This window comes from Dermacentor variabilis, chromosome 3, assembly GCF_050947875.1.
Source record: "Dermacentor variabilis isolate Ectoservices chromosome 3, ASM5094787v1, whole genome shotgun sequence".
Classification (NCBI taxonomy): domain Eukaryota; kingdom Metazoa; phylum Arthropoda; class Arachnida; order Ixodida; family Ixodidae; genus Dermacentor; species Dermacentor variabilis.
The window spans coordinates 109,595,433-109,739,611 of NC_134570.1; the positions used below are offsets into that span (position 1 = coordinate 109,595,433).

At 46.7% G+C, this 144,179-nt stretch overlaps 3 protein-coding genes across 6 annotated transcripts in view; 1 reads left to right on the plus strand and 2 right to left on the minus strand.

Moving 5' to 3' along the window:
* Positions 1 to 44,239: 44,239 nt before the first annotated feature.
* Positions 44,240 to 95,351, minus strand: Trp1 (translocation protein 1). Of its 2 annotated transcripts, none has more exons than XM_075686158.1 (8): positions 95,236 to 95,351; positions 90,038 to 90,158; positions 89,009 to 89,114; positions 85,600 to 85,771; positions 79,800 to 79,871; positions 74,568 to 74,628; positions 66,003 to 66,122; positions 44,240 to 47,946 (listed from the first exon to the last, which is right to left on the minus strand). In XM_075686158.1, the coding sequence occupies exons 1-8, from the start codon at positions 95,281 to 95,283 to the stop codon at positions 47,591 to 47,593; spliced, it is 1,056 nt and encodes a 351-aa protein (XP_075542273.1). In that variant the 5' UTR covers positions 95,284 to 95,351; the 3' UTR covers positions 44,240 to 47,590. The 2 variants fall into 2 exon arrangements, with proteins under 2 accessions (XP_075542273.1, XP_075542274.1); XM_075686159.1 differs by lacking the exon at positions 95,236 to 95,351 and adding an exon at positions 94,047 to 94,065.
* Positions 95,352 to 99,747: 4,396 nt separating this feature from the next.
* Positions 99,748 to 103,902, plus strand: LOC142576172 (uncharacterized). Of its 2 annotated transcripts, XM_075686161.1 has the most exons (6): positions 99,748 to 100,308; positions 100,706 to 101,062; positions 102,396 to 102,616; positions 102,686 to 102,845; positions 103,199 to 103,295; positions 103,666 to 103,902. In XM_075686161.1, exons 3-6 carry the CDS (start codon positions 102,398 to 102,400, stop codon positions 103,691 to 103,693), a joined length of 504 nt encoding a protein of 167 aa, XP_075542276.1. In that variant the 5' UTR covers positions 99,748 to 100,308; positions 100,706 to 101,062; positions 102,396 to 102,397; the 3' UTR covers positions 103,694 to 103,902. The 2 variants fall into 2 exon arrangements, with proteins under 2 accessions (XP_075542276.1, XP_075542275.1); XM_075686160.1 differs by lacking the exon at positions 100,706 to 101,062.
* A 22,040-nt stretch (positions 103,903 to 125,942) lies between these two features.
* The window catches only part of Liprin-gamma (liprin protein kazrin), a 248,475-nt gene continuing 230,238 nt past the window's right edge, over positions 125,943 to 144,179 (minus strand). For both annotated transcript variants that reach the window (XM_075686163.1, XM_075686162.1), the window contains exon 15: positions 125,943 to 135,007. In XM_075686163.1, the coding sequence (XP_075542278.1) occupies positions 134,777 to 135,007 (231 nt within the window). In that variant the 3' untranslated portion in view covers positions 125,943 to 134,776. The remainder of the gene's footprint in view (positions 135,008 to 144,179) is intronic.

Consider the following 144,179-nt stretch of genomic DNA (forward strand, 5'->3'; position numbering starts at 1 on the left):
CGTACGTGGCGCGGATTTTCGTAGCGTTAATAATGGTTCTCACTGTACAGTCACGCATTTTGGCAGTTTTAGTGGCGGAAATGTTCTCTAATTTTGCCAGCTTGAATGTTTGCGGGCTCCTCGAAATAATGCAGCTTATGACAATGTTTCTCATGGCGCCATACTTGATGCTCTTGAATCGGTTGGCCTTGGTGGCCGAGTGTACCGGTGGACCCGCAAGTACTTTCACATGAGGTCCTTTCTTGTGCAGGCCGATGAAGGTACGACCTCTGTACTCTACACACACCGTGGTGTTCACCAAGGTGGCGTCTTGAGCCCCGCACTACTCAACCTTGTTCTCGTCGGTCTCGAGAAACACATACCAAGTGCTGTCTATATATCAATGTACGCCGATGACATCTGCGCGTGGACGTCAAGTATAACACGTCCTCAGGTTCGCACTAGGCTTCAAAAAGCGGCGACTTCAATATCGGCGTATCTTGGGGAACAAGGCCTCCGGATTTCAGCTGAAAAATGTGCGCTGGTCGTGCTTACGCGGAAGCTAATGATCACACACACACACACACACACACACACACGCGCGCGCGCGCGCGCACACACACACGCACACACACGCACACGCACACACGCACACACACACACGCGCAGACACACACACACACGCGCGCGCACACACACACGCACACACACACACACACACCCGCACGTACACACACGCGCGCACGCACACACACACACACACACACGCACACACGCGCGCGCGCGCACACACGCACGCACACACACACACGCGCGCGCGCACACGCACGCACACACGCACGCACACACGCACACACACGCACACACACACACGCGCACACACACGCGCACACACACGCACACACACACGCACACACACGCGCGCGCGCACACACGCACGCACGCACACACACACACACTCGCGCGCGTGCACGCACACACACACACACACACACACACGCGCGCGCGCACACACACACGCACGTACGCACGCACGCACACACACACACGCGCGCGCACACACACACACACGCACACGCGCGCGCGCACACACACACACACACATCGAATAAATATATACCAATTGGCAAAACCTCCGTTACACCAGGACGCACGGAATCTTAGGGGTGATCAATGATCGAGACCTCATCTGGAGTCCCCATGTGGCCTACCTGAAGAAACGTCTAACGGCCATTTCACACCTTTTCAAATTTCTTGGAGGGAATACGTGGGGTACGTCAGTACACGCGATGTTACAACTCTACAGGGCGCTGTTTCTCGGGTATCTGAGGTACAGCTTACCTGTACTGAGCAAGACTTGCAGAAGCATCATCCACAATCGAGAGTGCTCAGGCGCATGCACTCGGGATTTGTCTCAGGAGCTGTGATCTTCCCCGAAAAAGGCGTGACCATTCAGTTTAATACTTCTCACCGGACAAGGTCGACTGCTGCGGAGCTTGCTGCACTTCGCAGCGCACTTCACATGATTCATGAAGACTCACCATGAAGATGGATCACATTTACTTATTGGAAGGCAGCCCTGCATTCAGGCACGTACCCAGGATTTTTTTTCGGGGGGAAGGGGGCCCAACAACTCCATCATCATCATCAGCAGCAGCAGCAGCCTGTTTTATGTCAACTGCAGGACGAAGGCCTCTCTCTGCGATCTCCAATCACCCCTGTCCTGCGCCAACCCATTCCAACAAGCACCCGCGAATTTCCTAATTTCATCGCTCCACCTAGTGTTTTGTTATCCTCGATTGCGTTTTCCTTCTCTTGGTACCCATTCTGTAACCCTAATGGTCCAACGGTTATCTAACCGGCGCATTACATGACCTGCTCAGGTACATTTTTTTCCTCTTGATGTCAATTAGAATATCGTCTATACCCGTTCGCTTTCTGATCCAAACCGCTCTCTTTCTCTCTCTTAACGTTATGCCTAGCAATCTTCGTTCGATCGCTCTTTGCGCGGTCCTTAACTGGCTCTCAAGACTCTGCCCCATATGTCAGCACTGGCAAAATGCACTGATTGCACACCTTACTTTTCAGTAATAATGGTAAGCTTCCAGTCAGGAGCTGGCAATTTCTGCCGTATGCGATCCAAGCTATTTTTATTCTTCTGCGAATTTCCTTCTCATGATCAGGGATCCCGGTGATTAATTGACCTAGGTACACGCACACATTGCAGTTGTACTCTGCAGATTTCGCGATAACCTGATTGATGAGATGGATGTGATCCATTGTAAAGTATCTCTTCCTGAAGCCAGCCTGTTCCCTTGGTTGACAAAATCTAGTGTTGCCCTTCACAGTCTTTAGTGGCCGACTGGCGATCCTGATCTCTTGTTCCTTTGCCCGGCTATTTATCATTATCTTCGTCTTCTGCGTATTAATATTCTACCGCACTCTTAGACTCTCTCTGTTAAGGTCTCCAATCATTTGTTGTAACTCGTCTGCATTGTTGTTGAATAGAACAATATCATCGGCAAACCGAAGGTTGCTGTGATATTTGCCGTCGACCTTTACTCCTAGGCCTTCCCAGTTTAATAGCTTGAATTCTTCTAAGCACGCAGTGAATAGCTTTGGAGAAATTGTGTCTCCCTGTCTGACCCCTTTCTCTATAGGTATCTCCCTGCTTTTCTTGTGTAGAATTAAGGTAGCTGTAGAACCTCTGTAGATATTCTTACGCGAAGGACGAGTCAGTAAGACGAGAAGCTATTTACAGATTATATTTACAACAACGGTTGCAGTGCTGACCGGTTAGATTCACAGCGCGAGCCCAGTTCGTACTTCCTCCTCTTTTCTGGAGTGATGGCGCCCACGCGCCTCGTTCAAACAAACAAATACCACACGCATGTAGCAATATTTTCCAAGCTTTTTACGTAAGCGTTCTGTACTCCTTGATTACGTAGTGCCTCTATGACTGCTGGTATCTGTACTGAATCAAATGCATTTGCGTAATCTATATAAGCCACATAGAGAGGCTTATTTACTCTGCAGACTTCGCGATAACCTGATTGATGACATGGATGTGATCCATTGTAATGTATCTCTTCCTGAAGCCAGCCTGTTCCCTTGGTTGACAAAATCCAGTGTTGCCCTTATTCTATTGGAGATTATTTTGGTAAATATTTTATATAATACTGGGAGCAAGCTAATAGACCTATAATTTTTCAATTCTTTAACGTCTCCTTTCTTGTGGATTAGTATAATGTCTGCATTCTTCCAGTTTTCTGGGACCCTTGCAGTCGATAGACACTTCGTATAAAGAGCCGCCAGTTTTCCAAGCATTATGTCTCCTCCATCTTTGATTAAGTCGACTGTTATTCCACCTTCTCCTCCCGATCTTCATCGTTTCATGTCTTGCAGGGCCCTTCTGACCTCATCGCTAGTTATAGAAGAGTTTCTGTATCCTGTTCATTACTGTTTCTAAGTGAGGTATCGTGACTCCTCTGGGTACTGTATACAGGTCAGCTTAAGATTTTTCCGCTGCTTTTACTATATCTTCGAGATTGCTGATGATATTATCCTTCTTATTTTTTAGTGCATACATCATGGTTTGTCCTATGCCAGGTTTCTTTTTTACTGATTTCACGCTGCGTTCATTTTTTACGGCTTCTTCAGTCTTTCTCATGTTATAGTTTCGAATATCAGTTATTTTCGCCTTGTTGATCAGTTTTGACAGTTCCGCGAATTGCGTAACGCTGTGCGGCCGCCAGTCCCATACAACCGCGTAGAGCGCAGGACTCTGCGATCCTAGACGTACTGCGCTCACCGCGAAAGGTTAGAAAAACACCCACATAAGCACAGCAGAGAAGTGGCTAGGTGAGGCGGTTCGACCGATAACTGTAGAAGCATCATTCAAAACAAGTAATTGTTCTCCACTTCCGGCGTCGTTTTCTCTACTTCCTTATTAAATAAAAAGATGTTGATCCATAAATATTCTCATAAACAACGGTTAACTTTTTTATTATTCGCTTTTGCTTGCAGTTTGGTTGTTGCCTTGGCTCTCTCCCTTAGTAGATCGCTTAATTTCTCAACTCCTTGCGATTTTTGTTTCCAGTTGCCAATTTTGCACGAAAGTTCTATACAATTAGGAAAAAACAGACGAGGTAACGGGCGACAGTCATCTTGCTTATGGGTTAAGGGTTATTGCAGGGTTTCATGATGGACTCTCTTTCACATTATTTTATTTCCCACCTTATCTAACCCATATCACGTGTAGATGGTTCCGGGCATCTGCCAGCGTCGCGGCGAGCCGTAACTCAAGGAAATAATGAAGCAAAGGGAAAAGTTAAACGCAATTGGCGTGTTCTCTGGCCGCAACTCGTTCCATGAGAGTACAGACCAGCTGAGTAACAGCCGCATCCCCCTCCTGGTCCCAGGATCAGCCTAAACAAAGAAGGTTGAACTAACAAAAGCAACAGCTATGGGCGTGACGGTTGAATAGATGGTGACAACTGAACACATCTCGAGTTAATTGCGCGGGTGTGGAATCTATGAGAAAACTGTCCTTCACATTACAAGAGAGGCCGATAACTACCGCCATCTAAAAGGAGTGAACAAGGCAGCATAATGCTGACCGATGAACAGCTGCCAAGTCTCAACATTGATCTGGCGGCGCTTTAGGAATGTGTGAGGAGTAGTGGCGTGGGTGGGGATGGGGGGTATGCCACATGATATCGGGGGGGGGGGGAGGCCGGGCCCCCCCGGGCCCCCCCCCCCCTGGGTACGTGCCTGCCTGCATTGTCTGATATCCGCTCTACATCGTGGACCACAAGACAAACTTGTGCTGGAAATAAGGCAGCTAAATCATGGACTAACACAAAAAGGACGTGACATCGCTTTTCAGAGGATCCCAGGCCCCTGCGGCATTATGGGCAACGAACATGCCGATGAGGCTACTATAGGAGGGCTCATGAAAATGCTGGGGAGGAACCAATCCCGCTATCAAGAACCGATGCGGCACCAAAGCTTCGCATACTCGCACGTGATGCAACACGATCCACGTGGAACACGCCAGGTTTTCGGCATACTCGACTGCACCACTTGAACTGATTCCTCTGACTACGCATTCCATCTGGACTTTCCCAAATTCAGACGATTGTTCTCTGCCGACTGTGGCTTGGAGTGTCTTTTACGAATGCATTTTCTCGCCGCATCGGGATGGCTGACAGTGCTGCCTCTGATAGTTGCGGCAGCGAGGAAACGATTGAACATATCCTCTGTCATTGTCCCCGCTACAGCTCCCAGAGACAGGCGCTCGTGACGGCGCTGGCACGCCTCCATGACCGGCCGCTTTCTGAGCAGAGAACCTTGGAGTGCCGGTGATGCGATCTTTACCCCAGATGGCGATGAAGGCGCTATTGAGGTTCCTCCGGTCAAGTGACCTGCTTGAACCACTGTGACACTCACGAGTTCCTTCATGTGTGTGTGTGTTTTCTTTTTCCTTTTTCTTTCTTTAATCTCCTTCTCTTTCTATGTATGTGCATTTTCCTTTATAATTCTGTCTTCCCTTACCCCTTTCCCAGTGCACGGTAGCAAACCGGATGTCTACCCGTTAACCTTCTTACCTTTGGCATCCCATTTATCTCTCACTCACTCTCTCTCTCTCCCCTTAAAAAAAAGAAATGTAACCCTTTTTTAACAAGAAAATGAGCAGCACCCAACACTATCAGATTCAATGAAATGGCGATGAGCTGTGGAATGGAAATATCAAAACGGCGCCTTTCGCGGCCTAGACGAACCCTTCCTTAACGGTAATGGTCACAGTATTGGTACTCCATAACATTACATAGTCACCGTAGGCCTAATATTCATCTTAGGTGTACCTTAACAACTTCGTCGCCTTCTTTCGCTTCCAATAAAGAGAGGAAGGAATGCTGCTTGTCGCATTTTAAGCGAGTACACTTCACAACCAAGACATGTGCTCATCGATGACTCGCACAGAAAGAAAAGGTTATGACGTGCCTTCTCCATATATATATATATATATATATATGCAACATTTCTTTTTTTAGATATAATGATATGAATGAATGAATTCAGCAATGTCTGCCAACACTTCCACAAAACTCCACCGCAACCATTGTGAAGGCTCAGCAGTGGAGGCGTTCTGCTGATGAGCAAGTCGTGGGTACGATTTCAACGCCACCACGTCAGGCGTTCCTATACGAAGAAGGAATGCCCAAACGCCCGAGCACTGAGACTGCAGTACACCTTCAAGAACCTTCCAGGGAGCCAAACCTTCCTACGGCAACTCAATTATGAAGACATAAACCCGCAATCAATAAAAGCGTCCAGCGTGCAGCAAGGCATTTGAATCGCTCCTTTGGGAACGTACGGTGCATCTAAATTCACCCACACGACACCCGACCTCTTCTCAGATGAATCTCCAACAAAGGTTTGGAGCTCGAGTGCTCAGTGCGGCACTTGAAACTCTGATATGGTCTCTATGATATCGTCGACCCTCGACAGATCGATAAAATCAGGCAAACGCCAGGCGTGGTCACGGGAGGACGCACATATTATCTGCAGAGTTTTCAAGACCCCGGTTATAAGGCAGAAATATAACCTTCGGTTCACATTTCCTTTCTTTAATTCACTGATGCCTAGTTCTCGGCTTAGATTACGAACACTTGAGAAAGGCTGCACTATCCTGAACGTGCGAAGAGCGACAACTTACCATCGTAGTGTTCATTGCTGTGAATTAATAAACCCTCAGTGGGCGTAAGACTTATATATGTAATATTAGTAAGCATTTAGTCCCCTCGAACTACTGCATGCCATTGTGTGAAGGATCGTTCGTGCAAAAATTCTGAATCCAGCTCGGGTGGTTTATGTGGGAATTATTTATTATGCAAAAAAACAACACAAGAAAGAACAGGAAGATTCTAATGACCACCCTACGAGCAAACATCACGTATAAGAGGCAGTTTTCGAGGGTCTATTTTTACTTTTCGAGGGTTACCACTGCATCACCACACACGCCTTCAGCTCCCGTCAGTGTTGTCGTCTAAAACAACATTAAGCACACCAGCCAACCCTCCCAAATTTTCTCGTAATGTTTAGGAACATTTGCTCGTTTTACAGTTTTACGAAAGCTCCGTCAAGCTCTACAAAAAATAAATTCTGTTCGAGAAAAAAAAGTTTTAGAAGTGATGAAAGGTTAGGTGCGCAATTTTGTAGAAAAAATGCATATAATAAATAAATTTTCATGGTACCTTTGCAACTAAGCCGCTCTTTTGTGGCAGAAAAGAGCATTACTAGAGGGGTGCTTGCTTCAAGCAATTTGCCAGGCAAGTTCCGCAGAGTTGCTGAAACAATCACTGTGTTCTAAAAATAGCAGGCTGATTTTCATTTTCTACGATTGTTCCTAGTTTTATGATAAATCAACTTTAAGAAGTGCGTATGCATTCCACAAACTGTGCGTGTTCAGTGCAAACTTTAATAAAATACATGCTATCACTCACCCCCTTACCCCCCTCCCCTCTTGTCATGTACACGGGATGTTTACGAATATTGAAGTTCACCGGTTGGCAGCTATGCATTAAGTCGTTGCAAATGGGACACTAAAAGAATAATTAGGCTACATTGTTATATGAATTACTCTTTTGGAATTTCGAGAACAGCGTTACCGCAACAAAAGGCAGAGCAAGTCGAAAATGTCGAGAAAACTAAATATTGCTGGTGACGCTGCCATTAAATTTTCCTGTAAACCTCAACCCAGGCGTCATAGATTTAAAGGGCCCCTCACCAAGTCTGGCCATTTTGAGTTGACGAGCGCAGAGCATACATTATGCTATAACGATCGTGTCTGCAAAGTATTACATCGCTACGTGCCTCGGCAAGATCTGAAATTTCAAACCGAACGCCGTTTTCCCTTCTCCTCGCGGCCACAGCACTTCAACCCGGAGGATGACGTACACGTGCGCCTACGTACACGTGTTCGCGCTGTGACGTCACTTGTGATGACATGTGGGTTCGAGAATTATTCAAGCCAACATCTGTTATTTGTGTAATATATTGCTAGAATAGACGAATTAAAGCTTAGAGAAATAACAAAACACACAAACTGAATGTCTGCATTTCTTGCTTTACCTCGCACCGCAGCAAAAGGGATGTACTTCCGTTTCGTCTGTTTGTGCCCACGTCGTGCAGTCGCGCGCTGTTGCGTACTCCAGGGTAGCGTACCGTACTGCTGCCGAGAAGTAGCGGCGCTTGCCTATCGAAGCTCGACCGACATTACTTATTGGGTAGGGTGGCGTTGTCGGCGGGCTGCAGGCATCCGGTAGATCATGGCGACCAAGCAGGGGCGAGACGATTTGCTAGTGCGAAACTTGCACTGTTTATTCAAAGGTAGTTGAAAGAAAATAAGAAAAGCATGAAGTATGAAGTCTCAAGTAAGAAGTATATCAAAGTACATTTCGGAGCCCCTTAAATAGCTCTCTACAAGTGTGGGCGGGATCTTGCTTCCATCGATGACACGTGACAGGCACGGAGAGAGGGCCCCTCCTCCTGCAATACCAAGCACGGGTAGGAGAGGTCGATCCTCTCATCGACGAATCCGGGGAGAAGGTCGGGTGAATGACCCCTCCGGTGCACGTGGGCTCCGGTTCAGAGAAGGTCGGGTGAATGACCCCTCCGGTGCACGAGGGCTCCGGTTCAGAGAGGTCGGGTGAATGACCTCTCCGCCACGTGGTGTCAGACGCCAACCCTAACAGCGCGTAGACACCGAAACTATAAATTATGGGGTTTTACGTGCCAAAACCACTTTCTGATTATTAGGCACGCCGTAGTGGGGGACTCCGGAAATTTTAACCAACTGGGGTTCTTTAACGTGCACCTACACGGGGGGTGTTTTCGCATTTCACCCCCATCGAAATGCGGCCGCCGTGGCCGGGATTCGTTCCCGCGACACCATGCTCAGCAGCCGAACACCATAGCCACTGAGCAACCACGGCGGGCGACACCGAAACTACGTAATTTTCTAGCGCGTTCCAGCGCGGGATCATGCTCCGTGATCTGCTTGTGTCTGCCTCAGTATTTTGTGTGGCACAGACTTATACCGCTAGTCAGGTGTCCTCGTGCACAGCGCTCAAAATCGTGTGCTACGCGAAGCGAGACAATCGCAACAGCTCGCATGCGACGCCATCAGCGGAAGTACGCCGCGCCTCAAGAAAGCGAGGAGAAAGAAAAGTGAAGGCGGGGCCCGTGACGCATCCGTAACGCGATCCTCAAGGTCCGGTATGGGAGAACGCAGGGAAGGAATTTCACTTTCGGAGGCTAGACGGGGCAAGTGGAAAAAGTGTCTATGTTTGCGCAAAGCTCGCCTACTGAAATCATGGATTCACGACATTGAACTATTTCTATCTCGGCTATTAATGAGCCGATTTTTAAAAAAAATGTGCGGCAGAACGCTCCCTAGAGGACACGTAACCATTTCCAGCGTATAACCAAAATTTCCTATGGAGCCTGGTGAGGGACAGTGTCTGCTCGCCGTTTGTTATTTGTGTATGGGGAAAATAAGAACGTTTGCAACGTAACATTTGAAAGCAAGCTTTTCCCACTCGAGAACGGTCCCGATACAGGCGCGAATATGCCCTACAGTCGATGACGTGATATTGACGCTGTTGGTTCAGCTATCAGGATGCGAAATTTAATTAGGGCGAGTTCGCACAAAACAAGGCCTATAATCAACCAAAAGTTTGTACACAGGATGGGACGTTGGTAAGCAGGCAGTTCGGTTAATTGTGAAAAGCGAACGTGAATGACCAAACGTACGTCAAACGTCCTTGAGTATTTTTTCTTACTTTTTTTTCGCTCGCACGAAATATCCTTCCATGATTTAGTAGCGTAAGGTCGGTACTCTTGGTTACCAAACAGAATCAGCACAAAATAAGTCGGCGCTTTCGAACGGTTTCAAACAATCAAAGATTGTTTAGCGTCACCACGACGATACCTATCTATATGTTTATCGTCACTAGCTCGCGCTTCCAAATAGAGTGTTCCTGTTTTTCGTTATCGCTATCTTCAAGTGATGATAATAACTGAGGGAAATTCTGGTACAGATCATTTCCCGACGATTATCAAAGACAGAAATGACTTTCTGAAGTTCCGCTACCACACCGTGGCACTTTCTTTTTCAAGCGCCTAGTCTCTTGATGACTGTCGGCATCAGTTTCTATAGGAATGATTTTTCTTTATTGCGACAGCAATTATATGGACACTCCATGCGCATTTCTGCCATCGGCGCCGCCGTCGCCGTGAGGTTCCGCATAAAGTCCAAGCGCGATAAAATCGTCGCCGCGCGCTGTATGTGCGAGTGAAGGCGTGCGAAGCTGAGCCGGCGAACGCGGCTCAATCTCGCGTGTGCGAGCGAGGAAGGCGTGCCAGAAGCGTGGCCTCTTCTGTCGCGTGCGAGGTACGGGGGTGATGCGAGGCCGGGGGGGGAGGGGGGGGAGGGCGTTCTTACCCGGCGGCTGCTGCTTAGAAATCGATCTGCGACGTGGCCGAAATGCGCGCCCGCGCGGGCCTCATCTTCGGAGCGGTCTGCGAAGTTCACAGAGTGCGCGTAGCGCCGGTAGCTTCACATGCGCTGTGCTTTCGACGTTTCGTTCTCGTTGAAGCGAGAGATGCACGAAGGTCAATTCGATCTCTGCTGCTGCCGCGATTCCTCACTCCAGAATTCTGACCGTTTCTGCGCTCAGCGAGAGCGGTAATGTTCACCGGTGCGCGAACGACACCGTGCTTGTTAATTTAGTTAAAACACGTGGGTGGGCTAGTTGGTTTGAATCCGTTATAGAATGCGTAAGCGTGACTGAACAAGGACGTAGAAAGAAACAGACACACAGAGACAGCGCTGTCTCTGTGTGTCTGTTTCTTTCTATGTCCTCGCCCAGTCACGCTTACATATTATATCGTCGTTAATTTAGTTAATAAGCGAATATTTACAAGTTTATACGGCCGATAGAACTGCTATCCTTAGTATAGCTATCTACTAATTTGGTATCGCTATCGGTGCTTCGCCTTTCGGGTGAAACTGCGACTTCTTTTCTTTCTCTCTATAGCGTCATTCATCATGAAAACCAGGGCGGGCTCCGCAGGCTCCTCTCCTCACCTTGCTACTTTCGGACACATTTAACGCATCAGGCACATTTAACGCCGTGTAAGGCTAAGAAGATTTCCCACGCTCCTCGATCCATCGCAACCACTCCTTCCTTTGTTCAATATTCGTACATACTACGCGTCACCGACATGATCAAATTTTCGGTTGTCAACCTAATCGCTCCAATGGTATTGTACTCGCTGTTTTATTGGTGCAAATGATATTTGTTATCATTTGTGATTTCCTGAATTGTGCTTTGTATAAATGTATCGTATAAATGTGCCATTTTTTCTTGTATTTTTCTCTCTACTTCGTATGTGTGTAAAACGAACAAATGAATGAATGAATTCAGCCCCAGAATTCTCACTAAAAGCGCGCGGTTACATCTGCTATACGACTTCTCCCTGAACTTTTTCTACAGGCACCCCCCTCCCCGAGCTCACTGCAGTGAACTCGTGCGTGTATAAAGGTGGGCGCGGGAGAGACGGCGGCGGCCCAAGTGGTTTTTACAGCCCGACCGCTAGGCAATGGCTTCGGCCATTCCGTATATACACAGGCTGGTTGAAGATAAGGGTGGGCGCTCTGACTCAGAATCGGCGCCCAGGTGGTCGTTATCGGGGCGTTCTTCCGGCGGTGCCTGCGCCCTCCTTCCGCTCGGTCATATAGGCTGCGCGCCACGGGGTGCTTGGTGCTGGTCGTGACCCAGCGCAAGGTTTTTGGGAAGGAGGGTGCGGGGACGGGAACGGTATAGGGCTGCGGACCCCAAAGAGGGTCTGCCGCCGCCGCCCACTCATCGAAGTAGTGATCTCTGTGTTACGACCGCGGGCGCGCTGCTCTTCGGCCGCTCGCTGTATCGATCCCCGACCGGCACTCGTTACCTGGTGCTCCTCGCGGGAACGCGACGCTGCGCAGTTCCCGGAAGAAAAGGACTCCGGGAGGGCGAGCGCGTGATATACCTTCACCAGAGGGTGAAGTGCGCGGGGTGCCGGGCACGCAGGAGAAACACCACGGGGCGCGCGACGCGCCGTATAGTTGGTTTCGTATACGTTATCGCACAAACCAAGAACGTTCCCTAAAGTTCACTCGCTTCTCTATATAGCTCACTATTTCGCTGTCCATATAAAGACATATAAACGCTTTAATTGTGTGAGGTTGATCCAATCTCTGTAGGAAAATTCGGTGGAACCACTTTCGAGATGACTGTCGGCGGAAATGCGCTTAGCATTGAATCACTATAGCGACACGACGTATTGCCACCGTCGAAACGAGTTATGTATCCTTTAGTCAAGAATCCCAATCGACTGTCGAAAACGTGCGAAATTTGCGTAATTTTATGCAACCCCGCAGGGGCGTCTGCGTAAGCAGGCGTTTGGTGTGTTGCGACACCACGTACCCGAGCACACGAAGGTTGGACTCTCCCGCGTCTAACCGTGCGCGGCTTAGCCGTGTCCGGGGAAAAGGGGATCCTGGAGGTTGAGCCAGTGCCGGGTGTATGGACCTTTACAGCCCCTCGACGGCGGCAACACACTCCTTTGGCCTCGGCTTCACGTAGACGGCACCCCAGGACTGACCCACCCGGGGGAAATCGCTAGTTGCCTTTTCCTGTCTCTCTCTCTCCCTCCAATCTTCGTCTTTTTCTCACTTTCCATCTTTCCTGTCTTCTCCTAGCTTCCCTTTACTTCCATGTTTCCAGGCAGCAAGGGTTAACCTTGTGTGAATAGCCAACGTGGGTTATTTCTTATTTGGTTATAGTGATGACGTACAGCTGGCGTTTGCAGGACCTGTTTTACAGCTCCTGTAGCGTCCCCTCGTGGGGCTCCACGGTGGATGGCTGGCGTTATTGCCGAAAACTACATTTTCTATGGCAAGTTCCTTTCCTTCACTTCCTGATCGCCCTCAAAAAAGAGGGCGCACCGAAGATGTATTCCAGTTCTTTGGACGTCGAAGACCGAACTTTCCACGGTACCATGTCATCCACTGAGAAAAATCCGATAAACAAGTACGAAATTTCTCCCCTTTTCTAGTTTCCAAGTCCTTAACTGATGTCCTTGGTCCAGGCAGCAAGTTATCAAGGCTGGTAAGTGGTGATCTCCTGTTAGAGCTACATGACCAGAAACAGTATGAAAAGTTGCCAAGTGTAGTGTCATTTGGGGATGTTCCATTGACAGTAACTCCACACCGCACTCTGAACACCACCCGCGGCGTTGTCTCTGATGATGATTTGCTACAGCTGACCGAGGCTGAGCTCTTGGAGGGCTTCAGTGCTCAGAACGTTGTCAATGTCAGAAGAATTAAGATGAGAAGGGATGGTAAAGAAATTCAAACGAAGCACCTAATAATCACCTTTGGTTCAAGTGTCCTGCCCGAGTCAATCGAGGCCGGGTACATAGAGCTCCGTGTTAGGCCATACGTGCCAAATCCCCTCCGATGTTTCAAGTGCCAGCGTTTGGCCACAGTTCGCAGAGCTGCCGAGGCCGTCAGACTTGCGCGAAATGCACTGCCCTCCTGGAAGCCATCCTGGAAGAAAGAAAAAGAAATTGTAACAATTAAAGTAAAAGACAATATATCATTTAAGGAGGCACGCAGGCGGGTTTCATACCTGCCCAAGAAAAGCTTTGCCGATGTGACGCGTCAGGGGGCAACGACACAAAGGCTTCCAGTGGCTGTCCGACCCACAAACAGTGAGTCCGCAATTACGTCATCTGCCCCCGCGGCGGTTGCAGCTACCGCTGCTCCGTCAACCGAGGAGAAAGGACCATCGACCCCGAACGTGGGCGCAGCCGAAGCTGCCTGAACCTCCCAGGTCCCTTCCAGCGCTGGCAACAGCCAGCGTAGCCCAATCCCACAGGCAGCCCCATCGACATCCGGGCTGGTGGGCGCAGGGGCCTTGCCCTCCAAGGCGAGGCTCTCTCAGGAAACTTCTCGCTCGCAAGAGCGCGTGTCCGGCGCTTCCCAAGAGGCAATGGAGACTACACCTATCGTCACGGTGCACCAAGCGCCTAACGGGCGGCGAGGTTCCCTCGAACGCTTCAAAAAGGGCAAAATCGCCGTTACAGGGCCTGGAAAGAGCTCTGTAATCTAAGGAATCACTTCTGTTTCTGTATACGCAGCACAAATTTACTTTAAATATGGATACACAAATCATTCGATGGAACGTCAGAGGTCTTCTTAGAAACCTTGGTGATGTGCAAGAACTCACCCACAAACACAATCCAAAAGTACTGTGTTTACAGGAAACACAATTAAAATCCAAACACACAAACTTTCTCCGAAAGTATATATATTCCTCGATATCGAGAAGGCGTACGATACAACCTGGCGCTACGGGATCTTAAGAGATTTGTCAGAAATGGGCATTCATGGTAATATGCTAAACCTAATAAAAAGCTACTTGTCCAACCGTACTTTCCGGGTAAAAGTCGGCAATGTGCTGCCACGTCCTTTTACACAAGAAACTGGTGTACCCCAGGGAGGCGTGCCCAGTTGCACACTCTTTATTCTTAAGATGACCACACTTCGTGCTTCCTTACCACCGGTCATTTTATATTCCGCCTACGTGGATGACATTCAAATAGGTTTCAGATCATGTAACCTCGCAGTGTGCGAGAGACAGGTACAGCATGGTTTGAACAAGGTGTCAAACTGGGCGGGGGAAAATGGATTTAAAATCAATCCTCACAAGAGTTCTTGTGTTCTGTTTTCAAGAAAGAGAGGCCTGGTTCCGGATCCTTGCTTAGAACTGTGTGGACAACAGATACCTGTAAACAAAGAGCACAAATTTCTAGGTGTTATGCTTGACAATAGACTCACGTTCGTCCCACACATTAAACATCTTAAAGAAAAATGTCTGAAAACAATGAACCTAATGAAACTTCTGTCGCAGACTACGTGGAGTAGTGACAGGAAGTGCTTAATGGATCTCTGTAAGAGCCTGATTCGGTCACGATTACATTATGGTGCCGTGATCTATGATACTGCCGCCCTGAGCGCGCTAAAGATGCTAGACCCTGTTCACCATCTAGGTATCCGCTTAGCCACGGGCGCTTTCAGAACAAGTCCCATTGAAAGTTTATATGTAGAATCAAATGAGTGGTCACTTCATCTGCAGAGAACATACATCAGCCAAACATATTTTCTGAATGTCCACTCTAATCCTCAACATCCGTGTTTTAATACCGTTAACGATATGACATCTGCTACACTCTTTCGCAATCGTCTCTCCGTAAGACAGCCTTTCTCGCTGCGTGTGAGGGAGCTTAGTGAAGAAATGCATGTCCCACTCCTCGAGCTTCGCCTAATGCATCCAGCCAAGCTGCTACCTCCTTAGGAGTGGCAGCTGATACAATGCAATATATATTTCACTCAAGTTGCAAAGCACGCTCCAGAGATTGAAATCCAAATGCATTTCCGGGAACTCCAGTACAAACACTCCTGCACGGAGTTCTACACAGACGCATCAAAGTCACACGACGGGGTGTCCTATGCAGCCGTCGGTCCATCCTTCTCGGAATCCGATATACTGCGTCCGGAAACTAGTATGTTTACGGCTCAGGCCTACGCACTATTGTCGGCTGTGAAGCATATCAGGAAATCACAACTCCAGAAATCAGTTATATATACGGATTCCCTTAGTGTTGTGAAGGCCTTGATGTGATTCTGTAACCACAAAAATTCGGTAATTAATGAACTCTATTCCGTTCTGTGTAAAGCGTATATAGGTAAACAGCATGTCATCATATGCTGGGTGCCAGGTCATAGGGGCATCGAAAGTAATGTTCTGGCGGACCAGATGGCCCCGCCAGTTGCATCACATTCTGTTAATCCCACCGCTGCAGTCCCTGTCACAGATCTGAAGCCCTTCTTACGGAGGAAACTACGGAACCACTGGCAACGCCTGTGGGACGCGGAAACGAATAATAAGCTCCACGTGATAAAGCCACAGTTAGGATTCTGGCCCTCTGTAACAAAATCACGCCGAACAGATGTCCTATTCTGTCGTCTCAGAATAGGACACACATTTGGCACCCATAATTTTCTACTCACCGGAAATGACCCTCCAACCTGTGGTAGATGCGAGGAGAGGCTTACCGTCCTCCACGTCCTCCTGGAGTGCCGGAAAGCCAAATCTGAAAGAAAGAAACATTTTCCCCTAGCATACCGGCAGCACATCCCCCTTCATCCAGTAATGTTACTCGGCCCAGAACCGCTATTTGACACCAACGCAGTCCTAAGTTATCTGAAAGATGTTGTGTTGCATGTCGTTAGCCCCACATGTTCGTAGCGTCTCCTCTCTTCGGAGGATGCCGCTGTGATAGTTCTTTCGTATAGCACATGCCTCTAGACCCTTGTGTTTCAAGGGCTCTGGCGAGGCAGCAGTGCTTCAGGTAATTTTACCATCTCATATATTCTCTATTTTGCGTCATTCTTTTACGATGGATTTTAATGCTCATAGAACACGTCATTTGACATCGACATAATCTTATTACAGAAAGATATTGCGCACTCCAGAGCGACTATCTTTAAGGCCCCTTTACAGCCACGCCACACCAACTTCATAGAAGCCATACCTACATTGCAAACTCATCACCTCGGACCTGGCGCTCTTTGGCCATATCTGGCCCTTGCGCCAATAAAAACCATTCATTCATTCATTCATTCATTCATTCATTCAATTTTATGCAAATGTGCTGGGGACACCACAGAAACCAAGGTAGGAGAATGACTGTTCATTTTATTTAGTGATCCATCATAATTACATACTAATTAAATATTCATTTATCGCACAATTACGTTTCTTCACTAAAAATATTGAATCACCCGCTCGAATGACATGCGCAGGTTAATTATTGGGTGAAAGCATTGCAACAAGGGAAAAAAAAGACCTTTCGCAATTACTATACCGGAACGCCCCGTCAAACACGACAGTGCCTTCCCCAAAGCGGTCGTCTGAAGTGATGCGCTTCACTCATAAGTGAAATGGGTGTACCTTAGGAAAGCGTAATTATAAATTTACTCGAAGCTGAATGTTCTTTGTCTATCCCTGGCAACTTCTGCATAGAATTGCAGAACGTGCACGCCGTGACTAAAGAGGATGTACAGGGTGTTTCAGCGAACACTTTCAGAATCTCTTAAAGGTTGCCTGTGCAGGTAGCACAATTCTAGTTCATGAGATGGTCTACCCGAAGAGGCGGACATTACTTGCACAGAAAGTTGAAATAGATAGTCGACTAAGTAACAGAAATTCACTATTTAAGTTCTTAACTAATTGCATTGACGTTAATGATATAATTGTGTTCATTACTTGCATATGTGTTTAGATTTCTCGAACAAGTAATGTACGCCTCTCTGAACAATCCAGCTCAAAAATTATATATATATATATATATATATGTTATCTGCAACAGGCGATTTTTTGAATTCCTGCAAAACTCAAAAATGATCAGCCCGCATATCGCATCGTCAGAATCAACAAGCACGTTTGGCATTACATTGTACGGCACTCGTTATGAAACAAGAACACGAGATCAATTATGTGAATAATGACATAAAACGCATGACTTATGGCAGAGCATTAGACGGAACCAGTATAGAACCGAAACATGAAGTTCTACACACACTGCGAATCGATGAGGTGTTTAATTACAATGTGTTAACGAATGATTATTTTACTTGTGAATGGAAGGTACCGAATAGTAAGAACTTTAACGAAAACTGAAGGATACGCTAATCCTTGTGCGTTTATAACTATGATAAAGAAACGCGTGATTACTATCAGGCTAAAATATTTGATGACCTCCGTGTCGACATGTATCACAAGCTTTAAACTAGAAATGTTTAGAGAGATTAGGAAATCGTGTGTACGTTCTGGCTATTATCAGCGAACAGTGCTTTTACATCGACCGCTTGTTTGCTTTTTGTAAATAATGTTAATGTGTTATTGTAGCATTACGACGCGCTGCGCATTTACCATGAACGGCTTTCATTTTCTGAGAAATGTATAACGCGATAACTGATTTAAGCTTTTTTGTTATATATGTACGATATTAAGATGTTCCACCGGCACCTGGTAGCCTAACAAGCCCTGTCTGCTTAGAGTGACCGAAAACTTCACTGTGTGATGAAAATTCGGATGAGGTGTACTGTAGCAATTGTCTTGTGTTGCATCGTATTCTATTGTATTGTACATAAATTTTTTTTGGATCTATTTGGTCACAGTTGCCCTTGTGCTCCACAGCATTGTATTTATCAATCAGTTGAGAAAAGCGTTCCATTGAAATGGCCGATCGTCGTCGTCGTCGTCGTCGTCGTCGTCGTCGTTGTTGTTGTTGTTGTTGTTGTTGTTGTTGTTGTTGTTGCACATCATTCTTCCTCGTCCTCCAAAGGCAGTCAGTGATCGAGAGTCGCTGAACGGTTATAAAGGGGTCCAAATAAAAAAAAAACGGTAGTGGTCTATGAACACTTGAATGAATCAAACAGACAAAAGATGAAAATTACTTTCGAAATGAATAACTCTTATCCCCAGAGCGTCGCTGAAATGTAATCTTGAACCCTGTATGTTGTATGATAGAACCATTCAAGAGATAAGCAGTAGCCGGCGCCTTAAATTGTGCGCTAACATCTCCTCATATGACATAAATAAAAAAAAAAGTCGACGCGTGCAACGAGAGCTATAGACAAGGCGGTCACCGGGCGCCTGAGAAAATGTGTGCTCACAAACACCTTACAGGAAGTGACGCAAACGCAAGCACGAACCTATCACGAAATCGGCATGCATCAACAGCACTGGAAAACTCTTAGCACCTCTCCGACGCAAAAGTCCCATCGGTGCCTCTGTTCGATCGTAACAACAGCGGGGGAAAATGACGTAACCGACAAATAATCTCGTTCAACGAGGCCGCGTGCGACCACACTTTTGCGCAAGCAGAAAACTTTTACGCGCGCGTGCTTTCCATGCCCCGTACATCACTGACCGTCGCAAATATATCGCACGGTCCGTTTACACCGCCGCACCAACGAGACCGGCAGTGACGTATCGCGACGCCAGCAAGATTACGCCGTCTTTCATGGCGTCGCAGTTTACACCGGCACGCAGGCAGAGAAACAAACCGCGCAATACGACCGAAACCGACGGTCATTATTCTCTTTCGCGCGTGCGGCGCACATTCCTCGCGTAATTGTGTCGCACCGTTGCTATGTGCATAGCCACTTTGCTCTTTCCTTGGAGGTGGCGCAACACATGACATAATGGTTCGTTCCAACTTAATAATTCACGTTCTCTGTTCGTTCTCCTTCTCTCGCCCAGCGTATTTGTCTTTGCTTCTTCTTCTTCTTCTTCTCGTGTTCACTTGAAGACAATCACGATCCAAAGCGGTACACAACGACCACTTCCAGCCTGCAGTGCGACGAAGCGCGGCGCGCGGGCCTTTGTTTCCGTCGTCTATGGTCACGTGGCGGTGACTCTTTTTCTCGATTTTTCTCTTGCTCCCTATACGCGCGCTTCAATTTACTTACCGGTTCGTGGAGTGGCGCAGAAATTAATGTTCTTCTCTGCTATAGTGGATTTCTTTATTTCACTTTCTCGCGGTATATATATATATATATATATATATATATATATATATATATATATATATATATATATATATATATATATGTGTGTGTGTGTGTGTGTGTGTGTGTGTGTGTGTGTGTGTGTGTGTGTGTGTGTGTGTGTGTGTGTGTGAATCGTGGTATACACTCTGGTTTGCTTTGAGCCTACACGCACGCACGCGGCAACGCAGGCGCTCGTCGATACGAGGCCACAGGAGAGGGAGCTGCGCTGTATCGTGTATGCGCGACGCATGCAGCCAGAAGAAGGCAAACAAATTTATCGCCATCTCACCAGAAACTACAACGACCGAGAAGCGCCGAAAATCCGCGCAGAGGCGTGCGGCGTCGTACGAGGCCCCCGAGCGGACGCGATAAGAGCGGAGAACAGCGATGCGTGAATGAAACACTGGGCTGCGTCCATTGTCTTTCGCCAGTCGAAGTAAAAATAAATGAATGTACTATAGGTAACAAAAAAAAAATATTAGCGTTCGACGCTGTCTTCAAACGCGGGCGGAAGGCAAAATAAACAGAGAGATGTGTGCCGGTGAAGACACCATGCAGTGCGTTATTCTGCCATAGATGCGAAAGCTTTTGTGACGGTATCGTCCAACCGAGCGAGCGAGCGCGCGAGCCAACAAACAAACAAATAAACAAACAAACAAACAAGTTGTCATACATCAACGTATACTCGGAGTCAACCTGCCACGTTAAGCGCTTCGCTCCGGAGGTAATTGTCATTCTATCCCTTTAATTTATACTTTTGCCTCCACTAACCTCTTTGTTTATACATATTTTATTGTCCCCCTTCGCTCGCTATTTGGTTAGCGTTCGGGCGTCCACCATGGCTTGTGGCGCGTTGTTTCGTTTTTAGGGTGGCCATCTTTTCTTCTTGGGCTCGTTTAGGTCGCGTCAAGCTCCGAGAGAAAACAGGGTTCCTATACGACGACTTGAGAAAAGAGATGGCGTGCTGACATTAAACAAGGCTAGTTGAGCCTTCGTGTTGGCTTGGAAATCTCGCGTTATATAGACACGACGCGAACGGAAAGATGCGCAAGTTGTGTAAAATGCAACTGATAAACGAGAAGAATCAGCGTAATTACGAAGGAGCTTGATTTGTTTGTTAGTAACAACCTTCTCTTCGCTTCGTATTGATGTAACGATTATGGTGATGTGTGCTGTACAGGTAATGACATTTTTGGTCTTTCACGTGAGGAGTCTTTCAAAAGAATTAAAGTTTTCTCGCAGCTGCTGCCATATTTGCGAACGGGGCAGGACGTAACAGAGACGGCGACGTCATAACGCACGGCCTTCCAAGAAAACACAAATCCGCCCTGATGGAATATTCAGAACGGAGGAGAAGGAAGCAGGAATGGACGGAAAGACAGGGAGGTTAGCCAGTTCTCAGACCGACCTGCTACCCATGCTGAGGAAAGGGGGTAAGTGGAATAAAAGAAAAAAGAAAAGAGAGATGTCACAAGAAAGGGAAATAAGGAAGGAAGAGCAAAAATGAAAGCGAAAAAGGAAAGGAGAATACAGCACTGCTTAAAGTATGTCTCTAAGTACAGTCCTCCACAAGAAACGCAACAACGCTTTCAATGCATTCTGTGCTGATGACGTTCTCGGCCAGTGTCCCAGGACCTTTTCCTCCGACAAAGGGCCTCCGTCAAGACTATCTATAGCTCTCTTCAAAGTTCTTTCCTTGGCGCATACCGGGATAGAAGGGAACGTGAGAGCAGACAGTCTAGTTCGCGAGATCACATACCGAGCTGGACAGATAGAGCCTCTCGAGAACTCTACAACGGTGGAGCCGACGTGTGCGGAAATATTAAACTACCATAGAGGGCAGAGAATCAAATATCCTCCGCCACACACACTACTTACACAACAGGAAGCAGCCGACTGGAGAAGGCTACAAACCGGGACTTTCTATAATCTACACATACTAAGTAAAATGTACCCGACACAATACAGAAACTCCTGCCCATGGTGCGGAGAAATACCAACTCTTTACCACATAACATGGGAATGTAAGCATAACTACACATTCCATAAACATAAAAACCCGAGTGCGGAGCAATGGGAGGGCCTGCTCACCAGCTAGCAGCGAGCTCACCGCCCAAAGGGCAATGCTGCAGCACGCGTGCGAAGTGGCCAGGCTCAGTGGAGCCCTGGAATAGGGGCACACCCGTGCTGAAGAGCCAGGCAGCAAGCGCAAAACGGCTCACCGTTAAAACCCTTGATAGGATCAATAAAGTTTCTCTCTCTCTCTCTCTCTCTCTCTCTCTCTCCTTGGCGCACTGAAGCGGGGACACTCACAGAGAAGGCGGGCGATTGTTTCCTCGCAGCTACAGTTATCGCATGTAGGGTTGGCCATTCCGATCCGAAATGAGTACGCATTCTTGAAAGCCACGCCAAGCCACAAGCGGCACAGAAGCGTCTCCTCAGCTCTAGTTAGTCCTGAGGGAAGGCGGAGCCGTAGATTCGGATCCAAGTTGCGGAGATCATAGAGTTTCCTACAATAATATGGCGGAGATGAGCGTTGGTATATTCCTCCGAGTTACACTGTGAAACAGTCGGTCTGCATCGGTCTGCCTATATCCGGATAATGTGCCAAGGTTATAGTCGAAAAAGCTTGCCGATAGCACGTATTTGCTTCAGTTATTCCTGCGGCTCTGAATTCATTACCTGCGCACAGTGAAGCACCGCCACCTTTTCAAGAACAAGTTGTTGTTGTTGTTGTTGTTGTTGTTGTTGTTGTTGTTGTTGTTGTTGTTGTTGTTGTTGTTGTTGTTGTTGTTGTTGTTGTTGTTGTTGTCGTCGTCGTCGTCGTCGTCGTCGTCGTCTTAAAACATGGTTCGTACCCCCGAGGTGGATTGGCCACACTGTAAAGAATGAAACGAACACCCAACAACATACCAAAAGGGTTAAGGGCGAACATTTAGAACGAATCATTTGGCAATTAGCTGACAACACCAATTTTGTGAGTAACTATACATCAAAACAAATAAAAAAAATAAATATTAAACTGAGAAGCCAAGGAAAAAATAATAACAATAAAATGAAATGTACCTCGGTCTGTAGCCTAGCAGCGTAACCTCCCGGATGCTTCAATGAACTTGCCCAGAGCACTAATTATCGAACCATGGCTTGTGCCTAATTGACAGGCACCAAAAGACAAAATGTTTGATGTAACTGCTAAACCTAATTTTCTAGCTTGAAAAATGAGGAAAATTTTGCGGAAAGACGAGAAGCGGCGGCAAAAAAGAAAGAAATAGTCTGGTTCATTACAAAAAGAACAGAGGTTAGTTATGAATAGACCAAATCTATGAAGGTAAATATTTAGGCGGGGAACTCGACAGTGGAAACTTACTAACGTCCCCTCGCACTGGCGTGAAAGGCATTTTCTCGTGTTCCCCTGAAATTTTAGGTGTTGAAAATAATGTACAGAAAGTATGGACGATTCATTACAAGTCAACAATAAAAGGCGTTTGAATCTGGCTCCTGTTATAGAAAAGAAATCAGGAAGAACATTTGAGACCGGACCATTTAGCGATGACGATGCGAGCGAGTCAGCTGATTCAATTAAAACGATTCCACTGTGTCTGGGGAGCCAGACAAAGCGGACTTCAGACAAATTGTCTGGGACAAGAGTCGAAAATATACTCAACAGGTGTGACAATTTGTGGAGCACTGCACGCAACTTCGTCTTCATGCGCTGGAGAGGGGGACGCTGGACAGCATGCAGGGACGCCACCACTCTCGCGCAAATTTCCGCACAAATTACCAAGCGCCGAGGCTGTGCGATAGTGCAGTGCTTTAGGGCGTCCGCCTCCTAACTGCTCACTGACGCCAGGACATGAGTTCGAGTTGTGGTGACAAAGCGTCGTTTCACTTCGTCCTGTGGCGTGGGGAAAGAAGAGGACAAGGAGACGGCCTGACGCCGACGACACAATAACCACGACGATGGCGCGTCGGCGTAGCGAAAAGGGCGCACGGACGCATCGAATTGAGTTTCGGGCTTTTGACGGACTGTCGCGGTAAAAACGGCCGAACGTCGTCTACAATAGTGTCACGTTACCTGCCGCGGTAGCTAAGGGATGTGGCGTTTCAGGGCTCGAGATCGCGGGGTGGTTCCCGGCCGCGGAGGCCGCATTCCCATAGCGGCAGCTAATGCAAAGACACTCTCACACCGTGCATTGATTGTGTGAATCACGAGGATAAAATAAATCCGAAGTCCCCCGCTATATACCACGTCTGTCGTCATCGGATCGTGTTGTTGTCACGTTAAGCCCCAGCGTTTAATTTAATAGTGCCAAATTGTAATACGATGGGTGAAGAAGAAAACAGCTGCCGAAAGTGTGACTTAGGAATGTAACTCTTCATTGGGGGAACTTGCGCCCTGAAAGAGATGTAAAACTGTAATCACAACGGTAGCAGCAAGCACAGTCATTGGCCTTCGAATCTTAACTCAGGAGTTAATTATCCGTCTGCTACTTATACGTACACATACATACGTCACGGTAAATACCATAGTAATCAATCGCGCTTGCTCACACTCGAGCATGTAGAAACAGTACATATTGGCTTGGTGCACGCACTCTGACTATACAAGACTTAATAGCTACAGAATCGGTCACGACATTCAAGAAAATTTCAAGTAGGGTAGGCTGGTCTTGCGCCGAACAATAATTTAATAAAGAGCGATAACCCAGTTAAAGAAGTCGCCGTCTCGAGCGAAAGGCGAAGCATCAATAGCGATCTGAGCGAATCAGCAGACAACTGCACGCTGTCAACACGCTGGATTGAGGAAGCGCGGCGGCAGTAGCGAGCGAATTGACCTTCGTGCTGCCTCTCGCTTCAACACGAACTAAGCCGCGGAAACAAGCGCACACAAAGCTATCAGCACTCGGCGGGAACTCTGTCCCATTGCAGATCGCTTTCAAGAGAGGGCCCGCGCGGTCGCTGGAGTAGAATGCTCCCCCCCCCTTCTTGCGACGGAATACGGCGCACTTCCTCCTCGCTTTCCTCCCTAGAGCGCGCGCAAATGAGCCGCCATGATCGGCTAAATAATCGTACAACTAAATTTAGTCAAAATTAAAATTCTGGTGTTGTACGTGTTATATAACCGCGATCTGATCATGAGCTACGCGATAGTTGGGTGTCCAGACTAGTTTTCACCACCTGGGGTTCTTAACCATGCATACCTGCCAACCTTTACGATTTTATCATGAATGCCTGATATTTAGTGCCCGTTTACGATTGCCGTATCGACACAACCATTTTACGATTTTTCATATTAAGGCAAAAACAATTTTTAAAAATTTGCAACTGCAATATCAATTGCGATAGTAAATAAGTAGACAACTATACGAAGTAAGAATAGTAGTTTTATCTTGGAAACATTCGCTGACAAATTAACAACCATGGTGCCAGCGTGCACAGGCAAATACGAACACATCACACTCGATCACCGCTTACACTCGCTGTCAAAATGCTGGTTGGAGGAAGCGCGGCAGCAGCAGTGAGCGAAATTATCTTTGCGCTACCCATTGCTTCAACGCAAACTGAGCGGCGAGAGAACAGCACGCACAAAGGTATGAGCCGCTAGCAGATCGCTTTCCAAATAGGGCGCGCGCGACCGCGCGCGGCGGCGCAAAGTGCGCACTTGCCGCCGGGGGGCTTTAGCCGCCGGTGTAGAACCCCGCCTCCTCCCTCCCACGCTGCTCCCCTCTTTCCTGCCTTGCGCGCGCGAGATTGAGCCACGATCGTCGGTCCCCTTGCGCGCGGTCGCGAAATATGCGGTTGCTGCAAGAGAACAACGCCTCTCCCAATCCCCACAGCCTTTCGCGCAACGGAAGACTGCGCGTTTCCTCTCTACATGCTTCCCTCCCTTGCGCGCGCCAGGCTGAGCCGCGATCATCGGCTCCCCTCGCGTGCTTTCACACGCAGATACAGCATACGGCGCGCGGAGATGGTGTTATTGCCCTTGGACTTTATACAGAACGTCAGGGCGACGACGGCTGCAAAAGTGCGCCTGGATTGTCCATATAGTTGCTGTCGCAACAAAAAAAGAAACACAAATGCAGCCGCTGAGTGGTGTTTTATGGTCGAAATGGTCAGAACTATTGATACGGACGTTCTTGTTAATATAGAAATGATAAATTTCAAAAACATGTCCGATTCTCAGCGCCACATATCATCGTTGCTGCGACTATACACAGCAGATGTCCTTGTTCACAGCATCCTTAACGAACAACGTCAGCGAGTCTTTAACGAACAGTGAACATATCAAATATTCAAATTATTTTTAGTATTTTTCAGGAAACTTCCGCATTTTCTACCTTCCACTGTAGTGATTTTTGAATTCTAAGATTGACACATGCACCTAGATATAAGTACGTTTTTTTGCATCTCGCCCACATCGAAAAGCGCCCGCCGAGGTCGGGAATCGAACCAGCAACCTCATGCTTAAGCAGCACAGCGCCATACCCCCAAGGGCTATTCGGCCGCTTAAGGGCGGGTTCCGTATAATTACTATCGCAACAATAGTTGCACCATTAAAGATCGCAAAGGTTTCAAAAGCGGCATCCTTGGAGCGGCCGATTCGATCGAGCGGCAGACCGTTGCGCGAACACGGCACTCCTTGCGGCTTGCTGCGCTTTACCCCGATTACTGCGCCACGCGGGAATTACAAGGGGTATATGCTTACGGCCAACATTAACGATCCCTTATAAGCGTGCGAGAAAAAGGGCAAAAGAAAACACGTAGAAAAGTAGGGACGCCGACGTAGCGCTAATTCAGCGCAACGCAGCTCGCCCAAGGCGAGGTGAACCAATATTAAAGCGCTTCGTGGCCGCCTATGCGTTTCACGCAGGAAACAGGTGCGTCGGCTTCTATATTTGGCAATGCCACTTGTACACGTCACAGAAAAAACGAGCAGCCAATTACCATCACTTCTTTTTAATTTGCAATTGATTACAGTTGCCAATTACTGCCCCACAAAAATAATTAAGCCATTACTAAAAAGTATATAACGTTGCTTTCCACCCTACCTTTATTAACACTGCACAAATACAGTAAATAGAACGAACTGGTCGGGCTCTTTCAATGCGTCCTCTGCCGCCATTTACGCGTTGATATCTTCACTAAGGGTTGCTTTTCAAAACTTTCTTCCGTAAACTTTGCTCGTTTTCTTGTGAAGACATCTGCAGCGACACCGCAAACTCGCTCGATCGATGTACGCGCTGGAGCTAAAGGCTGTGTTGTAAAACACGAGCACTTTACTCACAAGGTTGTGCATGATTACTCAATGCCGCGGTGCTCGAGTCTAGCTGGGTCCCCTATGAAGCGCAGCGCGTCGTTGTTGCTCAGATCAGGGGAAGACGCTCCCGTTAAGGACAGCGGAAAACTGAAATATCGTCCATATATATATATATATATATATATATATATATATATATATATATATATATATATATATATATATATATGTATATATATATATATAGGTGGTTACCTGGCATCAGCATTCGAAACGGTCATCGCTATTGAGCCGTAGAAGCGCCGTTTCAATTTGTCGGCCGGCATCTGGTGGACCTCCACACTCGTTGGCTAGCTATTCAAACTTAAACTACTAATCGTAACGCACATCACGAAACGTTCACATTCCGTGAAAAGGCTCCTAAATATGAAGTTTAATTTAATATAAACCTGCATATTATTCAGCCCTGACAATACTGTTCGCGTGTTACAGTCGCATAAGTAGGCGTATGTGAGTCACGTGCAGTGGTCACGTGTAAGTCACAGATACAGACGACATGCATTTACATACGCTCCAGTAGCCGGGAAGCGTGATAAGCAGTCAGGGATCTTTGAATGCTATCGCGTTCCACTCTTAACGGCAAAGCTTAGGCGTCCTCCATGTTTTTTTGTTAATTCTAGGAAACAGACTAAGCGTCGGTTTATCATTTTGTCCATACAGTTTGCACAGACAGCTTGTCAAAGCTATAGGTCAGTAGCTGCTAGGTAAGGATGGGTCCTTGCCTTGTTAAAGTATCGGCATGACTATGGCGTCTTTGTACGAGAACAGAGTACACCCAGCCGCCCACATGGCATTAAAGAGACGTGTGTTTTCAGTGCTTCAGGATGTAGGTATCTAATCATTTCACGCATAATATGATTTTAGGTACACGTTAATTTAGGTGCACGTTAAAAAACCCCACGTGGTCCAAATTACTCCGGAGTCTCCCATTATGGCGTGCCTCATAATAATATCGTGGTTCTGGCACGTAGAACCCCCTTTTTTTTTTTTTTTTTTTACAATATACGGTCCAGGAAGTTCATCAATGAATCTCTCGAAATCGGTTTTATGAAGCTTATAACTAGGAAAAACGTATATATAACTGATGGTAATGGGTTTATCGAAGAGCCCCGCCCTTACAGCAACTGCCTCGAGGGTTGTTCGGAGTCGAAACAGCTGGCAAGCAACACCCTTATCAACTATTATAGCCACACCGCCCGACGTGGCGACATCGCCGTCGCGGTCTTTGGGGAAAATGGCATGTTGACTCATAAGGTTTGACTGTGCCGATTTCAGCTGCGTCTCCCGGACATGCAGCACCCTCAGACTACATTCACGAAGGAGTTTTTTTAACGTCATCAAGTTTATGGAGAAGACCCCCGACGTTCTAATGCAATATTTGCGTGCCTATATTGAAAGGATGTTTGTGCTGCGTGTTAAGGAAATGAAATTTAGGTTACAGAGGCCCTGACGGCACTGTGATGCGCGAGTTTTATTTTCTGGAGCGATCGCGAGAATCTCGGAACGACAGAAAGCTGAGCTAGTTGGTAAGGATTCATAACGCAAAAAAAAAGGGGGGGGGGGTACGGCGTGCATGACAGGGACACAAGAGAAGAGAAGTGGACGACACGAACGCAGACTATCAACTGAAAGATGCACCGAGGCGAAAAAAATAAGGAAGACACACAACTAATCTGTGCATGCTCTGGAAAGGTAGTACGACGTGTCAATCGGGTACACGTGCCGGTCTACGCGAGAGATAACTGTTAAGGCAATTTATCTCTTCCTTATGTAAGGTAATCGACGGCTGACTCACGCGCGCACTTCCACCACTATTGATATGTCATGCCTCGACCATAAGACGTATATATCTTCATTCTCATCGCGCATTCATCTAACTCAGTTGTGCACTTACAATCTTGGCAGTCTTGGCAATGTATGGCAAGACTAGAAGGCGATCCACCGGTTAACGACCTTTTATGTTCCATTAGCCTCTGATTGATGCATCGCCCCGTTTGCCCTACGCAGAAATGGCCACAGCTAAAGGGAATATTATATACCACACCTATACGACAGTCAGTAAAATTGTTGTTCTTGATGTGCTTCACGTTCCTGATGTGTCCTTGATGTGCTTTCCAGAGCATGCGCAGATGAGTTCTATGTATTCTTTCTTTTTTTCGCCTCAGTGCATCCTTCAGTTGGTAGTTGGCGTTCGTGTTGTCCACTTCTCTCCTCTTGTGTCCGTGTCTGCAAGCCTTACTCTTTTTTGCATTATGAATCCTTACCAACTAGCTCAGCTTTCTGTCGTTCTAAGCTTCATTTCTCGTACTCTGAGCCCTTTTCCTTGTTCTCCTACTTATCTGCACAATCCTTCTTCGCCCCCCGGCGGCGTGTTTCTATTTACGCCCAAGCCCAGCGCTCGACCGCTGCGCCACCCTGCGCCGCTCGCGTGCACCATGTTTCTAGGTACTTTTTCCCCGAAGCGTAACGGCGAGCGCTCCCTAGATCCCTGTAGGTACTTGACGCGGGACTGGGGAGATGTTTTGCCTGGCGCACAATCTGCTCACCCAGCTGTCGCTAAGAGAAAATAGGTTTCTCAAAACAAGACGCCTAGGCTGCAAGGTCGATTCATATAGGTCGCGAAGCTTCGGGCGAATAGCGGTTCAGTACAGATTGTCACCGACATCAGCATGGGGGGTTATGGGAGCAGCGATTGAAGCGCGACTATGTTTGGAGGGAACAAACATTGGGAAAGAAAAACGCGTTTTTTAATTCAAGCGAGACACAGTTAGATTCATTCAACGAAAATAATATTCCTAGTCAATTTTATATATTCGTGACGAGTTAAGAAAATGAAGTTTATTTAATTTTATTATTATTAATAAATTCATTTCTTCTCAGCGCTGTTGCGTTTCGCCTGCGACACGTGGTTTTGCCGGCGCGACTGCGGCGGGGCGGCAGACATTTTGGCCCGATCGTCGTCGCCGCAACACTCATCGCCAGGTGTTTCCAGGCGCGACTGCGGCGATGCGACCGCCTAGGGATCATCCTCGCATTCCAGTCATTGTGCCCGAAACAGGCGATGCCAAAGCAGGGATCTCATTCCAGTTATTGGGCCCGAAACAGGCGATGCCAAAGCAGGGATCTCGTTCCAGTCATTGTGCCCGAAACAGGCGATGCCAAAGCAGGGATCTCATTCCAGTTATTGGGCCCGAAACAGGCGATGCCAAAGCAGGGATCTCGTTCCAGTCATTGTGCCCGAAACAGGCGATGCCAAAGCAGGGACCATCCTCTCATTACAGTCATTGTGTCCGACCGGCAGCGCCACGACAGGGTGCTACGAGATCGTGCTCGACATGGTGCTACGGCATCGCTACGACAGTGTGCGTCACCATTAGCCCATTGTACATTCACGTGCTCGTCTTTTTCTTTCTGTTCTTTAAGTTCGCGCTCCTGTTTCTCTTTTTGCTCTTTAAGTTCGCGCTCCTGTCTTTTTGACCTCTCCTCAATAGTCTCAAGGCATTCCGACAGCTCGTCATCCTCAGCCTCTAACTCAAGAATAGCCTTTAGCAGTTCAGGTTTTCTTAGTTTGTCTGAGACATCCAGACCCAACTCTCTTGCAAGCTCCAACAATTTCGGTTTGCGCAACGACTTCAAATCCATGGCTGCTCTGAATGCTGCTTTCTCTACTGCTTACTATTGTCTTGCCGCAAACTAACCCGGCAGCAACGACAACCACAATTACCAGCTCTGTTTCTGACACTAACAAAAAGCCTGGCAAAGCTCAGAAGAAGAAAGTCCCGCACTCACCAAACCTCGCAGGCAGGAATTCCGCGCAGTCGTTCCGCTGCAGGCAACCAGTCGTCACACAGGGCTCGTTGCACTGCTCCCGGATCGTCGTTGAGCTGCTCAGCATACCGTCAACTGCATCTCTTCGCTGCTGGCCTCCGTTGTCGCGATCCCACCGCTGCCACCAGATGTTTTGGATCGGACTGCTGGTACGATCTGTTGGGAACTCGGCGCTGACGCCCGTGGTTGTACCTGGGTCGCAAGCCCCAAGGGTAGCGTTGGCCTGGCGGCCAGGGGTACAACTGGAAGCATCCGAAGGTCCCGGCAAAGCATGAGTCGACTGGTAACAACGAAACAACTTGTTTATTTTAACATCGCAAAGAGTTGGCGGTCAGGTTTGACCGAAGTAGAGAGACGGGAGAGCACTTCACTCAACAGAAGAAATCGGAGCCCTCCTTTTGGCGTCCGGGGGCAGCTGTTTTTATACTCTCGCAGTTGAGGGCAAGAAGGAACCCCTCAAAAGACGAGCACGTGAATGTACAATGGGCTAATGGTGACGCACACTGTCGGAGCGATGCCGTAGCACCATGTCGAGCACGATCTCGTAGCACCGCTGTCGCCCGAGCAGAAAACCGAACTACACCAGCTATTACAAGAGTTTCAAGGTCTGTTCTCTGAGAGGCCTGGTAGGACTTCTGTACTTACTCATAATATAGAACTTACCTCCACAGAGCCAGTACGATCCAAGGCGTATCGGGTGTCACCCCGCCAGAGCGATATTATGGAGGCTGAGGTAAAGAAAATGCTACAGCTCGGTGTTATTGAGGCAGGTGAGAGTGATTATACCTCCCCTTTGATTTTAGTTGAGGTACCGGGCAAGGAACCTCGTCCTTGCGTCGACTACCGCAGGCTTAATTCCATCACTAAGGATCAAATTTATCCGATCCCTAACATCGAGGAGCGCCTTGAGAAAGTTAGTAGCGCTCAGTTTATTTCCACCCTAGATCTTGTCAGGGGTTATTGGCAGGTTCCACTTACAGAAGAGGCTAGTAGGTATGCGGCGTTCATTTCACCAATGGGAACATTCCGTCCTAAAGTGTTGAGTTTTGGTTTGAAGAACGCGCCATACTGTTTTTCAAGCCTCATGGATAAAGTGTTGCGGGGACAGCAAGAATTCGCTTTACCGTATCTAGACGACGTAGCGATATTCTCCGCATCCTGGTCTGAGCATATGGCACACTTGCGGGCAGTGCTAACCCGCCTGCGCGAAGCGGGCTTGACAGTCAAGGCTCCTAAGTGCCAGTTAGCACAGGCCGAGGTTGTCTACCTCGGTCACGTGATTGGTCAGGGTCGTCGCCGCCCCTCTGAAATAAAAGTGGCCGCTGTGCGAGACTTTCCGCAACCGCGCACCAAGACCGATATTCGGTCGTTCTTAGGTGTCGCCGGCTACTATCAGAGGTACATCCCTAGGTACTCTGATATCGCGGCTCCCCTGACGGATGCTCTAAGAAAGACAGAGCCTCAAACAGTCGTCTGGGACGAGACCAAGGAAAGAGCTTTTAGCGCCCTAAAGAGTGCCCTAACAAGCCAGCCTGTGCTACGATCGCCAGACTATACAAAAGGGTTCATTGTTCAGTGCGATGCTAGTGAGCGAGGCATGGGCGTTGTACTGTGCCAACGGGAAAATGGAGAAGTAGAACACCCCGTCCTGTATGCTAGTCGTAAGCTGACCAGTCGTGAGCAGGCGTATAGCGCCACCGAGAAAGAGTGTGCATGTCTCGTGTGGGCCGTTCAGAAATTGTCATGCTATCTAGCCGGCTCGAGGTTTATCATTGAGACGGATCACTGCCCTCTCCAATGGCTGCAGACCATCTCTCCCAAAAATGGCCGCCTCCTGCGCTGGAGCCTCGCTTTACAACAATATTCCTTTGAGGTGCGTTACAAAAAGGGGAGTCTCAACGGTAACGCCGATGGCTTAAGTCGAAGCCCCTAACGTAGGAATCAGCCTCAAAATTGTTTGTTACTGATGTTTTTCTTCCTGAGGCAGGATTTTTTTTTAACATATTGCTTTTGTTTAGTGTTTCAAAGTGATGATATGCTTTCTAGTGCAATTTTTCAATTTGTGGACGCGTTCTGAGTGATGCTAGACTACTGTAAGGAACTAGGCAGTGGTATAAAAAGGGGAAAGAGCCTGGCAGGGCTTAGTGAGGGTTGTGCCGTGCTTGCTGACTGAGCGGTTGAGTTTCAGCGTAGTTCTAACGCTTGCCGGGAACGAGAACAAAAATGTGAACTCTCCCGAAGTCACTTTGCAGTGTCCCGTGCGAACCTGAACGAGAGAACGAGGCCTTCTCTGTGCGCTGCGCTCAAGAAACGTCAAGGGACGCCCGACTTCGGTTATGAGCATCATCGAGCGACATCCCTCCGGACAGCGGATGCAGTCCCCTGTCCATCGGGATCTCCTTCCCCCGGCGGGGCGGTCTGTTGCGTTTCGCCTGCGACACGTGGTTTTGCCGGCGCGACTGCGGCGGGGCGGCAGACATTTTGGCCCGATCGTCGTCGCCGCAACACTCATCGCCAGGTGTTTCCAGGCGCGACTGCGGCGATGCGACCGCCTAGGGATCATCCTCGCATTCCAGTCATTGTGCCCGAAACAGGCGATGCCAAAGCAGGGATCTCATTCCAGTTATTGGGCCCGAAACAGGCGATGCCAAAGCAGGGATCTCGTTCCAGTCATTGTGCCCGAAACAGGCGATGCCAAAGCAGGGATCTCATTCCAGTTATTGGGCCCGAAACAGGCGATGCCAAAGCAGGGATCTCGTTCCAGTCATTGTGCCCGAAACAGGCGATGCCAAAGCAGGGACCATCCTCTCATTACAGTCATTGTGTCCGACCGGCAGCGCCACGACAGGGTGCTACGAGATCGTGCTCGACATGGTGCTACGGCATCGCTCCGACAGTGTGCGTCACCATTAGCCCATTGTACATTCACGTGCTCGTCTTTTGAGGGGTTCCTTCTTGCCCTCAACTGCGAGAGTATAAAAACAGCTGCCCCCGGACGCCAAAAGGAGGGCTCCGATTTCTTCTGTTGAGTGAAGTGCTCTCCCGTCTCTCTACTTCGGTCAAACCTGACCGCCAACTCTTTGCGATGTTAAAATAAACAAGTTGTTTCGTTGTTACCAGTCGACTCATGCTTTGCCGGGACCTTCGGATGCTTCCAGTTGTACCCCTGGCCGCCAGGCCAACGCTACCCTTGGGGCTTGCGACCCAGGTACAACCACGGGCGTCAGCGCCGAGTTCCCAACAGATCGTACCAGCAGTCCGATCCAAAACAGCGCCCATCGCTACAGGGGGCGTTGACCCCACTATCACTCGCAATGCAATGCACGTCTTGAAATGGGCCGAAAAGCGCATTCGTAAATTTCACCTGTTGAAATACGCCCCCCTAACAGTTTGTGCTTTCTTGCTTGTCGAAGTTTGTCTGAAGTTGGTGACGCGGATAGCTTCATCGCTTCTTAATTTGTTTAGTCAAAAGTAGTGGGGTACGACCGTTAGGTAATTGTGTAGTTGTTTTCGTGCGACTGCGCTGGCCGACGGGCTTGGCATCCGACGATAGGATCAGCACTCTACACCTTGTTAGGGTTGGCGTCTGATACCACGTGGCGACAGGCCATTCACCCTACCCTCTGAGCCGGAGCCCACGGGCGACCTCATCCTCTTCACCTTCTCTTGGCCAGACCCCACGGCGCCGGAGAGGTCATTCACCCTATTCCTGAGCCGGAGCCCACGGGCGACCTCATCCCCTGCACCTTCTCTTGGTCGTGGCATCGTGCGTGCTACCTCATCCCCTCCACCTTCTCTTGGCCGGACCCCACGGCGCCGGAGAGGTCATTCACCCGACCTTCTCCCCGGATTCGTCGAAAAGAGCATCGACTTCTCCTACCCGTGCTCGGTATTGCAGGAGGAGGGGCCCTCTCTCCGTGCCTGTCACGTGTCATTCGACGGAAGCAAGATCCGCCCACACTTGTAGAGAGCCTATTTAAGGGGCTCCGAAATGTACTTCATACTTCATGCTTTTCTTATTTTCTTTAACTACCTTTGAATAAACCGTGCAAGTTTCGCACCTAGCAAATCGTCTCGCCCCTGCTTGGTCGCCATGATCTACCGGATGCCTGCAGCCCGCCGACAACGCCACGCTACCCAATAAGTAATGTCGGTCGAGCTTCGATAGGCAGGCGCCGCTACTTCTCGGCAGCAGTACGGTACGCTACCCTGGAGTACGCAACAAACTGGTGGCAGCGGTGGGATACGGAATCCTGGAGACCCCAACTTGGACGACAACTACGAGATCGTAGCCTCTTCGTCCTGGCGACAACGCTCGGAAGGAAGGTGTCCGGATCATGACTACATATGGTGAGTGCACGGCTTTTCTTCACTGTGATATCACTTGGCTTTTACGTATCTTTTGGAAAATACATTGCAGTGATTTTTCTTTAAACCGTTGACGGAAGTTTGAGTACGTCAAGGTTGTATAGAGTGAAGGTTTAGCAGCACTAAGGGCAGCCATGAACTTGAAGGCACTAAAGAAGCAGGAATTGTTGAGCTTGGCCAAAGAGTTGGGCCTCCAAATTGCCGAATCAAAGAGAAAGCCGGAGATCATTGAGGCGATCGAAGCGACCGGGGCAGACTACGAGGAACTGACGGAATGCCTAGAGAGCATTAAAGAAAGAGAGGAAAAAGAAGAGCGTAAGCGCCTAGAGGAAAAAGAGGAGCGCGAACGGGCAGCACGTCATGCCAAAGAAGAGCGCAAGCGCCTAGAGGAAAAAGAGGAGCGCGAACGGGCAGCATGTGAGGACAAAGAAGAGCGTAAGCACCTAGAGGAAAAAGAGGAGCGCGAACGGGCAGCACGTGAGGCCAAAGAAGAGCGTAAGCGCCTAGAGGAAAAAGAAGAGCGCGACCGTGTTGCACGCGACGCACCCGAAATGAAGCGCCTGGAGATTGATCTTTTGAAAGCACAAAATAGCGAAAGACCTAGCACAGGGGCACGTGAAAGCGAGCGCAGAATGACAGACTTGATGGCACCCTACGCCGTAGGAGGGGACATAGGTCTTTTTCTGGTACAGTTTGAATGCACGTGTGAGAAGGCAAAATTCGCGAAAAACACGTGGCCGCAACGCTTGCTTACGTCGCTGTCACGTGAGGTAGCTGATATTATCGCCCGCATGGGGAAACAAGAAGCAGAGGACTTCGATGAAGTCAAAGCAAATCTGCTTAAAAAGTACAGATTATCAGCTGAAGCTTTCAGGCGAAAGTTCAGGGAAGTCGAGAAGACCAAAAGTGAGTCATATTCAGATTTTGCATACACCTTAGAGGTAAACCTGAAGGAATGGCTCAGAGAAGAGGGTGCACTCGGCGATGCCGAAAAGACAATGCAGTGCGTTGCCTTAGAACAGTTCTACCGCCGGCTGCCAGTAAACATCAAGCATTGGGTTCAGGATAGGCCAGGCGTAGACACTATCACGAGGGCGGCCAATCTCGCTGTGGAGTACGTAACCCGCCGTGCGCTAGAAGGCAACGAAGCTCCTAAGGAGGAGGTGACTAAATACAGACCCGACAAGCCAGTGCGTTGGTCGAAGTCGAATCAGTATAAAGCAAAGGAAAGGTCAGATTCAGTGAAAAGTAGTGACGAGAACAGCAAGGGAAGGGAGGAGTCACCCGAACAGAGGGCAGGAAGGCAAAAGAAAAGGGCTTTCGAGGCCGAGAAACCAATAGTTTGCTACAACTGCCAGCAAACGGGGCATATCTCCGTGGGATGCAAAAATCCCAAGTTAGTGTTGATGTCACTAACTAGTAACGAGGAAAACCTGAAATTGCTAGAACCGTACATTCGAGACCTCGTGGTAAACGGCAAACCGTGTAGGGTGCTTCGCGACTCAGCAGCCACAATGGATGTAGTGCACCCGTCGTACGTTGAGGAAGGCCAGTTCACGGGAGAATGTGCTTGGATAAGGCAAGCCGTGGAAACCTCCAGTGTTTGTCTCCCTGTGGCCAAGATTCGTATGGAAGGACCTTTTGGAGTACTACACACTCAAGCTGCCGTCTCGGCACATCTCCCGCCTCAGTATCCATATTTGTTTTCTAACAAATCTGAGGATTTGCTACGACGCAGGGGAATCGGGTTTAGTGAAGGGATAGTGCAAGCCTTAACTCGTTCCAAGGCACGGGAGCTCGCGGCCAAGGCAGTGTATGAGGGTCCAGTAGTGGAGGAAACAGGTTTGAAGGAGGATTCGTCCACCAGAACCGAACAGGACAGCCCTATAGGGGATGATGCGGAAGGTACACCAGCTATTGAAGAAGTCAGGAAAGCAGCAGAGTCTGAAATGTCTCGCGAGGCAGAATGCAGGCAAAGGTTATTGAATGTAAGCCCTGCCACATTGATTGCTGAGCAGGAAAAAGATTCCACCCTGCGTAACCTAAGGCCTGACGCTAAAGAAGGTGTAGCCAAACAGAACGTGGAGTTCCTAAAGAGAGCAGGCGTCCTCTATAGAAAGTACACCAGTCGAAATGGAGTGAAATTCGACCAACTCGTGGTGCCGCATCCCTATCGTGAGCAGCTCCTGCACCTGGTTCACGGGGGCTTTTGGACAGGGCATCTGGGCATTCGTAAAACAAAGGACCGCTTATTGCAGCAATTTTACTGGCCCGGCTGCTTTCGAGAAATAGAAGCATTTGTAAGAAGCTGCGACACATGTCAACGCATAGGCAAGCCCGGAGATAAGGCTAAAGCGCCAATGAAACTTGTTCCCATTATCACGGAGCCATTTCGCAGGCTCATAATAAACACAGTGGGACCACTTCCTGCGACGCAGTCTGGCTATCGACATATTCTTACGGCACTATGCCCCGCAACGAAATTTCCCGAGGCAGTGCCTCTCAAAGAACTGAGCTCGGCGGAGATCGTCAACGCGCTTTTATCTATCTTCGCGCGAGTAGGGTTTCCCGCAGAAATCCAGTCAGATCAAGGATCCGTCTTTACGAGCGCACTGACCTCGACGTTTCTGGAAAGGTGCGGCATTAAAATTATCCATAGCTCAGTGTACCACCCGCAGTCCAACGCGGTAGAGAAAGTCCACTCAGTCATGAAACGGCTTTTGCGAGCCCTTTGTTATGAGTACAAAGCCGATTGGGAGAGTTGCTTGCCTGCAGCAATGTTCGCGCTTCGAACTGCACCGCACGAATCAACAGGTTTTTCCCCTTCAGAGCTCGTTTACGGACGCTGCCTTCGCTCCCCTCTCCGCATTGTTCAAGAAGCCTGGGAAGGCCGGGCAGACGATCCTTCGGTTGTGGCATACGTGCTAGAGCTGTTGGACCGTCTGCACGCTTCTCAGGAATTAGCAGGGCAGGAAATGCGTAAGGCACAAAGCAAGGCTAAGCGTTACTATGACAGGACGGCTCGCACGCGACGCTTTGAAGTGGGGGAAAAGGCAATGATCCTGAAACCCTCGTTGAAAAACAAACTAGAGGTTCAATGGGAAGGACCGGTTGACATAATTCAGAAATTATCTGAAACAAACTACGTAATCACGGTACCAGGAAAACGAAGGACACCACAAGTGTACCATAGCAATCTACTTAAACCCTACAGGCAGCGGGAAGCCATTGTGAACATGTCCCTTAACCAACCTGAGGAAATGCCCGTCGACCCTCTGAGCCGGAGCCCACGGGCGATCTCATCCCCTTCACCTTCTCTTGGCCGGACCCCACGGCGCCGAGAGGTCATTCACCCTACGCCTGAGCCGGAGCCCACGGGCGCCCTCATCCCCTCCCCCTTCTCTTGGTCGTGGTATCGTGTGTGCTACCTCATCCCCTCCGCCCTCTCTTGGCCGGACCCCACGGCGCCGGAGAGGTCATTCACCCGACCTTCTCCCCGGATTCGTCGAAAAGAGTATCGACTTCTCCCACCCGTGCTCGGTATTGCAGGAGAAGGGGCCCTCTCTCCGTGCCTGTCACGTGTCATTCGACGGAAGCAAGATCCCACCCACACTTGTAGAGAGCCTATTTAAGGGGTTCCGAAATGTACTTCATACTTCATGCTTTTCTTATTTTCTTTCAACTACCTTTGAATAAACCGTGCAAGTTTCGCACCTAGCAAATCGTCTCGCCCCTGCTTGGTCGCCATGATCTACCGGATGCCTGCAGCCCGCCGACAACGCCACGCTACCGCCGATGAACCGCCATGTTTTGAACGTATGGGCTCCTATGGAAGCTTCGCTACCTTGTAGGCTGTTTCGAAATAAGAGTTGCGTGCGGAAGCTGACGCAACACTGGACGAAATTTTTCAGTTTGGATAAGGGGATAAATGGATGTGATAAGAAGTTGGTCGTGGTGTGCGAGGCGCTTCGATCTACAAAAGCTGGGATAATCGTGGGGCATGGAGGGTTTCTCGCACCACTAGCCACATCATCGCTGCGCTCAAGCTGCCTTTCCTTCTTGACATCACTATCTCTCTTCCAGCAGAAACAATAGCAAGGCGCTGGCGCCATGCAGTACGCATATTAAACGTCGAGGAACAAGAAAAAAAAGTCACGCAGAAACTCCTCTGGGAGTTAGACTATGCGTAAGCATTGTGCCACTAGCTCATCTCCGCGCAGCCCGGTGTCATTACCAATGTTATGCAACTTGATTAGGCCATTACTAATGACAGCTTAGTGGCGACACGAACTGGTGCCGACGGTGGCGCAAGGAGCATTGACAGAGCAAGCAAAGTACTGCAGGTGGAGGTCCTAGGTGAGCTGATGACGGTTCCGATCATTATATAAGCCGTTATCGCTCTTCAGCGCCTTATTCAACCGCGTGAAACCATTGGATACTTTTAGCGTGTCCGCTATTCCGGCAAACGGGGATGGTTTGGGCGGATTGCCGGATGAGCGGAGGCAACGTGAGCGGCAGAAGCGGTGCAGCCGCCGTGGTGGCGTAGAGCTCAACCAGACAAACACAGAGCTAAAATTGCATTAAGCGACTATCTTCTGCTTCACTGCTGGTGCAAATTTTCGGCAGTGGCGTAGTTGTCCACACGATTGCGCCGCTGTCCAAAATTTACACCTGCAGCTAAGCAGAATATATCAATTGGCTCCGTGTTTGTGTGGTTGAGCTTTGCGCCAACAGCTGGCGCCACCAATCTGGCCGCTCACGTTTACGCCCCCGTTCACCCGGCAAACCACCTGCGCTTGCCCGAATGCTGGACGCACTAAAATTCTCTGTTATTGAGCCATGAGCGTACTCAGGCGGTGGCTTCTTATGGCAACGCCGCGTGGGCCGCAGCTTGAAAGCGATCTGCGATGCCCACAAAACAGTGTCAACAGCTCATAGCTTCGCGCGCTGTGTTTTTGCCGCTTACAAAGTCTTAAAGAGACGCGCGCCCGCTTGACTTCAAAGCGAGTTACGAAAGTTGCAGAATGAGGCGTTAACTGAGAGCACCGCCAGCACTGTGTTCTCGCTGCTTCATTGCTGTTGAAGCTGAAGGCAGCACAATGGCAAATTCGTTCGTTACTGCGGGCGCTATATCTCGAAAGCGGTTGTCTTATAACGGGATGGAATAAGGGACGGTTTTCTCTTTGGGTAAGCATAGAAATTAAGCTGAAGGTAAGCGTAAGCATTCAGAATTAAAATTTACCTACACCGCCTAAACTCAGCGGATGCAGGCTGGCCTGAACACACCGCGTGCCCTGGCACAGCCAGGGGAGCAAAACCAAATACATAGAAGGATCTAGGGCGCGTGTCATGGCGCTTCGGCGAAAAAGTACCTAGAAATGTGGTACGTGCGGGCGGCGCATGGCGGCGCAGCGATCGAGCGCTGCGCTTGGGAGCAAACAGAAACACGCCCCCCCGACGCCAGCCTAGCCCGCTGCATGACGCTTCATGTTTCGTTATCTGCTGTTATCGGGAAGCGTGCGCTGGGGCTGGGCGTTGACCGGCGTTGGTAGTTTCGTCAGTTTCATGGTCCTCTGTAGCTGTGTGCTTGTGTTCCGCGATGTTTCACCCGTTTCACGACTCGTACCGCTCGTGCATCGTGCAGTAGTGCACAAATACCTCAAAAACAAGCCCTGCAAGGTTGTTCCGGTTGCCTGAAGGCAACAGGTGAGCGCGCAGACCCAAGGACATCACAAGGCGCATTTAAACGAACACAGCCCTGTCCATGCGTGTGCTCCATGAGCCACGTACGTCGTTGTGCCTTGATTGTGCTACACTTTCCTCCTGCCGGTAGAGAAAGCCGACAAATAGATGTTCCTCCTCATTGTCACCTGGTCTATGACTTGTGTCTTTCTGTCTCATTCTGCAACTTCAGTAACTTGCCCAGCTTTCCATACCGCCCTCAATGCTTTGTCTGTCACGTTCTACAAACGTACTAACAGCTGAAAAATTACTGTTCGTGTTTGTGTATTATCTCAGTAATCGCCGATGGGAAAACCGCGCGAACAACCTTCATGTGTAGGCATGATACGCTTTTTTTTTTCTTCAGGAAAGCATGAGCATTGCAAGTGTCCTACATGCAGATTTTTGCATTTCGTGTTTATTATATAAAGGAGCGTCCAGTAGGTACGACTTAGTGCCTTCAGTGACGTAATTTTATTGCTAAGCATTGCATTCGGGGCGAAAGAAAAGTCGTGTTGTTCGTGTTATTTTACCTGCTCTTTGATTGAGGAATAGGCCTTTCTGCGAATGTTTTCTATGTGCTGCTGCAAAAGCCGACTACCTTCTGTTTCCCTTGCCACCGTTACTCAAGTTGTGGCCATGTGCAAAATAATGTCACGTGTATTTGTTTTTGGTAGTGTTATTTTTGTTCTACCATGTCTTTTTCAATTTGTTCAGTAGTAATGAACATGTCACGCATTTCATACTTTCGTCCAGGTTTATAAGTTTCTTTTTTTCGGTATAGCTGTCAATTAAACAATGTTAGCATTTTATCCTATTTTTTAGGTATTTTGCGTGTCATTGTTTTTGCCATTACCAGGGAGTTTTTCCTTTCTATAGTTGTCATGACTATATCATACATGTCGTCCAGCTTTTTGCAATATCTTAGTGCATATATCAGAAGCTCGTCTACATTTCAGTCGTGAGGGCGTATAAAAATCTTTTTTATATGTGTGTGCACATGAAACGGCCTTCGCGTTTTCTAGCGCTTTTTTTTGTTATTTCACCGTCTGTGAACTTTTGTGTTTAGTACTCTTGTATGTCATGCACCTTTCACTTTTGCTCATTTTTTGAGTGTGTATCACACTACGTTACAAGAAAAATCTGTTTTCGGAAACGAAGCCAATAAAGCGAGACCAAAGCTCTGTTGTGTTGGAAGTGGAATTTTTTTATGTCCCCGCACATGCTGGTATAAGTATGGGCAAGACTGCGTGCGTGCCAACGCATAGCCCACGGCGCACCACGTTCCAGCTCGCAAGCAATGCCAATGCGCGGCGTAGCGTGCGCATTGCTTGCGAGCTGGTGCGCCGTAGCGCGCGCGCGATAAAAAAAAACTCCGCCGCTTACAGGTAAAAACAAAAACAGCAAAGCGGCGCGCGCGGCATGGGGGAAAGGGAGCGGAGCGGGTCGGCATAATAAAACAAAAACGTTTGGAAAAGGAAGCGCCGCGCGGCTGCTGTTCCTGTTGCCATGACAACGTAAACAACCGTGTGCTCCGCCATTTTGCTTCTGCGTCGCCCTGCGGTTAGGGCCGTAACTGAAGGGGACCTTGGCGCTAGCGTCGAAAGAGCGTCTGCTCGAAAACAGCCAGCGGCAGCTATGCGGAGATTCACCCCGCTGGGTGCGCGCTGGCATGCATCTTGTAGTTTCAAACCGCCCCTCCTCGTGAGACGTGGCAAACTAAGGCTGCGAGCTTTCACGCGCCGGCAGGCGTACATGCAGCTTGGCCTTCACAGTTTAGGGTACCGAAACACTGCTCTGCGCGTGCCCGTGTGGACCGTAGCGCTGTGCCATTTTGGGATAGCTATAATTATGACCATGTTCTGCCTATCTACAGGCCGACGTTGGAAACTTCAGCCATTTGCACAGTACTTTCCAGCTCTTTTGCAAAACACAGTGACTGATGCAACATGCTTATAACCTCAATCTCCAAAATCTGGCGGCACACGAAAATTTCGGAGGTCATGTTCCAAGGCACTTGTTAAAGGAGCGTCACGTGATGACATAACAGAACTGCTGATCATGCTGTACCTGCATATGGCTCCCGTAGCGAGCCAAACAGGAACCCTAGCTGCTGCGTCGGTATCTCTGTCGCGTTGCCAGTCCAACTGCCATACGGTCAGACAAGCTTTGTTTCGCCCCTTTCTCACCACTTTATCTTTGCAAATAAATGCTTTGTTGAAATAACTGGTGCATTTGACGAGGTGCCACCGCCAGTTTCATCACACATTTAAATACCATTTTTTCAATGACAGCTATAATATATAGTATAACAGCTAGGCATAGTGTCATGGTTTGTAGCAGAGGTCAAATGCAATGAAATTTTTTTACCTAGAAGGTACAGTTGCAGATAGTGTAGGTATATACAGCAATGTCAGTGCAAAATTTTGCCTTTGAAATACCAGTGAATGTGTCGTGAAACGCTCCCAAATATAGATTTTTTTATACCGAACAAGAAAAAAAAAATTTGCAGACTATTACGATACTTCCTAATGCGAAATTTGAATGCAGCTCTATAGCGTTTTCATTTCGCGATATATTGAGGCAGAGTTTGAGAGACATGTAGCAGAGCTAGCGACCGTTGAAAATTTGATCTGTAGGTCGGCTTTCATACACGACTCGCCGCTTGGCTTCAAGACAGTACTACACAATTCGCGTTGCACATACAATCAGATTGCAAAATTGCAAACCACGGCAATCGAAACAAGCGTGAGCGAGAGCCGACGTGAGCAGACGATAGTACGAAACGAGCAGTCCAGCTGAGACCATATAGGAGTACACATCGAGCAGTCGCGCAGGTCCACATTAACCCAGTTTCCCGCACACACGTCAGTGAAGGAGCTGCTCTCATTGGTCCCCGCTGTCCGCAGCTCGTGCTTTTCATCTGCTGCTCCACATTCGCTCGTTTAACTATCGCTGCTGTGCTCGTTCGGTTGGTTACGCTGCAGCCACCGCTCAGCGCAGGAACGGGCCCCCCCCCCCCTCATTAAGAGCTGTGCTCTATAAATAAAAAAAGGAGAAATGTGACTGCACAATCTCATAGCATCCTTCACTTGGCAACTCTCACAAGGAGTACAATGAATAGCTATTTTTGTTGACAAACATCAACAACATGATGAAGCTGTGTAATACCATCATATGGCATGCAGGGTGCCTTGACATATCCTTTAGCTGTTAAAGCCATCGCATTTGCGAGGTACAGCAAATAGTGAATCCTTACATTTCATGCAGAAACACTGCCACTCTGAACATGTATATGTACACATTTTATTCAAGTATACATTACGCTCGACACGTCTTTGCTCCTTAATGCCAGTGCTCCGAGGCTTAGAAAGTGACTTGCCATGGTGAATGTGTAAAGAGAATGCCCAGGGAGTTAAATAAAAATAAAGGACGTTCTGTGCCTTTTTTTTTTTTTCTCGGGGCACACCACCAGCCTACACACATTGCGCAACAGGCTGGCCTCTTTCTCTGGCTTTGTAAACACTTAGTGGCTGAAAAAGAGAAGTTCAAATACTGGGTGCATCAATTTGTGCTACATATATCACCAGCATATCGAAGACACCACCAAGTTCGAATGAGAATAGATGCTATGGATGCAAAGAGAAAAGGCTCCTCAAATGCTAAGGTAATTCTAGTCCACAGCAAATGAGTGGCAATATAATTTTCTCCAAAAAATAGACAATGCTATTAGAATATCTATAGTCATGGTTACAAGGGCCATGCTGCAGCAAGTGACTGTAATTAGTTCTTTAACTTCTTTTCATTGTGTTAGTGTCCAAGTGTGACGACAGAATGATAATGTAGCCAAACAAGATTTCACTGAATACGTACATACATAACTTCAGAAACGTACTTGCTAAAAGGTATTACAGCATCCACTGCACAGAAAATGACTACACCACAATTAATGAAGTCTAAGCTGCACAACACATCCGCTGCAGAACACAAGTAGCCCAATCCCGCCCATGATAGTACGCATTGCACCTCCTGGAAACCCTTTGTAATACAACTTTAAAAATTTTTTAAAGGACGCTGAAGAATGAATTTGCTGATGTGCAACAAGGCGACTCAAACACAAGCATGCAAGAGCCACAAGAAATTGAAAGTTGGCAGTTGTGAGGCAGTGAAAAGACTGGCTCCGGTACATAGTACATGTACGGTTCTGCTTAAAGCTTGAAACATGCACGGTAGGACAAAATGGAAATGCCTGTTCTTACAAAAGTTCTTCTCAGAGCTTTTTTTAATGATAACAAGAGTAGAGGTCGAAAGAGCAATGACAATTGTATTTCAGTAACCAATGTTGAATAGGTACAAAGCCTAGCACCACGGCGGAGAGGGTGTCAATGCTTGGACGCAAAACAGATCAGAAGAGAGCTTGTATTAGCTGTAAATATGTGCCGTCATTTATGCCTGCGAGCTGCCGGAATTCACGAGGCTAAATTAGTGTGCATCAGCGAGGTAACATTAAAAAAATAATAATAAAGAAGATAACTTATGTGCAACACAAAGGAACAGCAACCACCTGTGCGAGTCCAGGCAGACAAATGCAAACCAGCAGCCAACAAGCAAAGCAGAGAATAGGATTACGGTAAAAGTAATTAAGAAAAAAGCAGTTTCTCCCTCTGTAGCATTGTTTGGCATGAGCACTACTGATTAAAAGCACTAGCGTTCGAGCTCTATATACTGTTCAAAAGGTCGGGTGCACAATGTTGCTAAGGTCCCAGATTAGAAGTGAGAAAGAAGAGAAATCGCGCTTCAAACTTTGTTCAGAATGTTTTCATGCATGCAGAAATTTGAAAGATGTGAGGTAAAAGCAAATCTCTAAGCGCCCCCAGTTCTTGTTCAACACCAGTTCTTGTTCAACCAGCACAAAACTCAAAATGTCTACTCAGGTTCTTCTTTCACATTTCACCTGAACGTTCCTCTGCAACCACAGCTGACAGAGGCTGGTGCAAGAACAATGTAAGAGCTGGGTGTCACCACCAGCCACTATGCAAGCACAGTGGCAGATGTGACAAACGTGCAATGACTTAGGGAGTGCATTTCTCGACATTCCCTCATGATAACAGGCAGAAAATAAAACGGCTGCACACATTCATTGAACCTATTTCATCTGGTCTTTGATAATAAACAAACCAGCTTACAAGGTACACTTGCATTTACATTAAGACCCAAAATGAAAAGTGAAAATTGGAAAAAAATAAAGTTATTTGTAGCTATAGTCTAGTGACAGTAGCTATGTTTTAAATGAGTTTAAGACCACAAAGTATCTAAATGTAAGGAACATTGCAGTGCTTCAAATGTGCCTTTTTGCTGCCCTGACAGGAAGAAGAAAAGGTTTTGTGACTTTGTTCTTAGTGACCAAGCCATCATAGATTGTCATGCAGGGCAAACATCAGCAACTTGAAATAAGCCCCTACAAAACGCTGCTTTCCACCACAAGGGCGCACGATACAAAAAGAAGAAAAAGAGACGTACAAAGGTCGGGCGAAGAAACCAAAAATGGTGTTAAAGCTTATACCAGGAAAGAAAATGGAGGCCAGTGCAACCACCACGAAAACTACCTTTATCGCCATATCTTCCATACCGCACACGCCAGCACAAGAGGACCAGAATGCTAGTTCTGTATGGCCTTAAAATATCAAACATGTACTGAATAGACTTTTCCTCTCAGCATTCTGACACCCATGTTACTCAGAGTAAGTTTCACTAGCTGCTACTCAAAATATTCGCAACGCACACAAAAAGTGAAAGGGGTGTTTCTTCAAAAAACTTGCAAGGAATGCCCACTGTGGTCACTGCATTAAAAGTCAAAAGGAGCTTAACAAAACTGATGCTCAAATCGGGCACTGTTTATTATTGTGCTGCTATTGAATACCACAGAAGTGTCGCTCATACATTCTTGAGTTAAGAGACGAGTGGCACAGACATGGGCATGTCACCAGTGGCACTTACATTTGGTAAAAGAGTGCTTCCAGCAAAAAAATTTATGCTAAGGGTGCATGAAACCAGGTTATCAATGACAAAACTGTGAAACCTTTAACACTAGCATACTGTTCAACTTAATGATACCAGTACTGTAGCTACAGATTAGGGCACGGCTCACGTTTGAAGCGCTTGCTGCCACAAAAGGAAATTTAGCAGCACGAGTGGAAAGCACTAGCAAATCCATGTTCCGTAATGACACTTACAATGCCAACCAGAGCAACTCTGTTTCATTAGAAACTTCACTGGTGTCTTCACGACAACTGCCTTCCCCCAATCTGCCTGCAGTTGTAAACAAGAAAAGGAAAAAACAAACTAGCAAAACCACCTTGCAGTTTTACGATCATGGAGACCTGTAATGCCACAGAAGAACAACTGCTCGCTTTCCTTCTTTCAGCGAATTTGCGGTATCAAAATTCAAGGACACAAGGTCCAGAAGGACACAAGCATTTACGGTAGTAGTGTGCGTCAGTGCATCTGAGCGGAGCATTTCATTGTCCACAGACAATACGAGCCTGCTGTCATGGCGAACCTTTCGAGCTTTTCGTGTCGACGCTGTCCCCCCTTCCGTCCCCATTCCAGCCCACCCAGCCAGCAGGGTGGCTGCCACCACATCAAGACATCTTCTCCTTGCCGCCTTCATCTTCGACGGGAGTGTCGACGAGCTCGAAGCCATTGCTGTCCCCCTGCCCGCCGTTGTGATCTGAGGACCGCTTCTCCTCAGAGTCCTCGCTTGCCGAGTGGTCCCCTTTGCCGGTGGCATCACCACCGTCATCGTCGTCCTGTTTCTTCTTCTTGGCTTTGCTGTCTTTTGCTTTGCTGTCTTTGCTGCCAGGACCCTTGTATTCATACTGGTAGATGGGCCAGAAGGACTCGACGAAGCCCACATCCTCAGTCAGGTTGGGCAGCAGCCAGAAGTGGTGCCGGCCGAGCGTGCACGCCCAGATGATCACAAACAGCACTTGACGGACTGCAAAAGAGAGATGGGAGACGCTGTTAGCTATGGCGATCTTTACATGACTTGAATTTTAAACGTTGGTGAACCACTACACGGTGTGTTGTGAGAGCGACAGAAAAGAACGACAGGCTGAGTTATAACATGGTCACATGGGTAAATTTAGTGTTACTTTGAACAAGTGGACTTTGACTCAATGAATCTCTCACTCTGGTGGCATGCTGCTACAGAGGAAAAGAAGGTATAGCTTGAAATTGATGGCAACGTCAACGGGCAAATGAGTAGGCACCATAAATGTTTGCCATTCATTTTAGCAATGTTGCCACTAAGACAGTGCACTATATTAAAGGGACACTAAAGCGAAACAATAAATCAGTTTAGACCACGGAGCAAGAAACATTTAGGAGTGGAAACTCCGCTGTTTGCGGTGACCAGAAAAGGTCACAAGCCCGCAGAGCCGTTATCGTGCTGGCGGCCTGGAAAGAAATTACCGCCGTTGAGAGCGCGCCGGAGCCGTCTGCCCGGGCGCACTTTTTTTTTTTGCTGCGGCTTCTACGACGCGCCGCATGGTGCCGCCACTGTATACGGCCCCGTCGGCGCATACAACAATTGTGACCTCATCTGGCCGCCTGCGCTCGCTCGCGCTGACGGGAGTTTCCCCTCCTAAATGTTTTACTCCGTGGTTTAGACTAATGAAGCACTGTTTGAGAACCCTGCAAGCAGTCATAAAAATAACAATTTGATTATTAGATGAGAAAATGAAGGTCCAAGTATCAGTATTTGAATTTCGCGCTGAAACCCCAGCGTGACGTGAGGGATTCCAAAGTATGCTTTCGCATTTGGGCCGCGTTGCCTGAATAAAGGCTCCCGAAACTTGCCATGTTTAATCTTTGGTTCCTTTAGAACACAATGTAGTCAATCTGTACCGCTATATATAACTAATAGGCCCTAGAAGGTGCCATCAAAATCCATGACGCCACAGCCCCCAAGTGCGGGAACTTAAGTAGGCGTCGCCACCCGTATTTTGTTCTTGCGCTTTTTCTGGCTTACCAATTGTCTTATCGTTGTAAGAGTGGTGTTTTTGGTGTTGTAGAATGGTAATTTACTGATGCAGAAGAAATCATTTTTCACTTTAGTGTCCCTTTAAGAAAGGTTGGCGTAAATAATATAATTCAACATGGATTTCAGAGCAACTTCTGTTGTGAGACGCAATTATTAGAATTAACAACTGATTTGCATACTAAAATGGAAGATGATCTACAAGTTGATTGTGCTTTCTAGACAATCCAAAAGCATTTGACATTGTAGCACATTGCCGTTTGATTGCTGCGAGAAGCTCACGTTTTTATGACTATAACAAAAGCATAACACACTCGACCTCTCACTACAGCCCTTGCATAATCGTTGTGATATAGCCGTGCTATCATTATTCCATAAATACGCCCATAATACAGCGGCATCAGTTCTACCTCTTGAAACTCCTCATTACATGTCACAAGAGTTGTACAATCGGTTCAATTTCATGTGCATCTACAGGAAGACTGATTCATTTAACTACTCCGCTCTTCCAAGAGCCATTCACCTTTGGAACCACCTTCCTAACGCCATCGCTTATGAGAGTGACCAAGAAAATTTCCGGTGTCTTCTAACAATGCATTTTTCAAACTCTACATGACCTAACGTGTTATTTTTTCTTGCCTTTCCTGTTATTAATGTGCTACTATCTGTTAAACACTGTTTTGTTATAGCCAAATATGTCCGCTCGCTCCGTAATTCTGTTGATTATATTTGACTGTATGGAAGTCTATTATTCTCACGTTCAAACCTCTCGCATTCAAAAGCATTCGGTTTGTCCATTGTACAATTGTAACACCACATTACTGCATGTTTGCGCATTTCTTGCACTGCATTTTTTGTATATGTGTTCACATATGTATTCTGATTATTGTCTGTTATAATCTTTAAGTGTACTCTCCCCCCTTACACAATGCCTCTAGGGGCCTCTAAGGTATATTTAAATAATTAAATTGCATTAACTTGACCAATCACCACAAGCCAAGACAGCATTGCATCCAAGGCAAGCAGGCAATGAAAAGGTAGGTGTACGCAGATACTCGAACGTTGCCAAATCAAATAAATAGTGATCACCTAAATAATTCTATTCTCGAATCGAATATCAACTATTCGACTGTTCAAATATTCTGTATATCCGGCACAGAGCCCCGTGCAGTGCCGCATGTCACATGAGCTGTGGAGCCCCTCATTCTCAACGCCGCGCACCACTGACGGGCCACCCAACCCAGCTGGTGCAGTCACACACTTTGTCTCTGCGTCTTCGCATATTTCTAGGCAGGCACGCAATCACTATGCAGCAAAATGTCGGGCAGAAGATGAACCATTGCATATAACATTTAATTAACTGCTTCACGACAGCTTTACTCAACAGATTCCAATATGTGTGTTGGACCTGCATGAATTTTTTCAGAGATAAGCTTATGTCTCCACTCAAGCGAAGAGTGTTGTAGAAAATCAGAAGCTGGCATGCTTACTAGATGCTGATTAAGTTGAGCCAATGGTCAAAAACATGAGACAGGAACAGCTACAAGGTGCACAGTGGATTGTTGCAGGCACGTTTAACAGCATGTCATGCGACAAAAGCCACAAGCTCTGCTACTCGCCTTCTGTTCTGGTGTAGTTGTACAATAAGAAATTTCTTTGCACTGCCTTCCACATATTCTTATGAAGACAAAACTAACCTCTGCCGCAGTGGTAAAAAAATGCAAGCATTCATTGTTATCAATTTAGAAATATTTACTAGTAAGCAATTGTAGCCTAATGTCATAAAAATAAATTAAAACTAAATTAATGAACTAATAACGAAATGACAATTCGATATGAACCATGATGCTGTAGTGGGGAACTCCGGATCAATTTTGACCACCTGGGGTTTTTAACCTGCACACACATCCAAGCACACAAGCGTATTTGCATTCCGCCCCCATAAAAATGTGGCCACCACAGCTGGGGTTGAACGTGTGAGCTCAAGCTCAGCAGCGAAATGCCATACATAAGACTAAAACTGAAAAAGTGTTTAAATATCAATGACATCATTAGAGCAAACAAGACTGTCACAAAACGTCATTAATATGTACCCACTTAAAACATGGTAATGGTTAAGACACAGTTGTGACCAATCCCCTACACAGTCTCCACAGCATGTAATGTATTGGTATCATGCTAATTTTTTATAACGTAGAGACTAATTTGCTCCCTTTTACCTTTTTCTTTTATTTGCCTGGGTTGCCACATGGCAAAATGTTGCCATACTGTGGTGCAAAAAACTTGCAACTTTTTGAAAAGTGCAGGGACTAGACTGCCAATGACTTCACTGCCGATACAGTGACGCCTAAACAAATACACATTGAAATGTACGAAGACGTGATGGTGGCCCAAGCAAAGAACTACACAGATGCTTCTATGAAATGCTGGCCCAGTTAGCTGGCAAGCATGCGTGCATGCATACTGCAAATGCCCTAGCACAAGGATGGCATGAACTTAATACAGCCGACTTCCGTTAATTTGATCCTGATGGATGGATGGATGGATGGAATAACTTTAATGAAAGGTCCTGCTAGCTACGGTGCGCAAGGTCTCATAGAGCGGGCTACTTCCATGTTGGGACCGGGAGTTGTAACTCCCTGGCCGCATCGTGGGCTCGTTGGACAGCCCAGAGCTGCTCCGCCTGGTCCGTGCTGCGTAATGCTTCTTGTAGCCTGGCGGAGTCTTGATCATTGTTTGCGTGGGTCCGACCACACGGCCAGAGCAAGTGATGAAACCGACGAAATATGATCGAATTATCCGGTGAGTCGAATTACAAGAAGCAGAAAAAAAAAAATGTTGTAGAAAATGCCCGCTCAGAAAGTACCAGCTCCTCTGGAACACACGGCAACCTTCCCTGAATGACTGCTTTCTGCAGCTGCCGGAAGGAGGCGGCACAAGCTTATGCTAGCGTCTGGGCAGCAGTGAGCATCCCCATCAATGAAAGCAACTTGGCATTTTTTTTTTCAAAGCCAGGCAATTAACTGTGCCAAGCCTTACACTGAATGACAAAGACTTCATAATGCGATCTTCGTGCGATATATGAGCCAGAACTTGCAACAGTAAGCACAATATCTTTTTTCAAACATCTTAAACAAATTATGCACCTCCGTGTAGTTATATGTCTCCCACCTTCAAAGAACTGCATTTCAACCTGGATGTAAGGAACCTCTATGTAATGAATTCCTGAATTTTATGATTTTTTTTCATTCCACAATGCTACCCCCATAGAAGCCCCCATAAATGTGACGTTCATGTAACGAAGGCATTGTAGCAATTGATCTCGACGTGACAAATTTGCAACCCAGATCACTAATTATGTTGAGCTGTACTGTTACTAAAAATTCGGATGAACAATGTGCATATTTTGTAATTAATTAATAAAGCAAGCGGCCACCTGCAGCAGAAACCCATGCGCTTGCGGCAAGCGTAGTGTGCTGTGGTGATGAGGGTGCACAGAGAAAAGCACTGAGGTGCATAAACAATGAATACAGATCAACAGATTCACCCAAGAAATTACTGCGCCAGGCCGAAGTTCTTACCCTGCAGAACAGAGCCAAGCCAGCATGCCTCAAAATTCTGTACCAACTTTTATCTAATCAATTAAATATTGACACTTTAGAATACACTTAGATATATCCAAAACTAGACCGACACAACATAAGTATTCTCAGTTCTATTATCATTCCACACGAACTGTCTTCAATTCTAATGTTTTTCCATAGACAAACCACAATTGGAATAAAGCGAGTGAATTTCACTTATAGTAAGACATTAGAAGGTATTACATTGCTTATTGAGCGTGAGTTGTATACATCACTACTGTAACTCGCAAGTGTTATGTTTCTTCTCATTAACACTTTTGTCTTGCCAAATTCTTGTTTATTGTTCCCACTGATATTGTGTCCAGTTTTATTGAACAAATATTTACTTCACCCTACTTAGACAGGGCTTGTCACTCGTATTTTCGAGTATAAGATACATGTACAGTTGACTTTCATTAATTTGACCCTGACGGGACCAACAAAACTGGTCAAATTACCCTTTGAGGGTCAATGACGTAAATATATGGCACTGCAAACAAGTCCAAAATGGTCGATGCCCTATATTTACGGCGCCGCCTGTACATTTAAAAAGCGTGCCAATTTCCTAAATTTTGTTTTCTGTCATGTGCTGCCATAATGTGGGAATACAGGGAATTTTTCTCTTTTTTTGCACACCTCCCTTTCTCGGTTTTCGTTGCATGGTTTGTTTTAACGCTAGTTCCCTCCCACGCGTCTATATAGTACCGCTCGTGCATCGCCACGCGGGCGGGCGGGCGGGCGGTGGTTTGGGTTTTGTTCCGCAGGCGGTTTCGGCTTCTCACGCTTGCAAAACTGAGGACTATCTCGTTACTAATTGCTCAAAGGGCGATCGCTTCCTTCTCACTCATTTAGTGCTCACAGGGGTGCGCATAGGAAGGATGCCACCGTGCATGCGTTTCCGTTGCTTTTTTTTTTTTTTTTGGAGACTCACGAAATCTAATTGCCTCTGGTTGGCGATAAGATGAAGATTAGCAGAAGTTTGTCACACATTTCGCTTTTTTGAAGGGAACACAACCACACAGTTTTCTTGAGTGTGCGCACCTACGCAGTTCATTTACGCTATGGATGTACATATATTAGTGTAAGAGCAGGGACATTTGAGTCTTGCAAAATATTCTCGTGTGTGCATATTCAAAGCCTTGAACTATCACAATGCATCAAAATTTTCATTCTTACAAGTTTGTTTCCTTTTTTTATTGCTGTTATTCAGGAATGAAGAGTGCATATATACCAATGCAATGCTTTATTTTTCATGAAAATGGGGAAAGTGATGAAAGAATGAAATGGGGGCCTCTGCTTAAGAATGTTTGGTGCGTGCAGACCGCTTGGTATGTCTTGAAGAGTCGTTTGCGTAGCATTCGACAGCATTCGACAGATGGTAAGCGCGATCATCATTAGCTAGACTTGGCACACGACATATAGCTGCGGCAAGTTCGGGGTGCAATCATCACATGGGAAAGCAAAAAAAAATCGAATTCTGACGACAAAATTCAGGGGCGCTATCATTACGCGAGTGCAATCATTATGCAAGTAAATACGGTAATACAGTGCAACTAATAAAGTTGCAAGCAAGATAGATGAATAAGTATGGTGGACACTGACAACCTTTTTGTCTACCAAGCATCATCACGCATTAGCCTTGATGCGTAAAACTGCTGCATAGATCTTGCCATTGCAAAGCTAGGATGGCCACCCAACTCTTTGTAGCCTCACGCACGCCTCACGGTTGGCATATAAAAAATGGAAATCAACTCGAGTCTGTCACCTGTCACAGTACTGGCTGTAACGTTCTGAATAAAATTGGTCGATGAATGCAATGTCACTACTGTTTGTTTTCTATTGTGTGGTAGCTTCCCAATTTTTACACTGCTGAACCTACATTGCGGCACAGCAGTGGTACAAGTCAGGCAAAGACAACACTTTTGGAGCAGTATGGAGCAACAAATATCATTCGGCACAGATTGGCACAATTGGCACAACACTCCCACCACTGCATACCAAGCGGGGAAGGTGCCACTGTAGCAGTGGACATGGCACATGTCCCTTAACTTACACAAGCACATGCGCCATCTCAAGTCACAGTATGAGCACTGAGGTGCCTACGTAAGTTTACTGGCAGGCTTTCAGAGTTTTAAATAGAGCCCCATTTCTCAGTTGGCCCAAAACGTACCCTCGACATTCAAGTTTTTCATCTTACTACCTTCTTTTTAGCTAGTTTCCCCAAAACGCAGATAGTTTTTCTCAACTTCTCGGTGCACAGCATGTGCGTGCATGTATAATTAAGGAACGCATACTAGGCCCCATTAGCGGTCTCATATAATATAGAAGGCTCACATGGTGGGCAAAACGAGGGCTTAAATCACCGAAGGAATTTCGGAAACAGCTCTGAATGGCTGCCAGTATGTTTATTTAGTGTCTAGGTACTCGTACTATGACTGGAGACGGCATGTGCATGCGCGCATAAGCAATGTGTACTATGTCCCGTGAGAGTGGCCCCTCTCAATTGTTGCCATGTTTCACCACATAGCACAGCTGTACTGTTGTGAAGCTGGTCAGTCAAGTCTTGGTCGAGATCGAGCTACAGTATTTTCCTGCAAACTGAACGTCCCTGATACAGAATTTTGACTAAGCGGCTATTGACAGCTTCAAGTGTTGCTACCATTGTCAGTTCATACGAAAGATTCTTTTGGACATCTGCCTTGAACGGCAGATGAAGATTGACATCTATCAAGTGACTGAGATGCTTGCCGCTTCATGGCAGGAAGCTAGTACACAGACCCTATCAAATTACTTTGTCAAGATCCAAATGAGTAAGGTGGTCCAAGCTAGAGCCTGCAAAGACAAAGAGGAGCCTTCAAGCCCACCTAATGTCACCGAAGTGTGGGATGCACTAGGTGTGAATGATGGAGTGCCCAACAACGTTGAACTTGGCGACTTTTTGTATGCTGACAATGGTGCCGTATCTACGGACGAGGTGTCAGACATGCTACAGCCAGGTTCGTCAAACCGGTGCAAAGCAGGCACCACAGACAGATCATCAACAAACATGTGATTATTAAAGGCCAACTGCAACGAAATTTCACTTGGGCTAAATTGATTATAAATGCCTAGTGTAGACTTTCAAAGTAATCTTTGCAAAGCCGCACGGCTAGTAATTGCCAAATTTTGTTATTACCAGTCATTATATAGCACCTACGCAGACGACTCATGCACCTGGCTGCAAAGTGGTAAAGATGCGGATATGGCAAATATTGAAGAACCGTACACAACTGTTGATCTCTCCATTGTGCCTAGGCAGCCAGGCGCATTGCTCGCTCATCATCTGCGAGTTGAAGGGCATCTCTCTTGGTGTGTGTTCTCCCTGCTCAGCTCGTGTGAGGTGTTGCGTGGTAGTCGGGTGCTCGAATACATATTTGAACGCGAGCGATGGCTGTGGAGTACACAACGCCGAGTAGTGGAAGGCCGAGCACATCTTTCCTGTCACCGCTTTCAGAGCGTTAGTGCGCACCGCGGCGGAGCAGGCAAGTGTGACGCGGACCAGCCTACGCGTACAAAGCATCTAAACTGAAGTTGACAAAGCTGCACAAGCTACATCTCAACAGAACAGTCACTTAGCCATCAAGATCTGCTTCGCAAATGCTTTCTCGGGATGACAGTAAGTACTATGAGCTGTGATGGTGCACGAAAACCAAAGAAAGGTAAACTGTACTCAGGGGTAATATTATTGGGCGATCATTTCCGGCAATGCGTCATCTTCAGGACATTTTGCACGTCTCTACACCAGACGTGTCGAAGTAGACGAACGAAAGCCTTTCTGACACAGCACCAGAAACTAGCAGGAACCGTGTGCTGCATTTCTCACGGAGGAGACCGTGACGTGGTGGCAAGCCATGCAGGAATGCAATGCCGTCGGAACGAAATGGCCGAAGCTTTATCATGGCCACAGTTGAGTTTGCATGCACTGAGCCCCGAGCCCCTTCAGCCCGGTCATGTCGAGCTTCAGCTACTTATCATCCTTTCCTACAGATGGCACTAATTGTCTGATTGGTCGACAAATCTGGCGTTTCCTGTGTGCCAGGCAGCAGCCAGTGAAGTTCGATAAGTCATGCCAGAGATGCTAAGACGGCTAAAATTTTACCCTGTGCTTTAAACGTGACCTGCAGCAGCGTGGCGACCAGTTGTTGCCGTAGCATAAGCGGACAAGTGCATTGCGAGCAAGCGCTTCTTTGTTTGTAGAAGGAGCGAACGCAACACGCTCGCTTCAGTGAATCTGAAATGTATATAGGCCAGCATGCTGCTGGTCAGCCAAGCTAGCGCACGATGCACTTTATTCCAGTGGCTCCAGCATGCAACAGGGCATGTTCTATTTCCGTGCCAACCACACTAGACTGTAGAGCGTCCAGTTTTTGCCGATGTAGCATAACTGTGCCATGCGTGGATCTTACCGCATTAAGCCAGACTGCACCTTTAGCTTGGCCAGTCCAATGCGCTCTTCTTTGAGCGGAGGCAGAATGCATGAAGACAACCAGATAGAGAAAACCGGCTGGACTCGGATAATATTTAGCATTAAAAGAACATTGCGAGTGCGCAATGGCATTGGCACAGCGCACGAAGCAGCTAGCAATGTATAACAACTCTGTGGCTAGCAGACATGTGGAACCTGTTCGCTTATACACAGAAATGGCATACAGTCAACGACCGATAATTCAGACATGCTCGGTAATTCAGACAGCTTTGTGGCACTGCCAATGGCCCCATAGACTTAATGTGCAAAGACGACTGATATTTTGGACATCTGCCAGGTCCACATTCCATTATCCAGACTCCGTCCGTGGCTGTAGTGTACGCCGACCCTGCCGACATTATTTCCTTTGGCAGCCTCGACCAGACATCAAGTATCGCGCCAGAGACGCGAGACATCAAGTATGGCCTTAGAGCATGTAGGAAGGAAAATACTGGGATGAAGCGTCACGTGACAATTTTGAAGCCTAGACATAAAAAATTTAGAGGAATGGGATGATGGGAAATAGGCCCTCGCGTGACAGGCAAACAGTGGCTTTAGTCGGCTCACTTTGGTCGCGTCTGGTGTGGAGGTTTTGGAATATGCACATATTGGGTGTTGCAAACGTATGCCGAGGTTGAGTGAAGGAATTCCAAGTGTGTGAAGCAGTCGAGTCTGCGTTACGTTAGTAAGGTAACACACTGAACCACCCCGTGGCACGCCACTTAAGCAAGCAGCACACAGGCGCTAAGGCTGTAGCGAACGAAGGAGTTGGGTTATTAACCGGCACTATGCTAAACAACATGCGAGGGCCACCTCAAGGACTGGTCATGTTTTGGGGCGGTTTCAGGGAAACGAGGAAACCTTTCACCCTTTAAACATGTGGAGGCAACCAAGCCACTCTTCTAATGGCGATTCATCGTGTTTGGGAGGCATGTTCTAGGACACAATATGATGTCTTTCGCACCTGCAAACATGTGCAGGCACTCAAGCGAGCGTCGAAGGTTTGCAGCGACTGCTTTTTCTCGTGTGAAAAAGATTCATCCCATCTTGTACCCAACAATGGACTGGTGAGCCAGGGACCCCAACAATACTTCAGGCCATGCAGGCCCATTGAACGCTGTCTTTCTGCTCAATGTCTTTTGACTGTCATGCTGCTTAGTGCTGCTTAGTGTCACTTGTGCTTTTTATCTTGTAGTTATGCAAAAGAGCCTGAATTATTGTTCTTTGATCATAACCATCAAACAATGTCAAATGACGCCAACTACATCCTCAATATTTGCGCCATCGAGAGTAGCGATGATGGGAGAGAAGTGCCAAGTAGCAAAGAAACTAGGGGTATGCAAATATTTGGAAAGTTTGAATATTGTCATGTACGAGTTTGTGCTGCTGTGGACAAAATGACATTGGCAGGTGAAGAGGAGATTGAAATGTCTCAAAGATCGATTGATGGTGTTACCCTGGTCACTGAGCTCACCCTTGTAACTGTATATATTGGATATACCGTATTTACTCGCATAATGATCGCACTCTTTTGTCCGAAAAAATTGACTCAAATTCAGGGGTGCGATCATTACGCGGGTTAAATTTCCTGCAAAAAAAAAAAAAAGATTTTTTTTTAATCTCGCATTTGCTGCGGGATGACAACAGGTCAATAAATAGGCGGCTGCCCCTGTATGTAGTGCGGGGACACCAAAACAAAGATGGCGGCCGGAGGAGCAAGCCGAACGCGATTTGTATTCTTCTCGTGAGTACATTACATGCATTGAAACAGTTTCTTTTGTATTAGTAATGAATAATATCATTAATATTGGCAAGTGTGCGGTAATAACGTAGCCATGTCCACTTTGAGGGGACAGAAACAGATGGGCGCGCTTTGCTGCCAGTGACATAGGAACACATGACGGGCATGCTGCGGAAACTGCGGCATTTGTCTTCACTAATATCCTAATACGGCATGTTTCCCCTAAGGGTGGGCGAATATCTTAGCCCTGTTACAAGCGTCGGCGTATGAATAGGGTACACTTTAACATATCAGTGTAAACGTGGCTGCTATCGTTGCCGCTCGCGATTTGTTGCGTGCCCACGAGTGCAGACGAGAAGAATCGAAAGGCGCCTTTTTTGTTGTTGTTGTTGACCACAGCCATTATAAAGCCTACACATAATAAAGGCGAGTTTGGTTGTAGCCTTCTTTTTTTTTTGTCATGGAAGTGATGAAAGGAATGAAATGGGGCATCAGCTTGAGAATGGTTGGTGCGTGCAGACCGCTTGGTTTGTCTTGAAGAGTCGTTCACGTAGCATTTGACAAATAGCGCGATCATCATTAGCTAGACTTGGCACACGACATATTGCTGCGGCAAGTTCGGGGTGCGATCATTACAAGGGAAATAAAAAAGAGAATTTTGACGACAAAATTCTGGGGTGCGATCATTGCGCGAGTGCGGTCATTATGCGAGTAAATACGGTACATATATTTTCTCCGTGTAACATTTTGGTGGAGGTGCGGGGTAATCTTGCCACAAGCCGGCCCTAAATCTTCGCAGCGGGCGTCACATCGGTACCGCTGTTATGGCTACTGATGCTGTCTCCGTCGCTCAGACACCAGCGGAAGTGGTGCAAACCCAGCTACGTCACCCGGAAATCTTCATCGGCACTGGCAAGGTCGACGCTGAAGACTGGCTGACGTCATATGAGCACGTCGGTAAGCACCACAAGTGGGATGCCACACTTTTGCTGGCCAATGTGATATTTTACGTGGGAGGAACCACGAAGGTATGGTTCGAGACGCATGAAGCCGACATTAGAAGCTGGGACTCCTGCAAGAAAAAGCTATGCAATCTTTTTGGAAGACCTGCGGGACGTCAAATGGAGGCCAAGCAAGAGCTAGCGTCTCGTGCCCAGACATCAACCGAATTCTACGTCGCGTATATTCCAAGACATTCTGGCTTTCTGCCGTAAAGCAGATTCGGACATGCTGGAGGCCGATAAGGTCGGACACATCTTGAAGGGCATCGCGGACGGTGCATTCCACCTCCTGCTTTGCAGGAACTGCTCAACCGTTGAATCCATCATTAAGGAATGCCGGAATTTTGAGCAAACACATCGTACAATGCTTCGACTGACTTCTGAATACGGTTGCCACTTCCTCCCGCAACGACGCTGCGGCGTCCCATCCGCTTACAACGCCAAGCTTGACACAGGCCATCCGTAGCGAACTTGAGGCTATGGCTCCAAGTTCTCACTGTCCTCATATGCATGACAACATCATTATCTCGCTCAATCAAGCTGTTCGCCAAGAAATTGCAAACACGGACATCTAGTCTGCTGTCCACCCACGTCCCACCCCTACCACACCTGTCATTGCCTCTGCTGCCCCTTGACAGTAGTTCCCAAATCGATATCGGAACCCCTCTGAGTGGCGAACACCGGATGACAGGCCAATTTGCTTTGCTTGCTCCCAGGTTGGTCACTTCTCCCGCCACTGCCGTAGTAGCCGCTGGTACTCCTCGCCTCAACCATATGCTGATCGCCGCTTTGACTGAGACCCTCGGCCTCTGTCACCCCTCTCTGAACCATACCATGCCAGCCTTCCTTCTCGAGGAAACACCACTAGCCACTCGCCCTGGCGGCAATGCCGTCAATCTCATTCGCCTACACCTTGACGTCCCTCGTCCCCGTCTTACGCAGGTTGCTTCTGTGGAAACTAAACAATGCAGCCCCTGGAGGTGAGGCTGCATTGACGACTCGGACTGCAAAACCTCTGCTGGCCCCTGCTGCTTGACTGAACGTTGTTGAAATTTTTGTTGATGATGTACCCGTTCGATACCTCATCGATACTGGAGCTCAGGTGTTGGTTATGCGATCAGATCTTCGTAGCCATCTCCGTAAAGTCCTCACACCTGCTCAGTTGCCTGCCATCCGAGTAGCTAACAACAACAGCTGTGATGGGGATGTGCGCCGCCCGTGTTACCACTGCCGGCTGTCCACTGTTAGTCCTGTTCACTGTACTGGCCGAGTGTCCACACGAAGTGATTCTTCGATTTTCTGACTCCCATTCAGCACTTCGTGACAGTGCAACTGGCACCCTTCGTCTTGAACTGCCCCATTACTTTGCCGACCTGACCGACAACTACAAGTGCCGCCTTCGTTCTACTGAATTTGTTCGACTGCAACCTGACTTACGTCCTCATGTCGCCTTCTCCACCACTTCGAGATGGTCCTTACATGATGTCCCCACTTTGTGACGTCCTCTTGGCACGTCAAATAGCACTACCATGCTCAATTTTTGCAACTCTTGCCCAACAATCAAGCATGGCTTCCTCTTCTGAACTTTGGTTCGTGTTTGCAAGTGCTTCCTGCGGGTGCATCTATCGCTGTGCTATCCCCTTTGGAAAACTGTGGAGTAGCTGCTCTTACGCCCGACCCATGATTTGACACTGCTGCAGCTTCTGCCCCTCCTACTTCACGCAGCGACAAGTTTACGCCAATGATAGCTACTGATCTACAACCTGCTTATGCCGACGCCCTTCACAACATTCTGATGTCCTATGAAGACATCTTTGATTTGGACAATCGCCCGCTAGATCGAACTTGTGTCGTCGCCCATCCAATCCACACTGGTGACGCTCCTCCTATACACCGGAGGCCCTACCCCTGTGTCTGCGGCTGAACACCAGGTCATCCAAACGGAGGTGGACAAAATGCTCTCCAAAGATATTATCGAGACTTCCTGCAGTCCGTGGGAGTCACCTGTCATTCTGGTTAAAAAGAAGGACAACACCTGCAGATTTTGTATAGATTACTGTCACCTTAATAAAATTACCAAAAAGGGTGTGCATCCGCTTCCACGTATCGATGCCACGCTGGTCTGCTTACACAGTGCCAGTTATTTTTCGTCGACTGATTTGCGCTCTGGCTACTGGTAAATCGCAGTGGATGAACGAGATCGTGAAAAGACTGCCTTCGTCACCCCAGATGGTCTCTACCAATTTAAAGTGGTGCCTTTGGGACTGTGTGATGCCCCTGCTACCTTCGAGCGCATGATTGACTCTCTTCTGTGCAGATTCAAATGGACCATATGCCTCTGCTACCTTGATGGCGTCATTGTTTTTTCACCGACGTTTGAGAGCCACCTCCACTGACTCTCAGCTATCCTTGCTGTTTTTCGACGAGCTGGCCTACAACTCAATCCTGCAAAATGCCATTTTGGCCACCGCCAAATACGAGCACTTGGTCACTTGGTTGACGCTGCTGGCGCCCAGCCTGATCCTGATAAAGTTCATGCCGTTGGTGAGTTTCCATTTTCGAGTTCCTTTACCGATGTCCGAAGTTTCCTAGGGCTGTGTTCCTATTTTCAGCTATTTATCCAGAACTTTGCAGAAATCGCTCGTTCTCTCACAGACCTCCTCAAAAAGTATGCCACTTTTCTTTGGGGACCCGACGAGGCTGCAGCATTTTCTACGCTTATCAGTTGCCTTATCAATCCACCCGTGTTGGGTCATTTTGATCCGCATGCCTACAGTGAAGTTCACACTGATGTAAGTGGCCATGGCATTGGCGCTATCTTGGCCCAACGAAAGCGGAACACCAATCGCATGATCACATATGCTAGCTGTCTTCTTTCAGCACCAGAAAGCAACTACTCCATAACAGAACGTGAATGCTTGGCCCTTGTTTGGTCCGTTGTTAAGTTCTGCCCTTACCTGTTCGGTTGACATTTCACCGTCGTGACAGATCATCATGCCTTATGTTGGCTATCCTCACTCAGAGACCCGACAGGTCGTCTTGGCCGCTGGGCTTTACGCCTGCAAGAGTACACCTTTTCTGTGTCCTACAAATCTGGGCGGCTACATAAGGATGCCGACTGCCTCTCCCGCTATCCTGTCGACCCACCTGATGGCACCGAAACCGATACAGATACCTGTGTTTTGTCGATCTCCGATTTCTCACGCATCGCTGACGAGAAGCATCGTGACCCATATTTGCGATCCATCATTGAACGCCTTACCTCAGAGCAACAGCATGCTTCACTCCATATGTTTGTTCTCCAGGCTCGTTTGTTCTAAGGCGCTCGTTAACACGGCGGCAGCCGTGTTAACGAGCGCCTTAGAGAACATGAGTTATTCATACCAACAGGCACAGGTTCTCATTTGGCTCAGCATTGTAAAATATGCAAGTGCAAACCCATGTTTCGTGATACCACGATTTTGTAAAAAAGCCGTGACACCACCGCCCGAGAGTTATCGGAAGCATTCTTCATTCAGTCATTGGGGTCACAGTGCATTAGTGTGCCTTCCTTAACCTTGCACAGCGCTGAATTTGGTTGTCGCATGAGTGCGCTCTTGGGATCGGATGTTGGTGGCTCCACCGCTTGGTGCTCACTGCGCATGTTCCTCTAGTTTCAGCTGTTCTATAAAGGAGTGACGTAATAAAATGATGTCAGTTGAGAGCAGCGCCTTGTTCTGTTGTCTTTCCTGTGTGTTGTTGTTTTGTGCTAAACAAAGCATTCATGAATTCGCACCAACTAGCCTGCCAACGCATTGTGCTGGGCTATATCGCTGTGTTCGAAGCTACGTCGCTGCCTGCGAACTTTGCTGATGCCGCAAGAAGCCTTCATTGTCTCCCATTGGGCACATTCAGCCTATAGATATCCCCAGTGAACCATTTTCCGTGTTGGTCTGGACCTCCTTGGCCCATTTCCAACTTCATCCTCGGGCAACAAGTGGGCGGCCATTGCAACAGACTATACCACGCATTATGCCATAACGCGAGCCCTCCCTAAAAGCTGCGCAACTGATGTGGCTGATTTTCTCCTACATGAAGTGATCCTACATTGTGGTGCCCCACATCAGCTACTCACTGATAGAGGCCGCTGTAATCTATGGTTGTCAACGACCTTCTTCGCTTTTGCTCAACGTCCCACAAGTTCACGATGGCTTACCACCCACAGACAAACGGACTTACCGAGCATCTCAACCGTACACTAACGGACATGCTCTCTATGTACGTGTTCGATGATCACTAGGACTGGGACTGCTCGTTACCCTTCGTGATGTTTGCATAAATTCATCGCATCATGATATTACTGGTTATTCTCTGTTCTATCTACTGTATGGCTGTGAACCACTCCTGCCTCTTGACTTGCTGCTCCCTTCCGATGCCAATACTACACCGTTCTATGCTCACGATGCCATTTTTAGCGCGGCCACAGCACATAGCATTGCCTGTGATCGTCTTCTGGCGTCTCAGACTATCCAAAAGCATTGCTACGATGGTCGTCGTCGGGTACTCATTTCAGCCCTGGGTCACTTGTCCTGCTTTGGTTACCGTCCCGTCGCGTCAGCCTCTGCACAAAACTACTGCCACTATACGTCGAGCCATACAGAGTTCTTCACCAAGTCACCAGCCTCACATGAGATATCACCTGTGACTTCGACGTCTTCTGCCTCACTAAGAACTGATATTGTGCACGTTTCGCGACTCAAGCCCTACAACTTGCACGCTGATTTGACGCCCTAAAAAGCATCGAGACGATGCTTTTGCAGCCGGGGGTTAATGCCACATACAAGTTTGTAACACTGTGGACAAAATGGCGTTAGCAGGTGAAGAGGAGATTGAAGTGTCTTGAAGATCGGTTGATAGTGTTACCCTGGTCACTGAGCTACACCCTTGTAACTGTATATATTGTAAATACATACATTTTCTCCATAACATTATCAAACATTATATTTTTAATATTTGCATTCGATTCTAAAAATGCATATCTGGGTATTTTAGAATATTTGGTTGGATACGAACATTGCTGGCTGTACGGGACCAAACAGTTCTTAGCATTGGTTTCTATCTAATCTAAGAATATTGGGGATCTCTGGTGCTGAATTTGTTATGGTTTCACGGTGCTAGCGAAATTTTGTCTGCAGAGCATGCTTAGCCACTAAACGCCTAATACTTCGCGAGAAAGCCAGCCTCACAGTAACAAGGGGCACGAGTATTCAAATAGCCGGGGCAAACTTTTTCTTTCTTTCTTTTTCTTTTTTTTTTTTCAGTGCCACCCCCAATTTCGATTTTGCTTGACAGCAAGTGCGATGAGTAACGACTGATAGTGGGTCAAATTCCTTCGATTTTACAGGCATTTGATGCAGCATAATAAAGCGCAGGCTGGTGGGAACACCTAGTGGGAATTTCTAAATTTTCCACATTAACATGAAATCTAGTAAGCTTGTGTTCAAGTTGCCAAGGGTCAGCAATTTTCAGCATGCATGAACCATACTTTGTATACCTGTAGTGACAGAACGACAGTGGTCGCAACACAGACTGACCAGGTTACATGGAAGCGCACGTGCAAGCACTGCTAAGCCTTTTTGGTAACTTGCTAAATAAAAACACTTATGTTTTGTCAAATATGCTATTTTCTGACTCAATTATACTAGCATACCTGCCCACAGTTCCTAATTATTGGCGAGCAGCTGCATGAGCAAAGTGCATAATCAAAATATAATAGAAAATGAGCTAGCTCTAGGTTTCTACCATTACAAATGGGTATTCATGTCACTGATACTCATTTTTCATAGTCCTTGAACAGATTGATTTGGAGCATGTAACTTTTTTTAACTGTCTGGGTATCTTTCATGTTTGCTACAGGTGATATAGCTAATTTTTCTCCCACACATCAAATATACTTTCGAGATCCAGTGTGAAGTGCCATTTGCACAGGCAAAGGAACTTACCAAAAAATAAATTCTTATGTTGTTCTTGAGTTGTATGCTTTCAATGATGCTGAAGTCGTTAGCAAACTGCTAAAACTAAACTTTCAACAGGAAGATAACATCTAGCCGAGAAGCACTTTTGTGAGGCCACTGTAACACACTGCAAAGAACACACACACTTACAGAAAGCAAGGGAGATGATGATGCCTAGAAGGAAGGCAGTGGCTATGCTCAGGTAGTAGACGTAGTCCCGCACTGTCCGTGGCCACAGGGGGAACAGGCACACGGCTACAGCCCCCACCACTGTAGAAAAAGGGGAACCCATTAACAAAGTGAAAACTCCTTTAGAATGCAGGATTAACACAAATGTCATACAAAATTATTCTTCAGCTGAACCTCAGTGCTACCTTTAAGTGCCAATTAGATTTTGTACCTCGTAAAAAGCTTAAGTTTCAGAAAGAGTAGCTACAAAGCAGCCTCTGCAACATTTTAAAATCTGATACAGACGAAGTTGTGTCATAAAGTGTTCACAAAGAAAAACGCTTTTGATAGCGAAACCTGGAAAAATGCAGCCATTATTGCTCGCCAGAAATGACGCACAACCTGAAACGCTGACAAGCAGTGCAACACTCGAGCATGACCTCCGAAACAGGGGACGGCACCCATGGTAAACTGTTGATCTCAGAGGCCACGTTCGGCTAATAGCGGAACATTGCCAGCGTTGTCAGCGTTTGTGGCTAATGACCAGACGCCCATGTCGTCTGCTAAGGTACTGTCTAAAAGCTGTTAAAAAAAAACTGACAATTGACCAGTCCTGCAGCACTACTGAGTGCTTTGATAATATATAGTACCAATATAAATTAATTGATTAAAAGTGAAATTTCACTGCAGTTGGCCCTTAACAGTATTAGCTGTTCCTCAACACCAGCTTTTGCAACAAATTTCTTCGCTGGCCTTGAGGACACACCATCGTGCCACTGCTTGGAAGCACGGCCACTGTGTCAAAGTACAATCTGATCACAGTAAGCAGGATGCCATGTTTGAAAAATGTGCAGTCAATTTGGACCTAAAAGGTCGCGCAAATCCAGACACTCTCCTTTAAGCAGAAATTTTGGATGTGGGCAATGGTGACACTTATAGTGAAGGCTGGCAAAATGAATAAAGTGCACGCCAGATTTAGCTTAAAGACACAACGCACTCGCAATGCCGATTAAAACACTTACAGAAGGCCCACAGGAAAGAAAAAGGGCAAAATGTAACCGGCCAGTGTCACACGTACCATGATTTTGGCATACATTAGTGTGAACCAGCATGGATCTTCAGAGCTTAAACATTACCCAATATGTTTACTACGGTGCCCAACTTTGTTTACAGTGATTTCTGGCAGTTATCTATGTTGGCTGAAATTGTTGGCATTTTTGCTTTGGCTTGACGGAAAAACCTGAATAGCAATTACGGGGTCATTAAGTTGAGACAAGTGTTTGTGGAAAGCAGTAGCTTCCTTTTAATTCAGCGCTAAGTGAGCGATGAGCTCCTTTCCTGTCCTGTGGTTACTGCATATCATTTCGCGCCCTTTTGCACTATAACAAGATGGGATAAACACAGCGGCAGCCACCAGTGCATAGGGTGCATATGTAGCTTGTGGGTCATAGTCAGTGTTTTTCACACTATGACCCACAAGCTACAGTCAGAGAATCTCGTTCACACGTTTTGAGACACAATGAGACGAAAAACATACTAACCGGGAGAATGCATCATCTGAAGCCGCTAAAAAACTCTGCAAACTGAACTGTAGTTGACATCTACATAATGAAAAGCACTGCATCAATTGTTGCAGCACGAGGTGCCGGCCCGTGCCCATCTGGTGGAGTCCGAGTCACTCAAGACGCGCATTGTCGTTTTTGTGGCTTTGGCAAGCTTACAGTCCTGCTCCTCGAATTTGGCCCGGGTCGGCAGCCTTTTCGGGCAGAGAATTTTGGTGGGAAGTTTTGATGTGCCCACTCAGCAGGAATCGAATCGTTTAGGCATGAGACGCTGATGCGCGTTAAGCTCATGGGGGCATCCCAAGACACCCATTGTCGTTTTGAAACAGCGATGGGAAACCAAAACATGATCGAGCTGGTAGGCAACGCTGGAATATGATGCCATGATGCTGCCAGAGCGAAAAATGATGCTCACTTCACGCCGTCTGCAGCAGGCAACGGCGGCGTGTTTGCGTTACAGTCGAAACCGACTATATCGAACCTGTTTACATCAAATTATTCTATATATCGAACAATTTCTGGGCACGCTATAGTTACAATGAGTATATCTAGTAAAAATTATGTTTACATCGAATAAAAATGGCAGCAACTCCCGATATATCGAACCTCGAGCAGCGGAAAAGTGCCCCCAGAAGTTGGCTTTCCCTCGCGGTTGCGGGGAAACCCGATGGCGCAGCTCCAACCAACCACTCTCCCTACCGCGACCGCGCTGCTTCGGACGAGCCGTCGGCACCCCCCTGCAAAAATGATCCTGGCCCGCCCGCAGCGCTTGCTCAGACAGCCAATCAGAGGCTCTTGTGCCCTCATCATGCAAAATGGCGAAAGTGCGAGTTGTCTCAGTGCTTTTCTGGTCCATTGTGTGTGTGTCTTGTGGGCCTTCTCCCGCAGTGTTGCTGTGATGAAGCGGCACAATTTGCCTTTCGTTGTGAAGCTCGAAATCATAAATCGGATCGAACGCGGTGAGAAGTCGGATGTGTCCCCGCAGTGTGAATGATGCCGAAGAACTCTCAGGACAATCTTGAAGAATAAGGGGGAAATTAGGGCTGAAGCGGCCAAACTCTCGCCCCGGTGCCCGTGGCACCCGACGCGTACGCACGGCCGTGTACGGGTGGTTTATCCGAAATTGCTTCAGCCGTGCCGGCTTCCGCGTGCTTGGTGATGACTGTAAATTCTGGTGAATGCGACGCAGCCGTTGTCGGTGTTGCCGAAACTTCGAGCGAGCTGTCAGAATTTCCGGAAGCTGTTGACGAATCAACAGTGGACGAGTTTATGAGTGCAAATGATTGTGTCGCGACCACAGGAGAGCCCGAAAACGACTACTACATTGCCAACATCGTACCAAGCACAAGTGAAAGTGGGCACAATGAGGAAATCAACGACAGCCCTTTGCCTATATCCTCTGAAGTGATTGGTGCGCTCGCACTAGTCCGGTGCTTCTGCGCGAATGCGGAAGGTTGCGGCCTCAGCTGCTCCCGACTCCTTAGACAATGTGGAGAAGTGTGTGTGTCGCAGGCAGCAAAATTGGCCATGCAGAAAGAAATGCAGGACTATTTCATGCGAAACTAAGCTAGTTTCATCAATAAAGTGATTTTATAAATGGTATGTGCTTTTATGACATCGGATTATTTAGAAGGTTTATATCGAATTATGCTCTATATCGAACTGATCGGCGTCTTTTTTCGAGTTCGATACAGCCGGGTTCGACTGTATTGCCAACTGAAAGTGTACAGTATGCTTCGTATGCCACATGCACTGTGAAACAGATAGGTGAAGATGGTTGTCACGATGGTTTGGCAGCAACAGTTGTGAATGGCAATGTTCCATGACCCATGAGGAGATTTGCTGGTACCAGAATAGGAAACCAAGTGCGTCGCAGCATTTGCATCTGACACGGGCGGGCGAGTACTGCTGGAAAGTTGCCGCTGTGGGTGCCTATTGCTCTAGGAACAGGCCTGTGCCTCACACCTTTTGTTGTTTACATGGGATCCGGCAGCAGGAAAATGTTTCATGTGATTGCAATTTAGCGATACACTGAACGTCGGTGCCAAAAGATTGTGTCTTTCAGGAACATATTGACCGGCAAGAAATAAGTACTATACTGGGTCATTTCTTACGTTCTCAATCGTGAATGTTGGCACTGGGAAATCGTACGAAATGGGATTTATTAACAAGCTATACCGTAAATAGCAATGGAGGATTTGCTACCAGCCGGATCATTGCTAACAAAATAGAAGACGCACTTAGTAAGAAAAAGCACATCTATTCTGATCAAAATGTGACATGCCCCGTTGCCATCATGCCATGCAGCTGCAGGCGCTTCAACATTCTGTAGAAGTTCAGTTTACAATCCTCCCCAAACGTGTTGCAAGATCTTATAATCTGCGCACTATAACAAAAATTGTGGCGCCAGAACAGGTGTTGGGTGGTGAAATACGAAACAAGGGCAACGTCTTTCACAACTATATAAAGGCAAGCACGCTAATGCTAAACTTTTATTCATAGTTCTCCTGGCTCATTCAACAATTTGACATTCGGATAATTTCGACATTTCTGGCAGTCCCATTAAATCTGAATGAACAATGCTTAAGAGTGCATATTTTAGCACCAGGAATGTTTGTGGCATAGTATACTGTTGAAAACGGCATTTATGAGTAAAGTGTAGCATTTGAAGTGAATATACAGTAAAACCACACTATAATAAACCTCAATTTAACACAATTCATGATGTAATTAACTATTTTTATTTCCCTATCTCAGTTCTATTGAAAAACCAAATTTTTTTTTCACTATTCAGCGAAGTAATTTGATCACACAGTTTCCACTTAACGAAGTTTTCGACCATTTCAAGCACGTACTTGGAGCCTGTATGGCTAATGAATCTAGTATGCAGGAAACACCGCTGCGCCACGGGGCGTGCAACTGCTCACAGTGCCTGGGGAAACATGAGAGCTGACAATTCCCTCTGTGCAAAGCGGATGGGAAGGGAGCGAACAAATGGTAATGTGATCAAGCACGTGCTGTGATGGAGCGCAGGGGCAGAGGAGGGGCAAGAACACGTGGCTAGCTGCCTTCTTCTAGCATATGCATCTCCTCCATGCCGCATATGAACCCAGGCCACGTGCTGTATCTTGAAGGTAATCTCTCCACGGCAAGGGCAAAGGATGCGCTGAGACGGGTAGCGCCTCGATGCGCATTCGCATTGGATTCCCATGTATGCACTGCTGGCAGTCACATAATGTCAATTTTGCAAGACACAGTGCGAAGCAGTTGCTCACGCTGACAGCGCGCTGGTGCTCATCAAGTGAGAACTGCTAAGTTTGCCTGAGTGCGCACGACACCGATAGAACTACAAACCTCAATTCAGAGCATTGACGCTATCGCCATCAACGCTCTGCCTCTCTGGCAAAACTGAGTTTTCTTTTTTTTGCTCACGATGAGTACACGTATCGTCTTGCACTTTTGTTTTTTAATTTGTGGGCGCTGGCTGCAAGCACTAAGCATGGTCAGCTATGGCATCTAAGATTTATAGCACCCTGTGATGCAACTCGTCACGGGTTCTATAAGCCAGCGCTAAAAACTTCGCTTCACCAAAGTACTAGACAGTGAGCATGGCAGTGATAACATGATGCAGACCTCAAACCCGTTCTTGTTTCTTGTACAGGTAAGCAGGCGGTATGGCAAGTGTTATTGTAGCAACAATATCTGCCTAATATTACTGCCATGCCCATGGTCGTTTGTGTGAAATACTTTCTCATGGGATTACTTCTCTGATTCCTTTATTGCTTAGCAGTGATATTGAAACTAATCCTGGGCCGGCGGACGACAAGCTAACAAAGCAATTAGAATCAATTGCATAAGACATAAGGGAAATTAAGAGGAAGAATCTGTGAGAAATCAATAACTATCCGCAATGGATAGGAAACTTGAAAAAATTAGTGGACTAGAAAAGCATGCTTCCAATTTGCATAAAGCGAATAGTAGAACTAAAAAACAGTGCGAAAGATATTAAAAACTGATGATCTTGAAAACAAAGTCGGAGGTCGAATCTTATCGTTTATGCAGTCCAGGAACAGCAGAACGAGTCATTTGAAAGACTTTATGATATAGTGTTGAGGACAACTTTTAAGAATACTCTGGAGGTACAAATATTAAGAATTGAGCGCATTCACCGCCTTGGTAGAACCTAAGAAGGTGCACCTATAATCAGGCCAATAATCGCGAAGTTAAAGAATTTCAGCCTTGCTCCAAACTGAAAGGCTCTGGTTACTCCGTAGGTGAAGATTACTTGTTCGGCATTCATGAAATAATCATTTTAAAAAGTGGAATATTACCAAACAAAATCGCAACAGAGGGGAATAGGTTACACTGATTGACGACGAAGTTCAGATAAATGGTTGTAGTTATGCTTGGGATGATAGCCGTAAGAATATTATTGAATTTTTAAGAAATGTTGCTGTTTCGCCCGAAAGTCGAAGGATCGGTTGCGATAGCAAATTAGCAGACAGTATACAAAGTGAGGACAATACTTTTGTAGGTCGTATTAACTTGTATACGTTCACTTGCTAATAACTAAACGAACAAGCATGGTGTCAGCACACACAGCAAACATGAACGCATCACACTCGATGACCATGGACAGTTGCTGTCAAAACACTGGCTTGAGGAAATGCGGCAGCAGCAGCGAGCAAAGTAAAAATATAAATTATGGCATTTAACATGCCAAATCCTCGATCTGATCATGAGGCACGCCATAATGGGGGGCTCCGGAATCATTTTGACCACCTGAGGTTATTTAATGTGCAACTAAATCTAAGTACATGGGTGTTTTCGCATTTCGTCCCCATCAAAATGCAGCCGCTATGGCCGGGATTCGATCCCAAGCGAGCGAAGTGATCTTCGTGCTGTCTATCGCTTCAACGCAATTGAGAGCCACGGACACACAGCATGCACAAAGCTATGAGCCGCCGACGCATCTAGACTCGGCCCCTCACACAGATCGCTCTCAAGGTACGGCCGCACAGCCGCGTGCAGTTGCAGCTGGAGTAGAAAGCCCCCTGCCTCCCCTCCCCCCCGGTGCCTCGCAACGTAGGGTGTCTCATGCGCTACGGAAATCTCCGTGCTTTCTCTTCGCTTTTGTCCCGTTCATGTGGGCAAGATTGGGCCAGGATTGGCGGCTCCCATCGCATGCTTGCGCTCGCACCTACAGTGCAGGGCGTGCGGCGACGTTGTTACTGTCCTTTACTGTCCGACTTTATGCGGAACCTCACGGTGACGCCGACAGCAGAAATGTGTTTGGAGTGTCTATACAATTGCTATCGTAATAAAGACGAACAGCCAGCAGCCCGGTTTTCCAGGTGGCGACGTTCCCAATGCTGCTGAATGTTAACGAGCGAAGTCTTACGAATAAGACGGACCAGCTGCAAGCTGCTTTGTTGGCGTTAAAACCTCATATTATTACTGTGAACAAAATATGATTGAATGCAGCTATAAACCACATTTACTCGCATGATGATTGCGCTTTTTTGTCAAAAAAAATTGTTGCAAATTCAGGGGTGCGATCATTACGAGAGTTAAATTTCCCGCGAAAAGAAAAGAAAAATTTTTTCATCCTGCGTTTGCTGCGGGATGCGGGTGCGGGACACCAAAACAAAAATGGCGGCCGGCGGAGCAAGCCGAACGCGCCGAACTAGATTTTTTTTTTCTTCTCGTGAGTACATCACATGCATTGAAACAGTTTCTTCTGTATCAGTAATGAATAATATCATTAATATCGGCAAGTTTGCGGCAATAACGTAGCCCAATAACGTAGCCATGTCCACATCGAGGGTGCAAAAACAGATGGGCGTGCTTAGCTGCCAGTGACATAGAAACACATGGGGGGCATGCTGTAGAAACTGCGGCATCTGTCTTCCCTACTATCCGAATACCACACATTTGCGCTAAGGGTGGGTGAATATCTTAGCTGTGTTATAAGCGCTGGCGTATGAATAAGGTACACTTTTAACGTATCAGTGTAAACGTGGCTACTATCGTTGCCGCTCGCGATTTGTTGCGTGCCTACGAGTGCAGATGAGAAGAATCGAAAAGCGCCTTTTTTTGTTGTTGTTGACCACAACCATTATAAAGCCTACACATAATAAAGGCAAGTTTGGTTGTACCTCTTTTTGTCATGGAAGTGCGGAAAGTGTTGAAAGTAATGAAATGAGGCATCTACTTAAGAATGTTTGGTGCGTGCAGACCACTTGGTTTGTCTTGAGTCGTTCACATAGCATTCGACAGATGGTAAGCGCGATCATTATTAGCTAGACTTGGCACATGACATATTGCTGCGGCACGTTCGGGGTGCGATCATTACACGGGAAATAAAAAAAATCAAATTTTGACGACAAAATTCAGGGGTGCGATCATAACACGAGTGCGATCATTATGCGAGTAAATACGGTACACCATGAAATTGTGCCGGTGAGCTATGCAATCGTTCGAAAGGATACAGATACCAGAGGGGGAGGTGTTGCAACATTCTTGTGGCAGGGAATTGATTATCATTTAGACATGCCGGACATGCCTGGTGTCGAGGCAATCTGGTGTAAACTTCATCTTAATGATGGTGTCATACACATTAGCGTTTATAGGCCACCGAATGCAGTAGCTACGTATCTGCACCCTCTTTTTGACCACCTGAATTTGCACATGGTCAGTGGCAGGATAATTACCACGCTACTATGGCCTGACCTTGTTGTGATTTGTTTATAAGTGCTGACTAAGAAGATCTACCAGGAATGCTTTGGGAAACTGTGAAGTTGTTTCTACTATTGAAGCTTTAAAACCTCGAATTAATGAAAGTCTCGATTTAACGAAATTTTTCACTGCAAGAACAACTTCGTTATCGCGAGGTTTGAGTATACATCCTATCATGACCACAGAACATGTCAGAATGGCCCCATAAACAAACAATGCTAGCAAAACAACAAGGCACACAACTTACCAAGTAATGTCCCAATAATCCATGTTCTCAGTGGCACTGGATCATATATCCACACGTACGGCTGACAAAAAATTGGTAGTAGAGAAGAAAAAGAAAACAAATTGCAGCAACACAGCACGTCACAAGTCAAGCGCATGGCAATTTTAAGATCACGCTTTAGTCATCACAGTTCTTGCTAATGAATGAAATCTACACCTTTGCACTTTAAACAAGTTCACTATTTATACTGAAAAAGCATCTCTGGTAAATATGTTGGTATACACATGTTACAGCACCACATGGAAATAGCTGTCACTAGGCTGCTTGACCTCTGCTTCCAGCACCCATTAAAAAAAATCTAAATGTAGAGTTTAATGTCCTAAAACAATACTGGGGCTATGAGAGACACTACAGTGGGGGATCCACAGGTTAACTTAGACCACCTGAGGCAAACGTAAACACAAACATAAATCTAAGTACATACATAAGCGTTTCAGCCTTATGGCCCTACTGGAATGCTGTTGCTACAGATGGGAATTAAACCTGCAACCTCGTGCTCAAAAACAGAATGCCGTAGCCAGTATGTAACTGTGGCAGACATCTGGTACCTATTGCGTGATGAAAACTGTTTAGAGTAGACAAGCACTCATCTACAATGACTCTGTTGCAGAACAGTCGATTTGTCAAAAGCCAGGAATAGAATCTGCAATGCTGATGCTGCACGTGCCCCACTGAGAAACAAAGGTATTAATTCTGCAGTTACTGATATCAGCCCAAAACGCAGCAAGAAGTAACACAATGTTCCCAGGATATGAACTAAAACATGAAATTCCTAACCAAGTGGCAGCACAAAAAATAAAATCAACAGATTAAAGTCGGAACTGCATAGCTGCTAACGTATAATGCGGGATATAGGTTGAGGTGGAATATAGCTCGAACCCCTTACATTGAAGCAAAGAAGTCAACATAAAAATTATAAGGCACAAAACTTCGTTTTATTTAGTGGTGCCACCAGACTCGTCGCCTGCTCTTCCTTCGAGGTGTCTGAACTCTCGTCCGAAGACAACTGCTTCTCACTGGCTGCGTCCCACAACATGCCATCCTCGGTGCCATCCATAGAGTTGATAATGCAACACTTCTTGAATGCCCGCACCCCCATATCGTCGGGCAGCGAGCGCCAAGCCTGTGACACCCAGGTGGCCACAGTGGCGAGAGGCGGCCTGCGCAGCCGGCCAGTTGGGGTCATCGGTTTGTCGCCGGCCATCCGCTGATTATACTGTTCAAGGACACTGTCTTTAAAGGGCTTGTTGAGCACAACATCCAGTGGCTGAAGTGTTGACGTCATGCCTCCCGGAATCACGGCGAGCTCCGTCCTCCCATCGTGGAAAGCCTGCTTCACACCTGCGGTCAAGTGCCCGCGAAATGCATCCAAGACGAGCATGCTCAGACACCGCAGGAGTGCGCCGGGTCACCGATTCCAGATGGTCTTGATCCAATTGAGCATGAGGGCCTCGTCCATATAGCCGTTTTCATTCACGTGAATGACAACATTTCGCAGGAGAGCCTCTTTCGGCAGAGTCTTCCTCTTGAAGATTATGTATGGGGGCAGCTTTCTGCCGTCTAGAGTACACGCGAGCATCACCGTGAAGTGCGAATGCTCGTTCCCCATAGAAAGAAGCTTGACTTCCTTCGCGCCGAATTCGCACACGGTAGTGGACAATGGCATGTTGAACCACACCGGCTTTTCATCAGCGTTGCCGATCTGTCCCAACATGTAGCCATGCTGCTGCTGGAGACGGATAACATAGTGCTGGAATTTGACCAGCTTGTCCTCGTATGCCTCTGGCAGCTTCTGGCAGATTGATGTGCACCGTCGAAGTGCGAATTCGTTGCATCACATGAAGCGACGAACCCAGTAAATGGAGCCCTTGAACTGTTCCTTGGACAGTCAGGATTCTCTGGCGATCTCGATAGCTTTGATGCAGATGAGTCCCGCTGTCACTGGCAAGGATCTGGCACGGTGCTCGCGGACGAAATCCGGCATCTTGTCTTCGAGCTTCGGGTGCACCGCGCGGCACCCGCGAAAGGACGTCTTCCACGCGTTGCAGGCAGACAGCTTGACTTTCTGCGTTCGCCAATAGCAGACGCTTTCTTCCAAGACGCCAAAGTGCTACTGGGCGGACATGTTCCCATGCATTTCAGCATATTCGATCACTTTTTTTTTATACGCCGCAGTGAATTGACATCGAGTACTAGTACTAATTTTGTGGGTTGTCGGGAAATTAGCAACACCAGGAACGATTGCTGCACAAAAAGGGAAGATGGCACCGGCCCAACTGCGTAGGCCGCATCAACGTTGGACTGCGTCAGTTACCATGGAGGCGATAACGATGCGGATGCCGAAAGGTCTGTGCTCCTACATGGTTCCAGATGACTATTCAGGTTGTGCCAAGGGCACGTATATAAGTCGAGGGGTGACCTTTCAGTAATATTTTTTTGAAAAAACCTCGACCTATATTCCGCACTATACAGTGATCATGCAAAAATTCTACAGCAAACAGCTGTTAAAATGCTGCCTTCTGAGTCAGGTTCGAACCGCAACAAGAAACCCTTCCCACCACCTGTCCTCCCATCTGCTGCACTGTTTGCGAGGTGAGACAATGCTCCTCCACATGTGACGACAACAATAGAACAAAATATAACACCTCAAAGCAAAAGAAATGCAACTGGTCAGAAACATTTCTTTTACAACAATGCTGATGGATGGCAATGTTTGCTTTTTTTCTTGAATAGAGATTTTTTGTAGGTTAACAGCTTCATCAAACATGTTAACAGACACAAACACAAAGCTTCCTTTGGGCAAAGAAGCACAATAGTAGTTCAACTCCAAACGTATTAAAAAGAAAACAAACCATTGCTTAAATTTACAAAACCTAATTGATTGATTACAGTTAATGTCCCAAAGCAACATAGGGACTATAACAATGCTGTATAGTGGAGGGCTCCAGAATAATTTTGGCCATCTGATGTTCCTTATAGGGGCCCAAAACACTCTTCTAACTGCAGAGTGGCCTCACTATGAATGATGTCGCCTCGCAAATCTCATGCCACTCCAATCCTTCAAGTATAAGTGGAGTTAGACAGCAATGAGTGGCTTTCTCTCTCCGTTCATCTCCACTAGCATGTTGAAAGCTACATAGGGGATGGACAAGGGGGCAAAGCTCCTCCCAAAAGCTGAGCATCTCGCTCGGCGTGAGAGCTCGTCGCGGCGCTCCACCACTGGAAAAGCTGGCGCCACCGTCGGCGTGACGTGGCATGAGGGATCACGTGGACACAGCGGCCGCGTCGGCTGCTTCGGAAGCGTCGAAGCGAGCTGAAAACGAAAGTTTAGTCGCACCTGCGCCGCGGTTCTGATTAAGTGGTGCGGCTTTACCGGGTTTGGTATCTGCTTGACAACACCTGAAGCTACTATAATAGGTAGTGGCTGCTTTTGGAGGCATGCAGCATGGTAGGCTACTGCTCGGTGCCGCAGTGCCGGACGCACGCAATGGAGCCCAGTGTCAGCCTTATTCACACGTAGCCACAGCGCAAGGAGCTGCGTGAAGCTTGGCGGGCGAAACTTGGAACCGGCAGACAGCCATAGGCTGCGACTCGGGTATGCAGCAAGCACAGACGCGAGGAACATTTCTGCTACAGCGCCGGGACTGCGCGATGTTTGGTGAGTAGCAGGAAACGCGCGCCGAGATGCTCGCCTGCGCCCGCTGCCCGGCTAATGTCATGACGGTTTGGTCAGTGAACTTGTAGATGCTAGATACTGACAAGTTCACTGGAACGGAAAGGGAGCGGTAAGACGCACATTATGAAAAGCCACGGCATATGTCATGTTTGTGTTATGGATTAATGCACTGGATTATGAAAATGAAGGAAAGGGAAATGGCACACTGAGAAGGCCGATAAACATACAGTGCGACGCAACTTGAGAAATAATATTGAAATGTCCAAGAATGTAGAAGACAAAAAAAAAAAAGGTTGAATCGTTGCGACGGCACATCACAGTCGCCTAGGCGTCGAAGTCTCTATAAGAAAATTATTTTTGAACAGTTTTGATAGCGTCCATGCAACAATGGTTGCTAGTGTACTGGGAAATGCTCATATGCTGCTGCCTAAAGCTCATGGCGCGGTGCGAAAATGCACTCACAGCGAAAGCAAAACATGGTGCGTGGACATGCATGCAGAAGCGCAGGCGGTCGCCCTGAACCCATGCGATGGCTTCAGGCATTGAGGCTTCGTTCTGTTATGCGCCATTTGGTTATAGAGACCACCCACTATAAGAACATATTTCACATAGTTTGCGCTCTGCGAGTGCAGACCTTTCACGCAAGAAGCCAGTTCGGGAGATTCCATCGCGGCGACCGCGTGTAGTGGCGTTCACTGTACATATTCGGTAAAGAGATAGCGTCTCAAAATGTTTCTGTGCTTTCAGTTTGCCCAACGTTATTATATCGACAAACAAAAACTTCCCTCGTTTTGAAAGTACCTACATGAATGTCCAGGAGGGCTGCCGCCTGGTGTTTTTATTGAGTGCCGTAAGCGAAACCTACGGGGAGCGCACCACGTGATCCCTCATACTACGCAAGGGAGGCGCTTCCGACAGATGGCGACTCCGTAACTCCTCGCCGCCAATATACACAGTATGTACACTACGCAGCAGACGCAGCTAAGCACAACTGTTGTGTGTAGACCAGCAGCACAAAGATGAAATGCTTTTTTTATGTTTTTGCGAATGCAGACATATATATTGTTAATTTAAGTCAAAATTAGCCATAATAGTATTATTGAGAATGTTCTCACAATAACAAAATCAGCCACTTTTTACCGTTTTTGACATCACTATAATTGTTCTGCTTTATGCAGTGCAATAACATTTAACTCACAGGTTCGCAGGGGCCTTTTCTACAGATCGGCAACGTTTTCCTACAATGTTCGAAAGGTGTTTCGGGGCCCCTTCCAAGTACGACAAGCATTTCTCAATTTGACTGAATTGTAATTCGGACACTGTGGCTTGAAATCGAAGCTACAACCTTGCTTTTAGCAGGAGAATGTGATGGCTATTAACGGGTGCAGGGAGTTATTTTTTTAAAAAAATTGCCTCTTTTGACCACGAGTACTGTTGGCTCGCGACCCCAGAAATCAGGTATTTTCACTTCCCAACACGAACTGAAAGACCATAAAAGATGCACACGACGCACATACCTCGTTGGCATCCACGAAATACTGGTCCAAATGCATGTCCAGCTTGAGTTTCTTCTTGATTTCTTCCACCTCCTGGGTACGTAGTGCCACGAAAGAGAAGTCAACAAATCTGAAGAAACATGTGAACTTAACGATTTCCAGATGTCACTAACTAAAAGCTGGGGATCTTTCAACTTTTGGCTTGTGGGGTCAGATTTCAAGAAGTCATAAGGGTCTCATATATGTTCATGCTCTCCACATTAGAAAGCGATAAAGAGCACAACCATGCAGAGCCCTGTGTGAGCTCCACCGCATCAGCACTTAGCATTTAGCACTCGACCGCAGCCACTCCACTCGTCTGCTGCCTTGCAGAAGGACGCAATACGTCGCCGCCAGAGATGTTGCCAGTTGCTACATTTGCGGCCCACGATGTAACAAGGGCAAATCATTGCGCTTGCAAAAGGAAAGTTTGAGATCAACCCTGACAGCAGAGCTCTCGTCAACACGGAGCACACTGTAACACTAGCAGCCAAAACTTGCTCTGTGCCGGAGGTGCATAGGTGTAGTGAGAAATAGTACTTGTGCATTCTCTTTCTGTTGCTTGCTTTTTACAGAAACAAATTAATTCAAACTATTACGAAGTACGTTTGTTCACCATAAAGTTAGAACAATTATCGATGAGGCGCCCTGGGCATCCAAACTGATACCTCCCCCAACTAGTGTCATTAGGGCAACTTGCGTCAAATGGTCAGGGGCGGCTGAAAATACAGTGGAGTGGCATGCTGCAATTGGTAGCGACGTACATTTCTAAAACCTAATAATAAATTACAGGCTTTACGTGGAGCACTTAGAAGTGTCAATTAATGATCAGAAAGACCTACCCTAACGACTCAGTATCTTTGTACAAAATCGTCAGAATCATTTCGGGGTCCCTTTATTCTGTGCATTTCTTCGGATTTTCAAGCTGAAACTGCATATAACGAGAACCTCTTTGTAACAAAAATTTTCGAGCGTTTGTCAATTTCTTTACATATTCAGGTTTAACTGTAAAATGAAATTTCTATACAATGGAAGCAAATCGCCAATTTTAACGACTTTATTATAGCGAGGTCCAACCGTGCTTCGAATATTCAAGTGACTATTACAGTTTTCAAATTCACTTCGACCTGAATTTAAAATTTCTGAAATTTCGAAGTAGTCAAAGCGTGACTATCAAAACTGCGTGCAAATACTACCAGGGGTTTCGGTTTCATTAGGCAAGCCACAGTGCCGTTGACATCAGGACTATCTGTGGAGCCAAACAAGTTACTGTATTTACTCGATTCTAACACGCCCTCGACTGTAATGCACACCAGTTTTCTGCGACCAAAAGAAAGGGGAAAAAAACGCACTCGATTGTAACGCACACCGGCTTGCCGTGACCTAAAAAAAGCAAAGTCCTTTACAGTATCGCACACCTCATTCTTTCATACAGAAATACAAGTTGCAATAAATTAAAGGAAAGTCACAGTTTCACCCGAAAGGCGAAGCATCTATTTCGATAGCAAACAAATAGACAGCTATAAGAAAAGTAAGGACAGTAGTTTTATCAGCCTCATAAACTTTTAAACATTCACTTAGTAACTAGATTTACAAGCATGGCATCATGTGCGCACAAGCAAACATGAACACGTCTAACTCGATGACTGCGGAAATTATTTTATGAGAATGCTGGAGTGATGAAATGCAGTAGCAGGAGCAAGCGAACTGACGTTTGTGCGGCCTCTCATTTCAACACAAACTAAGCGACGAGAACACAGCGCGGTGCACCTAGATGCGTAGACTCTGTCTCCATCGCATATTGCTTTCAAGATAAGAGCCTCACAGCTGCACTGTACGCAGCAGCCGCCGGAGTAAAATGCCTCTACTGTTTGCACCAGTCCCACATGCAAGTTTCGGGAACTTCGAACCCCCGTGATGCAGCCCGATTTCCGCCTGTCTATTCACACATGATCACTTTCCTTTTAAGTGCCGCATCGTGATGAACTCGGCATGTCTTCGCTGTCGGCATTTCCATGCTGACAGAGCAAACATAGAAAATGGGAAGACGGACAGTGGATTAACCTAAGCACACATACTACAGCGCATGGAGAAAGCTACAGTAGCTAGGCTAGCTAGACTCGAAGCGCGTACAGTGTGGCCATTTTGAAATGCCGATGGCGATATGATAACACAGATTTAGGGTTGTACTCGATTCTAACGGGCACGCAATTTTTGGACCCGCTTACGGTAAGCCACAATCAGAGCATTGCCACCTGTTTCATTGTTTCACTGCCGTGTGGCAGTGAAACGGTACGTGCTGGTGCACTGCAGTGATTGCACTCCACACTTGAACTTCAGTGTGCATCAGCTGCTTCAATGAGTGAAGTGACATGGCCAATGCATTCACGGGTGTCAACCCGATATGGAACTTTTTTGTAAAGGTCCCACAAGGCCAAGAAGCTCAATGTCTCAAGTGCCACACCATTCTGAAGATGACATCGAGGACTACTACGACTCTGGCGACACATTTACAGAGGCACCCAGATGGTGTCGTGGCTTACGAAAAGGAACGCTGTGTATGAAAAAGCATGATGTGTATTGCTGTCGCTAGACCTGATGTGCAACATCCTTCAGTAGCTGACCATTTCAAGCCAAAACGAAAACATATGCACCCAAAGAACAGCAAATGACCAAGGCTATTGCCGGACTTATAGTGTGCGGGACGCACTCTTACAGTGTTGTTGAGGAGCCGGGCTTTGTGGCCTTTATGAATGCTGCTATGCTCGAGTACATTGTGCCGTCACCGACGTTTTCCAGTGCAATAATTCTGGAGCTCTATGCTTTGAAAACTCATTGGTCATTGACAGTGGAGTAGAGGCAATCTTAACAACAGACAACAGACAGTTGGACATTGCATGCTAATGAAAGCTACTTGTCGATATCATGCCACGTCATGATGGACAGGTCATTGCTCATGCAGCTGGAAACTTGGTGGTCTTTCTCGAAAGCGTGATGAAGGAGTGGGCACTTCCCAATCCAGGTACTGTGCCAGTGTACGCCGGTACAGATAATGGGAGAAATTTCACTGCAGAAATTGCTCGGTCGCGCATAAAATGTTTCGGACACACGCTGTAGTTGTGCGTGAGTGATGTTAAGTGTGACGTATCTGAGTTTTCCCAGTTGTACACGAAAGCCAGGGATATCGTTGGCCGCTATAAGAAAAGCTCAAAGGTTCGGGTACGCCTTATGGAAATACAGTGGGAAATGCAGCTAAATGCCCTGGGAAGTGGTGTAAGATGTTCCAGTGCGTTGGAACAGCGAGCATCAGATGATGACTAGGCTGCTCAAGCTTCACAAACCGATCACCATAGACCTTTCGGAGTGTGATGGGGCTGATAACCTCACTGCAGCTCAGTGGAAGCTGATGGCTGCTGCTGTGCAGGTACTGGAGCCACTTGTTCAAGCCGCAACAGAGCTACCTGGGGACAAATATCCCCCGTTGTCTCAAGTCCTTCTGTGGGAGTACACTGGCGGTGTACTTGCTCGACACACACCTCAATCAGATGAGTCGTCGGCAATAGCTTCAAGTCTCGCACACATGAAGGCAAGGTTTCCTGGTGTCAAGACATTTGAGGATACGGCTCTAGCAATGTTTCTGGATCCAAGATTTAAGGATGCCCATTACACGGGAGGGTAGAGAAGAAGTGGGCCTGCACTGTTCTCACCAAAGCAGCAGAGGGAACACGGCTAGTTGCATGTCGTGAACCATCAAGTAAGAGTAGTGAAGGTGTGGATAGCTCCCAAGATGCTTATGTGCGGGGGCCTTCGCAAGCTTTGCTCCAGACGTTTCTCCGAAGTCTGGCCCTTCCATAAAAGATGATGTTGAGAGCTACCTGAGGGCTCCCCTCCTTCCTCACTGTGAGAACCCATTCGAATGGTGGAACAGCAAAAGCAGCCACCTTCACCCATCCCTTGTAAGAAAGCCCGCAGGTACCTTTCAGTGCCAGCAACCCAACCAAGTGACGGGATATTCCCTACAGCAGGTGCCATTGTAACCTGTAGAAGAGAGCACCTTGTTCCCCAGCATGTGGAGCAACTAGACTTTCTACTTGAGCATTTTTGAAGTTGAAAGATGTAATAACTGGAGGAACGGGCACATTTTACTGCATGTAGAGCAGATAGTCTTTGTCAGCGATATTTTTTTTTACCTGAAACATGTTATCAAATTATTTTCTGTGATGTTTTTCTGTGTGTGTTGTAGCCTTGTAAGTAGTAGAAGGGAGTGCCTTCTTCATTGCATGTGGAGCCTCAATGCCACCTTTTTTTTCTTTCTTGAAATGTGTTACCAAAGGATTTCCTGTGATGTTTTATGTGTGTGTGTGTTGTAGGTTGTCATACTTATGTAGAAGGGAGCACTGCCTTTTACAATGTGTGAGCAGCTAGACTAAGTACATGAAAATATGAATCACTTTTTATCAAAGTGGAGAAAGGCATTTGAAGTGAAGATTGGTTATTTCAGAAATACTCTGCTTCCACATTGAGAAATACTCAATGCGTCCAGCCGAAGTGGAGTTATTGGCGATTAAACACGACCTCCGCTGTGTTCCCTGTCCACAATACCCTGCTTTCTAAATGTGTGCTTGGCAGGTAGTTCAAATTTCATTTTGAATGTTAGCACAGATGCCATGACTTCTGATTTTGGTGCCTACGACACGCTGAACGTAAGCCAAACGCGGTTATCCTCAGAGGGCCGCAGTGCGCTTAGCCAGTGGGCTCGTGGCGGCACCCCGTGGTGGCTGCGTATGGGAATCCCCTCTATTATCAAGTAAAGCATCCAGAAGAGAGTGAAGAGCAGGCTTCTGTTTGAAAGGAACGTGTTTGAGAGAAAGGCGACTTTGCACTCCGGTTGCGAGCTCCACGCAACGCAAACGACAGCAAAACTTGGCTGAGATGTTCGCAGCAGCGCATGCTACCCACAGGCTATGTTATTTCACCAAGCCCGAGGGGTGGTTCAGGACCCCTTCAAGATATGTTATCATAGGATTTTCTATGATGCCTTCGTATGTTGTAACCGCAGAAATGAAGAATCTTCGCATAGAACAACTTTCAACTGTTCAGTTTTGTTCTTAGGACACCTGACAACTATTTGAATTTGCTTTGAAGTTATTCGGCCCGAAGGGCTATTCGTTTTGAACCAAAATATTACTATTCACACAAACCTCGTTTTTGTGTGTTATCTGAACGTGATGAGATCAGCCGACTTCGTGAATCTTCAGTGCAATGCGCATTTTATTTCTGGAAAAAATTTACTAATAACATGACATGCATGTTATAATCGAGTATGAAACCAAAAGTGCACGTGTGACAAGTTATCAGCCTCAAAAGCTGCTGTAATCCAAATTAGCTGCTGTTGCCGAGACATTGCTTGTGCCTTTTCCCTAAGTTTGTTAGGTTGATATGATCTGCAAGAAATGCAGTATCTCAAATATTATGGATTGCATCAAAGATGAGATGCCCTAAGCTGTTAATGGCCTGTTAATGGATAAGGAGGCCGTTAACATCAATGATAAATGACGCCCGCTTCTCAGTGGCCCAGATTCTTTAGAAATGAGAACAGATCCCCATTGCATGAGCAATGAACTGATATTTTGCGCTTTTTAAAGTATGACAATCGAGGTGCACGTTACAGTTGAAGGCACCGTGTTTTTCATTTCAGGCCATGAGAGTAGAGAATCAAGTAAACACAGCAGATGCTGAAGCTGCACGGTAAAATTTTTCTTTTTCTTTACCAGCCACACACCTTTTTCTCTTCAGCTCCTTCCTTGGAGGCAGAGCCATCCACTTCGTCCTTTTTCTTTTTCTCCTTGGTGGCTTTGGGTGTGCCACCTCCTGTGTCATCGTCGTCCTTCTTCTTCTTGGGCTTGGTCACAATGATCTTCTTGGCCCGGTGGAAAAACTTGTGCTGTATCAGCCTGCATGGTGAAGAAGAGTATACCACTGTGCAACGAAGGAAACTCACTCTGGTAACCTGAATGTCGACGAACGTTGGTTTCTGTTCATGACCCTGTCACTTAATGTCTATACTCCAAACATGGCAACTTTATTTATAAGGTGCACATTTTCCTAATTTAGATGTAACGAGCACCAGTATTTACCTTAGATACAGTTAAACCTCGTTACAACGAAATCGGTTACATCAAACCAATGGATATAAAGAAGTAGTAATTTCCCTTGAAATTCCCATAGAAACAAACATTTAAAATCTCGTTTAAACAAACCAAAACTTCCTTCAAATGAACATAAACACTTTTAATTCAGAATGAAGATTTACGAATTACTTTCTGCCAATTCGGTAGAAATCTGGCAGCGTGCGACGCTGCTCTGGTGTAGTCTGACCTGGCAGTTCAAAGCTCCCACGAGCTGTTGGCCACCAGGCAACATGCCAAAGCCGCCACATTGATCAGTGAGCATCCACAAAGACCCTCAATCGCTGATGCCTCTTTACCACAGACTTCCATTGGCACCAACTACCGCACTCTTCGTGAACCCAAAATGCTGTGCTCTGGTTGGAAATAGAACAGAGAGCTTAACTTGTTGTGTGTTGCAGGATGCATGCTTCAGTGCAAGCTGCAACCTAATCTTGCCGTAATAAACAGCTGCACATGTGCTATCAACGAGATTTCTTGCATCCTGAGAGCAAATCCACTAACAATACATTTCATTTTCCATTCTTTTTCTGCCGCTGTCACTCGCTCAGGTGACTCACGCAACTGGACAAATGATTAGGATGGAAGATGGAACGAACCATTACAAAATGCGATCATTACTGATGTTCTTGGCAATCACTTGGCTTATCATCAATATACTTTAGGAACATGCTAGCAGAGCATGCAAGCCTCTAATTTTGTAAAACGCTCATTCATGGACGTGAGCTCACTTATGTATGCTAACAGAGCTGCAAGCCTCCAATATCGTGCAATGCCCGTTGCTCAACACTATTGTAAAGAAATTATTTTGACTTGTTTAAAAAAGTCTGCTTGAGTATACAAATGAGTATCATATGGAATCATATGCTTGAAGCCCTCCAACGATACACACACAGAATGTTGTAAGACCTGTTACACCGCTATTTGTGTATGCAAGACGACGGAAAAGATGGATTGGCATTGACAGCTGCATCAAAGAAAGCTGTAACCTCGTCAATGAAGACATGGTGGAAAAAAATTTTTGCGATTCTTCCATGGTGCAACTATGGGATTCTGCACAGGTTTACCAAGTAATTACGAGCAGTAACAGCTCCCCCTTCCTGGAGACAAATTTTGGCCATGGGAGTGGCCAACCACTAAAATGAAGCAGTTGATATACAGTAAAACCTTGGTGATACAATCATGCCTGATACAAATTTTTCAGAGGTCTTGGCTCACAACGTGCTAAAGTTCAAACGTTGCGGACTGCTTATAGAGCCAAGGCAGATGATATGAAGAACTGAGCCATTTCATGATCCCCTGTGGAGCCGGTGAGGAGACACCAGCGCAGTGGTAGCGCCAGGCACTGGCTCTTCAGGACAGCAAAGCAGCTGCGTTGATGTGCAGTTTGTGTTGCTGTTTCCAGGGCATCCTATGTCACTCCGCTTTGACGGCGCCCCCACAAGTAAAAAAAGTAAAAAAAGTTTGCTTTTTTTTTACAAAGCTTTCTTTACATTTTATTTAAATTTCTATGCAATCCCTGACCTGCAACTCTATCACGAGTTACCCATTACATGCATCCCAGTCCTATGCGTGTGTTTGCATTTTCATTGGTTAATACTGAAGTTTATATCATGCTCACTAATCACGTATGAGACTGTTTAAACAAGCCCATTTTCTGTTCAATTTGTTCATGTTTCCACATGTTCCTTAATTGATTTGTGTTCTACTGTTCTTATAATTGCTGTTTTTCTAATTAGTTTTTGTAGTTGTATTTACTACTGTCGCTGCGTTAACTAAGTTTACTTTTCGTTTCGTATATATGATGTACAGGAGGCCCCAATTCAGTCTTTGACTCAGGGACCTCCTCCTGCATATTACATGTTGTAATAACTTCATATGTAGTAATAAAAATTTGGTTCTGATTCTGATTCTCGCATAGGCAAGATTGGCAGCATTCTCTTCTGTAGGTAGCCTTACTTCTGTATTCCATGCTGCAGTCATCTTCGGCACCCGGCGACCACTTTCACCTTTTCTACCTTTGAACTTGTCAGATCACAGGATACAAAGTAGCTTTGCCATCGTAGAGAAAAGTAAAAATTTCCTTATCTTGTGCAAATCATGTCATCTCCATCAGGCAGCAGCTATGATGAAACAAACTCAATATAACTAGGCCGATCTTGAAATCTCAGCCTCAGAACACTTGAAGTGCACAGCTGGCTGCTGTCAAAACATGTGCGAAAGAAGTGCGCCTGTTATCAAAATCCATGTTGGCCAATAGAAGTGGTCCCTGCATGCCACGTGAATACATTAAAGAATTGCGACTCTAGTTTTCTGTTTTCTAGTTGGCTTTCTTTTTTTTTTAATCTGCATAGAGAAATATCGTGCTGCGACTACCTGGAACTCCGATCTCTCATGTCTATAGTGATACCAAGACGGTGGTGCTGCATAAGAGAAAAGCAGTGCAATCAGTGGTGTGATAGCACCTCCAAAGGAAAATTTTCTTCCAGATTTTGAAGGCAACACACTAAAAATGTGCAATTTTCTCAAATTCTGCTGCATATTTCTTTGCAATATTTGCAGTGAGATAAAGCAAGGTCTTAGGATTGTGGAAAAAAATAAATTTAGAAAATACAAAACTCTGACCAAGTCGGAAATTTCACAATTTCTTTACATTTATTAGTCACGAATTTTGGGCTATAAGAATTTTTCCCACTGTCCTGGGAGATTTGTATTATTGACATTTCACTGTAACAAAGCAGACACCCCTCCCCCTCCCCCAACTTTATCACTGCAAGGTTTTACTGTAACATTAACAGGATTGAATGTTTTGATATATTTAGTAAGACCATGTGAATTTAAATCACAGTGCAATTAATGGGAGAGAACCACAGGCAACTGCAATGCCAAGCATCCTCAGTTGCAGTAGCAGCCTGGCGAAGGTTGTGGCGAAAATGGCCTGCTGAAGCCATTGCTAGAGGCAAGAGAAACTGTGACTTCAAAAACCTGGAAGCAATGACTCACGTGTCCATGAACTCCACGACAGACTCTCTTGTGGTGAACAGCTGTTCCACCTTAGGCTTCCCTGTGGCCCAGGGAGAGTCCAGGAGGCAGTCCACAGCTTTGGCAGCTGCATCAAGATGTCAGACTTTCACCACGTGGCTTTCAGCCTTTGGTTTCTTTTCTTACACCCTGACTTAACGCACCTTATAATGTCGGAGGAAAGCTGTTAAGAGTGCAAAAGTCTAAAGGCAAAAATGTGAGCCTCGGCCTAACAGTCTTAATTGCAGCCAGAAAGTATGTAGGTTGCAACGAAATTTAGTTGAAGAGTGCAAACACTACGTGCATTCTTGACCCTTTAAGTGCTATACCAAAGTAAAGCTGCGTCACATTTTCTAAGCACACTCCCTGCTCTTCGTGAGACAATTTTCCAATGTGAAATATCTGTAGACTGGTTTTGTCCTCTACGCAGATTCGTTGAAGCTGAAATTACATGGTGGATTTTGTCTGTAGATGAACGATGGTGCAATAACGCTTATTAACTCTTGGTGTTACTTGGGTCTCGTTTTCTGACACAGCGGACTTGCGCAAAAAGCCTGTGAACTTCTTTTATGATGCAGAAGTTCAAGAACTTATTATGTACTCTGATTCAGAGAAATTCCATGTTGAATACAAAGTGTTTTAAGCAAACACTGACAGCGACAAAGAAGCCTTGTTGTCCATGTAACACAAGCAATTTAACAAGTCTTCATTTTTGTTCAAATATTCAGATTAAGAACTGTAAAATGTTCAGCAACATAATGCCAATGGATAGCACTTGGATATAAAGCTTGCTAATGTATTACTTCAACAGGAATTAAAGTTGTTTTACTTGGGAAAGAACTCCAGCATAGAGCGCGCAGGAGCACCTGAAATGCATGGCACCCAAAGCGCTAACAAGAGATGTTTGCAATCTGATTCTAGATAACCTGTATATTTGCAACAAACATTCCCCAAGCTAATGCATTCACTGAAGCATGTACAATGTCCTGCATGTGACAATCGTAAACTCACCATTGAAGTACTCAACTTTGTGACTCAGCAGGGTGGTCTTCTTGATGGGCAGTTTTTCCCTGAGGTAGCGAGCCACATCATACTCCACTTTAGCCGGCTTCTCGCCAACTGCCAGCTCAGCCTGTAAGCATGGCCCACAAGACAGACAATTTCAGGCAAGGTTGCAGTGGTCCAAAGCACTTCAACTGGCCAAGCTAAGACAGATGAGTTCATAAGCATATACACAAGGGTTCACTGCCCTCCCCACCTTGGTATTCACATGGGGGAGAAATCTCTCACTTCAAAGCAAGGAGCACGCATCACTTGATGGCAATGGCCATCCTTTTTGGAATCAAGAAGCTGACATACACATCGCTGGCATATGGAAGGCATTTTGCTGCACTAGTACAACACACCCCCTTTTGGCAGGGGGAAGACGGCAGGAATCTTGTTGACTAGTCTAGCAACCTATAACACCAGGCTCACAGGTCCTTGGCAGTCTTGTTCACTGCGCAGTGATTGTTTTTCAGTGGCACGAGCACCTTCCAAAATGCCAAACATCCGCAATGTAATCCCTCTTGTTTTTCATCCCGCTCAACACAGCATACCCACACCTGCATGTACACTCTGTGTCAAGAGTATAGGCCGATAAAACCATCAGCCAACACTGACACCCCTCAACCCCAGCACAGCCCGTGTGAGAAGGGGAGCAGTGTGAAGCAGCATGACGGCTAATGATGTCACGCTCCCATTTGCATCTAGAGTTCCCCCGTCTGAATACCATTTGAAGGGTGGGGGGTGCAAAGAATCAACAGTTGCTAGATAAATCTAAGTCCTGTGGGCGCCTTCGATAGCTCCTTTTGTCTTTTGTTGAGCATGGCATTGCGCTGTCTACCAGCTATGCTTCGATCGCTCAGCACTCGTAGTAAAAAACACATGCTTTTACTTCAAATAGATGAGGACAGGATGTATAAGTGCTATAACCGTTACCAAGCTTAACCATGTTTGTTAGCGTTTAGAGGTGTTAGTGCTTACTGATTTGAAAAGCCCAATGTAAGATTTTTGTGAAGGTTGTCTTCCATTTCTAAGCAGATGTAACTTTCTAAGTGTCGTTTGTGCTAAGGGTAGTTCCGAAAACAACTTTATACATTTATGATCCCGCAACAACATCTTGTCAATTTTCTTGTACAAAAGGGAAAATCGTTAATATAACATATATAAAGAGAGCCAGCCACAGCAGCTCACAGTTGAAGTGGTCTTGTTCAGTGAGTGTAAACATTAGGACAACTGAAAAATTATAGCTTTTTCTGGTTAGAATATTACATTCGGCTGAATATTGATATCATGAGCACCTCTAAAGCTTTCCAGGACGTTCAACATTCAACCTAAAACCAGTGACACAAAACATACACATCGAACAGGATCTGCAAAGCGAAATTAGCCCTCTTAAACTCACACAAGGTGGGACGAAAGCACTTCCTATATTCTCCACTGCACGCTAAGACTTCTTGGTGCCTATGGTAAGAAGCTTACTGTCCTGTTTCGCTTTTGGGGCATCATCTACACACCAGAAAATAAATTTCTAATACCTCATTTGCCACAAGCACAAAGTTTTGTCAGAAACAAATTCTTGCAGTTTCCCAAATTAACTTCTGTGGGCTCAGATATGTTTTTGGACAAGATGTGCACCATTTCAACATGAAAGCAAACAGAAGAGGGGAGAGTGGGAGAAAGTTTTTGAAAATCACACGTTTGCCCCTTTTTGCAAGACGATCTTGCAGTGCATAACCCTTTCCAGCCTAAGGTCTAATCTCATTCGTCCAGGGTTTTCTTTTTTCTTTTGATCTACTGAGTGTCACAGACGCGTAGTATTCGTTTAGTCATTTTGGCAGCAGCATCCCTGAAAACAAATTATTTTAGAGCAAAGCTGGCAGAAACAAAGTGGAAGTCTGGCTCCTCTAGGTTTTAAAAATAGTGGCATGTACTGAGGTGGCTGCAGCAAAGATGGCCGGCTTTCAATGCCATAATCATGGTGTTTATGGACATCTCTTCACCTCAAGCAGATAATTAGACCAGACCTGGAGAGTTGTGTTGGAGGCTTCAACTTAGCACCAACAATCGTGAGAAGGATTTGAAGCCTCCGGAGATCTCTCTCGCACGGGCACGGCTCGAGTATAACAGTTTGCCGCCAATGTCTCTCCCGATTTTTTTACCACGCAGCCCAAGCAATAATACGTCACATGGAGGATAACAAAAGTACACTTGACTTCTGTTACATAGTGCGCTTCATATAGACTGTTTCTGTGGCTTGTCTATCTGCAGTTCAAAAACATGAAAAATAACTGACTGTAGGAAACAACAGAATATAATGAATGAACTCCTGTTATTGCAATAATAAAAGCTGTTCACCATGGATCAGTATAAAATTAAAAAGAATTCCTGAAAAAAAAATGTTAGCATGGGAAGGATTAACTAGTGTGCTTACGACCCATGCCAAAGTTAAAATTCGAAAAATACAACGGTCAAAGCCAAGAAATACAAAATTTGTATGAGAAATGCCAAATAATATGCTAACCCGTAACATTTTCCCCAAATATTAAAATTATCTACAGATTTTCTTCCATGGGGACACAGTGAGCATGCACTCTGCCCTATCTTTTTTCTGTCTTATTTTTTAAGATGAAAATAAACGGAGAAGTCACCGTTTGCTGAGGACAGCTACTCCCCCACCCCACACTATAGTTGCACTTCAAATTATATGTACAACAGACAAACAGAAATATTCACAAAGTCTATTCATGAAACGTTCATGTAACATTATACGTTTTTTTTTTTAGTAGGTGTTGGCAAATCCGAATAATTGAACAGGTCCGAAAAATCGGGCTTTGAAAATTGTTCAACGACAGTATTCGTACAGGGAAATGAGTTTTGAGTTAAAGTGGATGCAAATCAGATAGTAAAATTGTTGGTGTCCCTACAACAATCGCAAGCTAGTTCTAAAGATCCGGCATCTTATGATAAAATTGTAAAAGTTGGCAAGTACATAAGCCTCCTGAATTTATAATAATATCGCGCTAGGGCCGACTGCATGGAATGTCAGCTCATTATAGTGTTCAGAAGGGCCGAGAAATGGGCACAAGTGCATAAGGTGCTGTTCACTTCAGGTGTACACATGGCTTGCCTTTGTTATCTGTGAGGCCCTATCACTCACGGACAATACCTTGTATGTGCTGATGAATTCCTTTAAACATTATTTTTTTAATGTTAATGCAATGGGCACACATGCGGATCCAGTATTAAGAGGGAAAAAAATGAAAAGCACATCGCATACGACACATCTTGGTCGTGCAGATGTTCTTCTTCAGGCTGGCTTTTTGTAAAGTGAACTGTGCAGATAGCTCTGGCAGGCCTTGTCTTCTCCTGAAGTGAACAATGTAGCAAGCAACACTTGCAGTGGAGGGCATATTGCAAGCATGCGCATACTATCATCAATCTTGCCATTATAAGGCACTGACATACCGTCCGGTCGGTGCTCATGCGATAGTACTAAAGATTTGGAAAGCTGTGCTTATATTCGAGAGTTCAGCACAAGAAAAGCAGGCCACATGAGGCAATACAGTAGCCGAAGATTTTTCTACACTCCAGTAATAATACTGAAGTCCCTGCATTGAAGAAAAGTTGATAAACTATAGCAATGAAGACATGTTGCAGAGCAGTTCTTCGATTTCGCAGCTATATGCAAAATAGAAAATTATGACACGTCATTTTAATGTAAGCAAGTCTACTTGTTCTCTCACTGACACAATATGGTAATGCTGAAAATCAACCTCTGAAGTGCGACAGCTCCTGTTAAAGCACTGCATTGTAGACATGCTTATGACAACCGCCAGTCAATGGCCATCACTACTGATGGTGATGCACTAATCTACAATACACTCAGCGCACTGGTAGCACACTATATCCTAGACATGCCGGACATGCAATGCAAGAAGAAGCACACAAAGTGTGATGAACAAAACTAAATTCTTACCATTTACATAACTAGAAACAAGTTTCCTCTTGTCATGTGACAGCTGATGCTTAGGTGCCTCTCAAGCAAAACAGTATTTAAACTGTAGTCCAAGAATATTGACACCAACGGATGTTTCACAAAATAAATATCTTCCAGGGTCTTCAACATTTCAAACAAATTATCTTACAAAATCTTAGCGATTTTTTTTTTCTTTTAGCACAGCCGAATGAACCGTGCATTACGTTAAGTGAACGTACAACTGACCTCTCCCATTGTTCTGTGTGCCACACATTGAACAGACTCAAGATCGCAGTAGCGGGGGGTAATTTCGACGCACCATAAGCAGAAGCTTATGTGACACATCTAAATTTACTGCTTTAGAATAGGACACAAATTTAGTCTGCCGTTTGATGCGAGGCAGGCCAACTGTAATATTATTCAAAACATGCGCTGCCGGCGAGGACACATCGTAGTTGACGCTACTCCGTTAACGACATGTCAATCGCTCGCGTGTAGCTGACGTGTACCATACGATGCCCTCGACCCGAGAACCTGGAGGCGGATTTGATAACTTCTGTTGCACTTGATGCTTCAGACGGGTGCAATAGTACACGGAATACACTTTCCTTTATTGACCGGTGCTTGTCCGAGAGTCCAACTGGGAAGTTTCCTTTCCGGAAAAGCCGGCACTTACAAAGCACGACGGCGACAAAGACAGCACAGTTCACAACCTCGGCGCAGTGACCTGACGCGCTCTGAATGCCAGAAGGCTAAAAGAAATAAAGGAAGAAAACATAAATGCTGAAGGAAATGCGAAAAGACGTCGTGTTCCCAGGGGAAATAAAACAAAACTAAAGAGTTGACTCTACCAGTCTGACGACGTAAGCGCCGTGCGCTTGAAACCGGCGCACGGCTTTACAGGAGACAACACAGCGATGTGCTGTGAAGCGGACGTGTCAGAGCAATGTGACCGTTCGCGACCTACGTACGGCCTCTTCAAAGTCACAACACCGTGACTGTTTTGTCTGGCTGTGTCTGATGTTCGGCAGTCAAGCTGTCACGCTGAGTTGACACATTGCCACGAATTGTAACACTGACGCAGCAGCTACGGATACAGACCCTGTACACCCAAAACAGGCATACGATGAAGCGCTCGTATTGCTACATCGTTTTCAACGTCATGCACCGGAAAATAAACTGTACTTACATCTTTTTCTCGCTTTTTGCGGCCCTTCCTACGTTCTACCTGCGCCATTTTGACGTGGACAACGCTGTCCCCCTCGCGGCAAGAAGTACGAGACGAGCGGATCGTCAAAAAGCGCAGCGGTGCAGCTTGCGCTCACGCGTCACCGAAACCGAAACAAGATTGCGCGAACCGTCTTGTACTCTCGGTGGAAGTTCCATGAACGATGATCCCAGCGACAGAAATGACTACCAATTAATATTCAGTTAACATCCAAAGGCCGGAAATAGATATCCTAGGGTTGTTGCTAATGCTTCCACGGGATCACGGGAGCACGATCGCTCGGCCGCACTTTCCGTGTCCTGCAGTCCACGGACATCCCTTGCATGTCCGCGAGTGACATTGTAGGGACATGCCGACACATGTAAGGGCCTTTCGCACAACGTTTGCTATATTCACATTCACAGCACACGCTGAGTGAAATATGCCAACAGATGGTACGGGCAGAGCGCCCACACAGCAATGCTACATTGGATGGTTAGCGTGGAAGTGCAGTGTATTCCTTTCTTCAAGACCTTCCGCGAGGCACAAGTGTCACATTGAACTGAAGTTTTCAAAGTAAATTGCGCCAGAAAATACAGTACGGTCGGAAGAAAACATTGACTCCCACCAATCCACCCCTCCAACCCCGACACCCATCGGTTCCCCGACAACCCCGACTCCCACCGCTGCCTCGAAACGACCTCAAGGTAATCATCCGTCCCCGAGAGGGACTCAACATTGCCACCTGGACCACGCCACAGGTTGCTGAAGGCATCAAGCTGGCATGTTAGCACCCCACTACTGAGCACGTACGGACCCTTACTGTAAGAATTGACCCAGTACAAAACATCGCTGTTGTTAGCACACCAAACGAAGCGCTATCTATGAGCATCCGTCACATCACTACAATTCACCTGGGCGTTCGAGAATTTGCAGTCACGGCATACGTGGCGGCACCCGACAGCTCCATCAAAGGGGTCATTCACGGAATCCCTGCAGGAACTCCCACAGAAGTCCTCCTTAACGGGCTCTATGCACCTGGCCGAGAAATCTTGCATGCCCGTATGCTCGGACAAACCACTGCGGCAATGATCACATTCACTGGCAAGGCTGTACCCTTCTACGTGCGATACTACAGCGGTGAAGTACGATGCATACCATACCGACCAACCACGCACCAGCCGCATCTGCCACCAAGTCGGCCACCGGACCGATGTATGCCCAACTCTAGAAGCAAACCCTAGTAGCACAGTATGTTACTGCAACGTTGCAACAACATTGCCAATGTTGTATTATGTTGCGCTAACATTCTTCAACATTAGATAATGTTGCTGCAATGTTACCAAGCAACATGCTGATAACGTTGCTCTAAAGTGGTCTTTTTCACATTGCAGCAATATTGTCAAATGATGAATAAATGTTGAACCACCTACGATGACATTGCTATAACATTCATGCTATAGGCTAATTGTCTGCCCTCTCGGGCTATTTCTGAAGCCCAAATAGAAAAGCCGGTACCAGCTAGATCACTTCTCCTCACCATTACTACATTAATTTTTTTTTTTTTTTGCTTCGAGCGCAAGCTTGCATGTGGTGTGCATACAGCTGGCGAGCAGTGCAAGTGTACTTAACTATGTCACACTGATGTAAAAATATATACCTGTATCGAAAATATTTCTAAACAGCTGAAATATCTGTTTTTTTATTAAGCAGGCGGTCTAAATAAAAACTGCCGAAAAAATTGAGTTCTGGTTTCACTGACGCTCCGCAGTCTAATGGCCATGGAGATCATCACAAATCCAAATCGCGGTACAGCCGAGAGCCCATTTCCTTCTTCCATGCCTTCTTCCATGCGACAGCCAGCCCTGCGACGCGCGCTCATCTAAAAACGTGCCACTCAGCGGCAGTCGTGTCAAAGTCCGCGTTTTTTGTTGTTCTAGCATAGTTTTTTTTGCAGTCGCCGTGCCTGTGCTTTTTTTCTTGTAGCTTCTCTGCAATTCAACTGAAATGGCGCAGGCTTGCTCCGAGGATGACCTCAGTGGTAAGTGATTTCTACTCATTGTTGTGCTGTAACACGTGTTGGTTGGCACAAATTTAGCCATGCCCTTCGTGATGGTTTTAAGTGCTACATTCGTTGCATCATGAAGAGAGTGAAGCGTTCACTAAGTGAAGTGTCCATTCGGCAACGACGCCGAAGAATAGCAGAGGCTGTTCACGGCGAACTAGAAAATTGTTTGGCCGTTGTTGATAATGGTCGTGACAGCAGATTGTGCGCATCAGGAGCAGAGCAGGATCAATACGCCTTTTTGTCGCATAATGTCGTTTTATCCTCTTTATCAGTGCCAGGCGAGGACGCAGATGAAAGCCGCAGTTCCAACTTGTCAGATTTTGGCACCTCTAGCGGCATCTCTGACATAGGAAGTGCAACGTCAGACTTGTCGCGGATTTCTGACGATGACGAGTTGGTGGAGTGTGAAGATAGGATGACACCTGAGTCTGGTGCCGCTACTCAGTGTCTAGAGTACGACTTGCGTGTATGGGCTATTAATAGTAAATTGCCTGCTTCACACCTGAATTCCCTGCTTAAAGTGCTCAAGCCATACCATCCAGAGTTACCCTCGGATGCTAGAACATTGCTAAAGACGCAGAGGCATACTGATCTGGCAGTGATGACCGGTGGTCGTTACCACTATTTTGGAATTTCTCGTTCTTTGGAAGAACATGTTGCACATGTTCCTGCAGATTGTCGGACATTGTCACTCATTGTGAACGTAGACGGCCTTCCGCTCTCCCGCAGCTCGAGAAAGCAATTCTGGCCGATTCTCGTGCTTGTAAAGGAAAGTTCACACTCCTCTCCATTTGTTGCTGCTCTCTATGAGGGTGACAGCAAGCCTGGAGATGTGACCTTGTACTTAAGTGATTTTGTCTCCGAAATAAGGAAGCTGCTTGAGGAGGGCCTTATGTACAATGGCAAGGTCTATGCTGTGAAAATCCATGCATTTGTGTGTGATGCCCCAGCAAGGGCTTACATCAAATGCATTAAGGGCCATACAGCCTATTTTGGATGTGAAAGGTGCACTCAAAAGGGTGCATACTCTGCACTTGACAGGAAAATCATTTTTGATTCCCATGACAGTCCCTTGCGCACTGATGAAGATTTCAGGAGCTTTGCCCAAGAACATCACCACCATAGCGAGTCTCCGCTGCAGTGTTTTGGTGTTGGGATGGTCACACAGTTCCCACTAGACTATATGCACCTGGTTTGTTTGGGAGTAATGAAGAAACTACTCATTTGTTATTGGGCTTCTAAAAAGCCATCAGCTTCAAAAATGTCATCACAGTCAAAGCTTCATGTATCCACGATGCTTGCTAGTTTTAACTTGTATGTTCCAAGTGACATGAAGCGCAGGCCACGATCACTGCAATTTTTGGAGCAGTGGAAAGCGGTTGAGTTTAGGAACTTTCTACTGTACTATGGACCACTTGTCCTCCAAGGAAATTTGGAAAGAAAGTTTTACGACCATTTTATGAAGCTTAGTGCTGCTATTGCTATCCTTGCATGCCCAGATTACGCAGTGCACAACGTGGACTTGGCGGAGCACCTTCTTCAAGAGTTTGTAGCTGAGGCTGGCTCCCTATATGGAAAGGGGATCTATGTCTATAACGTGCACTCATTGTTGCATCTAGCTGACGATGCCAGAAGATTTGGCCCTCTTGATGACTTTTCAGCCTTCGTTTTTGAAAACTTCCTTTATAAACTTAAGACCCTAGTAAGGACGAAGGCTCGAGCTCTTCAGCAGGTTATCAAGCGCCTCAGTGAGAAACGCTTTCTTAGTAATGTTTCCACAGGTTCTCTCAATTCATACCCAAGACTGTCAGGAGAGCACTCTAATGGACCTGTGCCACCAGGGTTTCAAGGCAGACAGTACTCTTTGCTAGAGTTTGAAGGAACTGTGCTAAAGCTTGGCAGGCTGGATAATTGTGTCCAGCTTAAAGAAGGTCACATTGTATTAGTAACTAATATGTTGCAATCGGTGTCGGGGGCCAGCATCTGTGGGCACTATTTCACAACTTTGGCTGACTTGTATTCGCAACCATTGCCGTCTTCAGAGCTCCTGGTTTTTGCTGCTAAAGACCTTTCACAAGATCTTTCTGTGTGGCCTGTTGATGAAATTAGAAATAAATGCATGTGCTTGCCAAGCGGAGGAGATAATTATGCAGTATTTCCTCTATTGCACACATGCCATGGTTTGGTCCACTGAAATGAATGGACTAAATGAGACAAGTATAGCCTGTGCTGGTATACTTGCTAATTTAAACTGTTCATTTCATTGGACCTGCTCTTCTCAAGGTCATGAGATTGAATCCTTGCCACAGTGGCTACATTTTGATGGAGTGAAAATGTGTGTGATGTCAGTGCATGTTATAAAGAACACTGAGTGGTCAAAAATTAATTGGCAGCCTTCCGCTTTTGTGTTCTAAAAAGCCATGTGCAGCTTCGAAATGTTAAACCTCTCATTCCACCATATCATTACCTGCAGTACAAGTGTAGCAGTTGCATTGCTGAATAATAGGAAAGGCAATATTTTCGGGGATCACTGGTTGATTTCGTAAAATATAAAACTTGCCTATCAGGGTAGATAAGGCACATGAATTGATTCACAATGACGTGAGTTTAAAGGCGGGCGAGAGGCATATAGTGGAGGGCTGCTGATAAATTTTAACCACCAGTGGTTCTTTAATCTGCACTGACATCACTCGCCACATACATGTTTTTCACATTTCACCTTCATCAAACTGCACCCACCGTGGCTAGGATTCCATCGCATTAATTCAGTTTTCTTTGTTTTATAATTTCAGGGGGGAAGACATACAGCATCGTTCTTTTTGAAGATGAAGATGAAGTTTCCGTCGTGCCCACTTCGTGGATTTCAGAAAACACAGTTAGGTGGCCACCATTTAAGAGCACCGCAAAGATAACTACTGCCATCAAAGAGCAACAACCACCATCAAGCGACTGGACTAGCTACAGATGTCGAGTGTTGTGGACATGTGGTAAGCTTCTTGCCCAAGTTTCTAAAAACATGTTCAAGTTGGTAGCTTAAGTTCGTGTACTATCAGTAAGATCGGTAAATTTTTGGCAGTATTGTTAGCTAAACTTTGAGCTTGAAAGTTATCTTCGTTGAACCTTATAATTAAGGTATCTACAATTTGTTTACTCTTAGTACCAGAACTGGTTGCTTTTGTATTGAAACTAGTGAAGGTGGCAAATTTTGAGTAGATGAATATACTAAACATATTAATTTGGACATGTCATTTTTATATTATGCTGTTATTTCTTTCACCACTCAGTGTTCAACAGTTCTATAAATTTTTTTGTTTGTCTTTTTAAAACTAGTGCTTTGCATTTCATTTCTTTTTGGGCAATAAATATTACATTCATTCTTTTTAGGCAGCTATGAAAGTGCTAGACAAAAAGAGCAGCAAGCAGAATTCACATCAGATTTGGCCTCAGATGTTGAAACAATTCAGCAAAGGCGGAAGAGGCGGCCACCAGCGCGCCTGGAGTCTTCAGATGAAGAGAGCATCGACTTTCCTGTTCCTCTACGAGGACAGTGCTTTAATTCTTCGCAACAAACTGCGAAGTTTGTTTCACGACCACCACCGCCAAAAATTGTGAAATTTTCACGGTTCAAGCCCCAGTCACTTGCTTCACAGGATCCCCAGATACAAAAGGCCCCACCTAGCCGGGAAGTGGCTTTAGATGATGGCGATTCTTTTGCTGAAAAAAGGAAGCTTGACCAAAATGGTAGGGGCTGCTGTCAGCCTTTGGAATCATTTATTATGCTTGCGACATGAGTTGCAGGTCGCAAGAATTTGTCCAACTTTATGTACAGTCTGGTCAGGTGCTTTTTAATTCTGTAAAGGTTATAGAAGGGCTATAGTTGATTATTTCATAAGTGGAGCGTATAGATAGACGACAGCAAACCTTTATTTCTGGCCGCCATACAGGGAAGGTGCAGGTTGCATGATCATGCGAATGTTTCTACATTAGGCACTTTATAGACAGTGTTGCTCTAACATTGCCTTACTGAATGTGTTTAATTTTGGTGATGCATCTGTTGGTGTCATATGCAGGTGCCTGCCGCATTTGTGAGCTTTACCGTAGTAGGATACAATTTTAAAAAGAAGTTGGTAACACTGGGCCATGGTTCACATTCTCTATATTACTCTGCTGGCCAATCAGTACAGTAAATGAGAGCAGCTTTTAGTGTTTTAATTTATCAAGCAAGCATGAGCATCAAAATTCTTGGTCTTATCATTTCGTCTGGTGATTAGCTTCTTGTTTAGGTCACAAAAGCTTTAACAGTTGACTACATTTTTTTGCAGTGGAATTCGGTGTGGGGGTCCCAAATGTGGGCGGAGCTTCACTGCATTTAGGTTGCATCCAACCATGGTGTTACAATTTAGCATGGAAAAGTTGGTCTGTTCAGTTGTAGCAGCCACATGATCACATATTGGTCATTGCCATAAGTTAATCTTATTTAATTTTATTCATTTACTTAAATATTCTACAGCTCCATGTGGAGCTATAGCAAAAGTGGGAGTGGAATGTAAATAGTAAGTCTTCAAAGTGCAATAGGTCTTTAATTTATTTCAGTGCGTTTACAAGCAGATATGTTCACTGTTATTGTAGATCCCCTAAATTTAGTCAATACTTTTTGGGAAAACGCACTTATGTTAACAGTAGAATATTTGCATATGTTTAATTCACCATTTTTAAGTCTGACTGTTGAATAATTTGTTTTATATCTGCATTTCTTATACCTTTCATTGCAGCACGAGTACTCTGGCTGTGTTAAGGATCCTGTGAAGTTACGTGTGCATGTTTCTGCATGGTGTTCTTGTATTGGAAATGCAAAGTGTTATTCATGCAACTTAAGTTAGGCCCTTTGCAGATTATTGGTTAAAGAAAGAAATGGCAGGAATCCTTTATTTAACTGTTACTACTATTTCTTAGGTGGATTGCTTTGCTTGTAGAAAGAATGAAGACATACTTAGGTTACTGCTTACATAAGATTAAAACCATTACAGTGAAATGTTTTAGCTTGGTCAAGTTACTTTTCTCTTCTTTGTTTTAGCCATGCTTGGAAAGTTGCTCAAGGAGGTGAAGGGAATAAGAGCTCAGGTAGATGGCCTGGAAAAATCCATCCAAAGGATAGAGCAAGCCATCACAGAAAATAAACAACCGTGTGCACAACCTGTCAGCAGTGCCATTCTTGAACTGCTTCCCCTGGCAACTCATCAGAGGCTGGAAGAATTGGAGTGGCAGCTTCATGATGAAAAAAACAGGACAGACCTCGTAAGTTAAATTTTTGCTCTGCAAGTACACATGCATGAAATTTTATGTGGATGTCTTTTTTTTTTCTAGATGGCCCATTTATCGCGAATCGGTGGCACATCAGTGCAAGATTCTGTACGCAAAATTATGCGGAGATGCATGTGTGACACGTTGGCCCAGGACTTTTCTCTGACTGGGAGAAAAGGAAAAAGGCCATTTATTGGGCTATACCTGCTCCAAGTCCTCACAGGTGCTATATTTATATATCTCTCATGTGTAGCATGCATACGCACATTCGCATTTCAGCATGCCATGATTTTTAGCTGTCAGTTAACAATGCATAGGCTTGAAGCACTGAATGCATTTCCTGTGTAAGGAACATAAGCAGTATATTTTTTTATACTGATAGCATGGGCTTTTCCTGGCATGCCATCACCCTGCTGGTTTTCTGCTTTGCCTATTATAGCGAAGGGTGATGAGGCCGTTGTTCAGCACAAGCCATGAGGCTTTCTCTTATCTTACTTTAACCCTCTTCTCCAAGCCAACCAATGTAGCCTTGTCTTTGATGATTCATTCTCTTTTTTTTTTTCATTTGTTTTTCAGAAACGCTGAAAAGCAATTTCGCACAGGCCACGGAGTCACAAATACATCTTTCGATTGCCGAATGGCTCCGTTATGCACCATCAAGACAGAAGAAACGGTAAGAGACAGTTCAGTACTTTAATGATTGGCAGTTATAGATCAGCAATTTAGAGGCGCCAACACTAAATATTTCCTAATAAATATGTGCATTTTATTGCATGCATTACTGGAGTTTAAATAACCTCTGGTTTTAAGTTGGGGGCAGACAAAATAGGAAGTGTTTTGTTAATTTGGAAGATATCTTAGTGCAAGTATATATGTTATTTTACTTTTCCTCATCCTTGATCCATATTTTTGAGCAGTGTCAGCAACCTGCACTTAATGTTGCACTTTTTGTTGTTAGAGGTTTTGCTATTGGAAGTGTGTCCACCAAGATGCTTATGATAGAAAATTTTTGGTTCTTTACATATTTATTTATTTTTTTGCAGGGATGCAGCTTCGCCTTTGATGTCATGAATCAGACCATCATCATGAGCAGCTGGAGGCCACCAGGGGACAAGGGGACAAGAAGTTTCTAGATGTGCTGAATTTTTGAGGCAAATGTTGACAGTACTTTAAATTTGTAGTTTTCCAGTGCAACGGCACATGGCCAAACAAGGGATGAAGGAGACTTGGAAGAAAACAGTGCAGCAACAGGGACAAGACAGAAGACTGTACAGGTGCTGACTAGCAACTGAAGGTTTATTGAAAAGGAAAACATAAAATATACTCCCTTTACAACCTAGAGCACGCATGGTCTACACCAACAACTCTGATAAGCTGTCAGCTTCAGTTTTGGTGGTCAGCTACAACAGTTCGCAGTGATGAACGAGGACGGATGGGGTCCGCAACACATGCGTAATCACCCCATCCGTCCTCGTTCATGACTGTTACCTGTTGTAGCTGACCACCATGACTGAAGTTGACAGCTTATCAGAGTTGTTGGTGTAGACCATGCGTGCTCTAGGTTGTAAAGGGAGTATATTTTATGTTTTCCTTTTCAATAAACCTTCAGTTGCTAGTCAGCACCTGTACAGTCTTCTGTCTTGTCCCTGTTGCTGCACTGTTTTCTTCAAGTATGTACAAATTCGCTTATCTCGCCGTTTTACTTAAGTTGGGAAGAAGGATAAAACATGGCGCTCACTGACAACTGGTTATTTAATGATGCAGACACTACTTAAATGCCCTCAGTCCAGCGCAGGCGCACACCGTACAAGGAAAAAGGAACATATCACAACTTTATCACAAAAAAAACGTTAAAGAAACACTATTTCTATGTTATATAATGCAACTGAAGTATTGCTCACATATTGTGAACCAGCATTTTTAATATAATGCGCCTCTGTCACTTCACATGTGGTTTGTGGTCTGCTTCTGCTAATGATTTTCACACTTGAAAATCTGTGTGCAGTCACTGCAGTGCTCGACAAATTTGGAACCTGCCTTCATTCTTTAGATTTCTTGTGTGCAGATTGCATTTGCGGGCCTCTAGCATTTTGCCTCCATCGAAACGTGACCGCCTCAGCCAGGTTAGAGCCCGCATCTTACGGGCCAGCAGCCGAGCACCATAACCACTGAACCACCGTGGCGGCTCATGTGTTGTGTATGCCGTAGTGCTGGAAAACTATAAACTTAAATTTAGGATGTTAACTAGCCCAACAATTAACTGTATTGTTCATAATACCCCTGCTTGTTTCTGAATGGCCAACTAGGTTGCACTCCTACTTTGTATATTTTTTGCAAGTTTCTGCACGTAATGAATTCCTTATATTGTGAAATACAAAGTCTAGGTACTGCATATTTTCAAGGTATGCTATTCTTGTTGTGTAAATAGTTTACTGAAGTGTTTGATATTTGTAACATGCAAGTTCAGAGGTGTGTGTGTTTTCATGCTATGATAATGCGCCTAGTAACTGTTCAAAACATTAGCTATGGTTTTTGTTCCTGAGTAGCCAAAATAGGCTGCATGTGTGCTGTTTTGTAGATTGTTGCAAGTTTCTTTGTAAAGTAATTAAATAATATAATCATATTTATAAAGTAATTAAATAATATAAATCATATTAGTGAAATGTAAGCTCACATGGCACATTTTTCAAGCTGTGCTAATGTGTTCATGTAATATTAAGTGTATTATATGTCTGCTTCCTTTTTCTAAGTTATATTTGTGAAACTAGCTGTATGCCAAGCTAAAGTGCAGTTATACAGCAGTCTGAAGCTTGATGCTAGTGTAGTTGATTCAGTTCTTGACAAATAAAATAGCGTTATCAGAAACAAATGATGGCTACTTGTGATGTGCACCCATATATATAAATCATTCTAATTGTCAGAATAACCACGTGCAGTGGTATCTTCAGGTTACGGCAGCTTGTAGCATCTAGATGATCAAGAGCACTAGTAGAGAGCTGATGAATATTACATAAAGAACTTGTTTAGAGTAAGCGGTCTGAAAAGTATGGAAAAACAATGTGTTGTGCTGTGCAGCCTTGTAAGTATTTGTATTCTATAGCACAGCACCGCATCACTGTGTAGCAAGGAGTAATGGTCAGTTGCTCATTCTTGCGACCTTAAACTGCCGTAACCGTTGTGGTATGAGGATACCATTGCAGACTGTTTAGCCTTTCACGAGATTATTTTATTGACCAGCAACCATTGATAGCTGAAATATTTCAGTGATTTAGAATGCGGTCTCAAAGTTTCTGAAATGTTATGACAGCATTGCGGCAATATTGCAGTGACATTGTCGTGGGAACGTTGCATGTGTGCAAATAAAAAGTTGTAGCAATGTTGCATTTATATTGTCTCCAGAAGTTGCTTTAACATTGACTGAAAGTTGATGTAACATTGGAGCAATATTGTCTCAACGTTGTCTTATGTATGTTGCGTTAACGTTGCAAAAAGAGGACGCTAGCCACGTTAAGGCAATGTTAGAAGCTAACGTTGTGGCCACACTGAGGCAACAAAGCGTGCTACTAGGGAACGTATGCCCCCAGTGTGGTGCACGGAACCCCACTCAGGCCCAGCCCTGTCACCCCCGGTGTGCCTTATGCCAGGGGCCTCATCCTAAGGCTTCCAAGGAGTGCCCTGATCGACTGAAGAAGCTAGGCATCCTCAGCATCCCAAAGGACCAGCCGCCGGGACTACTCACGGTCGAAGTCTCGGTCACGTACAGACCAGCAACGGAAGCGTTCCCGCTCCAGGTCTCGCTCCTGCTCGCGGAACCAACAAGGTGCGACCCGGAACCTCAGCGGACCTGCTGTACCGGGATCCCAAGCGGTGAGCTGGTCAGCACGGCTTTTCCCCTCTCACACAGTCCACCAAGACAACACCCTCTCATCACGTCTACACACAGCACCCACCCCACACAATTCTTCACCCATACACAATACTGATGTTCAACTGCAAATTCTAGCTGAACTAAAGGCCATCAGAGAAGAAAACAACAAACTTCGCACGCAGATTGCAGAACTATATGCCACTCGTACTGCCACTCAGCATTCCACACCAATATATAACTGCACCCTCAATGCCATCATCTTCGGAACATTCTGAACCCATGATTCTCGCGGAATTAGCAATACCGACAGAAATCGCACAAGTCGAGGAGAAAGTTGATGTACTGCAACACACATACCACCACGCCTGAAAGCCGCGTGGCCACACTTACAGCTAAAACGCTCACAACCACACAACACACAATAGACGGCAGTGACGTCGATCATAACCTAATTGAGATTCTGCCGCTCCAACGAGGCCGAAAGAGCCTTTTCATACTGAATATATACAGCCCACCCAAGCAGAAGCAGGCCAAGTTCGACTACTTGATCACTAAAGCGATTGGCATAGCCAAAAATAATAGTCTGCTGATTGTAGGCGACTTCAACGTTGCTCACCAGGCATGGGGCTACACGACAGCCACATCAAAAGGCACTGCACTCCAGTGCACGATACAGCAGCACCATCTCACCATCCTCACAGACCCCGCATACCCCACACGTCTAGGAAACAGCGTCTCCCGAGATACATGCCCTGACCTCACCCTCACTAAAGGGATACAACAAGCTGCCTGGCACAGCACGGAGGAAACTCTAGGCAGTGACCACTGCATACTTGCCACCACATTGAACGTTACGCATGCACGCCACCGGATAAAAAAGACAACACTCACAGATTGGACAGCTTTTCGCAAAGAGCGAGCGGATGACTCCTCAACGAGTATTACGGATCTCGAGCAGTGGGTACGAGAGCTCCAACAAGGCGTAGCCAGACATTCAAAACAGATCACACTCACCACAGACATACCGGCCGTAGACCCGCACCTTCTTCACCTCTGGGAAGCACGTCGAGGCCTTGTTAGGAGATAGAAGCGCCAAAAACATAATCGTAAATTGAAACTACGTATAGCGAAACACAGCAACCTCGGAATTTTATGCTGGGGAGCTCACCCGTCACAACTGGCGACAACTATGCAACAAGTTGTAGGGTAATCTTAGCACGACCAAAACATGGTCGCTGCTACGCCATCTTCTTGACCCCACACAAAGCAAGGCAATTAGCCAGCAAACAATTCAACGTATCCTCCACAGCCATCCGGGTTCTGATGACTAAATCCTGGAGGAGTTGCGGGCGCGGTACATAGGGGATTTCGAACCCGCACAAGGACTACCTCCAACCTACAGCGGGAGCGACAATTACGACCTCGACAAGCCGATCACTATCACTGAGGTGCAACAAGCACTCCATGCACTCACCCGAAACACCACCCCAGGCAAGGACAAAATAAGTAACAAGCTCCTGCGCAATCTGGATGATGGCACCATTCAATCTCTTACTGACCTCTTTAATCATCACTGGGAAGCGGGTACACTATCAGCAGTCTGGAAGCACGCGGATATCATACTCATTCCAAAGCCAGGCAAACTCTCCAGCTTAGAAAATATGAGACCAGTCTCACTGACTTCATGCCTAGGCAAGCTTCTGGAACACGTCATTTTGAACCGACTTCAACCTTACTTAGAATCCAGCGACCTCTTTCCCGAAACAATGTTCGGATTCCGGCCCCACCTTTCTATCCACGACATCCTTATTCAGCTGAAGGAACAAGTCCTTGAACACATCTCACCGCACAACACCGGAGCGATTTTAGCACTCGATCTCAAAGGCCCTTTCGACAATGTGGCTCACCATACCATCCTTACAAACCTAAGCCTCACGAACTGTGGTCGTAATACTTACAATTATATACGCTCCTATCTAAGCAACCGCACGGCCACAATAGGCATTGGCTCACTCAGAACCCCGACGTTACCTACCCGCAACACAGGAACCCCACAAGGTGCTGTTCTATCACCCACCCTTTTCAATATTGCTTTGATGAAATTACCTGACAAACTCAACGCAATACCAGGAATCAGGCATGCAATATAAGCCGATGACATCACTATCTGGACCACTGGTTCCGAAGGAGAGAAACAAGACTCCCTTCAACAAGCGACCGACGTCGTCCAGCAATATGCAAAAACAAGTGGTCTCCGGTGCTCCCCCGAGAAGTCAGAACTATTAGTCGTTCGACAGAAATCACGAAGAAAACTCAATGAACTACCAAACATCACACTCACCCTCGACGACAAAGAAATAACCACAGTAAACCGCGTCCGCATTCTCGGACTCCACATACAACAGTACGGCGGAGGCGCATACACCATCCAACGTCTCAAGCAGACCACCTTCCAGATCATGCGAATGGTCAGCCGTATCACCACCAAACAATACGGACTGAAAGAAGACGACATAATACAGCTCGTCCAGGCCCTGATAATCAGCCGCATTGCCTACGCTGCCCCGTACTTGCCCCTCACTCCCAAGGAGATAGATCAATTAGACGTACTTCTTCGGAAAGCCTACAAGCAAGTGCCCGGCCTACCCCCGGGAACAGCGACACTCAAGCTTGAAGCCCTAGGAGTACATATTACTATAAGAGAAATTATAGACGCCCGCCGCACAAGCCAACGAGAACGACTAGCCCTCACACCAACAGGAAGAACAGTCCTAGCGCGCCTAGGCCACCCCACAGACGCCAAAGACCACGAACAAGCAATCCATCTGGCCCCCAACTTCCGGGAGCACATCAGGGTAGCCCCTATCCCCAGAAGCATGCATCCGGAACATCATACCGATCGTCGCCAAGCTCGCGCAAGAACTCTACAGACAAAATATGGCAGTCGCCCATCATACTATAGACAGATGTCGTGCAGTACCCCCAAAAAGCAGCGATGACGGCCAGCGTTGTCGACTATAACCTACAAGAGGTGGTCTCGATGACGGTCCGCACTGCCAGCGCCCTCGTAGCGGAGGAGACAGCCATCACCTTGGCCATCACCTCTAGTCTGACCAACGAGTACATCACAATTATTACCGACTCCCAGGCAGCTTGCCGTAGCTACGCGAAAGGTCGAATATCTTCAGCCCGAGCTCATGCCTCCCGGGCGCCACAAGAGAGGGATACGGACGCATCCATGGAGCCCGTACTTTTACAATACAACGCCATACTACAACACCACAGATTGAACAGACGACAATACCCACCTCCACACAAGACCCTCTCACGTGAAGATGCCGTAACATGGAGACAACTACAGACCAATACATACCCACATTTAAGCAGACTGCACGCAATCCACCCTACACTATATTCATACAAATGTCCTCTTTGTAATGATTACGCCTCCTTATATCACACCACATGGGCGTGCCCCAACGTGAAGGCGGCCCCCCAAATACCCAACCCTACACCCGAGCAGTGGGAGGCCGTGCTGACTAGTTCGGACCCTCGTAACCAGCAGCAACTGGTGCGGCGGGCCCGGGAGACAGCAAGAGCCGCAGGAGCCCTGGACGAAGGGCGCCTCCCGCGCAAGCAGAAAGACACCTGCTTGTCCTTTCTTTTTTTTAAATAAATGTTTCTCCTCCTGCTCCTCTTGCGAGAAGATGAACTTCGGTCCGAGTACATGGCCACTGCGGTTGCTGTCTATGTTGCCGTGTGAGGCTTGTTAGATACGGGACCTTTTCCTGAACCTCCTTCGAGTTCACCAGACCACATCGAATCGCGCCACACCTAAGTAATGAACGCAGAAGCAGATCTACCCCGTTCCCGAGGCGCGGCACGTGCAAACGAGTTGGCGTCCCCCACCTCGTGCGCCGCAGGTGGAGCTATTCACTGCTTGACTCTTCCCGAAAGTGTAGCGAGAGCCTAGCACTGTTCCAGGTAACGTGGGTCCCGAGGCAAGACGGCTGTAATGCACCATGAAGCCCTGGCAGCAAACCCCCATCCGCCTTTGTGAAGGCAGTTGCAGACCGGGAAGGCAATACCGCAGAGAGAAGTAAGTCCTCGGACAATTGGGACCCAAGGAGCGACCCTGTGCGCCGGCTGTGACACCATCGCACGGGCGCCTACCATTGGCCGAAAATGACGCCACCTGAGCGGGCTTGCCGATTGGCTGAAAATGACGCCTCCTGAGCGGGCTCGCCGTTTGGCCGAACGTGACGTGACTTCGAGACACCGAAAGGGTTAAAAGCCAGAGACCGGGAGCAGCAACAGAGGATTCCTTCATTGATCTCTTTCGAGTGTCTTGCCACGGGCCGCAGCGTCCGAGTTGCTGCCGGCCCGTAATAACTTTATTACTGTTAATTTCTTTGTACTCTCACTGTAAATGGTGTAAATGGACCTCCAGTTTTCATCCCGACGTCCTCCTCAACCTCGGCCAATTCCCGTACCCAACGGCAAGGTCCATATATCTGGGGCACAGCAATTGGGATTGTCTTCCAGATCCAACAGGCTGCGGAAGTAATCGCCAGACTCAGTGCGCAGGATGCATATGATTATTCGACAGTTAAGGCTAGTTTTTTGAAAAAGTACCGCCTTTCAGCTGAAGCTTTTCGGCAAAGGTTTAGAAGCACAGGCGAGAAGGATAGCGAGGGATATCCGGAGTTTGCATATAGCTTAATAGGCCAACATAGTTGAGTGGTTGAAAAGCGCGGAAGCATACGAGAGCAGAGACATGATTATTGAATGCATGTGTCTAGAGCAGTTTTACAGAAGCATCCCACAATCTGTGAAGCTGTGGGTGCAAGACAGAGGAAATGTAAACACTGTGGAAAGGGCGTCTGAATTAGCCGAAGAGTACGCAACGCGTAGAAAGCTGATCGCCGAGGACGCAAATGGGGACGGTCGAAATGGACCACGGAAACCATTTCCGTTGAGAAAGGGTTCGCAGACTAGACGACCGGAGCCCGTAGGCTTGGAGGAAAAGCCCTCAGAAAAGAGCGAGGAGAAGTCCAATGAGGAAACCGTACAAAAAGAGCAGAAAATTCGAATCTTTTAGACCAATCCGCTGCTATGAATGCCACAAACTGGGACATATCGCTGTAACCTGCGGGAAGCCTAGCGTAGTTTTCTCCTAGGTGAATGAAAACGACGAGAATACGGAACTTTTAAGCCCATATCTTCACGACCTGCAAGTTAATGGCAAACCATGCCGGGTGCTAAGAGACAGTGCCGCCACGATGGACATTGTCCATCCGTCTTAAGTGACGGTAGATGACTTCACCGGAGAAGTAGCATGGATTTAACAGGTTGTAGAAGAACACAGCGTATGTCTGCCCATGGCCAAAGTCAAAATCTGTGGACCATTCGGGGACGTAGAGACCGAGGCAAGTTTCCAAATTTTTGTCGCTGCATTACCCTTACATTTTTTCGAATCGTTCAGATCAGTTACTGCGGGACAAAGGGCTTAAAGGGACACTAAAGTGACAAATCATTTCTTCTGCATCAATAAATTACCGTTCTACAACACCAAAAACACCACTCTTACATCGCTAAGACGTTTGGTAACCAGAAGAAGCGCAAGAACGAAATACGGGTGGCGACGCTTAGTTAAGTTCCCGCTCTTGGGGGCTGTGACGTCTTGGATTTTGATGGAATCTTCTAGGGCCTACTAATTATATATAGCGGTACAGATTGACTACATTGTGTTCTAAAGGAACCAAATATTAAACATGGCAAGTTTCGGGAACCTTTATTCAGCCAACGCGGCCCAAATGTGAAAACATACATTGGAATCCCTGGCGTCACGCTGACGTACCGGCGCTGGGGTTTAGGCGCGAAATTCAAATACTGATACTTGGACCTTCGTTTTCTCATCTAATAATCAAATTATTTTTTTATATGACTGCCTGCAGGGTTCTCAAACAATGCTTCATTAGTCTACTGATTTATCATTTCACTTTAGTGTCCCTTTAAGCTGGGAGAGGGCGTAGTGCAGGCGTTGACGCGATGCCAAGCTCGGAAAACCACATCGCTTTCGGCTGAAAATGCAAAAACTGCTCCAGCGGAAGTAGCAAAAGAGATAACTTCAGTAACCGAATCCGAGCTAGGCCCGACGGACGAAAAAACGGTTGAGGAAGGCCTGCCAACTGACTAGCTCAATGAGAGCGGATCACTAGGGTGTCAAAGTTCACGCCTGCAGGAAGAGCCAGCTGACGCACTCGCAAGCGAGACAGGTTCGTTACTATCACCGGCCTCAAAGAGCTTTGATCAACTCTTACGTGTGGACAGAGAGTCACTGGCAGCCGAGAAAAAGAATGATGACAGCTTAGCTAAACTACATCACACAGCTAAAGAAGGCATTGCTAGGCGCAACGTGACGATACAAGAGGGAGGATGTTGTATCGGCACTACAGAGATCGAAATGGTACGAATCTAGATAAGTTAGTCGTGCCTACTAGATACAGGGAGGACCTTCTGAGTCTCTGTCATGGAAATAGGTGGTCTGGCCACCTAGGGATAAATAAATCAAAGGAAAGATTGCTTATGGAATACTACTGGCCTGGCTGTTGCAAAGACGTAGAAAACTTTGTAACATCATGCGACGCCTGCCAGCGCTCAGGTAAACCAGGTCGCAGGAAGGAGGTGAAGATATAACACTGCAATTTGATGAAGCCGTACGTAGAGCGGAGCGGAGTCGTTAACTGTACCATCAAAGAGCAGGATGACACTAGTACCAAGTTTAATGAGTATAAGGCAACCTCCAACTCTGAAATCAGCCTAGAAGTAGTAAAACATTCGGTAAGCTCGCACGCTCTTAGACCCGAGCAACTAGATGAGCTAAAAGGGATGTTAGGGGAATATCTCGACAGACTCAGCAATCGGCCAGGTAGAACCGAACTAATAACGCATGAAATAGAGCTGACATCAACCGAACCCGCAAGATCAAAGCGTTACAGGGAGTCTCCAAGACAGAGAGAAATTACGGAGGCAGAGATACAGCGCATGCTAGAGTTGGGAGTTATTGAGCCCGCTGAGAGTGACTACACGTCACCGCTAATACTGGTAGAGACCCCTAACAAGGACGCTCGTCCGTGTGTCGACTACAGGAAGTTAAATGCATTCACTAGGGATCAGCTGTACCCGATACCCAACATTGAGGAATGAATTGAAAGAGTTGGCGCTGCTAAATACATTTCAGCTATAGATCTCGTGCGGGGATACTGGCAAGTTCCCCTTTCAGAAAGTGCCAGTTGCTATGCCGTATTTATCTCACCTGTGGGCACTTTTCGCCCTCTCACCCTCAGCTTCGGGCTGAACAACGCGCTGTTTAGCTTCTCTAAGTTAATGGATATTGTCCTAAAAGACTTGCAGGAATTCGCCTTGCCATATCTTGATGATGTAGCAATTTTTTCGGACAGATGGGAACAGCACGTATCGCACCTCAAACAGGTGTTCTCACGGTTGAGAAAAGCCGGCTTAAGGATGAAAGCGGAAAGGTGTAGGTTTGGCTGTTCGCAGGTTACTTATCTGGGCCATGTTGTCGGCAGGGCACGAGACGGCCGGCCGAGCTGAAAATAGCTACGATTGGAGAATTTTCACAGCCGTGCACGAAAACAGATGTTCGTTCATCTTTTGGACTTGTTGAGTACTATCAACGGTACATTCCGAATTACTCGCACATAGCAAGTCCTTTAATGGACGCCCTCCGAAAGGGAGTACCGAATAACGTGCACTGGGATAAGGACAAAGAGAATGCTTTCCAAAGTTTGAAAACACTATTGGTTTCTAGTCCCGTGCTTCGCGCGCCAGACTACGCAAAGGACTTCATAGTTCAGTGCGACGCAAGCGACATAGGTATGGGCGTGGTGCTTAGTCAGGTCGGCGACGATAATGAGGAACATCCTATCCTCTATGCCAGCCGTAAACTAACAGTAAGAGAGGAAGCCTACAGCGCTTCGGAGAAGGAATGTGCTTGTTTAGTTCGGGCAGCCCAGAAGTTGTCGTGTTACTAAATTGTATGGGGCGAGGTTCATCTTCGAGACCGACCACTGTCCTCTGACGTGGCTCAATAAAATGTCACACAAAAATGGCCGCTTGATCCGATGGAGCGTCACTATATAAAAGTACAACTTCTCCGTTAGATATAAGAAGGGAAAGTTGCATAGCAATGCGGATAGTTTGAGAAGGCTAATTTGAATTCTACGTTTGGGGATCCCGCCTAAATTTTGGGGTTGTTATTGTTAATTTTCTTAAGCCAAGAAGATCCCCTCTCATTTAGCAGGGCTCCCTTCATGATTGCCCAATTTGTCAGCAGGAAATTCCTTCCAAATTGTAGTAGCGAAATGCAGCATTCTTTGTTTCTGCACTTCTGTTTTCTTTGAAGCCTAGCGGGTCTAAAGTGAGATCCAAGATACGTTATCTCGGCGCAGAGCTGTGTTGTGGGGTTCGTTTTGCAGTTGCCTGTCCTTGTTGGATGTTTTGGGGCACTGTCACCAATTCACAGCTGACCGCTGCAAGCCAATGCACCCCCCGCCCTGGCCACCGGCCATTCTCTTCCTGCCCAGCGGTTATCAGCACTGGCCAGTCGAGATTTTGCGGGCCATGGAGGAGCTGTTACGAACGGCCTGCAAGGGTACCGACCTGCACAATTTTCCCAGCCAGCCGCAAGTGCAAGGGTGGCGAGCTTCCCAGAAGCGACCATGGAAGCCTACCCCACCTGCCGCGGCGACTCGTTTTGTAGGGACGACGGTGCGCCTCACAACACACCCTCGGCGCCGCTATGACTAAACGCGGTCGGCGGACCAACTATTGTTAGTGAAATCGCCAACGCCTTCCCGGTTCGACTGAAGCAGGGAGAATTCCTGGAAGGAGATGCTTTGCTGTGCCTTCTCACGGACCTTTGAAGACGCCAGACAATGGGCAGCCGCGGCGGCCATTGTCTGTGGAGTCAACACTGGGGTGAAGAGGTACCTGCTCGGGGCAAGACACGTGTCTGCGAGAACCCGCTCGCCTCGGCGTGGTCAGTGAAACCTGTGCGGAAGTGTGTGTGTAAACTCCCCCCCCCCCCTCAAAGACGGGTCGGCTACGATGACATTGAACGCTCCGAATCGGTAGCAGGTTGAACGGCCGTTTATCCCTCACCTAGGGATCTAGGGAGGACAGAGTGTTTATATGCAGCCGTTGTGCGACGGCTCATAAACACTCTGTCCTCCCTAGATCCCTAGGTGAGAGCTGAGTGTGCATTCCTCTTGCAGTCATGTTAGGCTGATGAAAGATAACGTTCTCATGTAAGTACTGTAAATAAACCCATATTCCTTGTTCTCGATGAGAAGCAGTGTTTCCCTTCAACAACGTCGATCTGAGCGTGGATAAGTTGGACGACGGCATAGGCCAGCTGCCATCTATTTCATGCCCGACTCCATACAACACACACACACACACACACACACACACACACACACACACACACACACACACACACACACACACACACACACACACACACACACACACACACACACACACACACACACACACACACACACACACACACACATACATACACACACACACACACATTCCACGACAGTGCGTGGAGCACCAAAATGCATTTAGTATGTTATTATTGGAATCCAAACGTTTATCATGCTTGGACTACCAATGCAGGTTCTGCTTTATTCTCTACCATCGAAATAGATTGTGAAGAACATCTCAAGGAGCTGCTCGCTCAACCTGTATCCATTTTTAAAGATATTCTTAAAGTCGGCTGAGCAACAAGCGCTCCGCTTCTACAGAGACGTCACAGTCGTAATCACCATGCGCTGTTTAGCAAAGACAACGAACTTTTCTGCTGCAGAATCTTAAAAGGTTTCAAACTGCGCTTCTACGTCAAGCCCTGCCTGTTTTCAGCTTCTCAGTCAAACTCGGCATAAATCCGTATATTTATAAATTTTTCTCGAAGCCGCATATGTGCGGGAGCACATGTCAAGGAGCCAACACGTTTGTAAGGAACCAAAACAGATGCTCCTTGTTTCTCGCATGGGCTCAGTACATTGTTAGACACGGGAAGCGAAGCGTCTGCTGCCCATGCTTCGCACAAGAAATCGATCGATTTCTCAAGCACATTCCAGAGCTTTTGTGCGAGACGGTAGGAATTGTTGAACCAACGACGTCGCATTGCGCACCTGGGACCTTCGAGGAAACTGTGCACGTGTGCACGAGAAGTGTGTGTGGGGCTTAATTATCGTATACGCGTCCCCATAGGCGCGCGTGCCTTTTGATGAGTTTCCCGAACGTTGACAGCGAGAGAACCTGACACCGCTGTCGTTCTCAGCCAGTTATCCGACGCCATTGCGGAGATGGCGAATCATCTCTATGAGAAGTCAGAGAGGGAGAGAAAAAAACCTTATTGTGGAAAATGAAGCAAGTGAACTGGGGGCTGGCTTCCTAGTGCGGTATTCCATCGGTCCTGGCGCCAGCTGCCTCGTCTGCAATGGTGGTCTGGTCTACGAGGCATGCGCTGAACAACGCTGCTTACGGGAAGGGTTGGGGATGAGAGGTAGGTCGGGGTTCTGACCACGCTCCCATAGGATGCGGTAGAGTGGGTGTGATTTACCGCAGAACCTACATTCCGGTAGGACTTGTTGGTGTTTGCTTAACGACACATTGTAACATGAAGGCACAATCACAAAGAAAGAAACGCGTCACAGACGCTACTGACAACCTTATTTGAAAGACAGCGAGATAGAATATCTATGCTCTTCTCAACGCGCAGGCGCGTCAGACACGCCGGGATGACCATAGAGTGCGATTATGAGAACTAGCGAGATCATTTGAAAGATCTAAAGAAAGTTGGCTCCGTGTTGTATTGTGTAGGGAAGAGTAAATTTAACCGTACGGAGTGAGGAAACGTGGTACAGTTCGAAGTTTGGATAAACTGGACTAATTAAGGGGGGAGGTGGTCTTCCAATCTAATCTATAACATTGCACGATTTCCTGGTAGGTTACAATCTGGGTGGGATAGTGCTCCTCGTCCGTGGCCCGGTTGGTGAGAGAACGGACCAGGGCACGGGTGGTGCCATTGTCTGGGAGTGCGGGGCGGGCAGGGGTCCTCACGACTGTACCGTACGAGAACGAGGGGTTTTACTCAGGAAGTGCAGTGCTGTGGGAGCGACTGTACCAGCCGTGTAGTTTCCACATAGCGCTTGGGAGCTTCAGTGATGACCGTAAGGTCGGTGTTATGGGTCATGGCCAAGGCCAGTGGCGTAGCAACAGGGGGGGCCGGGGGGCCGTGGGCCCCGGGTGCAAGGGGCCATTGGGGGGGGGGGTGTTCATGTACGTCTGAATACACCCCTCTTTCCGCCGGCTACACCCAGGGGGGGGGGGTTACAGAAGACCTATGGGCCCCGGGTGCCAGACGACCTAGCTACGCCACTGGCCAAGGCGATGGCTACTTCTACCTCTCCCTGGATGGAATCGGTTTTGAATGTCAGACTGGTGAGAAGCTGGCCTCTTGAGGAAACCACCGTGACCACGGCTCCTCGGTGTAGGTGGTATGAGGTCGCATCAGGGTACACTGCTGTGGAATCCCTGGAATAATTTTTGGCCAATGCCTTCACTATGGCTTTTCTCCTTCCTTCATGATGCTCTGGGTGGACATCTTTGGTAAAGATTTGGGACGTACATGTTTCCTCTGACTTTCGGTGGAAGCATTTGTGGTTGCTGGCACCCTTGGGCCAGCCATGTATACGTTGATCATCGCCCCGTAAGAGACAAAGTCCTGTCGCACCTAATGTCCAGCAATGTGTGCCCCAAATAATTTATTCGCCCATGTTGTGGAGGCCGACATTGAGCAGGCGGGTCGTGCAGGTATTGTTGGATAATACCAGGGGCTGCTTGTAGGCTTTTCGGGTGACTGTTTCAACTTCTTCTATTCCTATCTTGGAAAGAACTCTGTAAAGGGTCGCGTACGTTATCCGGGATAGGACGAACGCTAGCACGAGTCGGGCTGTGTCCTGCTCCTACACCGCATTGTCCGTTAGAGGTTCGTCGAATAACATGAGTGTCTTATCCCGCTGAGGGCTTCAGGAAGGTCCCTAGGATGGTGTTCTTGGTATCCGCTTGGACTGTCAGACCAATGATCTTGAGGTGTTTGCATGGGCGGATGGTGTGGCCACCCAGGTGAATTTTAATCTAAATGCAGTCCTTGGCTGCACCCTTTATCCTGACTAGTAGGGGCTCTGATTTTCGTGGCACACAGGCAAGGCTGCATTCCTGGGCATATTGGGTGACTATATCGATTGCCCGTTGGCGGTTGTCTTGAAGGCCAACCAGTGAGGCAGAGCCAGTCCAAATTGTAATATCATCGGCGAACAGCCATATTTTATATTATGAACATCAGAGGATCGCCTGGGGAGATTGAGCAGTGCTAGGCTGAAAAGGATGGGCGATCGTAATGACCCATGAGGGGATGCCATGTCTCCCAGGTGAATGGGGCCTGAGGAGCCGTCTCCAACTCTGAGCACTGCCAAACTGTTTGGGAGCAAGTCCGCAATGTAGTCGTACGCTCTTTGGCCATATTCCGTTCCGACCAGGTGCTGTAGGACTGCAGAGAGCGCTACGTTATCAAAGGTCCCCTTGAGGTCCAGGGCGAGGATAGCTCTTGGGAAATGCTGGGAGGCTGGAACTAGAATATATTCCTTAAGTGAGATCAGCACGTATTGGGTGCCAAGGCGCTTCCGGAATTCGTACATGGTGTTTGGCATTTGGTCTGTGTCGTCCAGGTGTTGTTGGAGTCTCACAAATTTGATACATTCTCGAATATTGCCCGCACACTTTGAGAAGTTATCGCCCGAGAAGCCTACAGAAAACTGGTTGTCACCGGTACAGAGTGGCTGACGTTACGAAATTTACAGGGCCCGAAGGAAAAAAGCTTGTTTCACTCTGGTGGGAAAAAAGTGTTTAAATGTAGCAGTGCATGCGTGTGTGAGAGAATTCTATGACTTTTCGAAAGCAGCGCTCATTTTGCTGTCTTAGCTGTCTCAAGAGCAAATATATTTCTTTCCACCATTTTCGTATTCTTGGCCCAATACCTGTAAATACGTAAAATAAATAAACGTTAAATCTTGCCTCCTCGAGCGTTAGCACTTAAAATTCTTCGAAACGCTTCAACATATCTGGCCGGAGAGCGTCGGGAGTTTTCGGACATCGACCTAGTAGAGAGAGCTACCGGCGTTTAGGAGGAAACTTTCCAACCTCCTTAGAAACTCAATAGCTGGTGGCAGCGATGAGTATGAACCCATTTTTTGATACGCATAACTGCGGGAATTGATCGCCAGCCTCATCGAGAGCTCTAATAAAGCATCGTGCCTTGGTATTGGGGGCGAGCTCCACCAACGGAAAATCTGGCGCTGCCGTCGGCGAGACGTGGTATGAAGGATCACGCGGACACAGCGGTTACATATGTAGGCTGCTTCGGAAGCGCTTAAGCAAGCTGAAAACGAAAGTTTAAAGTCCCACTTGCGCTGTGTTTATGTTTAAGAGGGGAGGTTTCCCCGCTTCGAGTGTCTGCTTGATAACACTTGAAAGCACTATAACAGGTAGTGGCTGCCATTAAAGGCGTCCAACATGGTTGACTACTGCTCGCGGCCGCAGTGCCGCACGTACGCAACGGAGCCCGGTGCCAGCCTTCGCACGTACCCACAGGACATGAAGCTGCGTGAAGCTTGGATCGCGAAACTTAGAACCGGTATAAGCAGCCATCGGCTGCAACTCGGGTGTGCAGCAAGCACTTTCGCGAGGAAGGCTTCTGCTACGGAGTCGAGGCTGCGATGTTCGGTGAGTAGCCGAAACCGCGCACTGAAAACTCGTCCGCGCGCGATGCCCGACTAATGGCATGAAGCCCTAGTCTATGAACTTGTTAATGCTAGATGCTGACAAGTCCACTGGAATGGAAAGGAAATGTTAAGAAGCACATTAAAAAAAAAAAGGCATGGCATATGCTCATGTTTGGTAGCACCAAGCAATGAGTGTGCTTGATTAAGAAAAAAAAAGGAAGCAGCAGGAAACTGCTCTCTGAGGAGACCGATGAGCATACAGTGCGATGCAACTTGAGAAACAATGATATTGAAATGTCCATGAATATAGAAGAAAAGAAAAAAAATTGAATCGTCCCGACGGCATATCAAAAGTCGCCGTACACGTCGAAGTCCCTGTAACAAAATTATTTCTGAAGAGCTCTGATAGCATCCATGCAACGACAGTTGCGTCTGCACGGTTAATGATCATATACTGTCACCTAAAGCTCACGGCACTGTGAAAATGCGTTCGCAGCGAAAGCGAAACCTTGTGCGCGGACATGCATGCAGACAGGCAATCAGTCGCTGCGAACCCCTGCGATCGCTACATTGAGGCTTCATTCTGTTATGCTCCATTTGGTTATACAAGACACGCCACTAGAAGAACATATTTCACATAGTTTTCTCTCAGCGACTGCCTACTTTTCACGCAAGAAACCGGTTCGGGAGACTCCACTGCGGTGACCGCGCGCATGTAGGCGTTCACTGTACGTATTCGGTAAAGATATAGCGTCTGTAAACGTTTCTGTGCTTTCTGTTTGCCCAAGATTATTGCTTTGACAACAAAAATTTCTGTCGTTGCTAGAATATATTACCGAAATGCGCAGCAGGGCTCAAGCGTGGCGTTTTTATTGAGCGCCGACAGCCAAACCTATGAGGAGCGCGCCGCGTGATCCTTCATACTACGCAAGGGAGGCGCTGCCGATAGATGGCGACTCCATAAGTCCTCGCCGCCAATAGTACAACTCCGTGCATCATACGCTGCAGTACACACAAGACACAAAGTGCTGCAAACGATATGAAATAGGGCCATTCCCCGCCAAATAAACCAACCGCTTATATATATATATATATATATATATATATATATATATATATATATATATATATATATATATATGTATAAGCTATTAAACTGGGAAGGCGCGAATACCTCAGAAACCTTTGGTTTGCCGATGACATGGTTCTATTCAGCAACAATGCAGACGAGTTACAACAAATTATTGTGGACCTTAACAGAGAGAGTGCAAGAGTGGGATTGAAGATTAATATGCAGAAGACAAAGATAATGATAAATAGCCGGGCAAAGGAACAATAGTTCAGGACCGCCAGTCGGCCTCTAGAGTCTGTGAAGGGGTACGTTTGCCTAGTGTTAGGGTTGGCGTCTGACACCATGTGGCGAAAGGAATTTCATCCGACCATCTTCGTCGAAATGAGGCGTGACTTCTCCTGCGATGGTTGGCGTCCCGCACATCGTGCACAAAAGAACTTTCTCTCACCCGACCTTCTTCCACCAGGCCTCGTCGAAATGAAGCGTGACTTCCTAATTCGCCATGACCGTTTCGAGTGTCTACCTGTCTGCCGGAAGCCCCGCAGTGTACAGCCTCTTTTGTGTGTGTGGGTGCGCGAGTTTAGAGAGGCCCTTTCGTTGAATTGGACCTAGAAGAGAACTTTCACGAACCCGCAAAGCGCAGAAGAGGCGGACAGGCGTCTACAATTCCTGGAGGCGGGACGACTTCTTCCTTTCAGCAGGCTCGGTATAACCAGAGGAGGAGGGGCCCTCTTTCTGTGCCGGTCACGTGACATCGACGGAAGCAAGATCCCGCCCACGATTGTAGAGAGCCTATTTAAGGGGCTCCGAAATGTTCTTTTGATCACTTCATGCTCTTCTCATTTTCTTTCATCTACCTTTGAATAAACCGTGCAAGTTTCGCACTAGAAAATCGTCTCGCCCTTGCTTGGTCGCCATGGTCTACCGGATGCCTGCAGCCCACCGACAACGCCACGCTCCCCAATAAGTAACTTCGGTCGAGCTACGATAGGCAGGCGCCGCTACTTCTCGGCAGCAGTACGATACGCTACCCTCGAGTACGCAACACTAGGTCAATTAATCACAAGGAACCCTGACCATGAGGAGGAAATTCACAGAATAATAAAAATGGGTTGGATCGCATACGGCAGACATTGCCAGCTCCGGATTGGAAGCTTACCATTATTATTGAAAAGGAAGGTTGTCAGTGCATTTTATCAGTGCTGACATATGGGGCAGAGACTTGGAGACTGACAAAGAAGCTTGAGAACTAGTTAAAGACCGCGCAAAGAGCGATGGAACGAAGATTGCTCGGCGTAACGTTAAGAGACAGAAAGAGAGCAGTTAGGATCAGAGAGCAAACGGGTATAGACGATATTCTAATTGACATCAAGAGAAAAAGATGGAGCTGGCCAGGTCATGTAATGCGCCGGTTCTAACCGTTGGACCATTAGGGTTACAGAAAGGGTACGAAGAGAAGGGAAAAGCAATCGAGGACGACAGAAGACTATGTGGAGCGATGAAATTAAGGAATTCGAGGGCGCTAGTTGGAATCGGTTGGCGCAGGACAGGGGTAATTGGAGATCGCAGGGAGAGGCCGTCGTCGTGCAGTGGGCATAAAGCAGGCTGTTGCTGCTGCTGCTGATGATGATATTTAGTTGAAAAAATTTCCACGTGTTTACTGTAGTTCAAAACTCATTCCCCCCGTTCATTTTTCTTCCCAAACATTTTCAGTATTTTGGCGAAAATTTATTTTTCTTGCCCAGCTGAGTCGGAAGGCATAAGTCAACATTTCTTTTTTTCAAAGGCATATTATGTCTGGTCCTTCAGATGGTGTATATGGTAAGAAAATGAAGTGGTGTGACGGCCAAAATAACCAATACATAAGATGTCTGAATACTTTGGGTGCTTTTATGGATGCGGAGCTTTATGGATGAGGAAATACATTCGGGAACGTCATTTATATATATTTAGTATAATAAAGGGGCCAAAACTGAACTTTGTTGAACACCGGATTTTACAGGGGATGTAGATGATACACAGTTATTAGCTAGCTGTTAGAAACTGAGAGCGATTAGAAAGAAAATATTCAATGCATTGCATAACGGACGGGTCAATGTTTAGAGTATGTTTTTTAAAAGAAGCACGCTATATATATATGAGGGACTTTATCCCAAACTTCACCTTTCGCCTTTGCCATTTTTCATTATTTCTTGGTTACCTGTAGTGCACAGAGATTCATTAGTGCCATGTATCTTATTTAATTCTGTACTAAGTGCCATTTTATAAGATCTATTGCCTTTTTTTTTTCAACAGCCACTAGTGCCAAGTTAAAGATCATCTTTATCAAATGTTTATACACTTGTGTTTCAAACTTGGTTCTACCTCTCAAACATTAAAATATTGTCAATAGATGTAGATAACTGTGTTTCAACCTTTCTCAATGTGCCCGCAAAATTTTCGATTAACAAATAATGGATCAAACACCGCGCACCGAAAGTGATCAATCGATGAAAGGCTAAAATGATGAGTTATTAATCGTTAATCGAAGAAAAAAAAATAATCGACCATTCCCATCTTGCATCGGTTTCATGGTGATAACCCTCCGTGTTCAAAACATTTTGCCGAGTCACTTTCCAGGGGCCTTTTTAAAGGATACATGGACTTCTTTAAGGAAGTGGGAACTGTCTCCTGGAGCTGTGACTTTTGTACCAGACTGCGCGATTACCACTAACTTTTCCCAATGTAAATAGTTGTAAATACATTTGTGCGTCGGGGTTCCTCTTCGTAACATTCGGTGGAGATGCTGGGTACAGAGCCGTGTGACACATGGCTTCCAGCTGACGGCGCACGATCTTCGTCAGCTGCTCTGAAGACTGCTTCTGCCGCGAAGCAGGGTCCCGTCGGTCTTCACAAGACGATGTTGCAGCCGTATTGGGAAGTTGTGTAAATGACCGATAAATACGACGGCGTTTCACCTGCTCGAAACGCTTGCGCTCCGTGATCATGTCATTAACCGAAGTACAGTTCTTACGAATGAGTAAGTTGAAGACGTCGTTGGAAATACCCTTTAAGACATGCAAGACTTTTTCAGACTCTCGCATTTCAGCGTCGGCCTTGCGGCAGAGTGCCAGCACGCCTTGTATATAGGCGACGTAGCCTTCGGTGGACGTCTGAACTAGTGACGCCAACTCTTTCTTGGCGACGACCTTCCGACCCAGCGATTTTCTGTAGAGATCGCACAGCTTCTGCTTACATGTATCCCAGTCACGAAGTGTTTCTTCCTGGTTTTGAAACCACACTCGCGCAGTTCCCGCCAAGTAAACAAAAAAATTTTGTCAGCATCACTGCAGGATTCCATTTGTTATTAAATAACGAACTCGCCCCTGTTGAAGACACGCCGTCCTCGTCCCAGCTACGAATTGACGTCGTCCACGTGTCCCGTTTAAAACCGTACTGTTCATCTAGTTCGCTATCATTCTATAAAGCGTCGGGACGGCGCTTCAGGCCCTGGGGTTATGTTACGGTGCATTTGGACAGAACCGTGCACGCAGGAGATGAAGAGGAATTGGCAGACAGTATCCTGGAGCTGTGGCCAGCTGCGTACCAGCCTTGCGCGATTACCACTAACTTTTCCCCATGTAAGTAGTTGTACATACATTTGTCAATCGGGTTTCTTCTTCGTAACATCGCACATACACCCACATACACGCATACACAAACACACGGATATATATATATATATATATATATATATATATATATATATATATATATATATATATATATATATATATATATATATATATATATATATATATATATATATATATATATATATATATATGGCTCAGGAAATCACGCTGGCCCCGGTAGTAAAATGAAGAAAAAACGTACGACGTACGTTCAATAAGCACAGTATATTTTACTGACGTTTCGGCTGGTGGACCAGGCTTTGTCAAAGTCCTTTAGTCCACTCACTTTGACAAAGGCTGGTCCAACAGCCGAAACGTCAGTCAAATACACTATGTTATTCAACGTACGTAGTACTCCTTTTCTTCATTATATATATATATATATATATATATATATATATATATATATATATATATATATATATATATATATATATATATATATATATATATATATATATATATACAACACGCTTACTTTACATTCCTGCACAAAAGCACGAACCTTGCAGCATTCACTGACCAAACGAAGATGTGCTGCAAATTTTACACCAATTTCACTGCCCTCGTATCCTGATGGTTCTTGCTACGTGATGTCGGGAATTAGGGCCTGCCAAAACTGTAGCAATTAAGCGGCTTTTTTTTTACCGCTACTCTCCCTCCATAACTTGTAACAGTTTATGGAAGCAAACTCAAACAGTGGCTATGGGAGGCGCGATTTCCCCAGTGACAGACCGAACTTCGTGTGGCGTCAAGTAGTAGCGCGCCATACGAACTGCAGCAAAGACAAACAAGACAATACTAAAGAAAACAGAGCGACAACACCGACGCTTCAACACATTTATTCCGCGCAACTCGCGCGAGTGAGAGGTGTGTCGAAACACAACTCGTATACAGGTTCTTTTTTTTTTTTTAATCGGTATGCATAGCACCGGGCATCTGGGCACTGTTTCTCACTGCCTACATTAATCCCTTCAACAGTCAACATATGATCCACGAGAGCCAACAAGTGGTATACAACCGTACTGAACGCGTGCTCCGGTGGTCGGGCTGATATGCACGTTTACGTACATGTATACATAGAACACATCTGCACCCGTGTCAACAATACACACGGCAAGAGCATCATCCAAAGACGAAACACGCGTGCAAATCCTGCGTTCCGCGGCAGGGAAGAAGACTCGTCATATCCGAGTTGTTAGTGGACACAATTCCAGCCAGTTGAAGGACTCTGACGCGATGGTATCACTTAGAAGGACACGAGGTTGTTGTGTTTTTTTCCAAGCTTATGAAATTATCGAGTCCTTTCTGCTAAGAGAAATGTCGAACAACTTTTTCGTAAACAAAAGCTGTATAATCGAACCGCTAATATTATTAGTTTGGACCACCGCTACACAAAAGTCATCGTGAGATAGCCAATTATGAGTGTTCCCTGTCCGAGGAATCGCAGCTGGCTCGCGCTTAATGCGTATGCGTGAAGCCAGTATAGTAAGATCACGCTTACAGTTCGCCCTTGGAGATCAGACCTTTTGCATTACTCCAACAAGATCTAGCACGCTGAATCGGGTCCCCGCATTTATCCAGCTGCTGCAGCTAGTTCTCCCGCGGGAACATCGACTAAAAGCAGCCCAACGCTTGCAGTACTTCACGCAACTACATCGGGTTAAAATAAAATAAAGACGAGCTTCGGAGAGACTCCTCGACACATTGGAGTATTTTTTGCGCTCATGGTTTTGATTTCGAAAAGCAAGTGAGCAATTTTGCACAATGAACGAACCGCATATATGGTCATTGTTTTTTCTCTTTTGTTCACAGTGTTAAATGGGTGGTGAAATCGGGCAGTAAGGGAGGATGCACGAAGTAATGTTCTACGACTGGCATATACTTAGGACTCATGCATTGCTGTTTTTGCAACGTTATTGACTTTGATGTTTTTTTCGAGCCGAGGGTAGGGCACTTGCTATAGTATGAAGGCGGATCAAGAACCTGGAGATAGGCGAAGACAATACGCCGGCACTGTTAACTGACGCTGTTACTGCTCGGAAAAGAACACAGCGTGTGAGATGTTATTTCCCTGTGAATTCGTGGCATACTGTAAAGATTTAATTCAAAGTACGGATCACTTTCCCAGCTGCCTCAACGAAAAAAAAAAACAGTATGAGCCGAGTACTTTTGCACCCAATTCACTAAACAATTACAGATAGGTAATTTTTTTGAAGCAGAAAAAATTTCCCCGGCGACTGCTATGCTCCCTAATGACAAATTTGGGCGCAGCTCTACACGTGTTTTCATTTCGCGATATATTGCCTGGCGTCTACAACCGGTCTCGTGCGGGACGTTGCAAACGGGGCGAAATGTAACGCCACTGCATCGCTGATCTGGAGATCGCGAGAGCCAACGGGTGGGGCCAGCACGTGGGTGACGCGTGGGCGCGATTCACAGAAACCGCCGCCGACAAACCTCCCAGACGGCGCGCGCTACTCTGGCGCCATCTCGTAGCCGCCGTCGCTGCACTACGCTTTTCTTCCCACGCTTTCGCCATACCCTCCTCCGCTTTCCGCCTCCTGGTTCCGCTTCACCCTCATCTTCCCTTTCCACCTCGCCCCTCTTCTCTCTCACCGCTTTTTTTCATCTCCCGCTGCACGCCGCGTTCGCTCTCGTCTGTCCCTGTTCTCGTTCGCTCGGTCACGCCGGGAACGCCGACGCTCGCCGCAGCAACGGGCGCCTGATATTGCGCTCTGAAGAAGATTTAAAACAGCTAGCACAGCTTCAAAGGCGGCATTTCTGCTACCAAAACAAGGCCACTGCGCTTTTTCGTCGACGCCGGAATGACATTCTGATTCACCATCACCAAGCGCACGTAGATACGACACAGAAGCCTTACGGCAGCACACTCGGTAGACATGGTATACAGCCTCTGTAGACACTGCAAGCGATAGCCACGCATTCAAGCTCCAAGTGTCACACACAGAAAAAAAAATATGTCCTATGCCTAAGTTCCAGGAATACACAAGTCCTAGCTCGACCGATTTCTCTATAAGATGTGCTCTCACTTTCCGCAGTTTGCAATTAAATGCAGATTAGTTGTCCACTAACGTCAGGCGCGACGGCCACTATTGCCACAAAATCACGAATACTTCAGCTCGTTTACCTCTTGCGAGATGGCGACGCGGAACTGTATAAATGCTAGTCAGAAATGCTCCCAGCTTTTCAACATCTATAACAGAGCCTGCAGTTAGGCAAACGTCTGATACTAACAACTGTCGCCTCGCCACCTTGTAAACGACATCGTGCAAGTAGACTACGGCGAGCGAGACCCACCGTACGACAACGAAACCACCGCGCGTGCATGTGCATTGCTCGGCATCACACACGAGAGACCATAATCGGTGTGTCCTTTCAGTGCGAGGCCGCTAGCTTGCTCGTGAAGTAACATTCACACTGCGCACAATTAACGTACTTATCCTCTTGCAGGTAGAATCGGAAGCCTTTATACATTTTGGCACTGTGCACGCGCTGGTTTCATAATTATTTCCTCTGCCTTCTGTACATGCATATCTCGCGCGCACATCTACAATATATGACTGACGAATTACTCGGCAGAATCGCCTACGTGAGCCGGAACTCACAGTTTGAATCCCCTTATGACGCTTTTCTAATGCGCAATGCAAACGGATGCCGTCTCAGGAATCTAGTGTGAAACGTTGACGTCACTGTTCGAGTGGTCTACATAGCAAATGAGCGCATTCGAACAACAGCCAACAACAGCCAACAGGCGAAAAATAGCAGTGCCGGCTTGTAGACGTTTTCATGTGCTACGTATGGCACAGACCTTCTTTTCTGTTTTGCGATGCTTTCCCATGTTTCGTGAAGATACACCTCCCAGCTGGCGTTTATGTCGCCTCGTTTGGCGTGGCGGGATAGCTCAATATGCAGACAGATTAAACTATCAACAGATTAAAGTGTTGACATAAACGTGATTTACCTAAGTGTCTTTCCCTGACCAGAAGACGCCGGGTGTCTAAGTGAGATTCTTTTTTAGCTGAAATTATTGATCACTCAATTAAACCTACTCATTAATTGCAATATTTCAGCAACTGGTAGAAAAAAGAAGACAAGCTAATAAAATTGATACACCTCTGGCTTTTAATAATATTTGTATTTTTATAAATATATATTTGTACATGTATAATATCTATATAACACATAATTTATATCTAAAGAAGCGGCGCATATCGTGATGCTAAGTTACCGTAAGCCTCCAGAACCTATAAGCGTCAGTTGGCAAATAACTCAGAATGAGCACAATTCCTGGCAAATAGTTGTGCGGGTGGTGCTTTGTGATTCAGAGATTTTTGAATTAGACATCGCCTTTACTAGATAGCTTTACTAAGCGCAGTCTTTGAACGAGCGTAATTAACAGGCATGCTAACGACGTCAACTTATACTGACGCAAATAAAACACGAAATTTTGTACAGAAAGAAGATTGTTTTATCTGTATTTCGGTAGCTTAGGTGAACGATTCACCAGGATTTGTCGGAATTGCAGTGTCTCAACAACAACAACAACAAGAAGATGTGCTGCTGCCCAATTCTCCTAATTTAGGTTTTGCATGTTTTGGCCTTATGCTGTAGCCAAACACATTGCGCCCTATTTGTCAGTTTTTGTCGAGAAAGATGCACAAAATAAAACGCCACAAAACAAGATGATGCAGCATAAATTACACATAAGATGAGACAACACCCTTCTCGCAAAAATATGAAAAAAAAGAACGAATGCATCCAGCATCTCACACATGCTCAGCGAAAAAAAATTAAAACTATAACTGAAAACTGACACTAAATGACCTGCCTCAAACGACTCGCCGAGCGCTCTTAAGATTACTCAGTGCTTCTAACTCCTATTACGCGAAAGTGCCATATTTAACTCCACCTTCCATAGTTTCTTGTATTCCCCAAATGGAGTATGTTTACTCTGCTTGCGCGCATTCGGTGTAAACGGGCTACATCGGAGAGTACGAGGACAAGGCGTAGCCCTCAAGTTGCCAATACTCATTTTGCTCTTAAAGTAATAGTGCCACAAAATTTCGAAAGTCGAAATAACTTGCGATGTCTGTTTCCGTGGACACACACACATCTACAAAATATCAATGGCGAGTGTAGCTTAAAACTTGTTTCCATTCAGTTTTAAAGTACGTGCGGTCAGTCAACCGCGACGTACAGCGCTCCCCCTACGTGGTCATCAATGCGGGATGTCCTGTAGATATTCGAGGCATAAGCAACAACAATGCTACGTCACGGGTTCTTGTGACAATTTTGCCTACCCAGCCCAGCAGCGTGCTGCTCGCACTTTTGCTTCCCCCGTCCCTGGACCGGGTTTGCACTCACTACGGTGATGTGGTGTCGCCACCGTCGCTACGCAGGCTGCGTCGCCAGTCTTCCTCAACTGTCGTGCGTGGCGCACCACTCGCCGCGTCGCACTCACGCGTCTTTCACTTATATGCGCAGAAGAAAAAGAAATGATTTTACGCTGACCTGTGCTTTGCTGTTATTGAAAATGTGCAGGAAGATCGCACTTTATTGTCCGCATGGTTCAATATAACGCTTGGCGCTACCGCTTGCCTGTTTATTGTTTGTTTGTTTTTCTTTTAATGCGAATTTGGCCTCCGTCTACGAGTCTACGAAGAAGCCAGCTGTTGCAAAGGCGGCGCTGGATGGGTGGATGCATGTTATGAGCGTCCCCTTTGTAACAGGGTGGTGGGTTGCGCCACCAAGCTCTTGCTATCACACTGCTTAATATCCTGCCTAGGTTAAAAAAAAAAGAAAAACACTATGAACTCCCACAACTAATTTTCTAACCCCTATTGCGAACTTTGCTTTTGTAAGTCTCCGTTTTTCATGTCGTTTCCTTACTTTTCATCCACCAATCTTCTAATCTACTCTTACTAATCTCTATTGCGGAAACGTCTACTTTTCCACCGCTCTCGCTGTACCCAAGAGTTTCAAGGAGGACAGTGGTGCCTAAATCGACCGCTGATACATTCTAATAAAACATCCTCCATTGTTTCCCTAGCTTTGCCGCAGCAAGCACATGCTTCTTCCTTCATATATCTCGCTTCATAGGTGCGTGTTCTAAGGCCTCCCGATCTCGCTTCAAAAAGTAATGAGGCGCTAGTGTTCACTTGTGTCGCCGCCTGTCGGCAGCTGCTGAAAGCAAAGCAGCAAGTTCTGGCAGGTTTGTCGCGTGGGAAGGGCGGTTGGTTTGAAGGCGCCTCTAGACGACAAAATGAGGACGACGGCGAGGACATTGCGCGGCACTGTGTGTACGAGCAGACTAGTGTTCCTGTACAGCATATAAAGGGCCACTGGTGCATAGAGCAACGCCACAGGCAACAATGAATCTCACGCGCAGGGCGTTCGCGTCAAAGCTTTTGTGCAATCACGCTATGTACCAGCTGTGTTTACAAAACATCCCATGAAGTTACGCCTCTCGCTGCCATATTAAGCTGAAGCTGGGGCTGGTCGCTGCAAACAAGACTCCGAATAATTCCCAGTCGCGCGCTGATGCAGATTATGTTTAATTCCATGATTACTGGGTCATTAGTTACTTATTACATTAGACAGGGCAAGATTCCAAATTTTTGTGTCAGTACTCCATTAAACTTGTTAAACTTGCGTAGAGTCGGGAAAGGCGGGAGTGCAGGTCACTCCTTTGCGGGTGTTAGTGTTCGTCCCACATTTAAATCTATCTTTGGGAGAGCCCTCGTACCCCCGCATGGAGTACGTTCCCGTAGCTTAGCCGCAAGCAGAGCGAACGTTCCCAATCGGAGGAGTTAACGAGCTCCATTAGGGGACAAACACAAACAACTGATGCGTCGAGAAACCCTCATTCAGACCATGGGCTCAGTGGCGTGATCCGCATGCAGGCCTGGACGCATTCCATCAGCTTTCGTTCACTCTGAGAAAAGTTTGCACCCTTTGGAGCTTGCATTGCCCCAAAACAATAATCGCCATCCATCATGCGCGCATTTCCTTTCTTTAACAATGCGTGCCAGGTACCGTCAGATAACGCCATTGGCGAATCAGCATGGCACGGCGTTCTTGACAAAACTGTAGCGGCGCTGAACGTTAAAGGACGGAAACGCACACAACAAAGACGATCGAATGTTATTTTGTAGTGCAAGATAAGCCCCAAAAGGTAAAAGAAAATATTTGGTGTATCGGTATGTCAGCATCGTGGGGGGGGGGGGGGGGGGGGGACGGCACCCGGAGGCGAGGAGAAATGCTGGTTGGAGGGGCGTTTCGGCGTGTACGGATGCAGTGATCCCAGACGTTCGTAGCACAGACGGGTTCTGTCCTATATCAGGTTGGAATGCCGTCTAGAGTTAGGACTTCTCGCTGGTTTGGGGGTGTACGACAACTATAGGAGACCGCAGTTGTAAATAGGGGACAACTAACAGTACTCGCTTTGTTTCTTTGAGCGCACTGTAGAATGTTCCCGTCCAGGTGAGCACTGACGCAAAAAAGAGAAAAAAGTATTACATGCAGCACTTTTCCACTTCCACGAGATTAATCAAACATCAAGGATGACACACACACTATTGACATCGAAGACTGCCACCCACAGAAGACAGCGAGACAGCACAGTTCGAGTGTGTTGCCGAACTTTGACGAACGTCGGAATTCATTGTGCCAGGTCCGTAAACGAGACCCGCTCCATGCGACGCCGACGACCTTGAGCAAGAATCGCGATCCGTCACCACAAACGCGTACACACGCACTACAGAGAGGAGCAATACACACACACAACGTGCACCAGATAGGTCGCAACAATGTTCCAAGGGAAGCTGTGTCTCGTGGTTTCTTCCGCTTAGCCGCGCAGGGAATGCTAGAATAAACACGTGGACCTCGATGCCCGTAAATGCAAAGGAAGAAAAAAAAAAGAAAGAAAGAAAATGGTGGTAAGGTGTGGACGCTCGCTCGGGTTCAAACAAAGTTTTCCGTCGGGAGACAGCGCAACACGTTTCACCGGACACGTTCTCGTTCGTTCCCCTCTCGTATCTTCTTTTTTTCACAACCAATGGGAAGGGCGACGCGAACTAGCCTGCACGTCGACGCGAAAATGCACGAAAATCATGTCAGTGGAAGCCACGGGAAAGTTGACCGGCTTCTTGGCAACGACGCGGTCCAACAACCAGAACACGACGCGTGCGTCAGGTATACGGTTCCTCGTATTCTCGCCGAGTAATAGTTTCGCCTTCTATGTTCCCTTTCCACGACGAACGCAAGTCTATTTGAAAGGCGGGACATTCTCAGCCTATCTCCTCGATACGAGTAAGCGTACTATTATTTCTGTGATAGGCTCCTTCGAGCTTGGTCACAAAAAAAAAAAAAAAGGAAGGAGCAAAAAGAAGCCACGAGTAAGACAGACGTCTCCCATGAATCGTTCCCAAACTTTCTTGCGGGTGCAGTGGAATTGCTTGCCCTTGCACTTAGCCCAGGCTTCGGTGGCAAAGCAGGCGTGACTTTCCCTGCGGTTTCAGGGCAACTGAGAACGCGTCTCTTCCCAGGAAAATTGGGAGACAAAGACCACATTATAGAAGGCATGATATTACCACTGTCGGCATACCAGCGACATGTTTTCAGTGTGGTCCATTGTAGAGGGGACCGTATGAGCATGTGACATACGCGAGCCTTTCTTTTTTTCCGTGGCAGAGGTGAGTCCTTGCAGCTGCCGGCTGCTTACAAGTGGCACTGATTACTTTCAACACTAGATTCCACACGTTTGTATAGTGCGATGACACTGACTCAGCCCGCAGCCGTAATTGAAATCTTCCCCGATGTGTCACTCTACAACTCGCGTGTCTGCTATAACAGAGACTGTGAACCTGACGGTTGAAGTGTACTTAAGAGGGTGTCTTCTATTGTGAGATCAATTTACCGAATGCATGCCGAATAACGTGTGTGAGTGCAATTGGGCGGGCGGGCACAGAGGTGTAAAGACGTATACACTCAGATGCCCTGAAATCTTCGCCGTCTTTTTCCCCCGAGGTGATGAATGCTAGAGATGTTTGCAATGGTGTGGCGCAACGGTCACATTTAGTTTTTTTGTCAAGAAGCAGGCACTGTGCTTTTCGAGCTTCGCAATTCACCACTTTTAGTTGGAAAGCTTGGCATGAACTTCCGGGATAAGAGAAGAAAGAAAAAAGAAAATAATAGCAACGGAAAGCGCATTCGTTATTTCAAATTTGCATTTCCTTCCTCAGGTCAAACGTCCTACAACACGAACTGTGGAATAACGGCGAACGTTTTGTCGCATTAGAACCTAGGAAGACACACTCCATAAGTTAGCTTGTATCTTCATGGCTGATGCTTCGAATAGTACTTTAGCCTCGTGCTTGCCTTCAGCGTCTACTCTTCTTCGAGCCCCACCCTTTCCTTTCTGGCGACAACGTAGCTGGCATTGGACTGCGTCCTTTTCGTGCACGTTCCTTCGCAGGCATTTGCGAACGACGTGAGCCGCGCGTCTCCGCATAGGCATAGGAAGTTGTTCTACAGAGAACTCTAAGCACTACATGTAACTACATTCCTGAATACGCTCTCAAGTCCTGTCTTAGCGAGTCTTTTGTCACAACACAGTGCACACGGCGAGGACGTCCTTCACACCGGCGTCACAGTCAGCGTCTCGATGGTTCCTTGGGAGAACACCCGCCGGTGCTGCTGCGGTTGCGGCGGTCGTGGTTGCGGCTGAGGCGTGCTGGGCCGAAAGACTCGCGGCGCCGGAGGAGGCTTCGACATTACCACCGATGTCGTCGTCACGTTGTAGGAGCCCAGACCACTCGTGCTGGGTTTCGGAAGCGAGTTGAAGCCCAGCACGCGGCCCAGGGAGTCCTGCGTTCAAGGCGGTCACTGTTATATAGTCCCCAGAGCGAAAGTTTTCACATGCGTGCAGAATGTGACGTGTGAACTCCTCGCGAGGGAATTCACCTATGAGGGAGCGTTATGCGAACTTCAGTTTCAAGTGAAACGAACGCGCAGATGAAAATGTCGGCATTGACGTCTGTTCTAAATAATATCAGTCACAAACAAACAAAACAAGCGAACTCTTAAATACTAAATGACAAGTTTGGATAAATGTAAGAACAAAATCCGAGGACGCCTAAGCACTTTCTATGAGCTGTGCATGAGAAAGAATTAATGAACAATTGAACGCCGCAGAGCACTTCTTCGGGTTTTGCGCTGCGAGTAATGCTTTCGAGCTTTGCTGCGGGGTATGTTATCGAGATTGCAACTAAATTGGTGAAGGCTGTTGTTTCTTTTGTACAGTTTCTACGTTAGCACGTCGGCTGAGCACCGTGATCATTTGGATGATATACCTGCGGAATCAAGGATGCCACGCGCCGACTTCCGAGAGCGAGACGGCCGCACCCGTACGCGCGGGTCACTCGAGTGACCCCCCGACGACAGCCCGTTTCGCCCCGAGGCGTCGTGTCGCCGTATCTAGCCGCGTCTGCTGCGTCGAGGCGCGCCGGCGACGTGGCGTCGCGGCGATGCCCTCTCCCCTCACGCAACACCTGGCGCGCTAACGAGGCAGTAGGCCTGACCGGTTCGTCCGCTCTGCTCCGTCTAGGCGCTCTCGTGGCGTCGCCGCCAATGGGAATTTAGGTGCCGTTTCGGTGCTACAGACGCCGCCGGTTCTTTTTCTCAATGGGTCATTTGATGCTTCCACACAAGAATGCTTGAAAAACATGCAAGAAGATGAAAGTACCTAGTTTATCGTTTTGTATTCAATGCGTGGCTTAATTTCTGTGCGCTTAAAGGGACACTAAAGGCAAATATTAAGTCAACATAGACTGTTAAGATACCACTCTAGAAATTTCGCAGTGCTTCTTTCGTGCCAACAAAAGACTTAGTTTTAGAGAAAATCGCGTCTGAACGGTCTGCAATTTAAATGGAGCGCTCTCGAGCGGGGGAGTGGCGACGCTGCATTCACCATCGTTTTAACCATCATCGCTCTTTACTGCCGTCGGTGAGCAAAAACGGCGCCCGACAGACGGCGCTACGGTTGTCGCGCAAAACGCAAGCGCGTGGCCATACAATACAGTGTGATAGATTTGCCGCTGCAGCTACTTTTCTTCAAGAGGCGTGGACCGTTCGGGCATCCCGCAACATCACATGAAAGTGGAATTCTCTGCTACTTGCAGTTTATGTGAGTTTCGAGAGCCAGCAAAACCAACGGAACACTGCGCGATAACGGAACTGGTGAAACGCGAAAGCGCGAGCGGCGCAGAGTCGAGCGAAATCGAAACCTTTCGAACGCCCGCGTCGCTGTCGAGGTTAACGTCAGTGAGTTCCTTTTATGAACATCGAAAAGAACTGGACAAGCAGCATTTTCTTCCGTCCCATAGAGTAATGCAATGATCTTGTTAGTGACAGAACTATGAGGAGGAGTGCCTACATCATGGGGCTAGTATAATGTCCCGGGTGAGTCACAATTCGTGTCTCCCACTTACCTCAACGTCTCGATTACTAGAAAATTGGTCGCAATACTATTGACGCCTTAGACGTTCTCGAGCATTAATCTATAAATTATTCAGCTTGACTTAATATTTGCCTTCAGTGTTCTTTTAACCTGAAGTTCGCGTCTTAAATAGCCCTACACTAACATGGCCTAGAGAATTAGGCTGCCTGGTGACGTCGTTGGAAGTATGAACGCTCACGGCTTGTGTATAGAACTCCTACTGGCGCTTAACGTTTCATTCGGAGATTACTACCTTCTCATTGATTAATTATAGCGCTGTTAAAAACGCACCAGCAAAGCGGGTAACCTAAATTTTTTTCTATGAACTTTCGCACAGCGGTAGCAGAGAAGAGATGAACGCGTGCGGGTCAGTTTGGGCACGTTCAGGTATACACTTTAATAAAAAAAAGAAGACAAGAAAAAAAAGAGGGGGAGTGCTAGCCACTCTTTCACGAGGGAGTAGACGTTTGTTTGTCGCCTGTTTTATTAAATTTCCAGGAGTCATCATACCCACAGTGGAGTACGTTCACTCCAATTGAAGCACATGAAGAGTAAAAGTAACCCACTAAAGAGTCTCTACGAACACAGAAGCGCTCTGATGATTGGGTAAGTCATATTTTTGATCCAACATTCAGAGTAACATGCCAGGCCATCAGCCAGACAAACAACTCCAGCTCTCCGCTAGCGACGCCGTCCCACTCTCCCCATCAAGGAGCAGAGCGACACCCGAAAATGGAGTAAAACCAGCGACAAACGAGCAAATACTTCCACATAAAAGAGTGACTAGGACTCCACTGACGTTGAGTTGCATTAATTGTTACAGTGTGAATGGTTACTTTTGAGTGGAACACATGCAAATATGCAGCCGTGCGGACTTGTGCGCATAACACAAGTCGAATGACGCGACGCTCATGAGCCATGCCGCAAGCCAATTACACAGCCGCGAAGTGCAGTTATCAGCAGAGACGCCCCTTAGAAGGATGTCACGTGTACAGCTCAGCAAATGCACTTAACCCTACAACGGATGCATCCACTCGGTAAATAATGCTTGCTGCATTAAATTCTCAATGTACGCGAGTGCCCTAGTGACGGACAATACTCTTTTCTGTAGCTGCCTGTACCAAGAAGGAGCAAAACTTAGCCAAATCGCAGTATGTGCTAAACTATATGAGTTGGCAGTAGAAACAGATGCACCCATTCCAATATATCTGCATAGCTGCAACCCTGCATGGCGGACAAAATACGTGCGTTTGGTCATTTAAGTTTAGATGCCAACGCTCTGTTCTTGCCGTCTTCGCTATCCAGAAAGAGCAAAGGCTTACAAATGCCTTTGTGTGAGATGTCAGTTTCGTTCTGTGCAAATTAAACTTTGCCGCACAGAACAACAACGCGAAATTTTGCGCCCTGTCGCTAACTGCAAGTCGAGGTCTTCTCAAAGCCGACATCTAGGTTAAGTTTATCTTGAAATTTTTTTGCTCGCACGTTCGCACACACTAGACAAAAGGGGCCAGTTGAACAGGAGTTCTTTACACTCGGCGGTCTACAGGCTGCAACGTGTGAGTTAAAACGTGATCTAAAGTTACTGAACACTGGTTGTTATATGAAGAGATGGGAGGAGAAGGTGTTACCGTTCGGGTAAATAGTGATGAGTAGGGATTAAGATGGCATTCCAAGGCGAGAGTGTTTTTTTTTTGTTTTTTTGAGAAGAGGAGAATGGCGCTGTCTTCTAGGAGAGGCTCAGCTGCAAAAAGCATGAACGAAGAGCATCAGCGCAGTAGAAAATGAAAAGAAAAATTGGAGCTTAAAAAGCGGCATAGCGTAAAGAGCACAAAGAACACGCTAGCCAAAATAAGAAACTGTGTACACTAGAACCTTGTTACAGCGACTACAGATACAATCCCTTTTTATAATAAACGGGCACGGTCCTGAGTGAATTCTCGGGATTTCGATAAGAAGCGACATTGCAAATCATAAAACCACATAAGTTCGTTACAGTAAACATATGAGGCTTGGGTATACCATATTTACCACCAGAACATGCCCGCGCTCGGTGGGCTTGATCTTCGGGCCACTGAAATTTTCGTAGCGGATGTTTACATATATAATTTTACGATTTTTCGTCTGGAGGTGGGATAAAAATAATTTTTTGAGTTTTTTTCTTTAAAACCAATTTGTCGGCCGTGCGATGGGTTAGTTGTGACTCCCCGTATATCGAAATTCCCCTCTACAGTGAACATTCTGCCCCGGTCAAATCTGGTTCACCATAACGGGATTCAGTTGTACACGGAGTGTTACGTAGATAAGGAGTACTGAAATAAGCGGCTCTTCCAGCGAAGCCACCGCCCTCCGTTTGAGCTAGAATTTCGCGCAGAGCTGGCATTTCGCCGTGGCTTCTTATGTGCTTAATTATTACGCCCTGATGCCGAGTACTCGTCCGATCTACGCGTAACAAAAGAACACGCCGCCTGCGGCAATGACGAAGAAAAAAGAAAAGCGTAGCTTTCTTCAGCAGAAGCAACGGTGACGCCGTCTTCCGCCTCGTAAATGAGGCAACTCTACATTCCATTCTTTCCGCATCGAATTAAGGCAACGGGCCGGGGACCGGCTTCATTTCTTTCTGATCACAGACTGTCCTTGTTTAATGGTGGGAGCCCTACCTTTCTACGCGGCACATCGTACCTCAGTTGCTTAGCCTCATCGTTTGTACCACGTCGCTTTGCTACTCATGTGAAGTGGTCCTTAGGCACTGAGACACATGGGAGCGGTCGTATCCCCAGTTACCTTAAGATCAAAGGTTTGGCCAGCTGTCATTCGCCAAACACAATCTGGCGAATTGACTGGTCCACATTCGAAACCAGCATAAAAGAAGCTTGTCGCACAGGCCTTCCTTCTGGCTTTCAACAAGCGGTCGAGGAAGCAAGACAGAATGCAGTGTGCACGCGGACATGCTCTCCAATGTTTTCGGAATCCAATGTGGAGTTGCCGTGGCTCCGTGCGATTCGTCGGCGTGCAGAGCGGAGGTACCGACGCACAAAGTCCATCCATGATCTAAGAATAGCCGGACGCACGCAAAAGAAGATCCAGCGCCGAATGGACAAACTGGAGTCTCAACGGTGGGCAAAATTTCGTGAATCCCTGGACCCACGAAAACCTGTTTCTCATATTTGGAGAACCGTGCGAGGGGCACGTGTATTTCCCGAACAACGGATGCCATTCAAATCCCTGGCGCTTTTCCAACATCGAGAGGGCATGGAGGTAGCGGAAGATTTCTGCAGGAAGATTGCAGTTTAATCAACGCACGCCGGCTCCCTTGGTACGAATAGCCCCATACCGCATTCACGGGATTCTCGCATAGACCTGCCCTTCACCGCCGAGGATCTCGATGCGGCTCTTGCTTTGTGTAATCGCTCGTCGTTGCCTGGACCAGACGGCATATTCTACCGCATATTGTGCCACCTTAGTGAGCGAGCACGAAACGCGTTGCTGGATATATTCAATGAGTCCTGGCGGGACGGAGACGTTCTTCAAGAATGGAAGACAAGCCGGCTGGTACCACTCCTTAAACCTGGCAAGTCACCACTATAGCTCACGTCATACCACCCAATCGCGCTGGCTAGTTACGTAGGGAAGGTGATGGAACGCTTGATCCTTGCCAGATTGGAGTGGTACCTGGAAGGCTACAAAGTTTAGCCATACGCTATGGCCGGTTTTAGACGTCTCTGCTGTTTCACTCATTATGTCATTGATCTGGTCACTTACGTCCAACATCGAAATATATAGATGTAAACATTTACCTGTAGCTATGTTTCTGAACGTAAAAGATGCTTATGACAATGTTGCTCATGACGCCATAATTGGTGCTCTTGAATCGGTCGACCTTGGTGACCGAGTGTACCGGTGGAATTGCAACTACTTATACATGAGGTCATTTTTTTGTGCAGACCGATAACGGTACGACCTCTGAACACTACACACATCGTCGTGTTCCCCAAGGTGGCACCTTGAGCCCCACACTATTCAACCTTCTTCTTGTCGGTCTCGTGGAACACCATACCAAGTGCTGTCCAAATTTCAATGTACATCGACGACATCTGCGTGTGGACGTCAGGTGTAACACGTCATCAGATGCATGCAAGGCTTCAAAAAGCTGCGACTTCAATATCGGCATATCTTAGCGAACAAGGCCTCCAGATTTCACCTGAGAAATGCATGCTGGTCGCGTTTACGCGGAAGCTAACGATGTTCTACACCATACATATCAATGGGCAAAATCCCTGTTACAACAGGACGCACGGATTCTTAGGGGTGATCAATGATCGAGACCTCAGCTGGAGTCCCCATGTGACCTACCTGAAGAAACGTCTAACGGCCATTTCACACGTTTTCAAATTTCTTGGAGGGAAAACGTGGGGTACGTCAGCACACGCGATGTTACAACTCTACAGGGCGCTGTTTCTCGGGTATCTGAGGTACAGCTTACCTGTGCTTAGCAATACCCACAGAAGCAAGATCCGCACAATCGACAGTGCTCAGGCGCAGGAAGTCAGGATATGTCTTCGATTGCCGCGCTGTACATCGACATCAGAAACAATTGCGATAGCTCAAGATTACCCGCTCACAACTCATAACACATTGGAAGTGCTCAGAGCCCACATAAATCACATTACCCGCGCCCCTTTCCACCACCTCGCCGCACTGCCGGAGGACCGGTCCAGTGCCTCCTTTTGCCAGGAGATATGGGGCGTACCGTGATTTCCTCCCTCGAGATTATACACCTGCCGAGAGGCTGCTATCACCACCTTGGTGTTTGGCTCGCCCGCAAGTACAACCGTCAGTACCAATAATTCATACGAAAGTAAGATTCTCTTCGCCAGCCTTCAAGCAGCTATCTCTACTCATGCTGCACGAGACATACAAGGACCATCGTCACATTTACACTGATGGCTCAACAACTGTGAACGGATTGGCAGGAGCTGTGATCTTCCTAGAAAAAGCCGTGACCATTCAGTTTAAAACTTTTCACCGGACAACGTCGACTGCTGCGGAGCTTGCCGCACATCGCATTGCACTTCACATGATTCATGAGTGTCAGCGACGAAGATGGAGCATATTCACCGATTCGAAGGCAGCCCTGCATTGTCTGCTATCCGCTTTACGGTGTGGACCACAATACCAACTTGTGCTGAAAATAAGGCAGCTATGTCACCAACTAGAAGAAAAGGGACATGACATCACTTTTCAGTGGCTCCCAGGCCATGACGGCATCATGGGCAACGAATTTGCCGATGAAGCTGAGGAGGGCTTACGAAAATGCTGGGAAGGAACTGATCCCGCTATCAAGAACCGATGCAGCAACAAAGCTTCGCATAACTCGCGTGTGACGCCACACGATCTATGTGGAGCACGCAACGTTTCCTGCATACTAGACAGAACCGCCTGTACCCATCCGTCAGATTACGCATTTCATCTGGACTTTCCCGAATCGAGACAACTGTTCTCTGCCGACTGTGGCTTGGAGTATCGTATACGAATGCATTTGCTTGCCGAATATGAATGGCTGACAATGCTGCCTGCGTTAGCTGCGGCAGTGAGGAAACAATCGAACATATCCTCTGTCATTGTCCCCGCTACAGCTCCCATAGACAATCGTCGCTCGAGACGGAGTTGGCACGCCTCGACGACCGGCTGATGCGAGCTTCCCACCAGAAGGCGAACCGAAGTTCTTCTGGTCAAGTGACCTGTTTGAACAACTGTCACACTCCCTAGTTCCTCGGTGCGTGTGTGTGTGCGCGTGCGTGTGTGTGTGTGTATGTGTGTGTATGTGTGCGTGTGTGTGCGCGTGTGTGTGCGCGTGTGTGTGCGTGTGTGTTTCTTTTTTTCCTTTTTTGTATTCACCCTCTCTTTCTATGTGTACATTTTTCTTTATCTTTCTGTCTAGGGAGGGCAGAGGGGGTTTAAGCGAACTTTTGCGGCGACGTAGTGTATTTTGTTGCCCACATTTCCGATATCACGACAGATCAATGAAATCAAAGCCATGTATACTCATTCGAACCAGGACAAGAAGAACCAATTGCGTCAGCGGTATGCTTGGCTATATCTCAATTTGAAGTGAGATTTGGTTTCTCATTTGTTTTCTATGCATTGATGAACTTGTGCGCATTATGTTGTAGGTTTTTCTTGTTTTGTTTTTCTATCTGGTCTTTTAGGGGACTGAAATAAATCAGCTATAAGTGTAGCGAGCCCGGCAACTCACAATTGATTGAGGAACAATGGCTTCCCGAATGCCATACCGGCTGATCCACCGCGGTGGGCAAGTGAGAAGATTACTGCTATTATCATTACTTAATCATTGCTGCATCGCCACAGGCAGCGTTTACTTCTGATTAACTCTACGTGAAACAGGCGAGTACTCCGCCTAATCATAGTACTAACCACAACCGCACCCAAAGTTAAACATCTGCTCAAAATTCAAGCGCGAACGGGTCAGTGGCTTAGCTGCAAGAACCACTCCATTTCGGGATCTCTCATCCACTCGACACGATGCAGATCTCACATGCAAGTCACACGAAGAAAAGCCAAGGCATGCCAGGCACATACGTAATATATACAGCTGCGGTACGCGGCTGTAGCCGCGTTAAATGCCTGCAGCCTCAGGGAATCCAACGTTTTACCTCACCTGGGAGTTCTTCCAGCCAGCAGACTGCATTTTTGTGGCAGCGTATGAATAACAACAGTGCAAAGAACTGTGAGGAGACAAGAGTGACGCACGCAGAGCGTTGCAAAGCATGCTCGGCCGCGATTGCACGTTACGGAGCGGTACTTATATATATAAAAAAAAAGCACGAACGGAGCATAGGGAACAAAGAAGCAGTTAGTTTGCATACACAGTATACTCTTCAGAGAATGCGAATGGTCGCTGCAAAGGAGGTAGTCTGGCTCCCTGAGCGACGCAGCCTGACTGGCCGCGTAAGTTCTTGCGTTCCATGCCTGTACAATGCCCGCGGCAATGTTATGGCACTTTTGCTCCAATTTTACGTTTCATTGCACACAGTTCACGTTTTTGAATGTTCGAGAGTATTCGTAAAATGTTCGCATTTACGAATAATGAAGAATTAGACTATATATGAGCGGTAATTCAATAGGGCACCAGCTATTCGATACGTCATTCGCAATGTTCGAATATTCGCACACTCCTAATGCTTCACGATATTTCTAGATCGCTGGGCGTAAAACTGACAAATATTTCATATATAGCAGCCTAAGATGGCAGTGCCTACGAAGTGACAAGGTCACCCTCTACCCACTGCAGGTGCGTCACATTTCTCGAAACACAGTGGCGCTTTAGTACATGCGATGACCCGCGGTCAACCTAAGGCTTGCTTCGGGTCAGCAATTATCTGGCGCTGCTACATGATACAAAACTATCAAGGCATTATTAACTAAGACGCGTGGGCCATGGACGAAAGAAACGAAATAAGAGAGGCCTTGACGTCACGCTTTTGAAACCGGAAATGCAGCCATGTTGGTGTGCCGTCTCCCTTT

What these genes read in the sequence shown, in the direction of transcription:
- LOC142576172 (XM_075686161.1), top strand. Translation starts at nt 102,398, where the DNA reads ATGCTTGGAAAGTTGCTCAAGGAGGTGAAGGGAATAAGAGCTCAGGTA. An exon ending in CCTGCTCCAAGTCCTCACAG is followed by an intron (nt 102,846 to 103,198) that starts GTGCTATATTTA and finishes TTTGTTTTTCAG; the next exon opens with AAACGCTGAAAAGCAATTTC. An exon ending in CCATCAAGACAGAAGAAACG is followed by an intron (nt 103,296 to 103,665) that starts GTAAGAGACAGT and finishes ATTTTTTTGCAG; the next exon opens with GGATGCAGCTTCGCCTTTGA.
- Trp1 (XM_075686158.1), bottom strand. Translation starts at nt 95,283, where the DNA reads ATGGCGCAGGTAGAACGTAGGAAGGGCCGCAAAAAGCGAGAAAAAGAT. An exon ending in AAGGAGCTGAAGAGAAAAAG is followed by an intron (nt 79,872 to 85,599) that starts GTGTGTGGCTGG and finishes CTACGTACCCAG; the next exon opens with GAGGTGGAAGAAATCAAGAA. An exon ending in ATTTCGTGGATGCCAACGAG is followed by an intron (nt 74,629 to 79,799) that starts GTATGTGCGTCG and finishes ATTTTTTGTCAG; the next exon opens with CCGTACGTGTGGATATATGA.